This window comes from Schistocerca piceifrons, chromosome 4, assembly GCF_021461385.2.
Source record: "Schistocerca piceifrons isolate TAMUIC-IGC-003096 chromosome 4, iqSchPice1.1, whole genome shotgun sequence".
NCBI classification, from domain to species: Eukaryota; Metazoa; Arthropoda; class Insecta; order Orthoptera; family Acrididae; genus Schistocerca; species Schistocerca piceifrons.
In genome coordinates, this window is record NC_060141.1 from 606,809,187 (window position 1) to 606,953,365 (window position 144,179).

At 42.4% G+C, this 144,179-nt stretch overlaps 1 protein-coding gene across 1 annotated transcript; it reads left to right on the top strand.

The window, feature by feature from the left end:
- Window positions 1-35,596: 35,596 nt before the first annotated feature.
- Window positions 35,597-96,543, top strand: LOC124795150 (alpha-tocopherol transfer protein-like). Its single transcript, XM_047259035.1, has 7 exons — window positions 35,597-35,652; window positions 53,003-53,143; window positions 57,103-57,262; window positions 60,640-60,889; window positions 61,024-61,134; window positions 83,528-83,633; window positions 96,221-96,543. Exons 2-7 carry the CDS (start codon window positions 53,005-53,007, stop codon window positions 96,370-96,372), a joined length of 918 nt encoding a protein of 305 aa, XP_047114991.1. The 5' UTR covers window positions 35,597-35,652; window positions 53,003-53,004; the 3' UTR covers window positions 96,373-96,543.
- Window positions 96,544-144,179: the final 47,636 nt, after the last annotated feature.

A 144,179-nucleotide genomic window follows, 5' to 3' on the forward strand; every position in this document is an offset into this window, starting at 1 on the left:
CCTGACCAACTGAGGCTGCACTGAAACTGTCTCAGTAAGCAAAGCCTTGAGAATGAATCAGTCCGTTCGAAACTAGTCACCAAAATATACGTACGGCAACTGTCAGATTTATCATAAAATCTTCATGAAATATAGGTTTGCTTGTCCTACATCAACAGAATGTTGAAATTGCATGATTTATTTTATTCTTGTTGCGTTCCGTGAAATTTTAATCTCTCCTAGCTGCTAACATTCAAAGTTTGTTGTTCTCATTTAATGTGCCCAGATGAGGGTAACTTAGTCTGTTGCATTCTGTTGCTGATTTTCGCTCTCTTGTTAACTACTTGTTAGTGCTAGTCAGGCAGCTGGTATTGGACGGGTACACTTTACTTTTTGCTAGTCTGGGCTAAGATAAATTACTTCTTATTTTCTTGTGCTCCTTTTTCTGTTTTGCTATTTCGTTGATATAATATTTCTTGCCCCTTGTATTGTAACGTTGCTGGAATTCAATGGTGACGGAATACTTTAACATGTGTGGTACTTAGCTAGACATTAAGTTTTCAGTTTTAGTAACTTGAGTTCTGAATAAGTCACTTATGTCATGGGAGTTGTTGAAATGTTTTTAATTAGTATATCTAAATATTGTTAAGGATTTACGCCCACACAACCCCCAGCTGCTTTTCATACTTTGAACCGTAAAAAGAAAAAAAATTTCTCAGAATCCATGTGGAATGGGAAAACATAGCGACCGTTATCAATGTGTTATACGAGATTAGATGCTTAAAGGAGATGAATAAAGAAATGTATAAGCCAATGGACAAATAATTCCTAGATAATGCAGAAGTATTTGATATTTATACCTCAATAAAACTTTTGTTCGTTTTGGATAATTAAATTTGTTTTCATTTCGATTACAAGTATTCTGATAATTTTCTAATAAATACCAAAGTCACTTCGTGACCAAAAATGCAAGGGATGGCAAAAAAATGAAGCCTGGTCAAGCTATTGCCTAACATATAATGATGACATATTAAAAAGTAAGTAGTATTCAAAAACACCACATCTTTTAATGTTAGTCTGCAGGTGAGCATAAACCACTCACCTCTGTTCATATTTTGCAAATTACGATTTTGTTTTAGATATAACGTCCCCATGAGGAAGGACCACTGCATTTTTTGCGATGGAGGTAAACTAAAGGAGGTAAATAGTTACTTTACATGGAATACACCTACTTTACCTACATGACACAATATTTACAAAATAACTATTGTAGGAATGAATATTCGTGGAGATACTGCTCCAAAAGAACGCAGATATTGAGAACATCGCCTTCTATGAAGAAGATCTGAAATTTTCTTAAAGTGTTGGTCATTCCACGACTTTCATCGGAGAATTGTTTGAATACATAATTTGATATATTTCTGAGGTAGTTCCAATCCTTGTTTTGTATAGGAGTAATAATGAATTTGGTGCAGTCTTTTCTGCAACAATGACCCCACATTCCTACTAATAACAACCTAAGTTATCAACACATTAATTATTAAATCTCGTTAGGTTCTTTGTGACAAAAGTACCAAGCTTCTTCTTGTTTATTCGTCGGGAATCGTTACGGTTCCTGATTAATCTTTGTGTTTACTGACTTTTTGTTTGTCTTGGTTGCTGATAAATAAATTTTTGAAGACAAGCTTTCGAGGGCAATCCGCCTTCGTCTGAGGACGTTCCGCAGGTTTCTGGGATAGATGTTTATTGTTCTATCCCCAGGACGACTGTTCCTGCGGTCGGGATTCTTATTCCGTCCCTTATATTTCCTGATCTTTCGTCAGTTCCGAATAACTAGGCCTTTACACTTACACATAATTTCACGAAATATCCTCTTCGAGCATCTGAAAGTTAGAGCAGTAGACGCTTAAACCGTTCAGCTGATGATGAAATCAGCTTTTTTGAAGGATTATGAAAACAACATTTTCAGTGCTAGGGTCAGCAAAACAGTTGAGCACGCAAAAAAGAAAAGTGATATATATCTCAAATGGAGAGGGATTCATTATTTTGGCAAATAAAGGAATCAACAAAATAAAAATGTTACAGTCTAATAATACTTTCTGGATACATTTGTATTGGAGATGCGTCTTGAACATCTTCTGATATCCATTTTGCATTATCCAAGGTGAAAATGCTGGCTAAACCTAGAAAACCTACATAAGTTCAATTTTAACATACGATAGAAATGCACTTGTTATGGCTGCTGCCAGAAAAATCAGAAAATTCCAGAACTAAAAATTAAGAATTATTACTGGTGGATTAAAATAAACACCATTAGCATCTAAGAGAGTTCTAAAGGGGTTGGCATCTACTGAGATAAGTATTCAGTTGCTAGCACTGCTTCACTAGATGAAACTGATTCGTCATCCGATCATATTAAGTGGCTAATATACGAACATCCATGAAACAATAATAGTAGACAGTAGAAAATATTAATTAGCGTCATTCAAAAAGAAGAAGGCATAAGATGACAGTAGCAGCAGCCGAAAATTGAAGTCGAAAAATTTATTTTCCCGCTCTCTCCAGTTTTGCTTCCTCAATTGCAATATCTGATTGACATTATAGATAGTTATAAAAAGGTAAACATATAAATACTCGTAAATAACGAGAACTGCAGCACTGCAATAAATAAATCTGAGATACTCTGAAGATCTGTGGCTCCACATGTACATAGATGGTTCGTTAATAGAAGAAGGACACACTGAGTAAGAATATACAGAAAAATCTTCTCTTTCGATCAAACTTTAGCACCACACCACTCAGATTTTGAAGATGAAGTTGAAGGCATTAGAATTCAAATAAGTCAGCTAAACAGCTAGTTACAAACATTTGACAAAGTAGTTATATTTTGTGAGTCCAGAAAAGCAATAACGACAGTTATCAACACATGAGATAGAAAAATCGTTCAAGTTAAAAAAGTCCAATGAGTAATGAAATGTTTACAATAAGAGAATAAGACAATTGTAGTTCAGAAGATACCTTCACACTGTAGTTAGATGGTAGTGAAAAAGCGGGTTTTTCAGCCTAAAAGGGAACAGGCTGGAAAAACTAACATGTATTTAGCAACGAAAGACATTATCAGCAACACGTTTTATGAAGAACTAAAATTATCCAATTAAATATGATGTGAAGGAAAGATCTAGAAAAACCTCTGGACGACTCGGCAGTGGCTGATGGACCAAGAAGAGAAGCAGTGATCATTTCCGGTTTGACCACTGGACATGACTGTTTGGCCGTCCATCTTCATAAGGTCTCCACCCTGTCGTCTAAACAACGTGTCCTGCGACATAAGATTGGTTCGATCATGGACAAAGAACATTTAAAAAGAGTGCACAAAAAAATTAAGTAATTGTGATTGAAACTTTCTATCGGGAAACTACAAGACGATTGACAATAAGTCAAGAGCAAGAACACTGAAATTATAATAAGTTTGTTCTGGTGCCCCACGAGCTGCTTGGACGCTGATGGAATGTACGCTACCAACCATGACACAAAGGCACATACGCAACGTCACAGTATTACAAAAAGTAGTCCTGACAGGTCCTGACAGGCAGGTTTCCTTTTGAGACGAGATTCTGATGTCCCGTCCTCGCAGGGACAAGTCGGTCGGCTGGTAGCTCTAGACACACTGCAGGGTAAAGCGCCAGGACCGTCTTTTTCAACGCACACAGTTACGAGAGTGATACCCGGTCCACTACTGCAGTTAAATTATTGCACTGAGCAGTAGCACAGGGGCATACACGAAAATAAGAGGTCGACTAAGGGTGAGGTGAATTGGAGGTTGTGAGGTGGCATTGATGATAATTCAGTACAAGAGAAGTGGGATACAACAAAGATCAAAAGACGGAGGCTAATAATCGTACAACGAGTAAGAATCGACTAAAATTCTTGGATACAAACTACAAGGGAAAAAATCCGTTATCGATGATAAAATTTAAGTTTGCGACGACTTATTGGCGGACTTAACCGAAAGGTTTTACATTTGAAATACATTTATACAAAGAAAAGACAATACACTCGCATACTTTCACCTATGAAAATTTTTGCTATTAAGTGTGGTGCACTCTGTTTATTCGAACGTTTCTGATAGAACTGCCACGTGATGTGTGTCGCACTAGGTTATTCTTACAGCAGAGATGTTATTAAATACGACTACTTGTGTAATCGGTTCCTGGCTATGAGTGATGACACGCGCTGTAACTGCCATTGCAGGGATTTTCTCACCTATTTCATACCATTACTGTAAGCACGAACTGCTGCCAATTCACTTTCTCTGCAATTTTCTTTTTTCATTTTCAGCCATGACGAGTTGAATTGTCATGTCCGATTTTTATACATTTTCCCATTTATGGACGATTATGTGATTCTAGTAGAGAGGCCACTGTTGCCGAGGTTTAAAGGCTATTCTACATGCGATATAACGAGTTGCTCGTACGGCTCATAAATATCACACACACAATAGATGCCTCTTCACGTTTCCGGCTCTCAAATGTTTCAGTACTGTTCAAGAACTTTAGTCTCCAGTGGCTGTCCCCTATATTGACCACCACTCATCTCTCAGTTGTGTCAAGTTATAAGTTTACTACTTCGAAAGTACATTCTGATGAACCAGTGACACACAAGAAAAAGTGTCTACATCATTTCAAGGTTAAATCACATGTTTGACTCAAATAAAGCGAAACGCAGTGCTTTCGAAGCAGATTTGCAAATCATGGTCTCACGACCACTTTCACTGTAAAACTGGCTCACGTTATAGAAAAAAAGCACTCCGTCGGCAGGCCACAAGCGGCCCATCGGGACCATCCGACCGCCGTGTCATCCTCAGATGAGAATGCGGACAGGAGGGATGTGTGGTCATTACACCGCTCTCCCGGTCGTTATGATGGTTTTCTTTGACCGGTGCCGCAACTATCCGGTCGAGTAGCTCCTCAATTGGCATCACGATGCTGAGTGCAACAACGCATGGCGGCCCAGATGGTCACCCATCCAAGTGCCGGCCACGTTATAGAAAAGGTCTGATTAATTCAATTTTTTATTTTGATAAAAAGTAAGACAAACAGAGCGGAACAGTATTTACTGTGAAAGACATTTACGACTGCACATCGTTTACGCATCATTAACAACAGGTAAGCAGGTAATGCTTACACTGCTGATGAATTTGCAACACATCATCGAATCGTATGTTATTCAGAGTACCCTGGTGTTTAAACTTTGGAACCTATTAGTACTCCAGATCCACATTTTGTTCGACATCCAGTGAGGATGCAATAAAAGGAATGAAATGGTTACCCGAAAAGTTTCGTCTTGGCCTCTTTAGCAGTATGTGTAAGAATGAACTTTATGATTTAAGAAAAACTATTTAAAACGAAATATAACCACGGAATTTTGACACCTACTCCGTTCTTCCAAAGTATTCCGACACATTTTAATCCTAGCGTAGAAGTGATGTCAGCACAGTAACCACGGCGGTAGCTGACACTAACAACTGTAAACAACATACGGGCACTCGACTAGTTACTTGTAAGCAGGCAGTGTTAAGTAGTGGACGTGCGTCCATAGTGTGTCGACGTTACAGTGTCGCATATCCCAATGGAGCATCATCTCTAAACCAAGTGCTGAGAACATCCACAAGAATATTTTATAGAGGACAAACGTGTGTGCCGAGTTTGATCCGTACACGTTGCCTCCCGAACATAAACAACTACATGTTGTCGACTGCCGAGACTTGATTGAAATGCAAAACGTGGACAACATTTTGCTGGTAAAAAACTCGAGACTTGTTATCGGTACCTTCCAATCACAAAACGAAAAAGTGCGTAAATTCACATGAAAGGTCAACTATTTGGCTGCATAAGCAACATTGAAACCAATGTGACGCATGAGTTGAACATCGTGAGGAAGGTTTCTTCTGACAGTTTGACATGAGTGTAATATGCTTTACATTGTATTCAAGTGGAGAAAAACCAAGTAGAAAACTTGAAGCTTTAAAACTATGATCCTAATTTTTTCTATTTTTTTTATTAATCTACTCTCGAAACTTTTCGAACTGACTAGGAAAACTACGAACAATATCCCGTTTTCAATAAATAGCACTGAATGAAAGAAAGTTAAGTAACATAGGGCATCCACTACATGTAAACAGAGTAAGAAATTCATTAAAAAGTTTTGTTGAGAGTGTAACGGAAAGCCGGCCGGAGTGACCGAGCGGTTCTAGGCCCTACAGTCTGGAACCGCGCGACCGCTACGGTCACAGGTTCGAATCCTGCCTCGGGAATGGATGTGTGTGTTGTCCTTAGGTTGGTTAGGTTTAAGTAGTTCTAAGTTCTAGGGGACTGATGACCTCAGAAGTTAAGTCCCATAGTGCTCAGAGCCATTTGAACCATTTGTAACAGGAAGGCTTAAAATTTGTAATAGCAATGACAAACGAGGGGACATTCTTTTAACAGTTTGACGAAATCGTTTCAAGGAGGAAACTACGAATATTTCACATGCAGCAACGTAATTCTCTCGGCACTATAAAATTAGAAAGTGTTTCACTCCCTGACAGTCACCTAAAAACGTTTCCACATTTCAGCTGTAAATTTAGAAGTTCGATGAAATGTTAACTCCACCACCCAAAATAGAGTTAATGGTCTATGCTGACAGAATGGTTAAAATCAGTTGTCTTCAACGGGTCAGAATTGCGTCGGGAAGTGAAATGAAAGGATTGTATGGCATCCCCCTCCTGGGAAAGTGCGGCCGCGGAGTTTCAAATCTCTTTAGTTAACGCCACATTTGGTGACTTGCGTGTAGATGATGATGAAATCCAGTCACCTAACGGAAAAGATTTCCAATACGGTAGGGAATCGAACCTGGGACTGTTACATTGCATTCAGATGTAATTAACGCTCACTTAAGGAATCGGGTGTTGTATTGGGAATCCCGGCAGACACAATGCAAAATGACGTTGAGGAGGGATCGAAGTGCTGGCTTGGATGCAGAGACCGTGGGTTTTACCGAGTCGGTGATACAGCGCTCTTGAAGACCACTTCAGACGTAATTTCCGCCTGACTTGAAGTGAAATAACTGGCCTCGAGTACGCCCATCCCGTCTTCCGTCACTTGCCGATCAGGTATAACCTGTCTTAGGCAACTTCCAGTTAAACTTCAGCTGCGCGACTGCCATTGCCAATTCGGCTTAGAGACAGCGTCTCTCTCTAGATCTTAAATTAATTTTAAAGTGCTTACTTTCCTAGTGGCATGTATTAAGGTTTCTTGCCATTTAATTCACTGCTGACGCATGTGAAAAATAGCTAAGTATACCTTATAAACAGATTCTTCAGAGACTGCTGTCAGTCGTACTTTTTTGTTAACTTACTTAAATTATTTAATATTGCAACGCGTTTCGAGGTAAAATCTTATCATGAGACCAATAACAGCAATACAAAAATGTATAACAAAAATACACATTGACCGGAAAATAGTAGTTTTTTGTCTTGGTATGTTCTGTGGTTTGCTTGCGAAAAAGTGGAAGTATAATCCGTTGAAAGAACGTTTACTTTGTTGGTCTCTTGCTAAATTAAAGAAGGAAATCAGCGTATATAACCGTTCACCGTCTTCATCGGAAGTGGTTGTATTCCTGCGGCGTATGAACTTTCACCGATTGCTGTGACTTTCTGGATGTGATTATTTCCGACTGTTTACAAATTTGTAAAGAACACAACGTGCAACATATCAGTTACATTTGTACTTCTCTGTAGGCAGTCCAGAACAGAAGCATATTACAAGGGGACATCAGGTTATCTAGTCTGAATGTATACTAATAGGTCCTGTTATCTGACATGAATCAACTAGGCACCCTCCAAAACAATGAATTAGGAATTTAATAACTACTAAATGAAACAAGGATGGTGATTAGTTCCGCTTATTCCGTTAAACCGACTCGTAAATCATCTGATAAACAATAACAATTCTAAAGTAAAACCTTGGCGCATTTCACAAAATGGTCTTTGGTAGGATTCTAATAATTGTGGATAAAAATGAAACAACTGCCGTCGCAAATTTGTAGCATGATCGCCGTGGTGAGGAATGACAGATAGTACTAGAGAAGGGAAGGTCCATCCGGTGCGGCCGAGCGGTTCTAGGCGCTTCAGTCTGGAACCGCTCTACCGCTACGGTCGCAGGTTCGAATCCTGTCTCGGGCATGGATATGTGTGATGTCCTTAGATTAGTTAGGTTTAAGTAGTTATAAGTTCTAGGGGACTGATGACTTCAGATGTTAAGTCTCATTGTGCTCAGAGCCATTTGAACCATTTGAAGGGAAGGTGTTGCATCTGTGGCTGGAGTTGGAAGCGCATTGGTAATCTGAATTTGAAAGCAAGGCTTCAGAGTGAAGTCTGATGCTAGTGAAATTCTATAAAAATGACTTTATTGACCTGTATACCATATCGCTGTTGTGGCTCGCTTTCACTAATCAGTATGCAAGTGGTAGCTGGAGCGAGAGCAGAATCAGCCATTGGCGGCATACCAAGGACCCTGGCCCACTGCTAAGTTCGAGTCAGCCGGTAATCATTCTAATTTCCCCAGCCCATTTGCTTGAAGGTGGACCCTGGCGGCGTCACAGGCCAGGGGAGTACTGACTGATGACGAAGGTTCCCGGAGATGACGAGTCAAAGAGTTCAATACTGCAAATCGAATGAATTTACACCAACAGATTCTTAAAAGGAGAACTCTTATTTCTGCGTTTTGGGTTCTTTACCCTGTTCGGGACGGCTTGGCTACAGATATTCCAGTTACCGAAGAATAAAAGCTTCCTTAAAAGATACTGGTTCTTTTTCCTGAGTTTTTCTTCTACCAGTTAACTAGTAATGCACTGCCTACAATTTTGTGCTAAAACAGGGCATTTCACTCTCCATCTCTTTATGTGGCCAATGAAGTGGGGCCTCATCAGCGCAATCGAGTTTCTCTCTCTAACTTCCAGTTAATTTATCTTACCCAACCCTGACAGATCTTATAATACATAAACATTTCGTTACTGAGGACCTAACGTTTGGCAGCATTTCACACTTACACAGATATCAAAACTGTGGGCTCTTACTACATTTCCTAGATGTTATATATGGCATCCAGTGCGTCCCAAAGACCAACGTTCTAAGTTTTGTTCACAGTTGTGCGTTTCCTGGCCATTACTAGAACGTCATTCCTTCCCTTTCCACCCTGAAGCCGTAAAACAGTTGCTGTTTGAGTCCTTGTGTCTTGGAGATCGTGAGTTGCCCAGCATGCATTTGGTGCAACACAAGTACAAAGCCTGGTCAAATGATTGGCATTTGTCTGTGGCTTGTCCGGGGTTCCCACCTGAGAGTCCACCCGGCGCTGCGGCGGCCCCTCTGTTCAGCTGCGGAACCCTCGCTGCTAGCCCGACGGCTGTCACCTCCTCCCAATGTGCTTCCAAACGGCTTAACACTTACGTACACCACTCAGATCTGAACAAAAACGTAAATTAAGATTATTAGCTACTGACAATCACTGGTACTAATTTGCATTTCACTTCTCGGTATGATTAATTTTTCTGATCTAATGGGTCCTTATATTCTAATTTTATATTGGTTTCGGGAAAGTTTTGGAGAAAACTGTCGCGTAACACAAGACCAAAAATTACCATTACAGGGCTAAAGAAAAATTTTAAATTTTGATTAGGAAACCGTTCTAGGTGCTATCTGACGTCTATTATGCGACACACGGTGGAACTTTGTCCCAACATTTATGTATTGATTTTACCATTACCTATTTTCTCGAAAATTGTGTTTTTAGCGTTTGCCTAAATATGCTGCTACATTGTGCCAAGCTTGCAAGAGTCTTATCAGTTCAGCAAAGGATATTTACATCGCTTCATCAACGGCTTGATCTAGAGTCCAGCGGATAATAATTTTCTCCTTCCTCCCGCGGAGAATGTATCCTAGCTATAATAACTGAAACAAAATAATAATGATTCTAAAATACGGGAATGTGTCTGTTTTACAAGATATGAATGTCATTTATGTCTGAAGTTCTCCGTTTGCGTTTGTATGCGATCGATGTTTGAAGTTTGTCGTATCCAAGAGTACAAGACCACAACTCACTGAAGAAACAATGCCGTGTAACTGAAAATTGCCACCAGCAGCTCCACAAGAATCATGAATGGGCTGTTACTTGGTGTAAAGCAAAACATTTGCATGAAACAATATATGTTAACATAAGCAAAACTTACTGAGTTATATTTCCCTTCTGTTGTCGCAAGTCCTTCACTAATTCCGGGGTGGCTTGAGTGGCCGAGCGGTTCTAGGCGCAACAGTCTGGAACCGCGCGACTGCTGCGGTCGTAGTTTCGAATCCTGCCTCGGGCATGGATGTGTGTGATGTATTAAGGTTAGTTAGGTTTAACTAGTTCTAAGTTCTAGGGGACTGATGACCTCAGAAGTTAAGTCCCATAGTGCTCAGAGCCATTTGAACCATTTTTGAACTTATTCCGAACGGAAGTGCAAATGTGGCGTTTCCATGGAAGAATTACATCACAGCGGAACGAAGTAGTTCTTGGCAATATTCTGGGCAATGTAATCGCAGTGGCTTGCGATACTGGACTGTTGCAGTGTTGGAGTAACTCGTCCATGTGTGGCCCTTGCCAAGTGTGCACACTTCTCCATTCTGCTCTATTTTAGTAACTTAACTGAAACCCTACATATATACTTCGATGACAATAAAGTGAACGAGCTACGACAAGACAGCAATTTATATTTTAAGAGACACGACGGTAATACATGCATTAGCATGTACAAAATTTGACATGGTGAAACAGTGGCTTCTTGAAAATACAGATATTCTTACAATAAAGCGAAAACCGCAGTCAGTCACTGTTAATAATGCTACTTGTTAGGGTAAGTGATTGCGTTACCCATTTCGAACCGACAGGTTCATCCTCAGACTCCTGCTTATATTTAAAATTACATCTAAACTGATAATGGCACTTCTTGTTTACAACAAACTGGCACTGTTGACAGTAGCTAATCGTTTCTATTGTGCTGTAAAGTGTATAAACATATATTGTTTCAAAGAAATGCTCAGCTTCCCCATTCATTCATAATCTGAATCTACTGATCGTAAAGGTTAGAACGTAAGTACTGATCCTTGTGCATCTGTATTCTCGTTGACCTTCAAAACTCGATGTTACGCAAATGTAGGGGTTTACAGATAAATTGGCTTAATGAATGGTGGGACGGACACACCCTCATATTAAAAAATCATTTCTTTCTGTTGTAGCTGATTCAGATTGGGTCTTTCTGTTGTTATTTTCTCAGTCAGACATCCTTCCACCGTTTGGTTCAAAAACTTCAGCTGCTGTTTTTGTAATAATGTTACTATTCGTCTGAACTTAAGCTCTTTTCCTCTTACTGACTGACTTCACTAATCGTGCCAGAGCTGCCGTCAGTCTGTTTAACTTTCACTCCAAATTTCCATTTTCTGAGTAGTACCAGCACAGCTGAATGTCTGTTCTGATTCACGCCCTGTGCTTGTCACCTACTAGGCGATACGTGGTGCGGAGTTGTTGAGTCCCACTCGCAACATTCTCAGACGGTTCCGGTGGTTCCGGCGGACCCCCATTTACATCCAGAAAAAAGTCCTGTTTGACCTCCCAGCAGAGAGTAAAGTGCATCACACGAGGCGTAGAAGTATCTCATCCCTATCATTGTCCATAGATTTGACTGATCTGCTCGATTTCTTCGTCTCACCAGTCAAGTTATTTGGCAAAACCATCTGTCTTTTTTTGTTATTTTACACTTAAACAATCACAATCACTAAGAAGTTCGCTCCTACGATCACACTGATTTCATTTCTTTGAATTGTGCTGTCTGCAGGATGACTGCAACCATAATTTGGAATAAATGACACAGTGTGCTAAACAATGTTCTTCTGTCCAAACTCCATGAATTTGAAGCGGAGGTGTGGAGTAACAGTAGCAGATGCCAGCCTAGAGATTCGTTGAGTGCTCTTGATATTAATGAAAAATAATTTTCTTGTTGTCTGATATTATTGCATTTTTCACCTATTGGCCGCCACAAGTACGGTTTCACGTGTCTTCCAGCGGTATTAAAAAAAACTTTTGCCTGACACTATCACTTCTTAAATAATTTCAAAAACATATGTTAGCCCAAAATATACTAAGATCCAAACTAACAGCATTATCGCTGCTAATACGAGAATACCCTGTAGGCCAAAACAAAAAGAAAAAAAAAAATTAGAAACTGGGTTTATAAAAATTACATGAAAGTTAAGGTGGAGGTTTTAACCCTTCACATGTTCCACATAACCTCCCTCTATTTGAGTAAAACACACAGAAATTTCATACAACCGTGTGAATTGTCAGGAAAATATTTTTTTCGGATGTCGTTCAACTCGCGCATCACATTGCCTTGAACGTCCGTTCTGTCATCAAAGCGTGACCCATCACACAGGGTGTTCGGAAGTTTCCGTTGCGAACTTTTTGTAGAGAGGAGTGAGCACAATATTCGAATAGGAATCCATATACGGAAAAGTACCATTTCCGCGCTAGATACGTTTGCAGCAGGGTCATTCTGGGGGATGTTTGCCGGCCTGGGTGGCCGAGCAGTTCTAGGCGCTACAGTCTTGAACCGCGCGACCGCTACGGTCACAGGTTCGAATCCTGCATCGGGCATGGATGTGTGTGATATCCTTAGGTTAGTTAGGTTTAAGTAGGTCTACGTTATAGGGGACTGATGACCTCAGAAGTTAAGTTCCATAGTGCCTAGAGCCATTTGAACCATTTTATTTTTTTTTGGGATGCTTACATCCGATTGGCTTATGTTATTTCTACGTGTACCCTACTTCCCTGAACTGGTTCGAGCCTCATTCATGAGTCTGCGAGATTTAGTGCAACATGATTGAGTACACGTTTACAGAATACACCGACATGATACATCGACGTGATCCTTTAGTACGGCGAAGCTCACGGTAACGGAAATGCTGCTCTTCGCCTTTATCAAGATCGTTATGGAAATCGTTCGTCTAGGTTTTTCGCCACAGTTACCGATGGGCTTCGAGAAAGGGATAACTTCACCGTCAGCAGGCTTGACTGTAGTGCTCCGAGGAGAGGGAGAGACCGTACCGCATCCTGGTGAAGAGAAACCACCTACGAGTGCACGAGCAATTACGTGGGCAGTGGATGTTGCTCTCAGCACCGTCTGGTATGTTGTCCATGAGCAACAACTACATCTATACCACCTCCAACACTTCACGCCACCTCTAACACTCGCATACACTTGAAAGAGGCTCGAACCGGGTGGAAGTGGCAGGACAGACAACAGACATCAGCCAATCCAACGTAAGCCTACCCTGTTTCATATCCACCTGGCAAACACGTTTTAAGCGGCTGTAGCATGGCGGCTGTATTCAAGTTTTTATGTACTCTCTTCCCTCTGCAAGTTCTAGAATTTTGTAATGCGAATTGCCGAGCCCCCTGTGTAAGTCTCTGCACTATGTTGCTTTGTGGTACTGATAACACAAAGGCTCGTGCTCTGATGATTGTTATCACACAAGGACTGGACGTATTTGCATTTCAGTCAAGCCATGGCAGGCATCAGGCGTTGTTGCTTTTTTGTGGAGTCAATATATGTGGGGCAAACACTGCACACACTTTATCTCTTTTTCAAAACATTCTGGAGAATGTCTTGATGACTTGGTTTAGAGATGTTGCTCCACTGCGATTAGTGTCACAACAGTGTTGACACTTTACGGTCGCACACCTATTTAACACTGTCTGATCTCAATGAATGCTCGAACGCACATTTGTTGTTTATGCTTGTTAGTTGAATTTTCCACCATAGCTACTGCGCTGACGTCACTTAAACATCAGGAATAAAGTCAGTCGCGGACCGTGTACGTCTGCCTGTAAATAAGGCCCATTTCAAAGTACTTCGGTATACTTCCATATTATACGCCGTTTTGAGGCTCTCCCAACTACATCGTAATGGTTAGCAGGAAGAACGATAGGTGGTAAGTCTCTGTGTCAGCTTCCGTCTCCCTGATTTTAACTCCTTTTTCCGAGATATACGTAGGAGGAATTAATATAGCGGTTGGCTCTTCTAGGAACGCAGCTTCTCGGAATCTTAACAGCAAACCGCACAGTGATGCAAAAGGCGTATATTGCCACGCCTCTCACTGGAGTGGACGGAGCACCTTCGTGAAGCTTTCGCGCTTACTAAATAAACCTGTAGCAGAACAGGCCGTTCTTTCTCAGATATTCTCTGTTTATTCTATGACCCTATCTGCGACGGACCCTAGACTGACGAGCAATATTCAGCTATTGCTCGAATGAGGATTTTGTAGGCATCCTTTTTTTGGGTGGACTACACATCCTGAAAAACACTCCAGTAAATTTTAGTCTGACATCTGCTTCACTAACAATTACTTTTATGTCGTTGTTCCTCTTTAATTCACCCAGTACACATACTTCTAGGTATTTTACGAATGTGACTGCTTCCAGTGATTGTTCCACAATTCTGTAATCATACAAAAAAAGTCGTTCTGCCCGTTTATGCTCAATACTTTTAATTTGTTTATGATGAGGTTCAACTATCAGTCTCCGGAACTAGTGCCGATCTTGTGCAGGTCCGCCAACATTTCGGCACTACGAGGGTCACTCCAAAAGAAATGCACACTATTTTTGTAAAAATACAGTTTTCATTCTGCACGTGTGCAAGTTCTACAATGTGTAGATACATCCTTCCTGCATGTTTTCAAACTTAGTTCAACCTGTTCCCGTGAGTGGCACCGTCACAGCATGTCTTCAAGATGGCTGCTACACTTGACGTTCGTCAGAAGCAACGTGATGTCATATAATTCCTGTGCTGTGAAAAGGAGACAGTGGGAAACATCCACAAGAGGTTGAAAAACGTGTATGGAGATGCTGCTGTCGATCACAGTACAGATAGTCGGTGGGCAAGCAGGTTACGTGATGAGAGCGGGCACGGCAATATTGAGAACTGTCGTCGCAGCGGCAGGCCTCGTACTGCAAACACTCCAGACAATGTGCAGAGAGATAACGAATTGGTGACTGCTGACAGACCCATCACAGTGAACGAATTGTCACACTACATTGGGATAGGGGAAGGAAGTGTTTGCAGAATACTGAAAGCATTGGCGTTGAAAAAGGTTTGTGCCAGCTAGGTTCCCAGGATGTGGACAGTGGCTCACAAAGAAACAAGAAAATCGGTATGCAGCGAACTCTTCGAACAGTAGGAGAATGGTGGAGATGAATTTCATGGAAGAATTGTAACAGTTGATGATACATGGATCCATCATTTTTCACCAGAGACTAAGAGCCAATCAATGGAGTGGAATCATACAAATTCAAATAAAAAAAAATTCAAAACCACACCTTCTGCTGGAAAAGTTATGGCTACGATGTTTTTCGAAGCACTCTTGCTTGTGGACATCATGCCAAGTGCAACCACCATTGATTCTGATGCGTATGTGACGACAATGAAGAAACTTCAAGCTCGACTGAGTCGTGTTCGACCACATCGGCAAAAGCAGGATGTTTTGCTGTTGCACGACAATGCACGGCCACATGTCAGTCAAAAATCCATGGAAGCGATCACAAAACTCGGATGGACAACACTGAAAGACCCTCCTTACAGTCCTGACCTGGCTCCATGTGAGTGTCATCTCTTTGGGAAACTGAAAGACTCTCTTCGTGGAACAAGGTTTGAAGATGATGACTCCCTTGTTCACACTGACAAACAGTGGCCACAACAGGTTGGTCCAAAATTTTACTGTGTGGGTATAGAGACGCTGGTTCCAAGATGGCGTAAGGCAATTGAGAGAGATGGAAATTATGTGAAGATATGAAAATATTGTTGCTAAACACACTGTAAAACTTTCAAACATGTAGAATAAAAGACGGATTAAAAAAAATAGTGTGGATTTCTTTTGGAGTGGCCCTCGTATGTTCAAGCGTTGGAACCTCCTATGATTAATATAAGTACCGAAGATGAATGAAAACGCTCTTCAACGGTTTTCATGTAATCTCTTCTATGTTGTGGTAGCATGACTATTGAAACTCTTATTATAGATTTGAAAATTCAGCACATTTTGTGCACCTTTAGAGTAAAGCTTAAGCGTCGCACCTTGGTCATTTATACAGTATATTTGCTTACTGAATCGGACGAATCTTCTTGTACACATATAAATGCAGGATGTAAAAAAAAATCAATGTTTACACATTTGAATTATTATTGGAGATAAAAAGACACTTTCACTATGTGACACAAATGACAGAGGTGCACGTGCACCGCTTCCCCGCTAGGATTCTTTGGGTGTCACACTGGTCTTCCGTAAGACCAGTGTTGAAAGTTGTTTGGAATGGTTCGTATGTTACAGCGTAAAGTCAAGCGCCAGCACGCCAGTCGGGAACGGAAGAGAAGAGATAGCAATCAGAAGACGTCAGACAATCGCACGCCGACCGACCACTCTCCAGGACTACAACGCAACAGCAGGGGCCCCTGTGTGAAGAGGACAAAACCGACTTGACCGACAGGCGACATCCTTCAAGATTAGCGAGTTCTATGGCAGCGTCAACACTAGTTACTTCGCTATGTAGCACAGACTTGGAATTGTTTATACTGAAGAAGATTGACGATATGTCGGCCTCTGCTTGCGACACATCTGCCAGTGTCGTAAGTGCCGTCTGCTTCACATCTCCTGTGCAGCAAGCTACGTAAATTTAATTATTAACTATGTCTTTCTTACTTGTCACTTCTTTTTCCGAATGTTTTTGCTTTTAGGAAGCTTTAATTTTCGAGTACTAGTAATAGTGTTCCATAGATTTCGTGTTTGTTTTGAATACAGTCCAGAGACAGTTAGTGCCTATTTTCATTGTTTCCAACAAGAAACGTCTAGTAACCACAGTTTAGTCAGCTATCAGCCGCCTTCAGTGAATTATCAGTCTAGTTGGAAGTTGATTACTTAACTCTCTACAGTAAATTGTTGATTTCTTAGGATGTATAGGATGTGTGACTGCTGCGTGCGGACGCAGCTGGCCACTGTTCGCGAACAGCTGAACGTGTTGGCGGCCGCGGTCAGCCGACTTCAGGCTGCTGCCTCGGAGTGTAGCGGCAGTGGGGAGTCTGGTGCGTCGCATGGTACACCCCAGGTGTTACATGCTTCACCCACAGTCCCTGCTGTCGAGACGTCTTCGCGGGTACCGGGCGCGGTTGGGCCACCCTCTGCCCAAGGGGAGTGGCGGGTTCAACGGTGTTTGCGTCGCACGAGGCGGAGGGTCAATGTGGAGGCTGGCCGTGTGGCATCGCCCGCTCTGCCTGTGAGTGGACATGTGGCCGCTCCTTCAGCAAGGTCCGAGCAGGCACAAGGGCGGAGGGGTTTATTAGCGACTGGGAGCGCCAATGTGAGGCGGGTGATGCAGCTCCTTAGGGGAATTGCCGAGGGGGTCTCATCCGAGATGTGGAGGAGGCCCTGCCGGCGGTGATAGAGAGCACTGGGTGCACCCGACTAGAAACTGTTGCTCATGTCGCCACCAATGACTCCTGCCGTCTGGGTTCAGAGGTCGTCCTCAGTTCATACAGGTGATTGGTGGAGTTGGTGATGGCCGAATGCCTCGCACGCGGGGTGGAATCTGAGCTAACTATTAGTAGTGTCGTTCCCAGAACCGATAGCGGTCCTCTGGTTTGGAGCCGAGTGCAAGGCTTAAACCAGAGGCTCAGACGATTCTGCAGAGATCTGGGGTTAAAATTTCTCGACCTCCGCCATCGGATGGAGAAATATAGGGTCCCCCTGAATAGGTCAGGCGTGCGCTACATGCAGGAAGCGGCTACAAGGGTAGCGGAGTACGTGTGGAGTGCACATGTGGGTTTTTTAGGTTAGAGAATTCCCTTCCTAGGCCCGACAAGACGCCTCCTGATACGCAACAAGGTAGCAGTAGGCAAAACCCAACAGGGAATGACAATATTAATGTGGTAATAGTAAACTGCAGGAGCGTCTATAGAAAGGTCCCAGAACTGCTCTCATTAATAAACGGTCACAATGGCCCCATAGTACTAGGGACGGAAAGTTGGCTGAAACCAGATGTAAACAGTAACGAAATTCCAAACTGAGATTGGAATGTATACAGCAGAGACAGGCTACACAGGCTGTACAGACCGTGAAGGGGGAGGTGTGTTTCTAGCGATAAAAAGTGCCATAGTAACAAAGGAAATTGACGGAGATCCGAAATGTGAAATAATTTCGGTGAAGGTCACTGTTAAAGCAGGCTCAAACATGGTAATTTGATGTCTCTATAGGCCCCCTGGCTCAGCAGCTGTTGCGGCAGAACACCTGAACGACAATTTGGAAAATATTTCGAATAGATTTCCCAACCATGTTATAGTTTTGGGCGGAGATTTACAGGATTTGGGATGGACATCATTAAAAGAAATACGTTTTTCGTAGCGACGGAATCGTCTCACGAAATTCCAATCACCAACTTTCTCCTCCGGATGTGAAAATATTTTTTTGACACCGACTTACATAGGAACGATTACCAAGATAAAATAAGGGAAATCAGAGCTCGTACGGAAAGATATAGGTGTTCATTCTTTCCGCGCGCTATGCGAGATGGGAATAATAGAGAAATGTGAAGGTGGTTCGATGAACCCTCCGTCAGGCACTTAAACGTGCTTTGCAGAATGTCGATGTAGATGTAGACATTAGTGAAGGCTCTCTGCAATACACAACGACATATGGGAGGCGCTCCAGAAGACCACATCTCCCCTCTCCGCAACAGCAGCGCCCTCGCGCTGAGGTCAACACAGTGTTGAGCATGCAAGAGCTCAGCCCGATTCGAGACCTCTGCTACAGCAGTAAACAACGTGTTGTAGGACCAACAAGCTGTTAGTTTCAGATGAACATATGCTGTTGTAAATGTTGAACATTGTGTGTCAAGTGGACAGCGTGTTACTTAGTGCATCAAGTGATGTTTTCATAGTCAATGACAGTTGTAAATTATGCAACAATCCTGTGGCGAAGTATGTCAAAGCTAAGTAAATCTAAAAAATGTTTAAATGTGTGTGAAATCTTATGGGACTTAACTGCTAAGGTCATCAGTCCCTAAGCTTACGCACTACTTAACATAAATTGCCCTAAGGACAAACGCACACATCCATGCCCGAGGGAGGACTCGAATCTCCGCTGGGACCAGCCGCACAGTCATGACTGCAATGCCTGAGACCGCTCGGCTAATCCCGCGCGGCTAAGTAAATCTTTTATTCATTTATGTAATAAAATGAAATAATATTTCACGTGTTCTAGTCTGATGAGCATTCTCCCACAGCAGTCAAAGAATCCACTGTTATGGCCGGACGAAAGTAGTTTCGTCGGTTCACGGCAATTATTACGCCCGTAAAACAAGTTCCCGAATGTTGCATTTGAATCAAGCTGTAGCAGGAGTACAAAAGTCGTTGTTTTTGCTCGGAAGTCAAGATATCCGGGACAATTTTACACATACTTTTCTCTTCTTAAAAACATTCTGTACAATATCTTGAACACTTGATTTGGAAATGCACGATTGACGAAACGATACTGGTAACATACTATGGCTGCGCACCCCCTACTTAACACTTCCTGCTCACAACCGACTGAGCGAATACACGTCTGTTGTTTAGAGTTGTTAGTTCAAGCTGTCGCCGTACTTACTGAGCTGACATCGCTTGTACTCCAGGAATAACATCAGTTTCGGGGTTTATGAACTGAAGATGTATTTATACACAATACGCTACATTTGTTTACGATGCATCATTCGCAACTGGAAAAGGAAATAGGAGGTCTGCCTGTGTGACAGTGGTATACAAAGCACCATAATATGACTTGCGGAGTGTAGGCGTGGCTCTAGATGCTGATCCCTGCATCAGACGTTGATCCTTTTCAGTTCCTACGACATTTCACTAGCATTGTGACTTCTCTGTACAAAATCTATAACTTAGTTTCTTTTGGAGACCTTGTGGACTTGTAATGGGGACGAAGACGATCAAGTAATTTCTGCATAGGAACTCATATCCAGGAACGTACCGTTCTCCCGTTACACGCGAACAAGGGAAATTCCCCATCGATCCCCCCTAATATTTGGTGGTAAAATAACCCAGTGGATAGCCCGTCAAAAACTGAACACGGATCATGCATCAGAATAGGAGGAAAGTGTTCTGAACTGCGAAAATAGGCGGAAAATAGAAAGAGTAAACGGTCGAGGCTCACGATATACAACATCAGGCACCCTGCGGGAACGACGGCGTCGTGGTTTTGCGGTCGTGGTGTTGGAGTGCGAAGGGGGAGATCTGTGTCTCAAATCTACCTCAAGCTCCATTTTTTCACAAAATTATGAACTGTCCGCCCGGTCATTGACGTGTGTGTTCTAATTCTTTTGTAGTGTCAATTGTTATACTACACACTCCTTGTAGAATATCAGTCTTGTCTTCAGTATACAGGGTGGTCCATTGAACATGGCAGGGCCAAATATCTCACGAAATAAGCGTCAAACGAAAAAACTAGAAAGAACGAAACTTGTCTAGCTTGAAGGGGGAAAACAGATGGTGCTATGGTTGGCCCGCTAGATGACGCTGCCATAGGTCAAACGGATATCAAATGCGTTTTTTTAAATAGGAACCCCCACTTCTTATTTCATATTCGTGTAGTACGTAAAGAAATATGAACGTTTTAGTGGGACCACTATTTTCGCTTTGTGATAGATGGCACTGTAATATTCACAAACATATGGCTCCCAATTTTAGACGAACAGTTGGTAACAGGTAGGTTCTTTAAACTAAAATACAGAACGTAGGTACGTTTGAACATTTTATTTCGGTTGTTCCAATGTGTTACATGTACCTTTGTGAACTTATAATTTCTGAGAACGCATGCTGTTACAGCGTGATTACCTGTAAATATCACATTAATGCAATTAATGATCAAAATGATATCCGTAAACCTCAATGCATTTCACAATACGTGTAACGATATTCCTCTCAACAGCGAGTAGTTCGCCTTCCGTAATGTTCGCACATGCATTGACAATGCACTGACGCATGTTGTCAGGCGTTGTCGGTGGATCACGATAGTAAATATCCTTCAACTTTCCCCACAGAAAGAAATCCGGGGACGTCAGATCCGGTGGCCTTGCAGGCCTTGGTATGGTGCTTCGACGACCAATCCATCTGTCATGAAATATGGTATTCAATACCGCTTCAACCGCACGCGAGCTATGTGTCGGACATCCATCATGCTGGAAGTACATCGCCATTGTGCCATGCAGTGAAACATCTTGCAGTAACATCGGTAGAACATTACGTAGGAAATCAGCATACATTGCACCATTTAAATTGACATCGAAAAACTGGGGGCCAATTATCCTTCCTCCCATAATGCCGCACCACACATTATCCCGCCAATGTCCCTGATGTTCCACTTGTCGCAGCCCTCGTGGATTTTCCGTTGCCCAATAGTGCATATTATGCTGGTTTACGTTACCGCTGTTGGTGAATGACGGTTCGTCGCTAAATAGAACGCTTGCAAAAATCTTTCATCGTCCCGTAATTTCTCTTGTGCCCAGTGGCAGAACTGTACACGACGTTCAAAGTCGTCGCCATGCAATTCCTGGTGCATAGAAATATGTAATAAGAAGTGGGGGTTCCCATTAAAAAAAAAAACGCATTTGGTATGGGTTTGACCTATGGTGCAATCGATGTTGTAGAATTCTCATCACCTACTTTTTTGAGATTCCCGATTCTCGCGGAATTTGTGCGGATTAGCCGCGACAGCAGCTAAAACACCTACTTGGGCATCATCATTTGTAGCAGGTCGTGGTTGACGTTTCACACGTGGTTGAACACTTCCTGTTTCCTTAAATAACGTAAGTATCCGGCAAACGGTCCGGACACTTGGATGATGACGTCCAGGATACTGAGCAGCATACATAGCACACGCCCGTTGGGCCTTTTGATCACAAAAGCCATACATCAACACGATATCGACCTTTTCCGCAACTGTTAAACGGTCCATTTTAACACGAGTAATGTTTCACGAAGGAAATACCGTTCGCACTTGCGGAATGTTGCGTGATACCACGTACTTATTCGTTTGTGACTATTACAGCGCTATCCATCACAATGCAAAAAAGGGGTCCAACTAAAACATTCATATTTATTTACGTACTACACGAATATGCAATAAAAATGGGTGTTCCTATTTTAAAAAAACGCTGTTGATATCCGTTTGACCTATGGGAACGCTATCTAGCGGGCCCACCACAGCCCCATCTGGTTTCCCCCTTCTAGCTGGACGAGTTTCGATCTTTGTAGTTTTTTCGTTTGATGCTTATTTCATGAAATATTTGGCCCGATCACTATCAATGGACCACCCTGTATATTACTCTCGCAAGTAAATGTGATGAATAGTGAGAGCAGATGAGATGTCACGTAGATCTCTCACAGAAATGAAAACAGCAAGGAAAGGAGTGTAAACTATGATACAACAAAGGAATTCTAAAGTAGAAGTTTTCAAATCGCAACGGAACAGTCATAACATGTCGTATTTGTGTAGAACAAACTGGAGTTCCGTACGTCTGGACGTCCCTTCCTTACAGTCCGCCGTTACAAACGGACGTTTCACCTTGACACAGACACAAATTTAAATACAGCGCACAGGCACGTGAATGACCGGGTCGGACAGTCGAAAACTTTGTGAAAAAAATAGGCTTGGAGACAGATTTGAAACACGGATCTGCTCCTTCGTAACCCAGCAACATAACCACAAAACCATGGCGCCGACGTTCTTGCAATGTGCTTGATGTTGCATATCTTGAGCTTGGACCGTTCTTTGTTTCTATTTTGCTTCTTTTTTCATTGTTCAGTACACTTTTTTCCTGTTTTCATGCTTCATCTGTGTTCAGTTTTTGACGGGCTATTCATTGGGCCATCTTACTAAACTGGGGGGGGGGGGGGGCGTTGCGATGGGGTATTTCCCTTGTAAGCAACAAAATAAACGTTCATATCTCCAGCATTTTTGGCGCAGTTGATTAGGGTATTAAGGACGTCATTCATCTATCACCTACTCTTACATGTCCACTACGGATTTCTTTACCTTACATTCAGTTGGGTTGTGATTTGCGAAGAGAGATTTTTACATGTCATTATGAATGTGGTTTTTCTTCATACAATACTACTGTACGTTATTAATCATTCACTTCAGTGCAGAATGCAAGCTTTAATTAGAATTCATTTTTAGTGTGTTGCTGTTGACCACGAGGAAAACATGTTTGCGGAATACGGCGACATCATGTTGTTGTACAGCGAAGCGCAGAGCAATGAAAAGGTAGCCAGTCTGCTGTATGCGGAGCATTTTGCACACCGTCAGAGACCTCCACATTCCCTCTTTGATACAATGTGCCATGGGGACTCGGAAACGTATTCACCTCCAGGGGGCAGGCTGTGGTGCTCCATGGCGGCAGGGCACGCCTGAGTCTGAAGAGGCTGTACTCCATGCTGTGGAAGAGGACGCGACGATAAGTACCAGCAGCATAGCAAGTACAGTGAATATGGTTAACCAGACTGTCTAGCATCTTCTGCATGAGCAGCAGCTACACCCATACAACCCTCAGGAGGTGCTGACAATGGAGCCACAGGACTTCGCATCATGATCCCACTTGTGCAGGTGGTACTTGCACCGATCCCAACTTTCCTTGGGGAGTCGTTTTCACGGTACAAATGGTTCGAATGGCTCTGAGCACTATGAGACTTAACATCTGAGGTCATCACTCCGCTAGAAAGTAGAACTACTTAAACCTAACTAACCTAAGGGCATCACACACATCCATGCCCGAGGCAGGATTCGAGCCTACGAGCGTAACGGTCGTGCGGTTCCTGACTGAAGCGCCTAGAACCTCACGGCCACAACGGCCGGCTCCTTTTCCCGTGTCCACCAGGAAAGGTGTTACCACTTTCCACAACAGCGGCGTGTAGGCTGATGAAAACCTGCATATGGCGCCCCCTACCACCCCCAATTAGTTTCAAGAGCAATACTGTCTAAACATTTGGGCCGAGTTGCTGGATGGACGTGTGATTGGGCCGTATCTACATTTAAAACATCTGATGGGTACCTCTTACTTATGGTTCTTTGACAGCATAGTGCAAGGGCTCTTGGAAGATGTGCCACAGTATGTGCGTCAAAATATATTTCAGAACGATGGCGCACTACCTCATTTTTCACGTGCTGTAGGAGATCATCGTGACCAACAACCTGGGCGACAGTGGATAGGTCGTAGTGGCCCGATTACTTGACCTGCAAGTTTTCCCGACTTAAACTTGCTAGACTACTAGGTGCGAGGTCACACGAAATCCATGACGGGCAAGACCTCTGAGGCATCCAAAGAAGACCTTCTAGCGTGGGTTATGGCTACGACGAATGCTGAAGGTACAGGGATCAGTGATAGCGTGTACCATAATATGATGTGGAGGTATGGTATCTGTGGGGTCGGCACATGGAGCCCTGCTTGTAAGAGAACCCAGAAGAGAAGCAGCAGGAGTCACAGAGCAATGTGCGTTATCTGTTCTACATGTAGCGGGAATTCAGTACATTCCTGGTGGTTAATTCTTTCGCTAACTTTAACCGTCTTGGTCCCCACTATAAGCCATCAAAAGTCTGTAAAGGAAAGGTAGTTACGCCCTATATAACAACGTCATCGGCAGGTATCCTACGTCATTTATGCATATCGTGCACAGTAATGGTCCTAAATCAGTCTCTTAGGGTAATTACCCACGGAAAGTTTTTCATTTTCATGAACACCATAATTTTAAGTTGAAACACAAGAAAAGAATCGAGATGCAACCACATAAAAGTTTTAAGGTTTGACCCCGCAATGTGAAAATCTCTGAGAAATACCATCACCTTAAGTATTGTTAATTGACAGATATTTGCATAAAACCTCTGCTTGCTGGAAGATTTTGTGGTAGGAAGAGTCTTGCGTCTACAGATGGAATAAAGAAAACAACCATTGTTTTCACTTTAGAGGCTCCTGTGAAACAGCCGTTAGTTCACTGTCTTAAAATGTCTCTGGTTTACTTTGTGTTAGACTGTCTTTATGTTTTGAGATATCAACATACACGACTGCAGCATACACGACTGTCGATTTTCAAACATATGTACTCTCTAATACCAAACAATAATGACTGTAACCTACTCGTGATACGTGCGTGACAGCGCAGCAGTGAAACTCTGTGATGACCAAAAGTTCTACGTCTGCATCTCGCCTGATGACAAGGTGCGCGACTCTCTCTCGGCCAGCACTCCATTCGCCGGTGCCGCGAGTAAACCGGAACAATGCAGGCGCGTCGTGCAGCCAGATACGAAATGGAAAGGCCACCGGTCCGCGCGCGCTGCTATTGTTCCACTTCCTGACGTCGAGAAGGTCGAAAAAGCCCAGCAGTCTGGCAGCGTAAAAGTGGACCCGAAAGTTTGGTACTTTGAAAATCGCTTTTATCTAACTTCTGTACGTTTCGGGCCATGAATTTTTATTTAATTTCTGCTAGAGCACTTTTACCAGAAAATACACGCCCGCATCAATATTAAATCACGTCTAATACACTCGACTTAATACCAGTGCCAAACAAGAAATAAGCGCGTCTCTATCAAAAATTTGACTTACCTAAATAAAATCTATTACGCTACTGTAAGAAATTAAAAAAAAGGTTGTATAGAATGGTTGGTCGATTACTAATTAATAAACACCAAACTGTTTGTCCAAGAGAAGAGGTGACAGACTACTGTTAAACCTCAAACGAAAGCTGCAGAATTTGTGATCGCTGGTCGTGCTTTGGAGTTATCTGAAATCATTTTTACGAAGTAATATAAGACACATAGGAATTAACGACATTAGCTGCCTGTGGGTATTCCCTTTGTGTCTTGATTCGTAGTGGCTACATGATTAAAATAGTGTCTATTCTTTCTGACATATCCGAGAGAGCAGAGACGAAATACACTGAAGAGCCAAAGAAACTGGTACATCTGCCAAATATCATATAGAGCCTACTCGAGCACACATAAGTGCTGAAACACGATGTGGCATGGACTTGACTGATGTTTGAAGTATTGATGGAGGGAACTGACACCATGAATCCTGCTGGGCTGTCCATAAATCCGAAAGAGCACGTTGCTAGGCATCTCAGATATGCTCAATAATTTTAATGTCTGGGGAGTTTGGTGGCCGGCGGAAGTGTTTAAACTTATATGGGTGTTCCTGGAGTCACTAAAAAGCAGTTCTATTGGGGGTCGCATTGTCCTGCTGGAATAGCCCAAGTCTGTCGGAACGCACAATGGACATGAATGGATGCAGCTGATTACACGGGATGATTACGTACATGTTACTTGTGCGAGTCGTATCTAGACGTATCAGGGGTCCCATATAACTCCAACAGTACAAGCCCCACACCATTACAGAGGCTCGACCAGCTTGAAGTCCCCTGTTGACATGCATGGTCCATGGATTCAAGAGGTTGTCGCCATATCCACACACATCCATCCGTTCTATGCAATTTGAAAGGAGGCTCGTCCGACCAGGCAACATGTTTCCATTCATCAGCAGTCCAATGTTGGTGTTGACGGGTCCAGGCAAGGGTAAAGGTTAGTTCGTGCAGTCGTCAAGGGTACGCGAACGGGCCTACGGCTCCGAAGGCCCGTATCGATGATTTTTCGTTGATAGGTTCGCATGTTGACACTTGTTGATGGCCCAGCATTGAAATCTGCAGCAATTTGAGGAAGGGTTGCAATTTTGCCACTTTGAACGATTCTCTTCAGTCGTCGTTGATCTCTTTCTTGCAGGATCTTTCCAGCCGTAGCGATATCGAAGATTTGATGTTTCACCTGATTCCTGATATTAGCGGTATACTCGTGAATTGGGGGTACGGGAAAATCGCCACCTCATCGCGGAGGTGCCATGTCCCAACGCTCGCGCGCTGACTTTAACACCACGTTCAGACTCACTTAAATCTTGACAACCTGCCATTGTAGCAGCAGTAACCGGTATAAGAACTACGCCAGACCTCTGCTTTCTTATAAAGGCGTTGCCGACCGCAGCGTCGTATTCTGCCTGTTTACGTATCTCTGTTTTTGAATAGGCATGTCTATACCAGTTTCAGCGAATATGAATAATATACAATTATATGGGGTTGTACTTGCTTAGTGTAAACTAAAAAGAAATATTTTTCATATCAACTCACTCATAACATCTACAAATGTGCGACTGCAGTCCGGTGTCTGAGACAATTATAACAGCACGAGCTAAATCGCACCATGACGAAAACAAACTGGATATAAAGCACTGTGGAAAGGAAATAAGAATTCAGAATACGAGACACAGGAAACAGGGAAATGAAATGAACAGGTTTAGGTTTACACCTATATCTACAGCCGTACTCTCCAAATAAACGTCAAGTGCATGACCGAGGTACGTGCAATTCTACCAGTTATTAGGAATTTTTCCTATTCCGTTCACTATGGAGCACGGGAAGAACGATTACTTAAGACCTTGTGTGCATGCTGTAATTAGTCCAATTTTGTCTTCACGATCCCGTGGCGGCGATACGCCGGGAGTTGTAGTGTATTCCCGGAGTCATTGCATAAAGTTGGTCCTTGAAACTTATTAAATAGATTTTCCCGTGAAGTTTGTGACTACCTCCAAGCATTTGCCAGCTCTGTTTTTCCAACACCTAATTGACGTTCGCCCACGGGCCAAAAACCTGTGACTGTTCGTGCTGCCCATCTTAGCATACGTCCAGTATCCACCCTAGCGCTGTCTGGTACAGGTCACACATAGCTCAGCACTGTTCTTGGATGAGTCATATGAAAGTTTTGCAAGCATTGTCCTCCATAGCCTGTAGACTAATTGCACTTCTCTAATATTCTACCAATGCACAGAAGTCTGCCATCTACTTTCCTAGCAAAGCCGATACGATCGTGACATTAAATGGCTTTAGATGCAACTCGTGTCTCATAAATATACTGTACCGGGAGAAAATAAGTACACTCTTCTAGAGGTTTCCAGTTAATTCAAGGTTTATTTTTGCAACAGTCGACATAAAAGTTTTCTGGGTGTGGTACAGTGCAAGTGTATAAAACTACTGCTGGAGAGAAATCAACGTTTCGGCCACGGTTGCAGCTGCCTTCTTCTGGGTCTACTGGTGCAGTGTCCCTTATATTTTGTTGTTACTGTTCACTGCGCATGACATTCCGTCATAATTTAACAGACAGGTATCTGTACGCCCATTCCTGCCACCACCCAGCGCAGAAGAACTCGGTCATCCGTTCTTTGGCAATCCATGCACAGCGCCTTAAGTGATGCTCAAAACATCACACCTGAGCTTAAAAGGCTTCGCACAATGTTTCTCGCCAATGGCTACAGCCCTTAGTCGATCCACACAGCCTTGTCGACGAACGCAAGCAAGAAAGGTAAGCAAGAAATAGACAAACTGTAACCAACAGTGCGCTTACCTTATGTGAAAAATGTTACTGACTGAATAGGCAAACACCTTCGCCGGGTTGGGGTGCAGCTTATCTTCTATACTGGTCGCGGTATCCAGGACGTGCTAGGTTCCACTAAGGACAATGACGATGCACTACACACTGCAGGCGTGTACAAGGTAAAATGCGAATGTGAAGAGGCATACATAGGCGAGACTGACAGGCCGACAGCAACGCGCATTCGGGAACACGAGCGCTATATTTGTCTTAGGCAACACAACAAATCTGCACTGGCAGAACATCAGCAAGACTGCGGAAAAGAAATAAAATTCAGCGAAGCCTGTGTGTTGACCAAGGAGCCGGTTTTGACGAAACGCAAAATCAGAGAGGCCATCGAAATACTTAAACGCCCTAACAACATGAACAGGGAGGATGGACTCAGGCTGGCCATATCTTGGCTGCCAACAGAGCCCAACAGACCTCACTGTCAACACAAGGCACGAGCACTGCCGGCGAGTAACTGCCGCCGGCGTCCGCCGTCCAGCATTTGGTAAACAGCAGCATTCGACGGTGACCACCAATCAAGGCACATGACACAAAAGCCAATAGACATCAGAGGTCACGTTCTACCTCCATCGCAATAACCTATTAAAATAAAGTTCCCTCTCATTCTTCCTTAAGTGACCAATGAGACGAACTATCTTTTAAATTATAACGTAATGGCATGCGCAGTGAACAGTAACAACGAAATATAAAGGACACTGCATAGCCTGAACGCACCAGTAGACCCAGAAGAAGACCGCCGCAACCGTGGCCGAAACGTTGATTTCTCTCCAGCAGTAGTTTTATACATTATGACGCGGTACCATACCCAGAAAACTTTTATATCGGCCGACTCTGGCAGCGGAAGCCTACGCATTTATATGAAAAATGGTTCAAATGCCTCTGAGCACTATGGGACTTAACTTCTGAGGTTACCAGTCCCCTAGAACTTAGAGGTACTTAAACCTAACTAACCTAAGGAGCGTAGCGGTCGCGCGGTTCAAGACTGTAGCTCCTAGAACGGCTCGGCCACGTCGGCCGGCCATTTATATGAAATGATTTCATTTACAGATCAATAGCAAAAGAGGTTCTGATGTACGAGATATCGACTGATGCTGAATCACCCGTGCTAGTATGTGGTGTAACATCCACGAGTGGCAATGCAGACGCTGACTCTGGCATCCAGTCGATCGTACAGATGGCGAATACTATCGTTGGATTTGTTATGCCACGACTGCTCGATCTGATCACGTAGTTCTGTAAGGGTTGTTGTTGACACGTCACACTAGTCACTTATCGACCCATCTTGTGCCAAACGTTCTCGATTGGAGAAAAGTCCGTAGATCGTGTTGGCCAGGGAAGTTGCTGCACATCTTGCAGAGCATGTTGGGCTCTACAGGGAGTGTGCTGGCGAGCATTATCCTGTTGGAACATGATCATCTTCCTGTTGCTAGAATGGTAAAAGAATCTAACAAAATTCAGCACGTATCGAGTGCTGGCTAGTATCACCTCCAGAAAGACCAAAGGTGAACGGGAGCTCTAGCTTGTTGAACCCCAGACCATAAGGGTTGTGGGTGGACCTGTGTGTCTTGGACGAACGTACTCCACAAGATAGCGCTTACCAGATCTACGTCGTACCCGCGGACAAACATCACTTTCATCCAGGCAGAATCTGCTTTCATCACTGGGACCACGGCACGCCATTCCAAGTGATCTTCTGATGGCGCAATCGAGCTGTGCACGTCGATAGTGTGGTGCTTGTGCAAGAGGGGCAAGAGGTGTGCGTGCTGATTGTTCCACTGTTAATAACCGGTTCGCAAGAGTTCGTTTTGACACATCTGGGCTCACAAGCCCTCTTATCTCTGCGTGGTAGCTGTACGATCTGCCACAGCGTCCCTTACGATACAACGATTCTTGACGCTTCTGTCCTGCGAGGACGTCCAGAACCTCGACTTCTGCTGTAAGAAAGTTAACGTGAACAGTGACTAAAGCATCGTTGCCCAACTGGGGCAGCACATCATACTCGTACTTAAGTGGAAATTCTCCGAAAGAACCATCCCGCCACTCGGAAGGACACAATTTTACCCACTTTTCAGACTCACTCAGTTGGCTGTAGGGAGCACGAGTGCTTCTCCCTGGTATGGTTGCCTGCTTTCTTCACACGTTTGCACCACGTTGATCATTCCGTCTGTGAGAGTAGACACAGATGACGCTCTCGTAGCTATGCCGCTACCCTATCTGTTGGAGGACGGGTCGACCGAGCGGTTCTAGGCACTTCACTGTGGATCCGCGCGACCGCTACGGTTGCAGGTTTGAATCCTGCCTCGGGCATGGATGTGTGTGGTGTCATTAGGTTAGTTAGGTTTAAGTAGTTACAAGTTCTAGGGGACTGATGGCCTCAGATGTTAAGTCTCATTGTGCTCAGAGCCATTTGAACCATTTGCTGGAGGACAACGTTGAAACCGTTTTCAGTACATCTACTACCCCAGACAGCACGTGCTGTCACCGGTTCAAAATCGACGTCGTGCACTCATTTTCTTTTCTGGTAGCCGAGCGGTTCTGGAACCGCGCGACCGCTACAGTCGTAGGTTCGAATCCTGCCTCGGGCATGGATGTGTGTGATGTCCATAGTTCGGTTTAAATAATTCTAAGTTCTAGGGGACAGATGACCTCAGATGTTAAGTCCCATATCTCTCAGAGCCATTTGAACCATTTGATAGAGGACGATGTTGAAACCATTATCAGTACACCTGCTACCGCAGATAGCACGTGCCGTCATCAGATCAAAATCGACGTCGTGTGTCATTTTCGTTTCTGGTAGTGTATATTCCGGCAAGTTATAACCCAAGAAACTAAGCGACAGACCGAAAGCGAAATACACAAAAAAAAGGTTCAAATGGCTCGGAGCACTATGGGACTTAAAATCTGAGGTCATCAGTCCCCTAGAACTTAGAACTACTTAAACCTAACTTACCTAAGGACATCACACACATCCATGCCCCAGGCAGGATTCGAACCTGCGACCGTAGCGGTCGCGCGGTTCCAGATTGCAGCGCCTAGAACCGCATGGCCACAACGGCCGGCACGAAATACACAGAACAAGATGAAAATCTTACTGGAATACTATAACAGCTGCTATTAACAATGTAGACCCACATTTTCGCCAAGTGTAGAACTTGCTAAATATATGTACGAAGGCTTTTATCGTAGTCAAAATGTTTGTGAAGAACGTAATCGATTTCACTTTTGCTGTAACTCATGTGCTTCTCTCACTTTATTTTAGCTACTGTTTAGTTTGTTTAGTCTGTTGAAATAACGCTCATGTATACTTTCAAAATACAGAAATATTTTGAACAAGCCACGTAAGACTTCAATATAAAATAGGAAAGGATATAGTAAAATTTTAGAGACAGCGTTGTACAGGTACGAGATATGAGTGCTTTCAAAATGTTACAGAGGAAAATTTACGTTTGCTAATATGGAGTTTCTGTGATTGTACTAATTGAAATTTTTAGTCACTTCAGAAGCCAGCCGGAGTGGCCGAGCGGTTCCAGGCGCTATAGCCTGGAACCGCGTGACCGCTACGGTCGCTGGTTCGAATCCTGCCTCGGGCATGGAAGTGTGTGATATCCTTAGGTTTGTTAGGTTTAAGTAGTTCTAAGTTCTTGGGGACTGATGACCTCAGCAGTTAAGTCCCATAGTGCTCAGAGCCATTTGAACCATTTTTTCACTTCAGAAGTCGTTTCACGATCAAGATAGTCTACTCCAAAGCGATTACAATCACTAGGTAATATCTTCAGGGAGAACATGTTTTCAGTAAGTTTTTATCCTAATAGTCTATGGCAGCAGACGTTAATAATCTTCTATTTTGTCTGAAAGCAGTGTAGGAGATGTGTTGATACATTTTTAGCTCCTCATATTTTAGCCCATAGTATATGATTATCACTGTAGATATTTCTTCCGTGCAGTAATGTTCACGTCTAGTGGAATAGCTTTCTCAAAGCCACACCGTGTGTACCACTAATGTAGACAATCAGTTACTGATTTAACTATACTGACCATTACATACCGACCAAGAAGTAGGGAACGCCCGTGATACAGGGACCACGATCGCTTCAATTAATAGATGCTACTTGAAATACGAAGGCCTACCGAAAAGTAAAGCCTTCGAACAATTTATGTGGCATGAACAATAAATAAGTAGAATGTTAACGACGTTTGTGTTATTGAAAAATTTTTAACAGTTTTGAGGCATTAATTTTCAGAACGCCTACATACAAATACCACAGACCGTAGAATTCCCGCCAGGAAACTGTATACAAAATGGTTTCCAATAGCCATAACCAACTGATAATCAGTCATTATGGATCTATACCTGTATAAGTGTACTTTATTTATTCCTTCTTTTTATCTTATATCATACAAAACGAGAACATAATAAATGGGATCACTAATAAGGAAACCTGGGAGGTGGTTAGAGAGTATATTAGCCATGAAATGCAAATAACACCTACGCTTTAATGATCACCAATATTCATTCACAGTTAACGGGATTAATATTTAAGAATATTATGATCAAAGCTAGTGCAATAGAGCGAATTTTGTTAACTACCTCGTTAATTTTGTCAATAATTTATCTAAAGCTCAGACAGAGAGAAAGCAGTAAACAAATATATTTTTCCCCAACTGACACTGATACAAAAATTTTACAGCTGTACACCGAAAGTAATACCTGAGGTGGAGCGTTCTGACGATTTCCCAGCTTCAAAAATGTACGAAGCTTGAGATGTTCTGAACTGATGGAAGCAGTAGAAACGCTACTGTTTTGTACACCTGTAACTTACTTTTAGTCATTACTTAGTATCTTTAGTTACGTGTCTCGTTTTACCATCGTCTACGTCAAAAATGTCTTCGGATTGCTTCGATGATCGTCACTTAGTAACTCGCGAGCTAAGTTATTATTTCGAGCGGGAGTTTGTCATGCGTAACAAGACTTGAAAACTTAATTTGGATGAGACGCAGTGGTTAAAAACTGTGCTGGAATTAATTTTCCATCAGCGTCGTCAGATCTTCCCTCTTTTTTTTATGCTGGAATGGATGAATATGCAAGTGCAGAGGGTCAAAGTATGTGCTCCGTAATCTTTCCTTTTTTAATGTCATGAGTTCCCCGCCTTCCTAAAAAAAAACACTTAGACAATGAAGTAATGATGCCCGTGTTGTTGGTTTGACATGTGTGTGTCACAAATTTACGATCTACGATTAGCGATGGTATGTGTTTAAGTTAAACTTTTAATAAGAGCTCCTAATTAAATTCAAATAACCGAGTGAAATTCTTAATCCAGATCATTTTTACTAAGGAATTTCCATCTAAGCGATTGAGGATATCGTGAAGGTGCCTGAGAGCGAAGTGTAAATATTATGTTCTTGCACATAATTGGATTTCCCTATGACTCCAAGGTATTAAAAAGGACGTCCCGAATATAGTGGTAAGATGATGGAGCCCTTTCCTACCATTTACCCTGTCACTGCGTGCACATAAACATCGTTTCGTCATACGTGCGTGAGTCCTATGGCGTCACCCTCTGTATATTCTGTGTGTTGTATCTAGATCACACAGTAACTAATGTCTCCATAGAGCGTGATGAATGCATGCAAGTCTTCAACATTTGGAATCTGTGACATAGTCTGAGATACGACTGCATTAGAATATTCGAGATCGTTTAAGGCGACATCTGGTCGTTCGACAAAACCCGTCCATACAAAGGGCAAAATATGCAAGTGGCTGCTGAAATATTTGTGGCATTGCAAGAATTCGTATATCATCTGTAAAACAGACCGTCTAGCAGCAACGCTGGAAACATCTGTTCTAGGAGTTGCACCTGCTGCTAATGTCATCCATCTTGCTGCCTGCAACAAGCGTTACAGCCACCATTCTAAGGTTGCTGTATTTATTTAATATTCCGATCATTGTTGTGAGCTGGAAGTCAGCAGTTTGTACCTGTGAAGATATTCCCATAATTCAATGATACATAATATGCTTCTACGCAAGCTGAAAACGTATATTAATCAGTAGTTTAACATTCACGTGTATATCATTTTTTAATGAAGGTAAAACAGGCACCAGACTTCCTGTTCGTGTTATGTTTGTGCTTTTACACATTAAATATGTTGTTTGACAAAAATTCCTCATAAATACAACTCGACCTGCAAGATTATGTGTATGTGTTACTAAGAGATTATGAATTTGTTTATATTAAACTCCTGCTACAAACAAATTACACAGGAGGTGCAGCATTTAATTTCGATAAAGAATGACCACGAAGTTATCGATATGATTTGTTTACGCAAATATCTCACCACTTCTCCCGCAAAAGTTTTGGGAACACACGTAAAAATAAGTAAGAACTCATCTTTCTGATATCCAGCTCTTGTCCTTTCTTTCCGCATTTGCAGTTAGATTATAGGATACGGGTTCCGCCTTTTGGAAACACACTGTTTTTTCTTTTTACCCAAACATGTTTCAACATCTCTGTACCGTCATCAGTGGATTTTTGTTTATTGAAAAGTGTAAAACGTTAACATATTCTAGGTTGTAACTGATTTAACAAAGTGAGGCCTAAAGAACGTTTTTGTTCGTTTTGCTTCTTACCGTGATTTTTCATTATATAGTTTTCCGGAGCAACTATAATGTGTCCTGCACTGAATAGCTTGTCATCTGCAAAGCAAACGAAGGAAATTCACACCCACTGACGATGGGACAAGGATTCTGAAACATCTTTGGTAAAAAGAAAAAAAACCGTATGTTTGCCAAAGGGCGGAATCCTTATCCTATAACAAGTAACTGTATTCGGGTGTGTACGCGAAGTAACACTGTGCGGAAAACAATCGTAGTGCAACAATGTGATCGTGGCGAAGAAGGAAACACTGTATGAGCCAAATCTGCGAGGAAACAGGCGTGTGTACGTCCTTGGCGGTTTCTGGTATAAAACCCGTGAGGCGTGCGATGTGCTCGCAGTTGCTGTGCGGTCGCCCTTGTGTCAAGTCGCGCGGAGGAGGGAGCCCTGGCCACACAGGTGATTACCGCTCTGCAGACGCGTTCGCACTCAGTAACACACTTCGCTTATTCGCTAATTCGCGTGGCTGCAGACTATCTTTTCAAGGGGAAATATATCGTAGGTCATATCTCCCTGCTGGCCGCTGTGGCCGAGGGGCTGTAGGCGCTTCAGTCCGGAACCGCGCTGCTGCTACGGTCGCAGGTTCGACTCCTGCCTTGGACATGGATGTGTGTGATGTCCTTAGGTTTGTTAGGTTTAAGAAGTTCTAAGTCTAGAGGACTGATGACCTCAGGTGTGAATTCTCATAGAACTTAGAGCCATTTGTACCATTTCTCCATAGTAACAGGGCTATAAACCTGGAATGAGAGAGACCTCTCTGAAGTTACCGAATTTTCTTGGATAGAAGTTTTGTGTGTGTCCCGCCTGTTAATCATCACATCGTAACCCAGGCGCTCGTATGTAACTTAGTGTGTTTGCAACGAATTCTGTCTGTAGACACTTCCTTCCATTTCCGTTTGCTGCAGTTAACTTCGATATGAATGTTGGATGAACACGTGTTGCTCGATCACTGAAGGGAAATGGTATCACATAAGAACTTGAAATTTTAAAAATTTTACAAGGAAGTGATTTCCTTGCACAGTTGATCCAGAAGCCACTATGAGTGAGGATACAAAGGAATTACAGACATTGGCTGCCAGTGGACATACAGTAGTCCGTGCAGTTGCGCTGACCGCTGTATAGGAGTTGCCGCAATGGTTAGCTGAAGACCCGCGTTCGAGCCCCAGTTCGGCACAAATTTTGGACTTCTCCATTGATTTAAAACAATGCTCACGAGCAGCCAATGTCTGTAATTCCTCTGTCTCTTATTCTCTTTGTTAACTGGGCTATTTGTTAAATCATAAATATTCTCTACTGACCGGTTATTATAGCATCGAGAAGTTCCATCACAATAGCGAAAGCCCTTAATACCATTCGGCTGCTACGCGTCTCGAGGTTGGTCCCAAGCAACGATGGACGTGGAGGAGTTACTGATAATATAATTGTGCACCTTAATTCCTACAATAAAAGCACTAAACTACAGGCACTCAGACCTATGAGATAAAAATAAAATTCGTTTTGTAGTTACACTTATTTATATAATAGTAGTGAAAGCTATGCCTACACGGAATCAGCAGGTTTAGATTCCTTACTTACTGATTTCTGTCGAAATGTTATAAAATCGCTTTGTAACCGACTTACTTCTCGCAGTTATGCACAGAATCTGACTACCTCTATAACTCTCGATACTCCTGCCACAAGCACATTACGTACTATTTAATATTGTGTTCAGCGTGGAACACATTATAGCTTGTGTTTTGGTCAGAAAGTGAGAAAAGTAGCAACTCGAAAGTTAGTAGGGAAAATCATAGTGCCTAATTAAACGCAACGATGTGCTGAACCTGAGAATTACAAGCGAGTTATAGGGTCCTCCGTAATTTATACGAGTGATGATCAGATACCAGATACACAGTAATTGAGAGTTTTTTTCCGGGTGACTGTAGGTTAACACTGAATCCTTTCGACCTAATTCTTCGGCTTATGCACTTTTCTGACCATAACGATCTCCTTTCACAATGAATATTTGTCTTCACATACGAGGAGACTTGTTTCTCGTGCAATGTCATTCAGTCCTTTTACTATAACGCAGTTATTTAGGATATCTGCTTACGAAACTTATGGTAAATACCAGAGAATCTTGGTCTTTGAAGCTATTCAAACAAGGAAGCAAGTGTTTACTATTAATAAAGGAAAAATATAACATATTCCATGTATTAAGCGTACAATTAAAGCCTGTACTGAAGTCAGAATTCCATAGGCTTCTGTAAGACTGCAGGAAGGGAAATGAGGCAATAGCATATCTTTAACATGACATCATCAGTTTCATAAGACTTTGTTTTATGAGGATGGTAGTCAGAATTACCCAGCAACTAAGCAGAAGTGTTTCAGGGGTACTGTGAATCACCAAGATTAGGTTTGCCGCCTATATGATACAGTTTCTCCGGAGCACGAATCTAGGTCGAGGCGTGCAGTAGAGAACTTCAGACCTCTCCAACATGGTGCAATGTGCTCCTTTCAAAATACGACTGGACTGATTTTTACTCGTGAGTCTTCTGACAGGTCTGGTGCAGTCCGCCACGAATTGGTCTCCTGCGCTAACATCTTCATCTCAGAGCAGCACTTGCAATCTACGTCGTCAATTATTTGCTCAATGCACGCACTCAGATCTTCCTCTGCAGTTTTCCTCCTCTACAGCTCCCAATAGTGAAACAGATGTTATTCCTTAATGTCATAACGTCGCTTTTTCTTCTCAGTATTTTCCGTATGTTTCGTTATTCGCCGATTCTACGGAGGACTTCCTTACCTTATCAGTTGACCTAATTTTTAACATTCCTCTGTGACACCATATCTCCAACGCTTCGATTCTCTTCTGATTCTGTTTACCCACTATCAATGATTCACTATCGTGCAATTCTACGCCACAAACGAACATTCTCAGAAACTTCTCCCTCAAACTGAGGCCTACGTTTGATACTAGTAGACTGCCCTCGGCATGGAACGCCCTTTTTGCCAGTGCTAGTATACATTTTTTCTCCTCCTTGCTTCATCGGTCACACGACTTGATGCGCAACGCAGTATTTACTTCTTGAGTATTGCAGAGGCCCTTGAGATGAACTGTCTTCGTCTGCTCACTCACTTTGGTCTGCCCTAGGACCTTGCCATCCTCCCTCCCGAAGCGAAATTAGCTAAGCTGTTCTTCCTCGCAACATGTTTAGCATTTCGTCTGGCAACTGACACACAACTAATGAAAGGGCTGGCTGATCGTTCTGTAGCAAAACCACACACGCCTTTCTAAAATGGCAGGTGGAGTATGCTCGGGCAGGCAACGCGTACAGAAGTCTCTGACAAATAATACTCTGCTCCATTAGGGCCTACTACTATCTCACTGAAATAAGACTGCACTCCTTAACGTTTTATAACTCAAAATAAGCTCAAGCACACGTAAATCTGATGATAAGTGGAATTTTTTTCCAAAGTACTTCCTTGAACTCTATTTAACTTGTGTGACTTTAACGGTGATGAGAAGGACAGTTCCTTTAAGTCTGTGCGCAATCTGATTCAGTTTGGCTTAGGAAAATCTCCGTCACTCATTATCTTCTACATTTGGTGTCATGAATGGAATCCCACCACCATTGTAAAGTTTAATTGCTGCCGAAATCGCAAGATTCACACAGTTCTTCGTTGTCTGAAATTTTCAACAGGCAGTCGTTTCACAACGTACTCCCGTAGATAAAGTTAGAAACAGAAAATTTATGTGAAATGGCGTAAACGTGAAAAGTGGACGTATTTTATTTGCGCGTATTTTCCATTCCCAACTCAAGGTGTGCACCAAGAGTAAGTCCGAGAGAAGGATCGTCGATTCGCAAAGTGGCCTCTCAGTGGAAATATGCCGCTGGGACTGACTACTGCCATACACTTCAGCTAGAGTCACACTGCTGCATTCATACTGTATGTATGTAAGTATTGAACTGGGGACCTAGAAACGACGGAGAGGCTTCGTCTCCGTCGTAGCCCTCAGTGGTACACAACCACATAACAGGGTACAGCAGTCCACTCATCTCACCGCCACCCCACACCGAACCCAGGGTTATTCTGCGGTTCAGCCGGGCGGGCTTGCGTTCATACTGACTTTGACGTAAAGTACTGAGTTTGATATGAAAAAATGTATTAGTACTTCAATTAGAACAAGAGTAACAACGTGTTATGAAATGTATCCCCTGTCTGCATTGACGGCAAGCAGTATGTTTTATTGAATGTAGTGGCATAGAAACATTCGACTGCGGGGTCTACAGGTCGCTGTTGGAGACGGTCGAATCACGTGAATACCTCATAAGAACAATGTGTCGGACAATAAACGCAATCATCAACTTTGTGCGCAGCGACTCTATGTGACCATAAGGAAGGATAGTAACAAAACAGCCAAGTTTCCTTCGGCCTGTACACCGATAAAGTTTTATGGTGGCATGGCGTACTGGTGGGGGTTTAATGAATTATAACTCACTCAAATGAAGATCATTATTTATAGTTGAAATCTCGATACGCAACACTGATAAAAAACTAACAGGATGGCGACTGATTACTGTATTCCTATCCTCCTTTACGCCGCGCGGTGTGGCCGCGCGGTTTAGGGCACCATTTCACGAATTGCGCGGTCCCTCCCACCGGAGGTTCGAGTCCACCGTCGGGCGTGGATGTGTGCGTTGTTCTTAGCACAAGTTAGATTAAGTAGTGTGTAAGTCTAGGGACCGATGACCTCAGCACACATTTTTATCCTTCTTTACAATAAAAACAACTTCTCTTTATTAGCGTGCTGGAAAATTACGAGTCATCTCTTTGAGCAATGTTACTGGGACGACCAAGTCAAACTTTTCAACCATATTGAGGCACATTAATAAATCTGAAGTAAGGTCTATATTGCAAAACTTGAACTTAATTTCACATAATGAAAACGAAAGCAACAATTAATAAGACAACACTTTCAAATAGCAGTCTTCAGATCGGAGTTAAGAAATTTTCTGTGGTTCATAAATCCGGAAACCTAATGAATTACGAAAGAAACACAGCTCCTAACACAGCAGATATGCCGTTGCTGTTGCTGTAGAACGGGTAAATCTACGTCAGTATTCCTACAGACGAAGTAGATCCTGCAACTGACTTCATTCGCTTCATAATATTCCCCTGAATCAACTGGCACAAAATGATGGACAAGAACTTTTACGTTTTGACGTGTGACCCCTGCCAGTCTACAGAGTAAACCAACAAGTTTTCACTGTAGCCTACATATTCGTTATGAAACGGCTACGAATGTATTGATATTTAAGACAATTTCAATATATCTTTAATTTTCCGCCCCATTTGCACATTCCTGCATTTTTTCAATTTTGGCGTTTTTACAGAATGGCGATTTTCGGTCTCCCTGTATCATCTTCAGATTTATGCAGATGAGTCAGCATCTCGTCGTGTCTGCATCAGAACCATACATCAGTGAACCATGGAGATCAAAATTAGTCATAGTGCAAATATATACCGTATACACACTAACTGTATCTGACAAATAAATGACGTATTAAAATAAAAGTATTTGTAGTTCTACTGGACAGGACTGTTAAACATCACGAACGTACCAGCACACAAAATTCGAAAAGTTTCTGTTTTGAAAAACGAAGTAGGTTTCACTGATTTTTTACCTATGTCCTTTACCAAATGGTAAATCCTTAGTAGCTCTGTCTAGTAGGTGGCTAGCCTGCCTAACTGACGTGCTTTTCCTTTGTTTTACGGAAACTAGCTCCGATGCATTGTATTAACTTCTTTAATTCAAAATAACAAAACTAGACACAAGGGTTTTAATGCCACTCACAAGGGGAGGCCGCCAATTGTGAAATTCAGATTCAATTCATACTGCGCATGATAAAAGCTCATGGCCAGAGGTGTAATGTGGCAAAGCACCAAGATGCACTTCTCAGCCGTTGTCGAGAAAATCGACAGTTAAAATAAACCGTTGCGGTGAAATACTCTCAACGATTAATGTTTATCGACAGCGTCGTGGCGCAGCGGTAAGCGCTCGGGTTCGTAATCCGAAGGTCGCCGGATCGAATCTCGCGCCATGCAATTTTCTTTTTTTTTTTAGTATTTGTTTTTGTTATTCAAATGTGTCTATACACACACACACACACACACACACACATATATATATATATATATATATATATATATAATTCCCGGCAATCAGTTGCAACAATTATGCATATAATAAGTTGTTGAAGGTCGTTTGTCGTGGAAAAACTGGCGACTTCGAACATCATTATGTTTTCCGCAAACAAAGTTGTATTTCACAAATGTTATAAACTGTCTTCATAATGTTAACCACGTATAGTTAACGGAAGACGTAGAAACGATATTCCGAAACGAATACGTATAACGTAAGTCAAACGTTCGAATTAGAATAGAAACCCCACGAACACAAATTTGCTGTGGCAGGTATGAAATATAAGCTCCGTTACTCGCTCGTTACACTTGAAGGACAGATGTTGAATGGGCCGAAACGAGCCGCCGCATAAAAGCGTAGTTGCCTGCTAACTTCGAAAGAAGGTAGATGCGGTCCCTAGCGCAACTTATAACATCGGTGAAATTCAGTGCGGACATGAGAGCTTTGGTACACCCTGTTAAACAAACGGAAAAATGGAGGCGGTTCAATTGGAGAGCGATCCGCCTTCACCAAAATGCATAAGCAATTCATTAATAGTATGTATTTTGAATTACGAAAAACCAATAATAAAAAAAATGTTGCATGGCGCGAGATTTGATCCGGCGACCTTCCGATTACAAACCCGAGCGCTTACCGCTGCGCCACGACGCTGTATAAAATTATTAACTGTAGAGGGCATTTCACCGCAACGGTTTATTATAACTGTCGATTTTCTCGACAACGGCTGAGAAGTGCATCTTGGTGCTTTGGCACATTACACCTCTGGCCATGAGCATTTATTATGCGCAGTATGAATCGAATCTGAATTTCACAATTGGTGGCCTCCCCTTGTCAGTAACATTTAATCCAGCACTGAAAAACAGGTCCATCGCCTGCGAACATTCCGAGCAATACGGCCAGAAGGCTGGTGGGAGTGTATGCGGCGAGCGACATTCCTTCCATCAGGTTGCACAACGCTCCTTGCAAGAAGCAAGGCCAGCTGAGGAAACACTGTAGTCTTTTGTAATACAAATGTCTGAAACATGAATGTCACTTTTATTTTATCTTAGAACACAGGTACAGTTTCAGTCTACTAGGAAATATCCAGACAGCACAGCATTTAGTATGCCAAGTTACCACAATGTAAGACGACGTAATACTCGTGTAAGTATCGGAGATTTTCTAAATTGCATTCTTAATTTCCTTGCACTTGTGATACGGGTTTTAAACGTACTGTTCTACGTGGGCTTGCGGTAGCGTTCTCGCTTCCCGCGCACTGAGTCCCGCGTTCGATTCCCGGCGGGGACAGGGATTTTTCCTCCCTCGTCATGACTGGGTGTTGTTGTGTCGTTTTTCCATCTTCATCCCCATAACGGGCGCAGGAAGGCCATGGCAAACCACCTCCGCTAGGACTTTGCCTAGTACGGTGGTGCGGGTCTCCCGCATCGTCCCCCACGAGCCTCGGAGTGTGGGAGTATGGGACCTCATCATCTACGTGAAGAGATACTCGAAAAACATTTAAGTTGCGCTGGCACTATGGCTCGGTTTCTGAGTATTTCGTACGTAGATTTTCAGTTGACTAGTGCTATTAAGTGTAAGTTTCTTCGGGGCCGGTAAATAGATTTCTCGTGTGAGAAGTGTTTAGCAACATTGTGACTTGATTTCTGACGGGATTCTGTATCTTCTCTTCTCTCGATAATGGGATAGTTTCTGACATTAAGATGTATCATCACCGAAAACACAATAATTGCAAATATATAAGCGACAATATTCTCTTGGTACACGGGAGCAAAAACTTATGTTGTTGGAGCTCTGTAATTTGTTGATAATTGTTATTAAAGATAAGTAATGGTAAAAATAATTGGCCTTATCTCTCAGCTTTCATTGGCATTTCAATGTCTAAATTCTCCGCATAGTCTTAGTTCATATATGTGACAGATGAATGTTAGATGTGATTTTTTCTCTGTTGATTTGTGTCTATCGCATGCCAAGAAAAAGAAAAAAAAGATTTGCTTACATATATGTAATGATCGCAACATTAAAGTATTTACAGTCTGTGTCTATATCTATTTGAGATTTTACTGTACCTGAGAGCAGTGTCCCATTTGTTCGACAGTAGTTAGTGTATGATCATTTCCGCTTACAAACATTGTTCTCTTAAGTGCAATTGTTCACATATACGTGACGTTCATTAACATCTGTCTGTGTGACTTCCTCCACGGCAGTTTTTTGGAACTGTATGAAAATACTCATAATATAAATTTCTGCTGAAAATAGTTAAAAGATCTTATCACTCTTCAGGGCTTAATACCTGCCTTTCTTCACTGGTTATCATTCCCGGAAGATGTATACATGCACTCACACACACACAAACACACACACACACACACACACACACACACACACACACACACACGCACACACACACACACACACACACACACACACACACACACACACACACACAATAACAGTACCGAATAGTAACATTATATGTTGTCTTCTTTTCAACCAATAAAAAAATATACGTGTATACATTTCATGTACTCTTCTGACACCATACCACATGAAGGAATGATTGCAGAAAGAGTGTCTCAGTGATTATGACCAAGGAAATGAAAGTTGTGCTCTTGTTATTATTATTATTATTCCTATTACTCTCACTACGTTCATATTTTGCTGTGGTATGATACACGTCACACTACAAAGAAATATAGCTGTAATTTCACACTACTGGTCCATTTTTGTGTGAAATCAAATATACAGGACGACTTAAGCGCTTGTCACAAACTGAAGGAAGTGACAGAGGAACTTACGATCTTGGCATAGAAATTTCAAAAAAACTGAAATCTTTTCACATAAATCACCTGAGTACAAACGAGGGCTCCGCCAATACATTGCACTTTTATACCTTGTGTACGTGACGCTACCGCCACCTGTATATGTGCATATCGCTATCCCATGACTTAAGTCCAACGAAGATTATGTACTGAGGTGTCAGTGTATAATATTCGTTGAAATTTGAGGCAAGTGTGCACTGACTATCTTTGCTGTTCGTAGCACTGGCTTACGATTATTTCCAAGAGCACAAGTTCCTGTGTTATGACACAAGAACTTCCGCATCCTGTATCAGGCCCTTCAATCTGAGTATAAGTATTGGTATCAACCTGTATACAAACGTAACAATCTGTGTGCAAGTGACATCTTAAGACAGTATGTATTTAATTTTCCATTTGTTTCACATTATTATTCAACAGCATCACAACTGTAGAGTTTGTGACAGAGGGCATCAAGCTGCAATTGATGTTTTCAGATTGCAGGGAACAATCGAATTTTCTTAAGTCTAACGAACAGAAAATAATAATAACTTGTATAATTTGCTTTTTTTAAATATAACAGTAAGCTTTAAACCAGCTATCTTTAAGATTACGTTTTAGTTCATTATTTTATATTTTGATTTTATAATTATTTTAGGTTTTTTATTAAGATTATTGATTTAATTTTTAATCTTTGTAATAATGATAGAATTAGTATATTAATTTGTATAAAAATTTTACCTTGTAAATATTTTATAAGGAACTAGGCAAAATTGATTTCCGCCTGTTTATCAAAAACATGTCCTCTTGAAAATATTTTGAGGTCTGGCCTGCTCACTGAGCGGATTTTTAAAGAGCCGCGGTATTTTGACCGTGCAGAGGTAGCATAATCATTAGTCTCTTAATTAGTGGCTGGAATGAATGGCTTGACGAAAAATCAACTGTCTCTTAAAAAACTTTTGAATTTAACTTTTGAGACAAAAGGCTTAAATTCTTCTTTAGGATGGACTACTTTTTGAGTCTACAAGTCGATCACTGACGTGCAGCAGAGTGATCTTGGCTGTAAAAGGATCACTAACGTTCAACTAGAATATTCTTGGCTGAAGGTCAGTCCCTGAGGTTGCGCTCGATTGTTCGTACATAGACAAAGTCCAAGAGGCCGTGGTCGTCTGCGAGTGGTAGGCTGCTCGAGCATGGATAGCAGGAGGCGGTGAGCTCGACGTCAGTTGAAGATCAAGTCCAACAAGTTCGTGAACGGACGGCGTGATTCGCTCGGGGCTCACGAGAAGTATGGACGTCACAGTAAGAGGCCTGTCCGCCACACTTCGAGAACTCTTAGTTCCGTGCAGGGCCCACGGGAAATGAGTATGTATTTGAAAAGGTACCCGCTAAAAGCCATAACTGTGTCCCGTGCTATCGAGAACTTGCATGTATTTAAACGCGCAATCAATAATTGGTTCAAATGGCTCTGAGCACTATGGGACTCAACATCTGAGGTCATCAGTCCCCTAGAACTTAGAACTACTTAAACCTAACTAACCTAAGGACATCACACACATCCATGCCCGAGGCAGGATTCGAACCTGCGACCGTAGCAGTCACGCGGTTCCGGACTGACGTGCCTAGAATCAATAATTATTAAATTCATCTGAAATAGTTACTCGGTCCCGTCAGAGACGGCTGCTGGCAAACGTAAGACTTGCAGTATCACATACTATGGCGTACGCACCACGGCCTGTCTTCTTACGGGCCTCGGATTCGCAAGAGTGAAGTAGTGCTCGCCCTGTTTACGTCTACATCTCTGGCAGCGAGGCCGGCACTACGCCATGCCGTGATGGCTGCTGAGGGTTTCGATGTTATTGAATTCCTTTCGTTCTATCTCCAGTGATAGTGTCTAGTGTCGTTAGTGGGTCGTTGCTTTGAAAATCTGAGGTATAGTAGCGTGTGGTCGGTGACTGTGCTGCAGGCGGTAGTCTGGATATACAGTAAAGAACACACACACATACATTGGCGCAGAGGCACTACATCAAACGTGGAAGTTCCTTCGTACCACCTCGCTGATCGTCCTATGCCAGACTCATTTTGCCAGAATGCTTTGCATCAATATGAACAACAATCACAAGAAGAAAAGGGATAGCACAGGTATTAAGACATCAGGGAGTAACTTCTATGGTACTAGAGCACGCCGCAGGGAAGAGGAAGACGAAGATCGGGATACAGCCAGTAAATAATTGAGGATATAGGTTGCAAGTGCTTCTCTGAGATGACGAGGTTGATGCAGGATGGGAATCCATGGTGGGCAGCGTTAAACCAGTCAGAAGACTGTAGCATTTTCTGGGGCCATAGAATAAGAAACGGTGACAACGATTGCCTAAGACACAGCTACGTTAACTCATCGCACATTCATTAATATTCTCAGAGTTTCAAGAGATTTAGAGCTTGCTCTCTATACAACACTTTCTCTCAAAATTTATACACAATTCAAACAATCAGCAAATTGCTCCAAAAAGTGCGAGCTTACGTCTATCCGATGACATATGCGGTTGGATTGAACGTTTTCTAACAGACAGAGAGCAGTATGTCGTCCTGAATGGGGAGACTTCAACAGAAACAAGCGTAACATCAGGTGTGCCCCAGGGCAGCGTAATAGGTCCGCTGCTTTTTACGATTTACGTAGACGATCTGATTGATGGTGTTGACTGCGGCATTCGACTTTGGCGATGATGCTGTAGTCTACAGGAAAGTAGTGTCATACAAAATTCGTGAACAAATCAGCGAGGATTTGCAGAAAAGAAATGTGTGGTGTAATGACTGGCAGTTATCTCTCAATATTACTAACTGTAATCTACTGTGTCTAACAAAACGAAAATCCCCATTAATGTACGAGTACAAAATAAATGCCCAGTGTTTGGAAGCGGTAACATCCGTCAAGAATCTGGGTGTGACTATTCGGAATGATCTCAAAAGAATCGATCAGATTACAAAAGTAACGGGAAGGCTAACTCTAGATTGACGTTTATTGGTAGAATTCTGAAGCGATGCAGTCCTTCAACAAAGGAAATTGCTTACAATACGTTAGTTCGTCCAGTCTTAGAGTATTGTTCGTCTGTATGGGAACCTTACCAGTTAGGTCTGATTCAAGAGATGAGAAGGTCCAAAGAAGAGCGGCAAGATCCGTGACTCGTACATTTAGCCATCGCGGGAGCGTTACAAATAAGTTTAAAGTGGGACACACTTGCAGATAGACGACGCGCTGAATGGAAGGGGCTGCTCACTACATCCCAAAATCCGATCTTCACCGAGAATGTAGAGCTTATATTATTACCATCAACTTTCAAATCACTCAATGATCACCGTTGAAAGATAAGGGAAATTAGGGCTCGTACGGAGGCGTTCAGACAGTGCTTTTTCCCTTGCGCGATCCGCGAGTGGCACAGGGGTGGGGGGGGGGGGGGGGGCAATATGACTGGCACGAACCCTACGCAACACACCTCTTGGTGGCTAGCGGGGTACATATGTAGATGTAGAAGTAATAAAGCTGATTGTAATAGTTCAGATTTATTAATTTGCTAATTGTTTGAGTTTTGTACAAATTTTGAGAGAATGTGTTGTATAGGGCGCAAGCTGTAAATTTGTTGAAACTGTGAGATTATTAACGAACGTGCGATGAGTTAGCGTAGCTGTGTACCCTTTATTATTCTATGGCCCCAGAAAATGCTACAGTGCTCTGACTGGTTTGATGCGACCCACCACAAATTCCGTTCCTGTGTCTACCTCAGCATCTCAGAGTAGCGCCTACGATCTACGTCCTCAATTATTTGCTGGTTGTACCTCAATCTTCGCTTTCCTCTACAGTTTTTATCCTCTGCAGCGCGCACTGGTAGCATAGAAGTTACTCCCTGATGTTTAACACTTGTGCTATCATCCTATTCCTTTGCTTCTTGTCATTGAGTACAGGAATCCAGACGTAAGTAAACTTTCAACAATGCTCGAATCACTAAACCTGACCCTTAGCTGGAGTCTAACAGATCTACAGGAATTAAAATCTACTTACAGGGTGACAATTATTGAGCTGTATGAAATAAAATCGTCGTAACTTCTGAACGGTTTCCGTTAGGAAGATCAAACTGCACGGTTGGACACGGAGCATGCTGGGAATTATTTTGCTCATGCATGGTTTGATGATGATGTCCACTTTCATTTGGATGGGCTCTTCAATAAGCGAAATTGATGAAATTGGGGGACTGAGAACTCATTTAGCGATCGAGAAGTCTCTTCACCCTCAACATGTGACTGTGTGGTGCACAATGTCCGTTAGGAAATAACTGGTGCGATATTCATTGAAAGAACGGTGACTGCCGAACGTTATGTGAAGATTTTGGAAGATGATTTCATCCTCATTATCCAAAGTGACCCTGATTTCGACAAGATGTGGTTCATGCAAGACGGGCTCGACCCCCACGAAGCACGAAACTGTTTGATGTCCAGGAGGATCACTTTGGGGATCGCATTCTAACTATGGCGTACACAGCGGCCATTGGCATGAGCCTTGATTGGTCGCCGTATTATCCGGATCTGAACAAGTACAACTCCTTTTTGTGGAGCTATGTTAAAGACAACGTGTACAGCAATAACCCCAAAACCATTGCTCAGTTGAAAAGAGGCATTCAGGAGGTCATCGACAGCATCGATGTTCTGACACTTCAGACGCTCATGCAAAATTTCGGCATTCGTCTGCACCACATCGTCAATGGTAGCAGACATATCAAACATGTCATAACATTAATCTTAATATCTGTAGTGGCGTTTAGATGTTGAATAAAGTGTGTGCACCCCTTAGTTTGTAACTACTTTACGTTTTTTCGCATATAGTTCAATAATTGTCACCGTGTAAATTACTTAAGGAACGTAAGAATGCAAGATGTGCTCTCAGCAAACCACTGTAAGGATAGCAGTAGGTTCATACTTTACTTAGCTCACGAATAAACACCTGGAAAGGCTTGGTATAGCATCTACCAGTGAACATAGAACAAAAACAATATTTGGAACGGTTCCTTCTCTTTCTGGGTAGCTTTCTTAGGTTCGAGGCGCTGCGCGTTATGTGCAGTATTTATATCATCAACCTGAAAGTTACTTCATATGACAGATAAAATACAGTAGCCCATAGTGTACCTGAAACAAGTCAGTGTTAGAAATAAGAACTACGAAGTTTCACTGATTCACTGACGCATATGCCTTGCACAAGTGTGCTACGAAATACTCAAGCATATACTGTCCACCCGGTTACCCTCCATTCGGAATGTGGGTGCACTCAGCGACTGTTATGTGGCTTATAACTTATAGAGTGCAGCAATCAGTCGTCGTTTTTTTAGATTTTATTGCTCAAATCCAGATTTAGGCTAGTGTCTAGCCATACTGTCCACGTTTTAACTAAGTATCTATAGCACCACACGCAGAAGTCGTATACCACTGAGTGACTTATATCATGCCTCTGTAATGAAGTGCGAAGACGAAAGTGTTGAACCTCTACGGCTCTCATAGTGCATGAAATTCGCACCAGCGTTTTGGTGAGCAAATAACAGAACACAATAACAATGGAAGAATCAAGAAATGGCAACAAAGCCGTCAATACACACTACCTGAGCGAATTGCATGTCCGACGCAGTCACGACATACAATCCGTATGCGTCCGCATTATGCATATTCCAAAAGTGCACAGCGCTTGGAGACAAGCGTAAACTGTGACAATCCTGCTTGGGACAGACCCGACCACGGTCGTTTCTCCTTGGGCACAGCCAAGTAAAGACAGTGTCTGTACGTGTGGGTCGTTCCTTCGTAGTTAGCGACAACTTTCTGCTTATTTGCAGTAATGATTACAACTAGCCGCCGCTGTCACACGGCGCCTTTCGCGCTGCACTCGCGCAGATAAACCCTTCTCTCTGTCAGAAAGGTCACAAGCAGCGTCAACAGGGATTGTGACCAACATAGAATAACAATTCTGGTGCTGAGAACTTAGGCCGTAGTGCCAATCACAGTAGGCACTGATTACTTGGAAATGTATAGGAAGGTATCTAAACAATCGAAACTATGCATGCTTATATTCATTTAATACTAAATAAATGCACATAGAATGCTGTGGATTATCAATACTGTGATACACTGCCTATCGGGTTTCGTCTGAGGATCTTTGGCGTTTCTTTAACGACTTTTCTGGTGTTTCTCCAGCACGAGTAGCTGGTATTGTCAGAGATTAATCCCACATTTCTGGAGGCCGATAGTCCTCCTCGGAAACGACAGAAAAATCGGTAAGCAGACGTCAGACGAAGATACCGGGACAAAATTCGATACAAAAGATGGTTCAAATGGCTCCGAGCACTATGGGACTTAACATCTGAGGTCATCAGTCCCCTAGAACTTAGAACTACTTAAACCTAACTAACCTAAGGACATCATACACATCCATGCCCGAAGCAGGATTCGAACCTGCGACCGTAGCTGTCGCTAAAAGTCAATAGACAGCCGAATAGGTGACCACCAGAGCTTAAACGATCTCGTACGGGGTGTTCGGAAATTCCCGTTACAAACGTCTAGGGCTGAGACTGAATGGATAATATTTTGAATTGAAACCTGTGTCCAGAAACGTACAGTGGTGCAACCATTTGAAAGCATGTTGCTAAAGCGACCACTTTTGCAAGTAATTGATTAGGCGTGACCCAGTACATCTTTTGTTTTAGAATTGCTCGCATTAATAGCCAAAGAAATTGCTCTTGTACTCGCTGACGGGTTCTCTTCAACGTGATGCAGTACGGCCTCTTCCACTTTGTGTGTGCAGCGTCTCCTTGGAGCACCAGTTACACCTGCTGACGGTGAAGGTAACGTTTCGCGAAACCGTTGCGTAATTGTGGCGAGAAGGGTATGCGATGGAGTAGGACGCTGTGGTGAACGATCCTGACAACGGTGACGAGCAACTGTTCCATTATTATGACCTTGACCATTCAGAAGGATCTTACCGGTGTATTGTGCAAACGTGTATTCAACCATGTCGATCTAACACTCACAGACACGTGAATGAGGCTGGAAACAGGTCAGAGATTAGGACAGACATCATATGACCTAACCACACTTCACTATGGCTACCCTGTTGCATACCTACTTACAAGGGAACCTCCCCATCGCACTCCCCTCAGATTTAGTTATAAGTTGGCACAGTGGATAGGCCTTGAAAAACTGAACACAGATCAATCGAGAAAACAGGAAGAAGTTGTGTGGAACTATGAAAAAAATAAGCAAGATATACAAACTGAGTAGTCCATGTGCAACATAGGCTACATCAAGGATAGCGTGACCGCAGGAGCGCCGTGGTCCTGTGGTTAGAGTGAGCAGCTGCGAAACGAGAGGCCCTTGGTTACAGTCTACCCTCGAGTGAAAAGTTTCCTTTCTTTATTTTCGCAAAGTAATGATCTGTCCATTCGTTTATTGACGTCTCTGTTCACTGTAATAAGTTTAGTGTCTGTGTTTTGCGACCGCACCGCAAAACAGTGCAATTAGTAGACGAAAGGACCTTCCTCTTCAATGGGAACCGATTATGTGTGAGTGCCTGAACTTTGATAATTGACACACGATCCGGTAAACAATACTGATCTGTGTACCTGTGCAGCTTAGCAAAGTCATAGAATCTTTACACAAAGTATTTCACTTGCAGAAAACCAAACACATCTAACGGTTGCACAAGAGGCGTACAACTTGGAGGAATGGTAATCACATCTACTCCCACACTAAAATTGTCTGAAAATAAATAGTTAAACTTTTAACTCGAAGGAAGACTTGAACCAAGGACCTCTCGTTCTGCAGCTGCTCACGCTAACCATGAGACCACGGCGCTACTGAGCTCGTGTTCTCCTTGATGTTACCTATCTTGCTCATGGACTATTCAGTTTGTATATTTTGCTTATTTGTTTCATAGTTCCACACAACTTCTTACTGTCGTCTCGATTGATCTGTGTTCGGTTTTTCAAGGCCTATCCACTGTGCCAACTTATAACTAAATCTAATGGGGGGGGGGGGGGGTTGGGATGGAGAGGTTCCCTTGTTAGCAAACTTGTTTTGAACCGGCTGTAGCACAGAAACGGTGCGTTTCTGGAGTTAGATTTCTATTCAAAATATCATGTACACATTCCCCTCTACCAGTCTTAGAAGTTTTGAGAATGAAAACTTAGTGCAGGTAAGCTTCCAGCTCTATTTTACATTAAAAGATGTCGCTGGTAGATGAGGAAAGGAATACTTGCAGAAGCTTGTAACGAAAATTTCCTAACACCTCGTATTAACACAATTTTTGATAGCTCGAGAAGAAAATGCTATGACCTGGTAAAGTAAATGAGCCGCGTGGAATTAGCCCAGCGGTCTAAGGCGCTGCAGACATGGGCTGTGCGCCTGGTTCCGGCGGAGGTTCGAGTCCTCACTTGGGCATGGGTGTGTGTTTGTCCTTAAGATATGGTTCAAATGGCTCTGAGCACTATGGGACTCAATTGCTGTGGTCATCAGTCCCCTAGAACTTAGAACTACTTAAACCTAACTAACCTAAGGACATCACACACACCCATGCCCAAAGCAGGATTCGAACCTGCGACCGTAGCAGCTGTCCTTAGGATAATTTAGGATAAGTAGTGTGTAAGCTTAGGGACAGATAACCTTAGCAGTTAAGTCCCATAAGATTTCACACACATTTGAACATTTTTTTGAAAGTAAAAGACGATTCCCCTCTCTGTGGCAGATATGGCGTTCGAGTTCCCGACAGAAGAGCAGAAGGCGCTTGTGCGCCAGCAGCTGGGGACGAGCGAGGCAGATATCCGGCAGGCAGTGGCCGCCATTCGCAACTGGCTGCAGACACAACCGCACCTGCCCGACGTCATAGGTCAGCACGTCGCCACCATCTGTCTCTTTCTACACTGGCTAACTCTTCACGAAGCAACAGACTGGTATCATGCAGCACTTAACCTATAACTCCATCACTACCTTTAAATGCTGAACATTCTCTGCATCTTGCTGTACTTACAACGCTACTGAGCGTGATAGTGCAGTGGTTAGCACACTGGACACGCATTCTGCAGGACGACGGTTCTGACCCCCATCCACAAATCCAGGTTTAGGTTTTCCGTGATTTCCGTAAATCGCCCCAGGCAAATGTCTGGATGATTCATGTGAAATGGCACCGTCCTTCCTCATCCTTGACACATTCCGAGCTTGTGTTCCGTCTCTAATCACCTCGATCTTGACAGGACGTTTAACCTAATCTTCCTTCCTTCCTTTAGTTTTTACAAGGCTCTCGAGCATTTAAAAGTACTGTTTATCGTCCCCTCAATTAGACATTGTGAAACAATAAATGAAGACGTACAGTGAGTGGTTGTACTTTAACTACATAAGCTATTTCACTTTTTTATTTTTTCAAACTCTGATCGGTTGAGAAATTAAAACGACAGTGACAATAAGGTGAAGCTTTGCACATATGTTTTGTGCAACATCCCTGGTATTCCTGACTATTGAGCCACATCTTCCTTTTCAGTTTGAGCACACAGTCTATAAAACAGTCTCTCCAGCAAAGTGCGATGTCCTGCTGAGAGGCAGCGCCTGATATCATGCAGCCCACATAACGTAACTGTCAAACATTTCGTTCTTCATAGCCTGCACTCGACCAAAACTGTGGTTCTACGATATTTGTTCAGTGCATAAATCATGTAGTAAATGGTAGGATTACAGGTAGTATTGGTAGCATTTGTAGGGAAAAAAACACAAATGACTGATAGAGACAGAAACTGGGAGCGATGACTTCTCTTTGTTCGTTTGTTTTGCACATAACAATTCAGTATTAGTCCATTGTGTAGTTTATATCCTTTAAAATTTATTTGGCATTTTATATGTAATAAACACTAGTTGATAATGTAGCTTGTGCTCTTTCGTGTAACCAAAGCAATTACGTTTTATGCAAGTACAATTTACATGCACAAAAAACAAAATCTGTATAAATGTTGTGTTATTTTGTAATTTCTTTGTTTATCATGATCAAAGGCTACAGTTTCCTTATTAATGGCAAGAGCAAAAGATTTTTATGAATAACAGAAACATATTTTATATGATCTCGATGAAGTATTGAAGTGAGGCTTGATATGTTATTGTTTTGCGCTTTCTTTATTTTACCTTCTTTCAGGAAATCACTTTTTCTGGTGCTATACGACAAATCATTATCTTTTTTTAAATTCTCACTTAATTTCTGTACGGTTTACCACTTTCAGTTTCTGGCGAAATCTAGTATGACACTGATTGCATACTCTGACAAAGCGATTAAAATAACGCCCAAAAGGCATGCAACACGCTTAATATTCTGGTAACGCTATCATCATCTTAAATGACGAAGGCTACTAGGAAAACCACCGTAGTCTACAGCTACGTACGGTAGCCTATGGTGGTTTTACAGCTGTACTTCTTCATGACAATCTGCGTCTACATACTGCATGTGCAGCGAAGATGATCCTAGAGCGTTTGGAATGGGATGGGTTTGATCACCCATCATACAATCCAAACTTTGCTCCTACTCTCTTTTATCTCTTTGCTCACGTCAACCGCTGGCTATGACGACCCCATTTCGGCACAGACAACGAGCTGGAGGCCAGCGTAAGGAATTGACGAATATCACAGGTGCTGTCTTCTATGAAAAGGGTTCGGGAAAGTTGGTTCCACGCTACCACAAACGATTAAATCAGATCGGCAAGCATGTAGAGAAGTCGCTTGAAGGTGTACCTAGCAAAATCTTGCAAGGAAATCATTTTTTATTTTCGTTGTGGTATCTATTTCTCGACCAGTCGGAGGTTGAAATGAAAATAGGCCTCATTTATGGGGCAGTCAATTGAAAACGAAACGAACGGAAATATAGTATTTAAAGTGTTTCTTATTTCAAAAGTAATCGCCATAACTGTTAATAAATTTATTCCACTGGGAGACAGGATGGTAAACAACTTAAAGGACCATGATTGTACCCAAGCGTCCGCCTCTACGTCTTAGGGAAATCGATAGCTACGAACGTCTTTCTTCGGGGCTCCAAACGTATGGAAATCGCATAGCGAGAAATCGGTATTGAATGGAAGATGTGTAAGGGCTTCTCTGCGAAACTTCTGCAGCGTTGTGGCCGATATACTGCCGTAGTTGTTTCAGATATGTTGCAGAAATTTCTCTGGGCATCCTTATACATCCTCCACACAGGCTCGACCTCTCGTCGTCATCATCATCATCATTTAAGACTGATTATGCCTTTCAGCGTTCGGTCTGGAGCATAGTCCCCCTTATAAAATTCCTCCATGATCCCCTATTTAGTGCTAACATTGGCGCCTCTTCTGATGTTGAGCCTATTACTTCAAAATCATTCTTAACCGAATCCAGGTACCTTCTCCTTGGTATACCTCGACTCCTCCTACCCTCTACTGCTGAACCCATGAGTCTTGTGTAACCTTGCTTCTCCCATGCGTGTAACGTGACCCCACCATCTAAGCCTGTTCGCCCTGACTGCTACATGTATAGAGTTCATTCCCAGTTTTTCTTTGATTTCCTCATTGTGGACACTCTCCTGCCATTGTTCCCATCTACTAGTACCTGTAATCATCCTAGCTACTTTCATATCCGTAACCTCAGCCTTATTGATAAGGTAACCTGAATCCACCCAGCTTTCGCTCCCATACAACAAAGTTGGTCGAAACATTGAACGGTGCACAGATAACTTAGTCTTGGTACTACTTCCTTCTTGCAGAAGAGAGTAGATCGTAGCTGAGCGCTCACTGCATTAGCTCTGCTACATCTCGCTTCCAGTTCTTTCACTATGCTGCCATCCTGTGAGAATATGCATCCTCTCGTCATGAGATTTAAATGTTTTTGAAGTCCTGAAGGCAGACATTCGTGTCCGTCGACTTTCTCGGACGAAGACATGCACACATGGGTTCAAATGTGTGTTAGTAAGCAACCGCAATAATTTTTCAAGAAGGCGTTGACCATCGTGTCTCACACTGGTATAAATTTATTCCCAGTTATTGTGACTATTTGTCAAATAACAAACAGTTTACATACTTTTTTGCATCTGTCTCGTCTTCAAAAAAATGCTTCAAATGGCTCTGAGCACTATGGGACTTATCATCTGTGGTCATCAGTCCCCTAGAACTTAGAACTACTTAAACCTAACTAACCTAAAGTCATCACACACATCCATGCCCGAGGCAGGATTCGAACCTGCGACCGTAGCGGTCACGCAGTTCCAGACTGAAACTCCTAGAACCGCAAAGCCACACCTGCCGGCTGTCTCGTCTTCATTTGACTGCATCTTCTAAATGAACACATGGCTCGGTTGCTATTTTAAAAGTGTTTACGACTAGGCGTGGTGTATCTTAGTTGTGCACTACAAGCAAATTTAAATGATGTAGCACATGACAGCAAAGATTTTGGACTAATTCCTCCTTCAATTTCTATAGACGTTCTAATTGCAAACGTAATGAAATGATACATAATCTCCCTTGTTTTGCGATACTTATGCCGGTAGCTACTTTTAGTGTATCTACCTCCCCTCAAAAGTGTTCGCCATTAACATGCTCCGACAACATAACTTGCTTTTGACTTCACAATTCTACTTCTTTTCCACATCCGTGAGTTCCTTATCTGTAAAAATCAGTAACGAATCCCTGCTTTCAGAACTACATGTCTGTATGGACCATACGTTCTCGTAAATAACATGGAATATCTGCTGGAATCTTAGAGCGACTACTTGGAACTTTCTCAGATGACTGCACCACCTTATTAAATCGTCTTCTGATTCTCATTTTTTTTTTTATTTCACAACAGATGATGAACGGCTGGAACGATTATACATAAGCTGTAAGTGCAGGACGGAGATGGTCAAACAGATACTCGATGCCAGCTACACACTGAAGAAGAGGTTCCCCGAACTACTGATGAACAGAGATCCACTAGGGGAAGACATTATTACAGCTCTGAAGTGCACGTAAGTAAAACTCAGGAGAGAAATCATCCACATATTTATTTCCAAACCTTCAGAATGCCTAACGTTTTTCACAGTGTGCTTACACTGTATACGGTTTGTTACGTACTCTTGAAATTATGAGTAACAGCCTGCCAAACGACTCTTTAAGTCCACACTAATAAACATTCTTCTTAGATTCACCGTTGTCCATATCGATTTCCAGAGCTGAGAAGCTCCTAATTTGTAACTAGCCAGAAAACGGAATCTACAAACAACTAAATTTTCTGTTTCCACCAGGTACCGACGGTTGCTGATGGTCCAGCTCTAATAGTGTTCTACGGTGCCTTTCTCTATTTCGAAAATAGGGGATCTGTTTCTTTATGTTTGTGGTAATTATAAAATTTCTTATGTTTATTTCATCTAGAGGCTGAAGACAAGAACAAGATAATTGTTTCTCTTATTCAAAGATTCGTTGACAGATATTTCAGGCTGTTTTACACCATGTGGTATTTTCAGCTTCGTCAGGTAGGTTTGTAGACCATACTGGGGCACGACGCCTTTCAGATTTCTAAGATATGTACATGTGCAGTAATGGAATTTATTTTCATTCTTTGGATCTCGTGAAACTGTTTATGCTGCCTTCAATCATCAACTGTTTGTACCCGTAATTTATCGACTGCTAGCAAAGTCAGCTCATCAGCTTCAGACTATGCGTAAGATACTAAAACGAAACCGCGCCAATGAAAGTTACATATCGTTTAGTGATTTAAAACATTAGCATGTTCATATGAAGATGTTCGGTTAAGGGATTTCATACTTTTGCTTGTTATTTTTGTTAGTTCGAAAAGAAGAAAAAGAAAAAAGAAATTAATACATAAATGTTTGACGTGGTAGATATTTATAGGAAATAGGTGCGGGCCATCTAGTGACTGCGGAGGATATAAAGGATTATGTCTGAGTATAGCACGTCACGAAACATGTGACTGTGGATAAGCGTTTTGTTTCGTATACACAGTGCCTAAAATTCTAACAATCGTAAATTAAACTATTGCTACCATGTCTTGTGAAAGTGTTATTTTGTTGAATCGAAAATATAAAATATAACTATCGTTTTTTGGGTCATTTTCCATAAAGTAATTGGAAATAACATTTGAGGCCGTTTTCACTCTAAAATACTGATCTCTAACACAAACGTCAGTTGCAGTCACTACAAAATTTAGTTTTTTCAGCGTTTTTGGTAAAATCAGACGTGAATTTTGTTTAGTAACAAATTATTGTCTTTTCATTTAACACATGTGAAGAACAGAAATCAGTTACAAATGATGTTTTTGTTGAAATTGGTCTAGATATTATGATTCATACGAATCAGAAATAGATTTCTGTAGCAAATATATATTTTTAAATTGTTAATGAGAGCCTATTACACTCCTGGAAATGGAAAAGAGAACACATTGACACCGGTGTGTCAGACCCACCATTCTTTGCTCTGGACACTGCGAGAGGGCTGTACAAGCAATGATCACACGCACGGCACAGCGGACACACCAGGAACCGCGGTGTTGGCCGTCGAATGGCGCTAGCTGCGCAGCATTTGTGCACCGCCGCCGTCAGTGTCAGCCAGTTTGCCGTGGCATACGGAGCTCCATCGCAGTCTTTAACACTGGTAGCATGCCGTGACAGCGTGGACGTGAACCGTATGTGGAGTTGACGGACTTTGAGGGAGGGCGTATAGTGGGCATGCAGGAGGCCGGGTGGACGTACCGCCGAATTGCTCAACACGGGGGGCGTGAGGTCTCCACAGTACATCGATGTTGTCGCCAGTGGTCGGCGGAAGGTGCACGTGCCCGTCGACCTGGGACCGGACCGCAGCGACGCACGGATGCACGCCAAGACCGTAGGATCCTACGCAGTGCCGTAGGGGACCGCACCGCCACTTCCCAGCAAATTAGGGACACTGTTGCTCCTGGGGTATCGGCGAGGACCATTCGCAACCGTCTCCATGAAGCTGGGCTACGGTCCCGCACACCGTTAGGCCGTCTTCCGCTCACGCCCCAACATCGTGCAGCCCGCCTCCAGTGGTGTCGCGACAGGCGGGAATGGAGGGACGAATGGAGACGTGTCGCCTTCAGCGATGAGAGTCGCTTCTGCCTTGGTGCCAATGATGGTCGTATGCGTGTTTGGCGCCGTGCAGGTGAGCGCCACAATCAGGACTGCATACGGCCGAGGCACACAGGGCCAACACCCGGCATCATGGTGTGGGGAGCGATCTCCTACACTGGCCGTACACCACTGGTGATCGTCGAGGGGACACTGAATAGTGCACGGTACATCCAAACCGTCATCGCACCAATCGTTCTACCATTCCTAGACCAGCACGGGAACTAGCTGTTCCAACAGGACAATGCACGTCCGCATATATCCCGTGCCACCCAACGTGCTCTAGAAGGTGTAAGTCAACTACCCTGGCCAGCAAGATCTCCGGATCTGTCCCCCATTGAGCATGTTTGGGACTGGATGAAGCGTCGTCTCACGCGGTCTGCACGTGCAGCACGAACGCTGGTCCAACTGAGGCGCCAGGTGGAAATGGCATGGCAAGCCGTTCCACAGGACTACATCCAGCATCTCTACGATCGTCTCCATGGGAGAATAGCAGCCTGCATTGCTGCGAAAGGTGGATATACACTGTACTAGTGCCGACATTGTGCATGCTCTGTTGCCTGTGTCTATGTGCCTGTGGTTCTGTCAGTGTGATCATGTGATGTATCTGACCCCAGGAATGTGTCAATAAAGCTTCCCCTTCCTGGGACAATGAATTCACGGTGTTCTTATTTCAATTTCCAGGAGTGTAGTTCTTTCTCTTGTATCATCGGCATCATTAAACGAAATATCCATATTCTTGTAAACACTTTCCGATGTGAATTTCCTTCAGTTTAAGATACACTAAGATGGCACATCGGTTTACTGCCGCTGATCACGTGATGTTGACACATGGCAAACGTAGGTGCCCAGCTGTATGATCCGTGTTAAGTTATCGGGAGGCCAAGCCTAATTTACGGAAGGTGTTGCTTTCCATCAGACTTATAATGCGCATCACAGCCATCTAGTCTCACTGATACTATACATTCTTTTTTGTATTCTGGACTCAAATTTAGTCTCTTCACCTGACACCCAGATCGCGGTAAAATATGTGAAGAGGAAAATCTGAATTAAAGTGCACATGAATTACTTTATTTACATCAGATATCACTATTGCAATTTATTTTTTCAATTATCTTTACCAGTGCGATTTATCGGAGGTATTATTTGCTTTGCACCAATTTATGCAGATTTTAAGAGATTTATTATGTCTGCTTCACCTAAGTTTCTTCTATGCATAATATCTAGCAACTCGTTTCCAGGAAAGTACCTACGATGCCTCGCCTCACACCACAGTTTCATCGAGTTGGAGTCCTCGCCGGTACCGACCCAGACCCTACTAATCTAAACCCTGTGCATGTGGTGAAGGCTAGTCTCATGATAATGAATTTCGTTCTGTCATATGACTACTCCGTTGGATACATCTTCCTGATCGACCTACAGAACGTATCAACTGGACACTTGAGCAAGTTGACGGTTCGCGACCTTCGGGCACTTGAACTGATTTCCAGGGTACGTATTTAATTGACAACATTTCGGAATGTTCATTTTACCAGCAACAATAAAGTGGAAATTATGTATTAATTTCATTATTTTCTTTAGCTCTTGAAACTAACATGCGTCTGCGACTGTCTTTTTTTTTGCAGACAGCTTATGCCAAGAGAATCAGAGCCATACATTTTCTAAACGCACCGAAGATAATGAACATGGTAATGTCCATAGTGAAACCTGCTCTGCCCGAAAAACTACAGAAGAGGGTGAGTTAAACGACCAATTGTTTGTTCAGAGTTGGGGGGGCTAGACAAAACGGTGTTAATTTATTGCTGTCGTTACATACATTCTCCTATACCCATTATGTTTATTTCAGATGCCATATTTCAAAATAATACTCACTTTATGAATACTCTATGCGATGAATTTTCCGTATCCCCATCCAAAGATGTGTACAGTGGAAAGGCAAATTTGTGATGACCAGCGTTTTTGACGCTTGTCTGTGGCGCCATCCTGAGACGGAAATCGGGACTAGATGGGCAGATTGGTGGTCAGTGTGACTTAGGATGATGAGACAGCCGATTCTTATTGGCCAAGCTCTGGATGGAATTCGTGAGAATTTATCTGGCTTAAGGCGCTCATTGGACCTTGGGACAGATCAGTGTTTACCCAAATTCCAGGGTCGCGTATGCATACGGAGATGTCGTGTAGCTGTGGTCTGTGGTGGAGACTGTTGGGTTTTGCACAACAGTAGTATGCTAGGTGACCTAAAGACAGCAAAGGATTAAGGCGCCGTACGTGTAACAGTGCATTTTTCGCCTATACTTCTGCTGTATAACTACATTTCTAGTTGCGCTGCTTATTATGGATAGTAGTGATGACAAATCAGTTCAAATGTTCAAATGTGTGTGAAATCTTATGGGACTTAACTGCTAAGGTCATCAGTCCCTAAGCTTACACACTACTTAACCTAAATAATCCTAAGGAGAAACACACACACCCATGCCCGAGGGAGGACTCGAACCTCTGCCGGGACCAGGACAAATCAGTATTCTGTTGACTTTTGCTGCTAACGGCTGTGATCATAAGACGCACTTGGCTCTCTTAGCAGCAGTTGTCATTTGTATGTTAGATCGAGTAGTTTCTCGCTTCATTACTCACACCAGGCCACTTACAATGTGCACTTTCTTTATTGTTTTGAGTCATCAGCTTTCGGACTGGTTTGATGCGACCCGCCAGGGATTCCTCTCCTCTGCCGTCTTCATCTCAGAGTAGCACTTGCAACCTACGTCCTCAATTATTTGTTGGATGTATTTCGAGCTCTGTTTTTCCTACAGCGGTTGCCCTCTACAGCTCCCTCTACTACCATGAAAGTTATTCCCTGATGTCTTAACAGATTTTCTAAAAAATGGTTCAAATGGCTCTGAGCACTATGGGACTGAACTGCTGAGGTCATTAGTCCCCTAGAACTTAGAACTAGTTAAACCTAACTAACCTAAGGACATCACAAACATCCATGCCCGAGGCAGGATTCGAGCCTGCGACCGTAGCGGTCTTGCGGTTCTAGACTGCAGCGCCTTTAACAGCACAGCCACTTCGGCTGGCTAACAGATTTTCTATCACCCTGTACATTCTCCTTGTCAATGTTTTCCACATATTTCTTTCCTTTACGATTCTGTGCAGAATCTCATAATTCTTACCTTATCAGTCCACCTAATGTGTACCATTATTCGTTCACCGGCGTTATCGCACTTCCTGGGTCAACTAAAGCACGTTTCATAATATTGCTAACGGCCCTCGTTTCCCACCGTCAATCTGTAGTACGCCTCTCTTTATTAAGTCCACATTTATCCACACTTACGTCGCACTTGTAACGTTTCCCCACAACTCAGCACTTGTTTCGTATAACTGTGTAGAATCCGTTCCGCCGCTCTATTATAATTTGGTGTAATGTGTCCGGTACAATCCTGTCTCATTTCATCGACGTATGATGTAGCCGGTATTTGGGTACTAGTTCATGAAGTTGTTGAGGTGTGGAAGGTGCTGTGCAGATAACCACTGTGTTTCTATCTTGCAATTTAATAGCAACGAAATGGGGCTCATTATTTGTGTCTCCGTGTACTGGAGGCATAATACTTTTACTGTGTTACGAATTCTAGTTTCGTATGCGTCAGTGGATTCCTTCCACAGCTATTTCTTTCCATATCGTGCATATACTGAGTCTTGAAAGGCCCACGGTGGTATCACATTATTACAAATGTTCCTTCGCAACTCATATATTCCATGATTGTTTTCTAATGATTCTAATATCCACTCTCTCAAGGTTCCTTCCAAATCAGCGGCTAATAACCGTAACAATTCCGTCTCCGACAAGGTGATTATATGTCCTATTCTTGGACATCTACCAATAATACTAAAACTCTACTATTCGCACAAGAGAGTTATCCGTAAAATTTTTACACCTTAGAATATACTCCTGTAACGGATTAGGCGACTCAGTGTAATTAATCCTCACCTTCCCCTGACTTTCCGATATTTACATCTGAGATTTTTCCATTTTAGGAACTTTTTATACACACCTATCCTAACTAACCGTTGACCGATCTCTATCGTTAGTGGTTGTAATGTAGAAACGTCATCTCCCGCCACTCCTGCCTCATCCGTTAACCTGTGTTCATAATGTTGAAAAAGTGCCTCTAGTCGTCTAAGTAGGCCAATAGTAGGTCTTCATTCGCAAAAGAACTCTTTATGTACTTCAAAATCTTGAAGCGCAGAGCGCAATGCACCAATGGTCTGGCTTAACTCATCTTGGTGGAGTTTGAAAGTGATATATTACTCAGTGGTAAGTCGTTATTGCTGCACTAATTCATCCACTGTTCTTTGTAAATCCATAGTCTCTTTTTTGAATTTCGTACAAGATTTCAGCTCTCTGGAAGCATGTAGGGTCTCTCAGCGTCGCCATAGCCCAACTGAAACAGAACACAAAGAACAGCAATCTGAAGAACAGAGTGTCAGTCCACCCTACCACACCAGATACTTTTACCCTGCTACCATCTGTGCACCAGAAGGATATACGGAGCGAACACTGGGTGTTAGAAATGGGCTCTGACGTTTCATATTTTTATTAAAACTAAACATTTACCAATGATTACAAATTATTAAATCATTAATCAAAGTCTTGTGTTTTTCGACACATCTTCTGTGGATGATATGTTGCAGTGGATATTTAGCAAATAACTTTCAATGAAACAATTTGTGGTAACACGCAACTGAAAGTAATTACTTTCTTCTAAAATTTTAATTTACTTGAAATTACTAAACCAAAACATTGGGAAAGGATAATGATTATTTATGCAGTTAAAGTGTACTGAAAGTTCTTGACCAGAAGAACCGTAAAACAATAGTAATTACTTACACGACTCAATGCAACAGGCGCAGTTTTCTGCTAATCATGAAATAGTAATTAATGAATTCTTTACAATTTATTTCCACCCGTCGCACACCAGGCAATGAAAGCATCCTACACACTGTCACAACGAGGTAACATTAACAACCGTTACGGTTACATTACATTACCAACATTCGAGAAAGACTAGTAAATTTCATTTGACCCCAGTTTGGTTGACAATCCATGCGCCCCAGCAACTTCAAACCGGCTACATACACAACAACTTTTCCAAACAGTAACAGACTGATAACATATTACAATTTAGTTTGTCATATAGCACTAGAACTTTACACAAGTATCAAACACACCTGGAAAGAAAGTAAGCTCAAGCATCGTGTCCTAACAGCACGAGTAAAAAACCAACGCTCTTTTTTTTCTTAAATAGAGGGATACCCTTTCATCATACTTAAATACCAGTTACTACGTGCGTATACATTTGAATGTTTGTTACTGTAATGCTTATATCACACAGAAATACCTCATTCCGCAGCCGCCTGTCACGTGTGGCATATGACACGTATAATCAGAAAGGTTATGACGAAGTGAGAAACGGCTCGATCTAACATACGAATTACAAGTGCTCCTAAGAGATTCAGCAGCGTGATGTAATCACAACCATTAGCAGCAAAATGTGAACGGAATACTGACTTGTCAGCACCAGTACCAACAACAGGCTGCGTAACTAGAAACGTAGACACACGTTATACAGCGTAACTGTAATCGTTTGCCGCCCACAGGCCACCCAGCGTACCACCGTCGTACAAAACCTCAGGTCACAGTTCCACGACACCTCTATATGCAGTGCCGACCTGGAAATGTAGATAAAGTCCAATGATGCCTTTATCCAGACAAATGCGCACGCAATCCGTACTGAGCTTGCCCAGGAGAAGGCTGCCGTCTCCTCGTGCCAACTCAGACGGACCGCCGTTCTACACCTTTAACTCCGGTTTCCGGGCCAGGATGGCGCCACCGCTAAGAGTCAAAGACGCTGGCCATAAAAACCCCACACCACGCATTGTTTCAGGTAAGGCTATCAGTCAATCCATACTTTAGACCACCACTAAAAATATCCGTCTCTGTGACTCAAAATCGGAATTATTTTTCACAATGTGCAAGCTATGGTATTTACGAGAGCGCTTTTAGTGTTAATGATTTATATCAGATGATATTCGCACACGTAAGGACCAACGTCGAAACGATGTCAGTTGAGAATATACACTACTGGCCATTAAAATTGCTACACCAAGAAGAAATGTAAGTCATAAACGGGTATTCATTGGACAAATATATTGTACTAGAACTGACGCGTGATTACATTTCCACGCAATTTAGGTGCATAGATCCTGAGAAATCAGTGCCCAGAACAACCACCTCTGGCCGTAATAACGGCCTTGATACGCCTGGGCATTGAGTCAAACAGAACATAGATGGCGTGTACAGGTATAGCTGCCCATGCAGCTTCAACACGATACCAAAGTTCATCAAGAGTAGTGACTGACGTATTGTAACGAGCCAGCTACTCGGCCACCATTGAACAGACGTTTTAAATTGGTGAGAGATCTGGAGAATGTGCTGACCAGGGCAGCAGTCGAACATTTTCTGTATCCAGAGAGGCCCGTACAGGATCTGCAGCATGCGGTCGTGCATTATCCTGCTGAATTGTAGGGTTTCACAGGGATCGAATGAAGGGTAGAGCCACGAGTCGTAACACATCTGAAATGTAACGTCCACTGTTCAAAGTGCCGTCAATGCGAACAAGAGGTGACCGAGACGTGTAACCAATGGCACCCCATACCATCACGCCGGGTGATACGCCAGTATGGCGATGACGAATACACGCTTCCAATGTGCGTTCACCGAGATGTCGCCAAACACAGATGCAACCGTCGTGATGCTGTAAACACATCCTGGATTCATCCGAAAAAATGACGTTTTGCCATTCGTGCACCCAGGTTCGTTGTTGAGTACACTATCGCAGGCGCTCCTGTCTGTGATGCTGCGTCAAGAGTAACCGCAGCTATGGTCTCCGAGCTGATAGTCCATGCTGCTGCAAACGTCGTCGAACTGTTCGTGCAGTTGGTTGTTGTCTTGCAAACGTCGCCATGTGTTGACTCAGGGATCGAGAGGTGGCTGCACGATACGTTAACAGCATTGCAAATAGGATGCCTATCATCTCGACTGCTAGTGATACAAGGCCGTTGGCATCCAGCACGGCGTTCCGTATTACCCTCCTGTGCCCACCGATACCCTATTCTGCTAACAATCATTGGATCTCGACCAACGCGAGCAGCAATGTCGTGATACGATAAACCGCAATCGCGATAGGCCACAATCCGCCCTTTATCAAAGTGAGAAATTGGTTGGAAAGTTTCCTCATGTCAACACGTTGTAGGTGGTACCACCAGCGCCAACCTTGTGTGAATGCTCTGAAAAGCTAATCATTTGCATATTACAGCATCTCCTTCCTGTCGCTTAAATTTGGCGTCTGTGGCATGTCATCTTCATGGTGTAGCCGTTTTAATGGCGAGTAGGGTAATAATCAGTCAGAGCGAGCGGACCTCAAAAAATTTACCATGTTATCACGAATTGGTTTCTACGTGTGATATTCAAAACGCTACGTTCCATAGTAACCAAATGGATTCTTGTTGGGAGCATTAACCATTTTTTTATTATACTGATTAAATATTTACGTAAGACACCTGAGAGACAGCTACTGTTTGTAAAGAAAACACTCGATTACAGTCATTATATGAAAGCGTGGTGTCTGTTCATTCGGACATGTACGAAAGGACAAATATGATGCGGAATATGCAACCGTGACAGATAACTGATGAGCCATAACATTATGTCCACCTCCTTAGTAGCTTGCTCGTCCGTTTTTAGAACGAAATACATCACCGCTTCTGTGTACCAGAGAACTGACTGTTTGTTGGTAGGTCTGTGGAAGTATGCAGCGTTAGATGTCCACGCGCAGGACACGTAATTCGCGTAAGTAAGGTGCCGTTGATTTGCGTGCGCGGTGATGGTTCCCGATAGCGACCCAGGTGAGTTCCATGGGATTTAGATTTGGTCACCGAGACATCACTAATGATCCTAAAACCACTGCAGCTAGCACGGTTCTGGCTCCGAGCCACAGACAATTTCACTTCTGAAAGATTACATCTCCGTCGGGGAAGATACCGAACGTGAAAGGGTGCGGTGGTTCGCAGCAGTCAGCGAATCTTCGAGTACTACCACAGGTCCCATGCAAGCGCAGAAGAATACAGGGTGATTCAAAAAGAATACAACTTTCAAAATGTGTATTTAATGAAAGAAACATAATATAACCTTCTGTTATACATCATTACAAAGAGTATTTAAAAAGGTTTTTTTTCACTCAAAAACAAGTTCAGAGATGTTCAATATGGCCCCCTCCAGACACTCGAGCAATATCAACCCGATACTCCAACTCGTTCCACACTCTCTGTAGCACATCAGGCGTAACAGTTTGGATAGCTGCTGTTATTTCTCGTTTCAAATCATCAATGGTGGCTGGGAGAGGTGGCCGAAACACCATATCCTTAACATACCCCCATAAGAAAAAATCGCAGGGGGTAAGATCAGGGCTTCTTGGAGGCCAGTGATGAAGTGCTCTATCACGGGCTGCCTGGCGGCCGATCCATCGCCTTCCCTTTGCACAAACACCCATCCTCTGTAAACTGTTTATACCAACGTTTAATACACCACCTATCAGGAGGTTTAACACCATACTTCGTTCGAAATGCACGCTGAACAACTGTCGTCGATTCACTTCTGCCGTACTCAATAACACAAAAAGCTTTCTGTTGAGCGGTCGCCATCTTAGCATCAACTGATGCTGACGCCTAGTCAACAGCGCCTCAAGTGAACAAATGTACAACTAAATGAAACTTTATAGCTCCCTTAATTCGCCGACAGATAGTGCTTAACCCTGCCTTTTGTCCTTGAAGAGTTTTAATTCCTAAAGTTGTGGCATTCTTTTTGAATCACCCTGTATTGTTCTCACCAGACTGTGTCCGTGCTGCGCTGCACGTTTCGAGTTCCCGTTCACATCGATGACGGCGTTTGTGGTGTCGAAAAGAGACCTATTGTAGCAAAACTGTGATTCACCAGAAGAGCCAGCACGTTTCCATTTATCGAAGGACAAATTCCGATGGTCCAATACCCACTACAATCGTAACTGGCGATGTCTTTAGGCCAATATGTATACACATAGGGGTGGTCTGCTGCGGAGCTCCATGTTGAACAATGTACGATAGACGGTGTGCTCCGAAACACTTGTGCGAGTAGCAGTATTGTACTCTTTCGGCGAGATTCCACAGATCACAATCTGTCCTACTTCAGAGAGCAGACAAGCCCCCAAACCCCACGCTCTGCCGACCGGAATGGCCGAGAGGTTCTAGGGACTACAGTCTGGAACCGCGCGACCGCTACGTTCGCAGGTTCGAATCCTGCCTCGGGCATGGATGTTCAAATGGCTCTGAGCACTATGGGACTCAACTGCTCAGGTCATTAGTCCCCTAGAACTTAGAACTAGTTAAACCTAACTAAGGACATCAGAAACATCCATGCCCGAGGCAGGATTCGAACCTGCGACCGTAGCGGTCTTGCGGTTCCAGACTGCAGCGCCTTTAACCGCACGGCCACTTCGGCCGGCCCGGGCATGGATGTGTGTGATGTCCTTAGGTTAGTTAGGTTTAAGTAGTTCTAAGTTCTACGGGACTGATGACCTCAGAAGTTAAGTCCAATAGTGCTCAGAGCCATTTGAACCAACCCACGTTCTGTGAAGAGTCGTGGACGTGCAACCATTTAGCGCCTAGTGGTAGTTTCACTGTTCTTCTACCTCTTTCCGTAGCTGCTCATGACAGCATCAAGTGAACATTTGACCAGCTTCGCCGCTTTCGAAATACTCGTTCACAGGCTCTACGTAATAATAATCTGCCTTTTGTCGAAGTCGCTTAAATGGATTTCCCCATTTGCAGCCCATTTCTTCGCTAGGGATACCCCTGCCCCTGTCTGCTCCATTTACATATCTTTGTTACCACGTCACGTGCCTTGAGTGCCACCAGGAGGTATCACACGACGCGCTGGACAGCGCTCGAAATGTATTAGGTAAATTGAAGGTGTTGGGGGGAAACGAAACGAAAGGAAAGGGAAGGAACTACTGATGTCAGCTGAGGACTTTACGCAATGAATCCACCACCTCCAGTGAGGATTCACAATTATGTTCGACCTCCCGCGGGAATCTCAAAGTAGCGAGAGTGGAGGACCAGCACGGATACTGCGGGCAGGCAGCGCCAGGTGAAAATTTAGGTCGACTGAGGGGCGTACCAAGATAGTACGTGCAGTTACGATAAACATTGTGTGTGAGTGACGCAGTGGCTAACGTAACTGCCTAGTAAGCAGGAGATCCCGTGTTCGAATCCTAATTCAGCACAAATTTTCACTAGTTGCCGCTGGTTCTGCATGAAGTCCCGATGCAGCTGACATCATTACATTAGTTTCTTCACTTCCCACCCCAACCCACGCCCCGTCCACCTTCCATTTGCAGGGTACTGTGCAGATCACACCCCAACTGAACAACTGCTTACGTACCTCTGCTCGAAATTGTTGAGTTCTGTTTCTGATGGCGGTATACTGGAATCAACCAAGGAAAATCACTGGTGTACTGCGAAAGAGGTGGTCGATTGCATGAAGCGATGTTCTGAGACACTGATGCTTGAAACCCACGACTTCATTGTGCAATATTGAAGTTTACACCCACACTTAAATAAATACTTAAAACCGTATAGGGGAGCCAGAATTACACCGACAAAATTTCTGAAGTTATTAGAGATATTTTCTGGGTATTTGACACAAGGGACCGATTTCATTGTTGAAGATTATTTGTTGTTGTTGTGGTCTTCAGTCCTGAGACTGGTTTGATGCAGCTCTCCATGCTACTCTATCCTGTGCAAGCTTCTTCATCTCCCAGTACCTACTGCAACCTACATCCTTCTGAATCTGCTTAGTGTATTCATCTCTTGGTCTCCCTCTACGATTTTTACCCTCCACACTGCCCTCCAGCACTAAACTGGTGATCCCTTGATGCCTCAGAACATGTCCTACCAACCGATCCCTTCTTCTAGTCAAGTTGTGCCACAAACTTCTCTTCTCCCCAATCGTATTCAACACGTCCTCATTAGTTATGTGATCTACCCACCTAATCTTTAGCATTCTTCTGTAGCACCACATTTCGAAAGCTTCTATTCTCTTCTTGTCCAAACTAGTTATCGTCCATGTTTCACTTCCATACATGGCTACACTCCATACAAATACTTTCAGAAACGACTTCCTGACACTTAAATCTATACTCGATGTTAACAAATTTCTCTTCTTGAGAAACGCTTTCCTTGCCATTGCCAGTCTACATTTTATATCCTCTCTACTTCGACCATCATCAGTTATTTTACTCCCTAAATAGCAAAACTCCTTTACTACTTTAAGTGTCTCATTTCCTAATCTAATTCCCTCAGCATCACCCGACGTAATTTGACTACATTTCATTATCCTCGTTATGCTTTTGTTGATGTTCATCTTATATCCTCCTTTAAAGACACTGTCCGTTCCGTTCAACTGCTCTTCCAAGTCCTTTGCTGTCTCTGACAGAATTACAATGTCATCGGCGAACCTCAAAGTTTTTACTTCTTTTCCATGAATTTTAATACCTACTCCGAATTTTTCTTTTGTTTCCTTTACTGCTTGCTCAATATACAGATTGAATAACATCGGGGAGAGGCTACAACCCTGTCTCACTCCTTTCCCAACCACTGCATCCCTTTCATGCCCCTCGACTCTTATAACTGCCATCTGGTTTCTGTACAAATTGTAAATAGCCTTTCGCTCCCTGTATTTTACCCCTGCCACCTTCAGAATTTGAAACAGAGTATTCCAGTTAACATTATTTATATTACGTTTTATTTCTTGCTCCCATTTATCTTAGTTACACTTAAAATACGTGCTCCACAGTGCAAATGTTGGCCACATCCCATGTGTATCTTGCGTAGAATCAGAATTACACCATTCGTAGTACCTGCTGTTAACAACGGTAAGCCGTGCTCTTGGTTGTACCGATTCCAGATCTTGTGGCAGCTCTTTGCCTAGCGTTGCTTAGCTACCGTGACCTAGGCGTCTCGACTAGTGGCGCACTGACGACTCGGAAGACATTTCTCAATTCATTTCACTAATTTTGTTTCTTCCCTTTAGTGCTTTCCGTCCTATCTGCTCCCTTGCTTTCCTGTCCTTTGGGAAGATTTTTTTTTATTTCCTGCATTCATCCCTAAGCTCTAGTAACCGCTACGTCAGGCACAGACTATTTGTCTGCACTTTCGATATTTGAATGATTTCTTGTCCTGCCCTAACTATTTTCTTCTTTGACATATTACATTTCTCTTTTACTACTCACGATACTTTCCCTTAGCGCTTTCTTCAGCGCCTCAGAGAATTTCCACCACATCTTATTCAGTCTCAAATTTTGTAATTCCGTATTCTCCTACTTCTTGAATTTCAGCTTGCTGTTCATCATTCCAAGTCCATGACCTTTATCTGAATATGCTTTGCAGTTCAGCAGTTATCACGGTTTCATTCAAAAAATGTTTCACTGACCACCTGATTGGTTTGTGTGTGTACGATGAATCGCTTCCTCATTCACCGGATCGGTCAGTTTGTGACTTATTTTATAGCGCCGCGTAAAAGTTCAAGTTTACTTACGCAAACCACATACTGTTGAACCACTTCCCAAGGTTATAAGGCGCGTTCCCCATGCAGTTTCTCAAAAGTCCATGAACCATTTTGCCACGCGTGTGCATGAATGACTCGACAAAACTGGACGGCGTCTAAGTCACGTTATTTAGGGCAGCTGATTATTTTGTTGCGTGTTCCAAAATGGCAACGAGCACTAATTTATAAATACTTTTCGATTAGAGATTTGTTCAAACTACACAGACAGTCTCGTCTAAACAGCTTATGTCCCTTCAGAGTGACAGGGGACGAAACGAAAGAAGTGTCTGATTTTTTCGTCTTGTTTACGTCGAGGTCATTAGAAATAGAACAGACAAATTGAGCGGAGAATTGATCGCGGCCTTACCGAGGCGTGTGTATTGTTTTGCACCGTGGTTACTGGGCTGCTAATGTACCCTATTCCTCCCGAATGTCAGTCGCTTGGTGGCAGGCTAGGACGTGATAACAAAGCATCTTACAGGTCAGGGCGCCGAAATTAGTGCACAGATTGTCCCCAATCGTATTTCAAATGAACGCTGTATAGGCACTAAACTAATCATATGGATCCGTTTATTGGCGTTCAGTAATTCCTTGACGTCAGTTGACCCAATAACTTTCTCTGACATTCTTTAACTGTCTCACAATTGGCCATTGTGCTCATTACGTGGAACGTGACTGGCTCTTAAATTCATCGGAAATCGCTCCTGGTGGGTTACTGATGTGTTTGCGATTAACGTACTTCATTTTTGGGCGGTTGCTAAATGGCAGTGTATCAGAAATGTTCATCATTTATTGTATTGTCTTAGATTACTGCCCACAAATGCTTAATTTCTAAAATATTAGATGCCGCAACGCACCTCCTTAACCATACAAGCACCTCCTCCAACCCCATCCCCACCCTCGCCTAGCCATAAGAATCAAAATTTTTATTTTAAAATCATGTGATAAAATTTAGAATGCGAAATTATTATTCACAAAATGCTGTTTTCAATTTCAAGTTTTAAAAACATAATTTCTTATAATCAAAACAATAAAAGCACAAGATTTAATACAAGCAACTGATGCGTACGTATCTCTCCCTGTAGCAGCAAAATTTTTGCTTCCAAGTTCTGCTCAATACGTATCGGTACAAGCTGGTAGTCTCTGTTAGCCTTGGTGACTATGACGTCATGTTTTCAACTGCAGAGAGCCACAACATTCAAACTAATGAAGCATTTAGTGACAAATGGTAACGAAGATATTCACGGCGCGAGGAGGTCACGTAGAATTCCAACTTCCCGAAGAGTTAGAAAAACAAAACACAATGCGACACGGGACATGGAATTAGATGTTAGGAAATGCTTTGAAGGTCATATCTCTTCTATTCATTAATTATGTGATATGAAACAACACAAAGTATAATAGAACTGATCTTATTTGAAGGCGAGTAACAAACGCCGAGGCTGTTGCCCATATTTATCAGTAACAAAATTAGTAAAATCAGACTGTCCAACCACTTTTCTTCTGTGAACGCTAGGCATGTACAACTCACATAACCTGTTTTTTTAGAACGCAACCGCACTTTTACTTTTCCTAGGGTACTGAAGGATCAATGAATTTTGCATGTAGTAGCAGGCAAAGCAACACCAGTTAATAGTGCCTTTTCCACATCAGGAAAAAGTCTGTATGTTTATCAGTAATATCAGTGATAGTTAGATTTACAGCTGTTTGTTCTCTAGTAGCACAAAAGTCACACTTCGGTGCTGGTTCAGATGAGAAGTTATCAATATTATAATGTTTTTGGCCTCTTTGGCTCGGAAACACTTAGCTTTGCGGAGCTACAAATTATCAAGTACACGTTTCACAGCATATTAAATTTCTTGTGAGTAGTTTCAGTACGACGAAACCTGGTACCTATCCAGTTAAAGTGACCAGAAATTCCTGGCCGGGATAGTTACGTTTTTTGGAGTCTACTTCCCTTGCCGCCTTTAGGTTCTGCCAGAAAGCCTGAACGTTCTGGTTTTTAGAAAGCAAAGCAATTCCCTGTCATGTGAGGTTTCAACATATAATTTTTCTGTTTCTGTAATTGTTCAAATGTTTCAGTTGGGCCTTTCTTTGATGAATATGGACATCTGAGAAATCTACGACTTTTTGAACTCAAAGGGAGGCAAACATCTATTGAATCAAATTTATACATTACATCAATATGGCAGCATGAACAACGCACTGGTAAAAGCTGTGCTTAGTTAATATTAAGAAAGTGTTGGTCCTGTTCACTGACTTTAAAGATCTAAAACCATTATAAAACTATACAGTAGCAAAGATGTGCCCATGTTTTATATTATCTTGTTATATTGTCACTGGGTGCTACTATTCATTTCTTTGTAAGATTTACTAATGTATAGCAGTTACAGAGCGTCGTTGTTTTCCCAGCAATAAGCAGTTATAAAAATTATCCCAGTTTCGACACCCAGAAACATGGTCACTTCAAATCATTGCACATACAGAAGTCAGATACATGTAGATAATTGCAGAGTAAACTTAATAAGTATTATGATTTGAGAAAATCCTTGAAACACAACTTATATTACTAGCCTTAGTCCCCCAAATCCAAATCGAGAATATCGGAATTGAATGATTTTACAAAAGAGAAAAGGCTGCTGGAGAAGTCTTCAGGTAGTATAACAAATAAACAAAATACGCTAAACTAACTTACCAAGCTTTCTTAAGCTGCTTCACTTCCTTCCAGCATTATGAAGTGGCGAAATCAGGAATATCCCAAATATGTACCTGATTTATCATTTCGTATTGTGTTACGAGTAGAATTTTTAAAGCATAATTCCTCTGTGCGTTCTCTCTTCCATCTTCGTCTTGTTTTCAGAATACTGTGGATGCAAAACTTGTTTTACGTCGAACTTAGGGTTGTCGTCTGTAGCTATTACCTCGTCGGGACACACTGAAATGAGGGTGTTGAAATGAAGTTAAAAACATTTATTTATTATAATTATTTCTTATTTAGAAAATAATCATACGGAACATTTTGCGGTAGAGTTCACTTATTTTCAGCTTTTTCAACAGGTCTTTTTTCCCTTTGCATATTTATAAAACTCCGTGCAAACCAGCTTGTAGTTAAACAGGCAGCCGTCGATTGCTTCCATCAGTCCACTGGGTTGGAATCAACTAAAGTAATCTTTCCACAGTGGCTTTGTGTGCGAGAATAGAAAAACAAAATACCGCATAATTTTAGCAGTTGGGGTTGGCGTTCAGGCCTTAAGAAAGGAAATCCACCTCCCTTCTACGGAGTGTTTAGACTTCCATTCTTCCGAGTTAGGCTTAGTTTCTGAAAAGCTCTTTATATATATTCCTGAAAACAAATGTTGCCTGAAATCTTCGAACCATTTTAGTCAGGAATATAATCGTTTTTTCAATGATTACGCAATCAGGAGTTTCAGATAGTGTCGTCCAATCAAATACTTGGTATTTATTAAAAGAAACAGTTCATTTCTCTAAGTAATCAAATGCTACGGTACAAAAAGCCATTGTCTCTTCCTCGGATTTGGAAATCAAATTGATTATTTCTTGCAATTTTGTCATATGATGACATGATGGAGACCGTGGCTGTTGTTTGAAGACAAATGTTGATGGATTTAGGACAGCAACCAGCCACAAATTTACTTTCAGTCCCTTTATTCAAAGGCTACCTTTATCGGTTTCGAATCGTTGTGATTCATCCTCAGACGGTTTCACGACAATTAATCTGTAAAAAACACACCACATGTCATAAAGAAAGCATGTAAACCGTCTGAGGATGGATCACAACGATTCGAAACCGATAACGGTAGCCTTTGAATAAAGAAACTGAAAGCAAATTTGTGGCTGTTTGCTGTCCTAACATCATCAACATTTGATTATTTCTTGTCTAGAGTTTTCATTCTTTCATTTGTTCTAATTCATCTTGGTTTGCATGGCAATAAAACTGGCAATCTTCCTTTCATTCAGACATCTTTGAGTGTCGATTAATAGATTTCTTATTTCACTTAGTGAGACTTTATTCTTCTCCAGGCCTTTTGTATTATTTCAGAGCCAAGTCTGACTGCAGAAACATTAAGTAAATATTAGTGATGTGATTGCAGAAAAATCTGATTTACTTTAGGCGGCCTGACTGCGGCGTCAAAAACTTGTTTTAATGGAATCCAAAGCTCAAGAATTTTCTCAGCTACGGACATTAACGACAAACATCTCGTTTTTGAGTGAAATAGAAGTGTCTGATGACTGATATCAACGTGTAATCAGAACTCTGTCCTTACCGCATGTACTGAAATCGAAATATTTTCGTGACGATTATTTCAACGTCGACAGTTAAGACTCTAGCAGCGCTTGATATAGTATTGTGGGGAATACGAGCAAGGCATCCGATTCCTTCTACATTTTTCATAGTGCTCCTTTAATTTGGTGAACACATTCCTCTGGCAGCGCCGATGAACTTTGCAGTTGTCTCCGATGTTTCGTTATTCAGCGAATCAAACTACAACAGCTTCTGTTAGATTCAGTCAGTTACAGTGAAGTACCGGGCAACTAAAGAAACATATCTTCAGCCTTGTTATTCGATGCGTCGGTCACTATGCCGTAAAGCAAAATTTCTTGTAATTGTTTTATGCATTCGGTTACGGAGTGTGTTTAGAGAACATTTTTAATAATCGCTGTGGCTTTGGTCCTGCTTGTAGACTGGTTTGCACCGACTATGGAGTCAGGACACTTTGCGGCATTCCGTTCTACGGTATAGTTAAGAGAACTGAAGGAGTGATGGTACTTGAAAAGTTTATACAAGTGCTATTAGTTCAAATGGTTCAAATGGCTCTGAGCACTATGGGACTTAACATCTGTGGTCATCAGTCCCCTAGAACTTAGAACTACTTAAACCTAACTAACCTAAGGACATCACACACATCCATGCCCGAGGCAGGATTCGAACCTGCGACCGTAGCAGTCGCGCGGCTCCGGACTGAGCGCCTAGAACCGCTAGACCACCGCGGCCGGCCTGCTGTTAGTTCAGCGGTAGCGATTCTTCCTCGTTATTCTCTTTAATCATGAATGTAGAAATAGGTTTTGATGTCGATGCTACCGCGAATATGTTGTCATTATTCTTCGTAGAAATGTGATGCGTCACATCAACCTTACCTCCGTGAGTTACTGTGATAAAATACCTACAAATCTTACACACCGCTTCCTGATCCGTATCGTGCGTCCTTTCTTGACAACAGAGCATTAGTTTGTGTAATCATCCGAAAACCGACACTTTGTCTTTCCATCCCTAGCCATTTTCGTAAGCTATGATATGATGAGTTTCTTAAACGCTAAACACTTCAGTCATCAAAATACACGTCGCTATACATTTCACGCCATACATACCTGCAGTAATCACTTCAAATATTACTACCTTACTCTCGTGTTACTTATTACACTTAGAAAGGGCCGCCTTACCAGATCGCTCTTCAATGGGAACTGCGCGATTCTTCCGCGTGGCGCTTCTTAAATAGTGTCAGCTCGCTAGTACTGGAGAAGCCTGTTATTTTCGCGAATGACTGCTCTATACTTACGAGGTGCTTGCATCGTTGACACAGGATATTCAACATGCAACACCATCCATGGGACGACCTTCTCAACATAAACTGGTTGACAAAAATAACACTGGCTGAGGCTGCATTTACAGATTGCTCCAAAATGGTGTTGGTTCAGATCATGAGCCAATCTCTCAACAGTAGTTTACAAAATCGGAACAAAATTTGATCTTTTAGGGATGTAGGCATAAGAGGGTTCATAACGGCGACGGTCTCGATATCTCGTGACGGATGGCAACCCTAGACGGAAGCTGTCCATTGTTAAACCAATATAACTTCGTAGCAGGGCACGGCTTAAACTGATGTACAATCTGAGCCATAAAAACAAACTGTAGTCAAATATTTACAGTGTTGAGATGGCTGCATGGGCACGTTTCTAAAGCCAAAAATCAAACAAAAATGTCGAAATATGCCCTTGGAGGTCTTCTCGTGGTAATGAGAACAAAGCTTCTGCAATAACGGTCACTAGGAATAGCGTAGTGCGCAAGATATCCCACCTGGAGTTCTGTCTAACCATACAATGGTCACGGAGCTGTGCGCTTAGCTATAGTTGGAAAGTGTGAGGGGAAACTTCATTCCGCTACAGTTGGGATACGGCTCCCAGCCAGTTTGGCGCAGTACATCGAAGAAGCCCATAACGGAAATCGGCACGGCGCACGAGAGTGGCTTTTTTCCGCCTTCATCTCATCCGCAGTACAGCAGCGTGCGCATTATTACGGAGGGGAGAACGATTCAAAAGGAATGAAGCCCGTGCTCCATAATCCATAACAAAGTGTCTGATGTTACGCTTTATAAAAAGAGCTTCTAATTACTGTAGCATCATCTCACTGCGATTATCCACAAATGCTGCCGCAGGATAAACAAGAGGGTTCATCGAAACGCTGGAAATCACTTCTAGAAAAGTATGAGAATTCTGTAATGAAAAAATAAGTATGTATCCCACATTCCAAGGAAGCAAGTGCCCCTTTAGCTTTCTGCCTCTTGCGGACGCATATGGGGGTAAGGATGTTTACGTCTCGGCTGTAATGCTGCAAACTTCAAGCCACGCGTACGCCTTGCGTGAAGCTAATCAGCACGTACGGTATGAATTACGACACGAATGTAACAAAGTTTCGTGAAAGCACATTATAAAGACGCTCATGTTCAAACACTCCTTAATTTATTTATTCCTCATTGACACACATAACACAAGACGTCACCATGTTACTGTGGTGTCACCGCCAGACACTACACTTGCTAGGTGGTAGCTTTAAATCGCAGACCGAGCGCCACCACAAGGCAGGTCTCGAGATACGGACTAGCACTCGCCCCAGTTGTACGGACGACTTTGCTAGCGACTACATGGACGAAGCATTGCTCATTAGCCGAGCCAATAGTTAGAATAGCCTTCAGCTAAGTCAATGGCTACGACCTAGCAAGGCGCCATTAGTAACATTGCATGTATCTAAAGAGTCTCACTTGTATCGCCACAATCTCCAGATGTACCAAAAGGATGGATTAAAGTTAAGTAGTCCAGAAGCTACGTACTTTTCTTTATAGCATTCATTACGTATCCTGTTTCAGACCTCACGCACCCTGCTTTGGCTTAGAGCGTGCCTTTCGGCTTCCTCTCATTGTGTCTAGGCTGTCTTGTCTAGACACAACAGTTACTACACTATCGGCCATTAAAACTGCTACACCACGAAGATGACGTGCTAGAGACGCGACATTTAACCGACAGGAAGACGATGCTGTGATATGCAAAGGATTAGCTTTTCAGAGCATTCACACAAGGCTGGCGCCGGTGGCGACACCTACAACGTGCTGACAAGAGGAAAGTTTCCAACCGATTTCTCATACACAAACAGCAGTTGACCGGCGTTGCCTGGTGAAACGTTGTTGTGATGCCTCGTGTAAGGAGGAGAAATGCGTACCATCACGTTTCCGGCTTTGGTAAAGGTCGGATTGTAGCCTATCGAGACTGCGGTTCATCGTATATCGACATTACTGCTCGTGTTGGTCGAGATCCAGTGACTGTTAGCAGAATTTGGAATCGGTGCATTCAGGAGGGTAATACGGAACGCCGTGCTGGATCCCAACGGCCTCGTATCACTAGCAGTCGAGATTACAGGCATCTTATTCGGATGACTGTAACAGATCGTGCAGCCACGTCTCGATCCCTGAGTCAACAGATGGGGACTTTTGCAAGACAACAATCATCTGTACGAACAGTTCGACGACGTTTGCAGCAGCATGGACTATCAGCTCGGAGACCATGGCTGCGGTTACCATTGACGCTGCATCGCAGTGAATGGTCATTGGAAGCGTGTATTCGTCATCGCCATACTGGCGTATCACACTGCGTGATTGTGTGGGGTGTCATTGGTTACACGTCACGGTCACCTCTTGCTCGCATTGACGGCACCGTGAACAGTGGACGTTACATTTCAGATGTGTTACGACCCGTGGCTCTACCCTTCATTCGATCCCTGCGAAACCCTACATTTCAGCAGGATAATGCACGACCGCATGTTGCAGGTCCTGTACGGGCCTTTCTGGATACAGAAAATGCTCGACTGCTGCCTTGGCCAACACATTCTTCAGATCTCCCACCAATTGAAAACGTCTGGTCAATGGTGGCCAAGCAACTGGCTCGTCAGAATACGCCAGTCACTACTCTTGATGAACTGTGGTATTGTGTTGAAGCTGCATGGGCAGCTGTACCTGTACACGCCATCCAAGCTCTGTTTGACTCAATACCCAGACGTATCAAGGCCATAGGTACTGATTTCTCAGGATCTATGCACCAAAATTGCGTGGAAAAGTAATCAGATGTCAATTGTACTATAATATATTTGTCCAATGAATACCCGCTTATCATCTGCATTCCTTCTTGGTGTAGCAATTTTAATGGCCAGTAGTGTATATCGGGGCGGCTGCTGGAGGTCTTAAACATTGTTGTCATTCATTTTGCATCATTGAACAGGCCAGTTCAAGTGCTACTGAACTTGGTTTAGCAGAATTATCAGTCTATACAAAGCAGCGTCAGTTGTGCAGAAGGCTATATTCACATAACCTTAATGAGTAAGTCGCTAATTGGGCATACTGGAACATACAAGACACATGCTCCCGGTTATCGACCGCTATCCTGGCACTGGAAAGCACCTGCAGTGACTGTGTGCCTCTCTTATCTTCTCGTCGGATTGGTTCTCCACGTCTTTCTTAGAAACACGGCAGACTAACTCTGAAATGATGTCAACATTGAGGATGATAAACAACTAGCATCCTCTCATAAATCGCGACACGAATCCATTCACAGAACTGCAGGAGTGGTGATTGCTCATCATATGCGAACTGCAATGACTGGTTGACAGGAAAGAGAGCTAAGGAACAGATTTTCTTGAATATGCAAAAGGAGTATCTGCACTCATGTTCAGAAAAAGCAGAACACCTTGAACGACAGGAGATAGGACGTTTGTATTCACAGGACGTGTACATTAGTATGTTCTGGAGCAATGATTAGTATTTGAACCACGTCGGCCCGTGGGTTCAGGATCAACATCGATATCGCGGCGCAACACCACCTGCCGGTAAAATGTACCTGCTGCTCTCGTTGTCGCGTGAAACCGAAGGTATCAGTGTGACTGGTGCAGACGTGCTCGATGCCTTGCAGACGTATTCGCGAATCATACCATCCAATTAGTCAGTTTGATAGAGGGCGCATTATTGGCATGAAAGAATAATGTATCCATCAGGGAAATTGCTGCTCGTGTGGGACGAAGCGTTTCGGCAGCGCAAAGGGCGTGTGCGTAATGGTCCAGGCAAGGCGCAAGCCGCAGAACACGACGAGGAGGGTCAGGCAGCATTAGCCAGTCCACCCCCACCCCCCCTCTCCCCCGAGGAGATCGACACATCATCCGGACGGCATTACAGTGCAGATCTGCGTCCTCCTCGGCTCCAGTGCAATTGCGGAACACGTCCTACGCTATCAAAGGTGACAGTGCGTCGCCGTATATTACGACATGGTTCACGTGCACGTTGTCCACTTCTCGCTTACCTTTGACGAATGTGCAGAAACACGTTAGACGGCAGTGGTATATAAACGACGTCACTGGGGAAAGGAAGGGCATGTGATAGTGTTTCCGGAAGAATCAAAGTTCTGTATGTTTGAAAATGTTGGCCGCATTTTGATTCCCCGCAAGTTGGGCGAGCGGTATCACAGTGACAGCATTCGCACAAATCGTACAGCGCCAACTCATGGTCTTATAGCGTAGAGTGCCATTGAGCACAACCACAAATCACGGCTGGTGCGTGTCCAGGGCACTGTGACCAGTGTGACGTGCGTGGATGACATCATGCGACCCGTAGCCACACCCTTTCTGCACAACACCTCAGATGCTATTTCTCAGCAAGACAGTGCACGAGCAGTTATTGCTGTACAAACACGTGCCTTCTTGGTGTCACAGGATTTCAGCCTTTAGCCCTGCCGCATCAGATCGCCAGACTTGGCGCCAGTCGAAAATATATGGGTATGGTGAAACGACGGGTGTAGCGCTGTAACCGCTGAGGAACTTTTGAAACCAGGTGAATGCAGCATGGACGGCTACACCATAGGACGTCATTCGCGCCTTATATGCGTCGACGCCAATGCCCATGGAACGAGTTATCAGGGCCCATGGCGGACCCTCTGCGTACTAGCCAACAGGACACATGATGAACGGAGGTGACTGAAATGTTAATCATTTCTGCAGAACATACTAATGTACATGTCCTGTGTATATGAAGGTCCTATCTCTAGTTGTTCAAGTTGTTCTGCTTTTTATAAACATGAGTGTACTTTTCTAATGAGGCCATCATACTGGGTAATGGGTGTTACGCCATTCTGAAGCAGAAGTAGCTCTCTTGCATAGGATTCCTGACCACAGATTACGTAAAAAAGTTAGAATACGTCTGGTATGCAAGAGACCTCAATATGTAGACGTTAACTTGATATACGTACGCCGTTGCGTCATCTGTCTTGAGCCCAGCTATATGCAACCTGATTTTCATTCTAAGCACGTAACATAATCTACTAGATACTGTTGACTGTGGCTTAGATGACATCATACATGAGTGCACGCGATATAACTTACAAACATACATTGTTTCATTTGTATTCAGTTAATCATGCACTGAATTGGTATTTTTATTTTAAAATCTCGCTATTGTATGTATGTGCTGTGGAATAATATTTTTTTGCGTCGTTTTATGTCGTATAGTTTATACCAGAGAAATTTTCACATGAGATATTTTGCATTTTGAAAGTTTGGTAGAGGATAATTTTCCGAGCTATTTCCTTACGCTATGGGTTTTAGATAGCCATATGATTTAAATATTGTTATGAAGTCCTTATTTTTATATATTTTATTGACAACGATCCTGTATAATGAGTCTGGCCGATTGTGTTTGTACATCTTAATAAGAAACGATACTTGCTAGGTTTTACCAAATCATCTTCATGATGGTTTTTTATTGTTCCTGTGCGTATTCACTTACCCAAGCCCTTTCCAGCAGCATCACCCAGGAAACAAGACTGAGTACATAAAATCTTTATGGACAGTACAAAAGAAACTACACGCACCTTATTAATATCACGTATAGATAAGCTATTTTTAAATGAACTTGAAATATCATTCAAGTACTTATTGCTAGGTTATATCGTTAATGTGCATTTCACTTGTCTCTGTTTACAATCGTAAAATGATGGAGTCACTTTATTGTATGTTCATTTCTATTGATATTTCAGGGTTAATCTTTCTTGTACTACATAAAATTCAAGTGTTCTTCGTATGTTATAACCTGTCAAATCTCGATTTCCAGATAGTGATCCATGAACCAGGTTCACAGACGTTGTTCGAGTATTTACCAAAAAACGTGGTTCCTGACGAGATGGGTGGCACTGCTGGCCCAGTAGCTCGTATAATGGGTAAGTAGTAGTTTAAGAAATTGTGCATTACGCTGCGTTCGTGCAGTCAGCTCTAAGGATGAACCTATGTTTAGCTACAATGGTGGCAAAACTACTTACAGACCCTACTGATTTTTCTCCAAGCTGGTCAAATGCAATAGTGAACAGGAAATTACTCGAATACCAAGAGCGCTGCTTACTCGTACATTTTGTTCATTTCTCAGCCTTCTTTCAGCTTTTTGCCTTTTTTCAAGCGGAATTTGTACATTTTTTGCACTGCCATTGGACATTCCACAACAATGACACTGAAGAAATGCACGAACTTCACTAGAGAACCGGTATATTAAAACATGTAAAGAAAAACTGCTTCATTTGCTAATTCGAAATTAATGAAGTCCACGATCGGTTACAGCCTTTACATCAGGCCATTTTCAAGCAGATCTGAAACTTTCCTTGTCAATGCGTAATAGGAAAGGAAATGAAAATCGTATCTCATATATGCACTGTATAAGTACAAAAAGAGTGTATAAATTTTGTTCTGCTGTAGAGAAGTTATATCAAATCATAAAAAATATTAAAGTCACTCTGAGAAAAATGGGCGTTCTATGATTATAAAAACAGTACATTTCGATACAATAAAAGTCTTAGTCTGCTTTAGCTGTAAGAAGAATTCTGCTCTGACAATTAAAAATAAGAGACATATGTAGTAAATTCATTTTCGTAATTCACCGTATACTCGATAATCACACGGTGCATGGCATCGGAAAAATAACTCGTAATGTTCTGTACCAAAATAAAACGGTAAAACCATCGTGTCTGTGTGAAAGCGGTAGTCTCCCAAACCGCCAGACGAATATTCTCTGCTACAGAAAGCGAATTCATTAAGTTTGTTTTATGACTTGGGCGCCTACTCATTTCATTTTGATTTAGTTCTGTTTGCAAATAAAAATGCTTAGAATGCAGTCGAGTCTATCTGAAAACACCAGAACGTCAAGAAGACTGAGCACTATGTGGTCTTAAAACTCTAATGAAGATCGTGAGACAGACTTTCTGCGGCTCGAGAACATCAGATTTTGCTCGCTCTCTGGAAACTCCTTCCGAAAGTGAGGCTCGATGTAACTGTTATCGAGAACACCGTGCATTATCTCGCTCCTCAGAGCCCTTCACTCACACAGGCTTGTAGTTACCATCATAGAAGCACAGATTTTGATGGGAATTGGTGAAGGCAAGGGAGTTTTATACCAGGCAATTCACTTATTCCTAACAGTTTTCCATTTCAGTTTAAACGTGTACAATTCCCGGTGGCTCATTTTATGCACTGACCATAAGTAAAGTACAAGGCCATACACTGAATGCTGCAGGCTTGGATCTTAGTGTCAGCAGCTTTTTGGGTGTTCAGCTCTATGCAGCTTTCCCTTGTGTTAGCGAAGCAAATAACCTCTTTGTTCATGCCTCCTATTACACAACTTCAAACCATGTATACAAAGGAGATTTAAAAGTCAAACATAAACTACACACATATGACGTCTCAGGCACAAATGGTTCAAATGGCTCTGAGCACTATGGGACTCAACTGCTGAGGTCATTAGTCCCCTAGAACTTAGAACTAGTTAAACCTAACTAACCTAAGGACATCACAAACATCCATGCCCGAGGCAGGATTCGAACCTGCGACCGTAGCGGTCTCGCGGTTCCAGACTGCAGCGCCTTTAACCGCACGGCCACTTCGGCCGGCTCTCAGGCACAGCTAAAAATAAATATATGGCCAACACCAGGCTTCTCAGTTAGCCCTTTATAAAATGAAAAAGTGATACTTTGCGGAAGTATATGAAGAAATATAAATTCCTTCTCCTGAAAAAATCCAAAGAAATCTCAATGAGGAATGCACATTGGAAACATTTACTTCGACATATTTTGCCCCATAGTTCATAGCTTTGTTTAAGGATTCTCCACGGGTTCGGGACTGTATCTGTTGGACAACATGGGTGGTCACCTCCTTTTCTATTCCCTGTGCTGCCACTATTGCAAGCTAGAAGACTTAACATGTGATCGCGATGTCTCACCCACTGCAAATATTTAACACTTTCATTGGATGTAAAAAATTACTATCAGCCTTTCACTGGTAAAACATTCACACTGAAACCTTAGATATATCAGAATACAACTCTTCATCAAGCTAAGAAAGGCCAGTGTATTTACTATACGGAATTGTGTTGTTGTTGTTGTTGTAGTCTTCAGTCCAGAGACCGGTTTGATGCAGCTCTCCATGCTACTCTATCCTGTGCAAGCTTCTTCATTTACAAGTAACTAATGCACCCTACATCCTTCTCAACATGCTTAGTGTACTAATATATTGGGCTCCCTCTGCGATTTTTACCCTAAACGCTTCACAATAAAATACTACATTGGTGTCCCTTGATGCCTCAGAACATGTCCTACCAACCTTCTAGACAAGTTGTACCACAAATTCCTTTTCTCCCCAATTCTGTTAGTACCTCCTCATTAGTTACGTGATCTACCCATCTGATCTTCAGCATTCTTTTGTTGCACCACATTTCGAAAGCTTCTATTGTCTTCTTGTCTAAACTATTTATCGTCCACGTTAATAAAAAATAGAGGTCGAGACCCTCCACGCCCACACCGGCACGATGGCCAACACAATAGGTCTACTGCCATCTCTGCATAAGGGTTAGTATTCACTAAAGTGGGGTGTCGCTGGATGTGGGTACTGCGATGTTTGCGCACGTCTGGTTAAGGTTAACCACTAATATGCGCTCATCTGGAGATAGATTGGGTCGAAATCCAACGACGTGTAGCGGTTTGAAGGGCAGAGGAAAAAAAGTGCCAAGGCAAGAGCCAAGGGAAAAAAGCCTCTGCGATAGTTAGGTCGGGTGGTAAGAGCAGTAGCGGATGTCTTGCTGCCTGCGATAGGTCGTGCAAGGATAGGCTTTGTTAGTAGTGGGTATCACGCAAGTCGATACCTTGACCTTGTGCGGTTGTGTTGCTCGGAGGCTGGCCCTTGGTGCTGGTGTAGAGTCATCGTTCAGCGTCAGCAACCTGCAACAGTTAGGTTTATTATCGTTTTTGTGTCCGGTAGGTCATATGTCGGAGGCACAGTGTAAGGTAATGTAGGCGGCTTGTTTGTGTGTCAGTGGGCGAGCTCGTCGGTGTCCCTGCTGTGGCCTGTTGGTCGGCTCTAATAGCAGCTGGTAATTACCAGTCAGTCTTGCTAATATGCAGGGGCTTGCCGACGTTTGTCGCTTGTTTGCGTATGTTAGTTTACCATAGGTGGCTATGCCCTAGCTAACAGTGTCTTTGGCCGCTTGTGCTTCCACCTATGGTTGTGATATCGTCCACGTTTCACATCAATACATTTTTTATATCCTCCCTACTTCGACAGTCATCAGTTATTTATATCGTCCACATTTCACATCCATACATTTTATATCCTTCCTACTTCGACAGTCATCAGTTACTTTGCTTCCCAACTAGCAAAACTCATCTACTTATTTCATTGCCTCATTTCCTAATCTGACTCCCTTATCATCGACTGATTTAATTCGAGTTCCATTCCATTATCCTCGTTTTGCTTTTTTTGAACTTCATCTTATACCTCGTTTCAAGACACTGTCCATTCCGTTCAACTGCTCTTCCTGGTCCTTTGCTGTCTCTGACAGAACTACAATGTCATCGGCAAACCTCAAAGTTTTTTTTCTTCTCCATGGATTCTAATTCCTACTCCAAATTTTCTACATCCACATCTACATGATTACTCTGCAATTCACGTTCATCGAACCACAATCATACTATCTCCCTACCATTCCACTCCCAAACAGCGCGTGGGAAAAACTAACACCTAAACCTTTATGTCCGAGCTCTGATTTCTCTTATTTTATTTTGATGATCGTTCCTACCTATGTAGGTTGGGCTCAACAAAATATTTTCGCATTCGAAAGAGAAAGTTGGTGACTGAAATTACGTAAATAGATCTCGCCGCGACGAGAAACGTCTTTGCTTTAATGACTTCCATCCCAACTCGCGTTTCACATCTGCCACACTCTCTCCCCTATTACGTGATAATACAAAACGAGTTGCCCTTTTTGGCACCCTTTCGATGTCCTCTGTCAATCCCACCTGGTAAGGATCCCACACCGCGCAACAATATTCTAACAGAGGACGAACGAGTGTAGTGGAAGCTGTTTCTTTAGTGGACTTGTTGTATCTTCTAAGTGTGCTGCCAACGAAACGCAACCTTTGGCTCGTCTTCCCCACATTATTATCTATGTGGTCTTTCCAACTGAAGTTGTTCGTAATTTTTACACCCAGGTACTTAGTTGAATTGACAGCCTTGGGAATTATACTATTTATCGAGTAATCGAATTCCAACTGATTTCTTTTGGAACTCATGTGGATCACCTCACACTTTTCGTTATTTAGCGTCAGCTGCCACCTGTCACACCATACAGCAATCTTTTCTAAATCGCTTTGCAACTGATACTGGTCTTCGGATGACCTTACTAGACGGTAAATTACAGCATCATGCGAACAACCTAAGAGAACTGCTCAGATTGTCACTCAGGTCTTTTATATAGATCAGGAACAGCAGCATGTCCCAGGAAGCTTCCCTGGGGAACACCTGTTATCACTTCAGTTTTACTCGATGATTTGCCGTCTATTACTACCAACTGCGACCTTCCTGACAGGAAATCACGAATCCAGTCACACAACTGAGACAATACCCCATAGGCCCGCAGCTTGATCAGAAGTCGCTTGTGAGGAACGGTGTCAAAAGCTTTCCGGAAATCTAGAAATACGGAATCAACTTGAGATCCCCTGTCGATAGCGACCATTACTTCGTACGAATAAAGAGCTAGCTGCGTTGCACAAGAACGATGTTTTCTGAAACCAAGCTGATTACGTATCAATAGATCCTTCCCTTCGAGGTGTTTCATAATGTTTGAATACAGTATATGCTCCAAAACCCTACTGCAAAACGACGTTAATGATATAGGTCTGTAGTTCGATGGATTACTCCTACTACCCTTCTTAAACACTGGTGCGACCTGCGCAATTTTCCAATCTGTAGGTACAGATCTAGCGGTGAGCGAGCGGTTGTATATGATTGCTAAGTAGGGAGCTATTGTATCAGCGTAATCTGAAAGGAACCTAATCGGTATACAATCTGGACCTGAAGACTTGCCCGTATCCAGCGATCTGAGTTGCTTCGCAACCCCTAAGGTATCTACTTCTAAGAAACTCATGCTAGCAGCTGTTCGTGTTTCAAATTCTGGAATATTCCATTAGTCTTCCCTGGTGAAGGAATTTCGGAAAACTGCGTTCAATAACTCCGCTTTAGCGGCACAGTCGTCGGTAACAGTACAATCGGCACTGTTGTCTCCTTTACTGCTTGCTCAATGTATCGATTCAATAATATCTGGGATAGGCTCCCATCCCAACACTGCTTCCGTTTCATGCCCCTCGACTCTTACAGCTGGCACCTGGTTTCTGTACAAATTGTAAATAGCCTTACACTCCCTGTATTTTACCCCTGCCACCTTCAGAGTCTGAACGAGAGTATTCCAGTCAACATTGTCAAAAGATTTCTCTAAGTCTACAAATGCTGGAAACGTAGGATTACCATTCCTTAAGCTATCTTCTAACACAAATCGTAGAGTCAGTATTGCCTCACGTATTCCAGCATTTCTACGGAATCCGAACTGATCTTCCCCAAGGTCGGCTTCTACCATTTTTCTATTCGCCTGTAAAGCATTCGTGTCAGTATTTTGCAGCCGTGACTTATTAAACTGACTATTCGGTAATTTTCACACCTGTCAATACCTGCTATCTTTGGGGTTGCAATTATTATATTCTTCTTGAAGTCTGAGGGTATTTCACCTGTCTTATAGACGGCCAGGGCGGCCGAGCCGTTCTAGGCGCTACTGTCTGGAACCACGCGACCGCTACGGCAGCAAGTTCGAATCCTGCCTCGGGCATTGGTGTGTGTGATGTCCAAAGGTTAGTTAGGTTTAAGTAGTTCTAAGTTCTAGGGGACTGATGATCTCAGAAGTTAAGTCCCATAGTGCTCAGAGCCATTTCAACCATTTGAACCTATCTCATATATCTTGCTCTTCAGATAGTACAGTTTTGTGAGGGCATGCTCTCCCAAGACTGTCAGTTGTTGTAATGGAATGTTGTCCATTCCTGGGACCTTGTTTCGACTTAGGTCTTCGTGTGCTATGTCAAATTCTTCACGCAGTATCATATCTCGCATTTCACCTCCAGCTACGTCCTCTTCCATTTCCATAATATTGCCCTCAAGTACGTCGTCTTTCTATAGATCCTCTATATACTCCTTCCACCTTTCTGCTTTCCCTTCATTGCTTAGAACTGGCTTTCCATCTGAGCTCTTGATATTCATACAAGTGGTTCTCTTTTCTTCAAAGGTCACTTTAATTTTCCTGTAGGCGGTTTCTATCTTACCCCTAGTGATGTATGCCTTTACATCCTTACATTTGTCCTCTATCCATCCCTGCTTAGCCATTTTACACATCCTGTCGATCTCATTTTTGAGACGTTTGTCTTCCTTTTCACCTGCTTCATTTACTGAATTTTTTATATTATCTCCGTTCCTCAATTAAATTCAATATCTCTTCTGTTACCTGAGGATTTCTACTACTCCTAGACTTTTTACCTACTTGATCCGCTGCTGCCTTCAATATTTCATCTCTCAAAGCTACCCGCTCTTCTTTTACTGTATTTTTTACACCTGTTCTCGTCAATAGTTCCATAATGCTCTCTCTGAAACTCTCTACAACCTCTGGTTCTTTCAGTTTATCTAGGACCCATCTCTTTAAATTCCCATCCTTTTGCAATTTCTCCAGTTTCAATCTGCAGTTCATAACCAACAGATTGTGGTCAGATTTCACATCTGCCCCTGGAAATGTCTTACAGTTTAAAACCGGGTTCCTAAATCTCTGTCTTACCATTATATAATCTATCCAGGCCTCTTCCACGTATAGAACGTTCTTTGATGATTCTTAAACCAAGTGTTAGCTACGATTAAGTTATGCTCTGTGCAAAATTCTACCAGGCGGCTTCCTCTTTCATTTCTTATCTCCATTCCATATTCACCTACTACTTTTCCTTCTCTTCCTTTTTCTACTAACGAATTCCAGACCCCAAAGACTATTAAATTGTCGTCTCTCTTCATTATCTGATTAATTTCTTTTATCTCATCATACATTTCTTCAGTCTCTTCATCGTCTGCGGAGCTAGTTGGCATGTATACTTGTGCTGCTGTGGTATTCGTGGTGCTTCATGTCTATCTTGGCTGCAATAATGCGTTCACTATGCTGTTCATAGTACCTTACCCGTGCTTCTACTTTTTTATTCATTATTAAACTTACTCCTGCATAACCCCTATTTGATTTTGTATTTATAAGCCAGTATTCAGCTGACAAAAAGACTTGTTCCTCCTGCTACCGAACTTCAATAATTCACACTATATCTAAGGTTAACCTATCCATTGCCCTTCTTAAATTCTCTAACCTAACTGCTCGATTAAGGGCCCTGACATTCCACGCTCTGATCCGTAGAACGCCAGTTTTGTTTCTCCTGATAACAACTGGAGTAGTCCCCGCCCAGAGATTCGAATGGGGGACTATTTTACCTCTAAAATATTTTACCCAAGAGGACGCCACCATCATTTAACCATACAGTCAAGCTGCGTACCTATTTTATCACCTTTTCATATTGTTATGGCATTAGTTTGAATATTTATTCATTCGGTTCGCGACATTCTATTCAGTTGGTACTTAAGTGACAGTCACTGATATCAGCCATCCATCGCTGTCACGCATGAACTTTTTTGTGTGAAGATTTACATATTGCTTACAGATTTTTGGTACCAAGTATCTAACAATTAAAATCTCTATATAGTTTTTCTCCTAAGGAGAAACTATTGCTCCCAACGTTCTAAGTACAATATATATAGATAGATATACATTTATTTGCAATATTTTATGTAGAAGTAGTACTTAATCATGTGAATTTGATCTATTGGTATATCATTACTAAAGATATCAGAATATGATTTCTTGGCATTCTCATACTGTCTGATACTAATTATGACCAAAATAGTGAGTAGCTACCAGTTCATCTTTCCAGACATGGCAACTGTCTTACAAATCAAATATAAGATGTGACATTCATCTGCTTACAACAAAAACATATTTCACTAACAAAGTATTACGATAGATTCAAAGTATGATGGGAATGATATTATGTTGTATATGTGATTTAGACACTCTTAGTAATGTGTATGATATGTTAGTTCACATTAATAGAAAATTATCAGTTTTCAGTTATGTATTTGCAGAATGTTAATTTTCGACATTATGACTCGAGAAGACGTGTGGGCTGTTGACTGCTTGGGGTACAAACAGTGGAAGACATAGAAAAAAAACGCATGAGTGGCAGAGGGGGACAGAAGGAGGTATTCTCTGACCACTGAATTTCAACACTTACCATCCGCCATATTAACACATCATAACACTGTGCAACTAACATGTGGATCATACGTTACTTTATACTGATACCAAAATCTCCTTAAGTATGGTGGTGTCTGCAGCAGTAAATGTAGAAAGAAAAAAGAATTTCACCATCACATGGAGGAGGTTATTAGAATGGGAGCACCAACTCGGTGGGCGAGACACAAACCATATGACTGTCAAAGCAACCATCCCAGCATTTACATTATGTGGTCAGGCTAACGACAGAAAATTTTCAGCCTGATCGCCAGAAGAGGTTAGAACCCTGCACCTCAAGAATGAGAAATCTGTGGCCTGATCATTGCACCACCCTCATTGAGTAGCTTAATATATTTTTAAAAAGTGTTGTAAAAACCTCTCAACAGCACCCTAAGGCTCTTCCAAAAGTGTTGAGAACTGCAAGAAAGTTTCACAAAAAAAATATGTTAAAAAGTTTAGTCACTCATTACGTAACTGTGCAGGAATCTGATCAAATTCAGTACCTGACGAAGTTCAGCTCTGCTACAATTAAATGAACTGGATATAACTGTAAACTACATTGTATCGTTGGGCTGAGTGAGAGTGTAACAAAACGTGTAGACGAAACTAGTTGTCAGGGCATTTCATCACAACTATATGGTTGTGGGTTATTCACATGGAGCACTCCATCGCCTAAGTGTAGTAATAAGGGCTTCTTTATGTGTCTCCTGTTAATAGGGCCTCGTTTTAGTAAAAGCATTACTATCAGTGTCAACAGTCATGGCCAACAACTGGATGACTGGTAAGCTTTCCTGTCGGCTCGCCCACATTGTCTCTGTGCAGAAATTTGATATGCCATAGCACATCAAACGATATAACATCAACACTTGTTCAAACACTGCGTTCAAAAACATTTCTTTACGGAATCAAGAATCCTTGATCTCACAAGAGCACTTCAGATAAAAGAAAACGACTTTTCGTATATTTTAAAGTCAGAGTACGGTATAATTGAAAACTATAATAGTTGATAGCCCCCTCTTGTTATTTCTTGACAGATGAAAGACTCCTATGTCTTGTAAAAATATAAGTGCAAGTTCAAATAAATTTTAAACAAGTTTCAGTTTGAAACTTACAGCCGAAGTTTTAAGTATGAAACACTAGGTAACAGAATCTTACTTATAAAGGCTTGGTAGTCATGTGGTGAAACGTTCACAAGGGCAATGGTGTTGTTCTATATAGTGCATTACAGAAATTCAGTTCAAAAATTAATAAACAATGAGCCCTGTAGGACCTGAAAATTGTTAAGCTACTACTACAGGCTACACCACGATCTTATCTGACTGCTGAAAAGTCTTAAAAATGGCAAGTGTGTGCATTGTAAAGTAAATAGGTGCCTGACTACACGGGGTAACTGGGTTGGATGCCAATAGCTCAACTAGTATCAGCATGAACAAGCCTTATGAATGGGCAAAGGAGAGTTCTCTGTTTTAATAAATGATGTGCGTACGATAAGTCTGATAAAGTGAATGTTAGAATGTCCTAGATATTTTACCGGAATGATATTTCAACATGCATATTGTAGCTTATCAATACAACTGATCCACATGTTCACAAACCACACAATCGGCCGACGTTATTGCTAATAAAAGCTACAAAATGTTTCGAGGGTTTTTTAGGAGAGAGAGAGAGAGAGAGAGAGAGAGAGAGAGGGAGAGGGGGGATGGGGAGTGAGGGTGGGAGGGGGGGATTATTGTAACCCTTTTCCACTCTTGGACAGAACAGTTATAAAAAAAATATCGCCACCCACATGTGCGTGCTGATTCTAATAGCCTCAAAGGAATATCGAATATCCATAGGAAACATATGATATGAGAAGATGCTGTACTTGAATATTATTTGAAAATGTCCTTGAAAAATGAGAACAGTGAATGGATAACGAGCGAATGGCATAGTTACAGCATGCAGCAGCCAGCAGCATCCTTACTCAATTGTTGAATGGCTGTAAGAAGCTGCACATCTTTGTTGATGGACAGAGAAATATAGTCATTTTCTTAGTTCCAGAGATGAAGCACTTCTGCTACATGTTCGCCTTTTCAGCGGTGCAACTGGTCTAGACTTCCTCTATGAGGCCGATAATGCAGGTCTGCATCGAGACGCTCTCGTGGATGAACTTCTTGAAGGTGAATATATCCTCCGCATGGACTAACCAGTGAGGTCCCCGGATCTGAAAGCTGTAGAAAACGTCGGAGATGTGTTGGGGAGGAGAACTGCGTCCCGTCAGCCTGTAACAGGGTCACTTCTGGGTCTCCACACCGCTTTTACTAAGCAATGGGATCGACTGATAAGAAAGCTGTTGAGCCACCTCATAGAGAGCATGATACCTCTCTGAGCAGCCTGTGTAGCTAATAGAGGTATCCGCAACCGCAATCAACAGCATCTTTTTCTGTGGAAGTGATTTCCCAGTTTAGTTATTTTCTTACAAATGTGTATCTAAGATGTCAGAACTTTTCTGATTTGTGTATTGCACACAGTTGTAAGGCATATATCTCGTGAATAAATACTAGCTTGTTCAGTAACCACTCCAACATCCTGAAAAGTATGTCCTCTTTTTGTGATTACGTTAACTTTTGGGCACTACTGTTCGAGATGTTCTATATCCCCAGCGATCATCCCCAGAGAGCAAGTTGCTCGGCCACCATTCACTAGACGTTTTCAATTGGTGGGAGATCTGGAGAATGTGCTGGCCAGGGCAGTAGTCGAACATTTTCTGTATCCAGAAAGCCCCGTACAGGACCTGTAACTTGCGGTCGTGCATTATCCTGCTGAAATGTAGGGTTTCGTAGGGATCGAATGAAGGGTAGAGCCACGGGTCGTAACGTAACTCATCTGAAATGTAACATCGACTGTTCAAAGTGGCGTCAATGCGAACAAGAGGTGACCGAGACGTGTAACCAATGGCACGCCATACCGTCACACCGGGTGATGCGCCAGTATGGTGACGACGAATACACGCTTCCAATGTGCGTTCACCGCGATGTCGCCAAACACGGATGCGACCATCATGATGCTGTAAACAGAACCTGGATTCATCAGAAAAAAACGGCGTTTAGCCGTTCGTGCACCCAGGTTCGTCGTTGAGTACACCAACGCTGGGCTCCTGTCGTGATGCAGCGTCAAGGATAACCGCAGCCATAGTCGAACTGTTCGTGCAGTTGGTTGTTGTCTTGCAAATGCTCCCATCTGTTGACTCAGGGATCGAGACGTGGCTGCATGATCCGTTACAGCCATGCATATAAGATGCCTGATATCTCGACTGCTAGTGATACGAGGCCGTTGGGATCCAGAACGGCGTTCCGTGTTACCCTCCTGAACCCACCGATTCCATATTGTGTTAACAGTCATTGGATCTCGACCAACGTGAGCCGCAATGTCGCGATACGATAAACCGCAATCGCGATAGGCTACAATCCGGCCTTTATCAAAGTAGGAAACGTGATGGTACGCGTTTCTCCTCCTTACACGAGGCATTACAACAACGTTTCACCAGGCAACGCCGGTCAACTGCTGTTCGTGTATGAGAAATCGGTTGGAAACTTTACTCATGTCAGCACTTTGTAGGTGTCGCCACCGGCGCCAACCCTGTGTGAATGCTCTGAAAAGCTAATCATTTGCATAACACAACATCTTCTTCCTGTCGGTTAAATTTCGCGTCTGTAGCATGTCATCTTCGTGGTGTAGCAATTTTAATGGCCAGTAGTGTAATTACAACATATAGTTAACTAAAACAGCACTTCCCGTTTGCAAATCCATCAAATCAGTAAAGAAATCAAAACAGCATTACTATTTTTTCTCGTCTAGCAAAAAATGATTCAATTCTCTTTCAGAGAAGAGAAAGAATTGTTTAAAAGTTGGTCGAAATGGTCGAAATAGAACGCTATGAATAAGTAGCAACATACCATGAACTGTACATAATTATTTGTGATTATAACTGTTAATAAAGTGAAACCTATCGATTTCCTTAATCATTATGTCCCATTCTGTAGCATGTAGGCATAAAGTACTAACATCATTAAGAAATAATAAACATACATTATTTTTCAGATGGTATCTACGAGGAGCTGGTTAAGCGAAGAGCGTGGTTTCTGGAAGAGGACAAATATGTCGCGGACGAGAGCAAGAGGCCTAAGGACAGCGGTTACACCTACGACCTGTTCGGTGTGGATGGATCCTTCAAAAAGCTACAAGTAGACTGAAAACTAGCATGGGCAGAAAACGAAAGACAAGTGTGGTGATCATGTTGTATGGTGCATTCAACCATGGTGAGGCTTCCTGGTGCTCACCACACGCGTTTGATCGTTATGATAACGTGACTGAATGCAAAGTTTTGCTCTGAAATAATCGAAAATAAAGATACCCAACCACAAGTAATGTACTATGAATATGTCACAAAAAGAGTAACATTTGATGTAGGGGAACCAATTCGATAGACTTATTATGTTTAACGTAAAAGCGGTTGTATGCTTATGCCGTGTCTGATTCCTCGTAAACTTTCTTCTTTAAAATTCAACGTTACGACTAACTGCTGGAATATTCCTCGGTAGCTTTCTGGTGTCGCCGAGTGGCTTGACACAACTGTAAACTTGTGCCGAGGATGTTATCTTGCGCTTTTCCTAATAAACAGTGTAACTGGAAAAAATGCATGAGGCTATCTTTGGTAGGCCACCGCCATTGATACTAATAACTGACAGTGTGGCAGAGGCAGAATGTCACGGATATATTAAAGTTACTGCATCGACGAGTTGGCCTTCTGGCAGGTCTTAGTATTCTTGTCCCATTGCGGCTGATGGTTACTTCCTAGATGACCGGAAGCCTGCACCCATCATTTCTTTGATTAGGTGTCATATTTAACTTTCTATCAGCAATTCTAATGTACTTTGTTCTTATAGCTGAAACACTTTATCACCTGGCTAAATGTTTAACTGGCTCGGGTAAATAGAGCCAAACACATATTCAGAGGAACCACTGATTTCTTGGACATTAGTCACACACAATATAATTTGGCTTTCCAGTCCCTCGCTATGTAGAACTAAAGTGATGCATTTACAATATCATTACAGAGGATTACGGTAGGTAAAATCCGTTTCTCTCACTTACTTTTTATGAAACAAGGAATTAACCGGTCTTGTAGAGAGAAATTTTGCTATGGTCACGCCAAATATTTAAATACCAGTAGTTTACGGAGTCTAAAAACGACGGTTTCTCGCAGCTTTACACAGTTAGACGTTGCAGATATTTAGACTCCCAGTTAAACTGACACTTAGCTATAGATTTATAAAGCATCTACTTAAAAAAAGGTACGTTTTCAGAAAACAGTATGACTGCCCAAAGAACCTGGTACTGCCATATTCTAACAAGACTGTGAGTAATCTATAGTCTTGATTTACAATGCAGTAACATGCTGAAAAACGTATTAATGAAAGCAGCTATATATTCCGATACTGATAGCTTAAGATTAGGGTCTGTAGGGTTCCCTGTGCACACATGATAATGACAGCATACAGTATACAGTTCCTGGAGATACTACTGAATAGGTAACAGAATATTTAAAAAAAAAAGAGAGATATAGGAGAGGAATCTTATGCAGAAACTTGTGCTAAATGTACAACATTATCTACAGACAAATAAAAGCTTTCTTAGATGCCACTGTATGCCAGTTTATCCCTAACAAACTCTCACTATCATCGCCCTGTGTGTGTGTGTGTGTGTGTGTGTGTGTGTGTGTGTGTGTGAGTGTGTGTGTGTGTGTGTATGTGTGTATAGAGAAGTTGCATCTACCATTGCCAGTAAGTAAGTTGGGATGGATTTGGACTGGTTTGTGGAGGCCACGGGAGATAATATGTAATTGATGTGCACATAACTCTTTTCCTCTTACAAGTGTTAAGTAGTTGCAACGTGTCTTTGAATGCGGAACGTATCGATATGCTCAGGTCATGTTCATCCTTTCATCTGTTTGGGAATTCTTTGGATCTTTGGGAATTTATCGGAATTTTCTACAATGTTCTAGAACTTTTCTAAAACGGAAGTGTAATATTGTAAAGTGATCAATAAATTTCGTCTAGAAAGTTTCGACCCGAATTTTATTCCTGGCGCATAACCGACGTAAGGTCGTCAGCTCAGCAACCACGGTAACAGTTTGATCAACAACTGTAAACAACGGATGCGAATTCCAACAGTCAGTCGAGAGCATGTAATGTTAAGCACAGGTAATGCAACATATAAAACATATAAAAATTCATGGCACAGTAACACTCAACTCATTCGATGAAGAAAACATGAATTCCAATACAATGGTAACAGACACTTGTCCATTATCTGCAAAGACATTCAACTGCCTGGCGAATAGATTAATGGAATTCTCACATCAACAAGTTTATAATGGAACAAAATTACTTCTAGTTTGACGATGAGTTTTAATCTTAAAAGGATTGATTAGTTATCGAATTCCCAGTTCCAGGAACCTTGGCAATTGTTTTTACAAACCATATTGAACAGATCATTTTCACAAGCCCACTTGCAAAAGAAAACGTATTACAGTGGTTCAGAGATGCAAATGACATTCTCTGCCTCTCAGTAAATGAACAACAAACAAAAATTGAAAAACTACACACCAGAGTTGATAAGGTACTTAAGAAGTTTATGTTCTGAAATGGAGTATAATATAATAACCAAATTAACTTTTTAGATATAACAATAAAAAAAAGCACGTTTTCGAAATCCACCCCAATATGACTGACATGTTCATCCACCAAACTTTGAACTAAACCTAACGCACAAAGACAAAGAACGCCCTGACACAATCCCATAGACTCAATACAGTGTAACTCAGCAAAGTGAACTAGAAAAAGAACTAGACATGGTAGTGTGGATAGTAACAATCAGTGAATACAATAGCAACATAATTGCCTGACTAAATAACAACATTAAAAGAGGGACGCTAACATTAAACACAAATCCGGAATAAATAACACAACATAACTGAATACAAACCCACTTACCCAGTCCATAACACCACACAAATAGTGGCAACACAGAGTAAACAGGAAAACATAAGAGAAGAAGCAAGATGGTATACAGTGGTTCAAATGGTTCAAATGGCTCTGAGCACTATGGGACTTAACATCTGAGGTCATCAGTTCCCCAGAACTTAGAACTACTTAAACCTAACTAACCTAAGGACATCACACACATCCATGCCCGAGGCAGGATTCGAACCTGCGACCGTAACCGTCGCGCGGTTCCAGACTGAAGCGCCTAGAACCGCTCGGCCACCACGGCCGGCTATACAGTGGCATACAAACACAAAAGACAAAGCATAAAAACAGATAAGTAACAGTGCTATCAAAATCAACATTTCAAATGTGATAAGCGTCGTAGGTTCATGGGTTGTTGTGGTCTTCAGTCCTGAGACTGGTTTGATGTAGCTCTCCATGCTACTCTATCCTGTGCAAGCTTCTTCATCTCCCAGTACCTACTGCAACCTACATCCTTCTGAATCTGCTTAGTGTATTCGTCTCTTGGTCTACCTCTACGATATTTACCCTCCACACTGCCCTCCAGTACTAAACCGGTGATCCCTTGATGCCTCAGAACATGTCCTACCAACCGATCCCTTCTTCTAGTCAAGTTGTGCCACAAACTTCTCTTCTCCCCAATCCTATTCAACACTTCCTCATTAGTTATGTGATCTACCCATCTAATCTTTAGCATTCTTCTGTAGCACCACATTTCGAAAGATTCTATTCTCTTCTTGTCCAAACTAGTTATCGTCCATGTTTCACTTCCATACATGGCTACACTCTATACAAATACTTTCAGTAACGACTTCCTGACATTTAAATCTATACTCGATGTTAACAAATTTCTCTTCTTCATAATCGCTTTCCTTGCCATTGCCAGTCTACATTTTATATCCTCTCCACTTCGACCATCATCAGTTATTTTGCTCCCCAAATAGCAAAACTCCTTTACAACTTTAAGTGTCTCATTTCGTAATCTAATTCCCTCAGCATCACCTGACTTTATTCGACTACATTCCACTATCCTTGTTTTGCTTTTGTTGATGTTCATCTTATATCTTCCTTTCAAGACACTGCCCATTCCGTTCAACTGCTCTTCCAAGTCCTTTGCTGTCTCTGATAGAATTACAATGTCATCGGCGAACCTCAAAGTTTTTATTTCTTCTCCATGGATTTTAATACCTACCCCGAATTTTTCTTTTGTTTCCTTCACTGCTTGCTTAATTTACAGATTGAATAACATCGGCGAGACTCTTTTATATATATATATATATATATATATATATATATATATATACTGTCTTAAAAGACAGACTATGAGACATGCAGGAAGAGAGTCAATAGTGTTTCAGAAGGTACAGGCAGTAATGTGGAGCCATGCCGACTCCAGTGTCGCGCTAGCTATCTTGGTTGAATATCTATTTCGCAAACAGTCCGGTCGAGGTACGCCAATACATTCTCGGTAAGATTGAAATCCTATGAGTCCGGTGGCAGGAGGGTATGGTGAACTCCTTCTGTGCTGTTCGAACCCCGCTCGTTCCCTACGAGCTGAGTGATATTTTGGATTTTCCTGGTGGTGGACAACATCTGCCAAACAAGTTGCGTGTAGGGGAGCACGTAGTCTCCAAGGAATAATTCATACTTATGCTGATCCGTTGTGTCTTGCCATATAAAGAGATCACCCAGGGATTGCGACGATATTCCCCAGACCATAACGCTCCCTCCTCCAGGCTGTATACTTCCAACGGTTGTTGCAGGGTGCTTGCTTTCAGACGTTTCCTGCGATTCTTCTGAAAAGATTACCTATAGCCAGTCAAAGGATGTCCAGTTGGGGTATTGGCGTGTAAATTCCTGCCTTCGGTGCCAATGAACCGAAGTCAGCATAAATGCATGAAAGAGGCGCTAGTTACAGAGGTCCATATGCAGCAACTTTTCGTTAAACGTTCGGTGAGGAGGCATCTTTGATAGCTCCTTTAGTACATTTTGGTGGCCAGAAGCTTAATAATTGCACATCAATTCACCCACAGTCATATCCCTAGCCATAGACCACCCATGTCATCTACGGACTATGGCGCACCACATCTGCTTTGGCGCAAGCTTTGGGTAACGCCTTTTTGCCTGTCACGGTCTATTGTAATTGTAACATGGACGTTTGTAATAAGTGAAACATGTACGTTTGAAATATGATTGAAATTGCGTAACTGGCAGTAGTCTGAAACACAACTGTTAGAATTGGAATGGAATATAATCGTGTATTTTACCTCGTGGCTTATGCGCTTTCCCTTGAACTGAACTTTTCTCACAGCGAGAATGTAAAATGTCAATAACTTTAACCCAAACCAAAACTACATAAATTTACGTTACACAAAAACTGAATCTGATGCAACACTATTGATTTGAAACTGACCCTGGTAATAAAACAAGACTTTATCAGTTTGGAAATAACGGTCCTTGTACATAATGAATGCTATCACTGAAATAATAAAATATCTTATTTATATCTGTGCAATGATAACACTCTTTGCACTGCTCTCTCTTAGTACTTTAAATTGTTTTTTGACTAGCAAACAACTATTGCGCAACGCTGTTGCTTAGCATGTATTTTAATTAAATCCAAAATGACTGAGACAATAACTTCTTGAGAAAACGAGCTAATCAAAAATGACACGGATGTGGTAACTCGAATTGAGGGAGTAACAATATGGCACTAATTTTAAATCTTCTATTTGGACTCTTTGAAAATTAATAATGCTCACAATCAGCACACTCAATAAAGTGATTATACATTAACAATTACTTTTACAAAATCATTGGGTGTGAGTGCTATACATTGTCCCAATCATCACTCATCAATATGCGCACTGCATTAGCAAAAATCACTTTCTTTACCTTAATTACTTCCAACTACTGTTGAGAATCCTTTCACAGTCAGTAAACCTCATAGTGTCTTTGAAATAAAATCATTACTGCCTGTAGCGAGTAAGTATTTATTGCAGCACACATCAGATACAACACATCTTTACACTGAGCATCCTCTGTACAGTTCTCGGTCTAAAGTTACTCCAACACATTACTCATAACACATAGAATCAGTGACTGCTGTTGAACAGCGACTCTATGATCCCTGGTTCAATATACTATTTTATTACAAAACTTGAAATAATTTACCCTGTGTATATACCTTTCATAACCCTCCTGCCTCCTTCTGATGAATTTGGAAAGGTTTTAATGGCAGTTCGCACTAATAACACAACAAATTCTTATCATTAGATAAGTATAGGCTGATAAAAGTGCAGAAATGAAGCATAAAAGAGATAAGCAACAAATAAATACAAATCTTTGTGAGCAGCAGGCTCTTTGAACAGCACAAAAGTATCATGGTTACACTGTGATGCATGTTCCTTAACCATCTAACGTCTGTGGTTAGGAATCATGAATGTATAAATAGTAAGTCAAGTAGCCATGTAGCCTGATATCTAAGAAAAAAACAATAGTATGAGCAACTCGCTCTTTACGAAGTACTCAGGAATTATAACGACATGAGCTATACAACACAGAGCTATACAAGAATATAACTAAGTAATTACAAACTTGTTAATAAATGTAGTGCTTATGTGCTCTAGTATGTGTTATCAAGTGTCCATTCACAATGCTCATTTCTACAGCTATGACTGATAATAGGCATTGTTACCAAGGCCAAAGTTTAGCTATATCACAAGTATAAATTACAGAGCAAAGAGTGAAAATGTCAAGAAGAACGTCATGGCTCAGCTAAAGTTACAGTCTCGACAGTCTTTAAATGGAGGATCGATAGACATTGCTTCATATTTCTTCACCAGAGCATTATGTTTTTAAGTCATGTTATCTTGAATATTTTTTGAACATCACTAGGTATGTCAAAGTAGCGAGATTTGGCACTGAGCAGTCTCATTGATGGCAGCAGCAGAAATGGTACCCAATGGTAACTCAACCTATGGTATATTAAGTGCTGTCTACTAAAGTTGTGAGCACTATGAAAGGTGTCTAGCTCTCTCATTTGTAGTGTATTGTTGTTGAGATCAGTAAGCTTGCATATATTAATATTGTTGCAGTCAAGTAAACAACTGTATGTTTCGTGATTACCTCAGTGGATAACATAGAGAAGGACAATAGTATCAAGAGAAAATAAAATTTAAAGAGGCATTAAATGCTTTTAAGATGGTAAAATGTGACAGTAGTGGATATTAATGCAAAATCCTAAACTTTTCCACATGGAACTGTATTATTTCTGGCAGCACCATGAATATATAAGAGAGAAATTGTGTTCATAGTTCATTATCTAACAAAATTGTACACAGTGTATGTTTTAGATTCATAGTTGAGTTATCCTAGTAGTAAGCTAGTGATAAATATATTTACTGGTAATGACTTTCTGCAGAATAGTAGTACTTAGATGTAGAATATTTGGGGCTGTGCCAATAAGTAGACTTGAAAACTTTGTGTGTACTGGCAGTAATTATAGAAAGTAGTACATGAAGACTGACAGTAAGAAATAACACATAGTTCGTAATTAATCAGTCTATATGCTGTCAGAGCTCTTAAGAAAGATCAGTAAAGTTGAATGTCTCTATAGTACATGATATTTGAAAACGGTATTTGTTTCAAATATTGACTATATGTAAGTAATATATCTTGTGAAAGGAAGTGAAAATGATGTAATAATAGCCTATGTAAAGAATGCACATGACTAGTGGGAAAAGTAGGAATAAGGCAAAAGAAAGTGCAATTTTGCTGCAGAAGAAAATCATTATCGTCCGTAGTTGTCAAATTGGTCAGTCAAAATAAAGCAAGATAAAAATGTATTACCATAAGACTATTCTAAGTAGAAGCATAAAAATGTTGAAGAAATCAGAATGACTTAACAAGTAGAAGTGTACAGTATAAGCATAGATTGCAAATCATACAAAAGAAAAAAAATCTGGTGACGAGAAGTGGCTCATTGTACCTGTATACCATGAGGAAATTACTACTCTGAAATTTTTAATGGCATAGTTAACACAAACAATGAAAATAAAATAATAATAGCCGATGTAAAGAATGCACATGACTAGTGGGAAAAGTAGGAATAAGGCAAAGGAGAGTGCATTTTTGCTGCAGAAGAAAATCATTATCGTCCGTAGTTACCAAATTGATCAATCAAAATAAAGCAAGATAAAAATGTACTACCATAAGACTATTCTAAGAAGAGGCATAAAAATGTTAAAGAAATCAGAATGACTTAACAAGTAGAAGCGTAAGTATAACGGTAATATCAGCAGGTGCTAAATGTCAGTGTATATATTATGTAAAGGCATCATTAGTTCAGTGTTTCAAGTGGAACATGCATGGCTAGTCTAGGAGTAATATGTGAGTGTACTAATTAATGTCATGTTCTTCTGCTATAGCTTGAAAATAATATCTGTAACTCCATTCATCCATTTTGTGGTTTCGTTAACTTCAAATTAGCATAATACATTTCTCATTATAACAGTGTGATTTCTGTGTCATCGCTTTTCTTTACTTTATCATTCACATATAATCATTATTATCTTTAGTAGGACATCATAGTGTCTCCATTATTATTTTGTAAAATATTACCACAATCAAATTTTTACTTATATGTAGCATACATAGAAAACTCATCAGTACATGTCGTTCTTGGTGTTACTATCATACCCATGTAGTGCACTGGAAAACAATTAATTAGTGTCTTCACATAAGTGAGTTCGTAGTATATGGATGTTATATTTAAGTTTATACTTCATTGTTTCTTGTAGAACCTGCAAGAAAACAGAAATTAGCTGGTATATGTCGAAGGATGGCCTTTGTTGCAATTGTTTCGTTGTTTTCTATTAATGTGTTACATATCCTTGGTGCTTCAAAATGTTCATATGTTTACTTCTTCTTATTTTACTTTACATGGTAATAATTGGTTCTGAAACAATGAAAGAGCATGATAAGTAAATATTAATAACTATATACCGTAATCATATGAAATTTTGTGTAAAGGGCAGCTATCTGTAAAATGCATAAAATGATACTAAGTTACAAGACAAATAACAAATACATAGTACGTAATGGAAATAAAGTGCTAAAACTAGAGAAAAATACAGAAGAAATTATTACATCACACTGAGAGAGTTTAATATCAAATCTTAACTCAATCAGGAAAAAAATGGTTTCATTCAGTAAAATGTTTTACGTTACTGATATGATAGTTCCCTCTTGACTTTTCGTACGCGAAGCTTCTACATGAACAACATGTGGATATGTCTTGTCCTGAACGAACTACTCCACAGCACCTCGAATATGTTTCACCTACTTTTGGCTTTGTTGGATAGATGATGAGTACATACTAATAATTATTGATAGATGTTAAATTTTGGGACTGACTTACCTGTTTCTTTTGTTTCTTTCTTTTTTTCATCTGCACCCTTAATATTGTTGATTGCAATGTCGATAACTTCATGGTGACGTAGTCGTCGTGAAGCAGGAAATGATTCTAATTCCTTAATTTTATTTGGTGTTTCAACATTCTTTAATACCATGTACAGAGACAACAATGTAGAAACATTTGGAATGGAGTTCATAATTTCTTGAAATTTGTAGATATATTTATGCCTATTGGTGTGTTTATTATGACAGTACAGATGACAAAGCTTACCAGTTTCTTTCATAATGCATTCAGATAGGTTTGATGAAGCATGGTACCTGGATGTGTGATTAGGTGAAATCTTCCTAGCTTTCAGAGTATGTGCCCATATAGCTGATATGAATTGTGGTCCATTATCAGAATCAACTTCTTGTACATGGCCAACAATCGGTAAGTAATGTTTTATTAATTGTTCTAGCTGTAGCCTTCCGTAACTGTGTGAATGTTTCAATTGTAGAAGTTCATTTTACTCCTACGAAAATGTAAGAAAATCCGTGTTTGCTTCTGGGAATAGGTCCGTAGGTATCCACGGCGGCCATGTGACATAATTTAGTTGGTATAATGGGATATAATGGACCGAGTTAAGATGTCCTTGATGATTTCTCTTGCCCACATAGCTTGCATGTAGCTAGTACACACTGTATACGTTTTTCATATTTGGAAAGTAACAATTCTGTCTGAGAATGAGGAAACACTTTCATGAACCATAATATGGATAATTTAAGTGCCTGTACAAAATTAATTTGTTGACTGAATCTTCAGGTGTACATAAGACCCAATTGCCGCTGTGTGGATGTCTACATCGAAAGATAATATTGTTGCGTACTTCATAGTGACGTCTGACTGCTGAATTGGTTTTGTCATGCCAAAGCTGCTTAATAGTTTTCCAGATACTGTCCTTATCCTGTTCTCTGGAAATGTCCTTAAGAGATAAAGAAATAAGCTTTTCAAACGCTACTTGCTGTATGTAAGAGAACGGAATGAAGCATCAGCTACCACGTTTTGAGAACAGGGAATATGGATTACTGTAAAGTCAAAAACTTGTAAATAAAACTTACTTCGTCTGAAGTGGTGTTGAGAAAAGTTATAATTTTCAAAGGACGGTAAATTGATTAACTGATGTGTAATTCCTTGTTTTATAGTTTCCGAGCAATAAGCTGGCAAAAAGCTGTTGACTCCCGTCGCGTGTCGATAATAACGTCGGAAACCTTTCCACATGATCACCCGAGTACAAATCAAAGCTCTGCTAATGTACAGCCCTTTTATTTCTTTTGTACGCGATACTACCGCCGTCTGCACATGTGCATATCACTACCTCATGACTTTTGTCGCCTTAGTGTAGGTTCTCACGTGCTCTTCACCGCAGGTCTAGATGCTGATCTACACGGGCCCTTAAGTAGACAATTTATGTTGTTCAATGGCGCAAGAGCAAACGATTCGCAGCGCGACCGAGCTTGCCCAACAGTGCTCCCGCAATAAACTCAGTTGATAAGTGTTTCATAGGGCACAGCCGTTAGCATTGCTTTTTCCGCGAAGCATAATGCTGACATTTTCATAGATTAGAAGAAACACATCACGTACAAGAAGTATCGCAAAGTGAATTCCTTCCATGTAGATCCAAACAACAGAACTTGGAAATAAACATGATTTCACAATAAGAGTCTAAAGGAGCTCCTCATAGCAGAACTCAATTCAGACGAAAGAGAAATCACACGAAGCGGAGAGTTAGAAGAGTAAAGCGAAACTACACATTTGACGTCGCATCAACTGTCCCCAAACAGACTACAACCACATCGTGCGCTTAGGCAAACTTCAAAGGATAGCCTTCTTGTAGAAGTAAGTTCGGGCACTCAGAATCACAGGCGTGACCGTGAATTGTTCATGATTTACAGATTCTCAACGAAAAGGCGAAATTTCATCCAGACACTAGTGTTTCTGTTACTCCACCTACCAGGCAACATACGAATAATTAGGATGCTCAAAAGTCAAGCAATGAAACCTGCATTTAACGAATCATAACGACAAAATTATTTCTACTCTTAAGACGTTTACACTACGAGAAAAACACAAAAATACTAACCAATGATGTACATTATAGTTCAATCCAACACCAGTCGAAACATATTTGAGATGAGCCAAATCTGTCCGTCCAGCCTGGGAATTCAAGATAATGTATGTGCAATCTGTACTCAGATTTCACAGGAGTGCATTAAACAAGTACATGATAAATATAAACATTTGTTTGGTGGCACGCTGCGTAATTTCGCAGTGCAAATTATGCTTAAATACAGTGCCTAAACTAAATTTTACAGAGCACATTCAGTACCATAACCTATTGGAACGTAAGTAACAAATTGGTGTCTTGCAAACCATTTCAGATATAGTGTGACTCATTTCAGAACGCAGATGGGCCACTTATATGGTAATCGCTAGCAAAGAAGACAGAAAATTTAGTATTTCAGAGCCTCTGTAAATGATCAAACGGTGACCAGTTCATCTTCACTACCACTCACCGAGGAAATAATAGAGAGATTAGCAAGAGGAAGAATTTTCTCGGAAATTGGTTCAGCAGTTAGTTACCTGCAACTCGCTCTTGACAATGAAATAAAAAAAATCATGATAAGTAAAATACTGGAGTCCTCCTGCATTGTATCAGGTTCAGTGCCTTCGCTTCAGATGAATCCCAGTTTCTACGGTGCACCAACGTTTTTTAAAACAACGTGTCATCTTCTGATTATTTGGACAATGTATTTCTGTCAGGAATGACGCCAGGTGAATATCTCAGTAATTTGGAAAGCCATTTGCAAGTCGTAACTAACGAAGGACAAAATTGGACCTGGAAATACACTTTTTCCTTAATACAGAAATTGATTATTTGGAACTTATCATTGACGCTCGCAATGCGCATCCCACTATCAAATATTTACACTGGCTTGACGACAATCATGGGACAGCGATATGCACATATGCAAATTGCAGTAGGATTGCGTACACAAGGTATAAAAGGGCAATGCATTGGCGGAGCAGTCATTTTCACTCAAGCAATTCAAGGGAAAAGCTTCCGACTTAGCCCTCAGTGGCTCTCCTGTACTCGTGATCAAATCGGTTGAACTCTAGACGACTGGAAAACCATGGCCTGGTCAGATGAGCCCCTAGTTTCAGTTGGTAAGAGCTGATCATAGCAGCACAATGTGAGTTAACAGACCTTAAGCGCGGAATGATAGTTGGAGCTAGAAACATGTGTGATATCATTTCGGCAATCATTAACGAGTTCAATGTTTCGAATTCTACAGCGACAAGAGTGTGACGAGAATAGCAAGATTCACGAATTTCCTCTCACCACGGATATTGCAGTGGTCGACGGCCTTCACTTAACTACGGAGAGCAGCGACCTTTACCTAGAGTTGTCAGTGCTAACGGACAAGCAACACCTCGTGGAATAACCGCAGAAATCAGTGTGGGTCAACGACAAATGTATCCGTTAGGACAGAGCGACCAAAATTGTCGTTAATGGGCAATCGGAGCAGAAAACCGACTCGATTGCCTTTCCCAGCAGCACGACTTAGCCCTCAGCGGCTCTCCTGTACTCGTGATCAAATCGGTTGAACCCTAGACGACTGGAAATCCATGGCCTGGTCAGATGAGCCCCTAGATTCAGTTGGTAAGAGCTGATGGTAGGGTTCAAGGCTGGCGTAGACCCCATGAAACCATGGACCCAAGTTGATAACAACAAGGCACTGTGCAAGCCAGCGTTGGCTCCATAATGGCGTCGGCTGTCTTTACATGGAAAGGAATGGGCCTTCTGTTCGAGCTGGACCGATCATTGACCAGAAATAGTTATGTTCAGCCACTTGGGTATCATTTGCAGCCATTCATGGCCTTCGTGTTCCCAAACAACGATGCGATTTTATGGATGTCAATGCTGAATGTGATCGGGCCACAATTATTCGCAGTTGATTTGAAGACAATTCTGGACAAACCGAATGAATAATTTGGTCACCCAGATCTCCCGACATGAATCCCATCTAACATTCATGGGACATAATCTAGAGGTCAGGTCGTGCACAAAATCATTCACGGGCAATAATTTCGCAGGTATGTGGGGCTACAGAAACAACATCGCTCAGTACTTCTGCAGGGGACTATCGACGATTTGTTGAGTGCGTTCCAGTCGAGTTGCTGCACTACACTGGGCAAAAGTGGGTTCAACACGATATTAAGAGGTGCGCATGACCTTTGCCACCTCAGCGTAAAAGTCATTCGAACTTTACATTTTCTAGATGTTAACAATAACAATCAAATTGAGCCGTGCTTGCGTTAGAGTCGATATCTGCCCTTCATTAACGTCTATGTTCTTCGTATCTCGGCGACGGGTTTGCAGGCGTCACGCGAGGGACACGCCGAGCTGATCCGCACTGCACGTACAGTCCTCCCTGGGCAGAATGTTTGCTCACTGTCCGGCCTAGTAACTAGGGCTGCTCAATGATGACGTGGAAGAGTGCGTGTACCATATTTGAAGAAGTACTGCTTCCCCTAGCGTTCGTGATTCGCATTTTCAGAGTCGGAAAGTTCCTGTTTCTACTGATCAGTTTTGTGAATGCTGAGACGTCAGTATTTTCTATACACACAAGTACTGGTGTAGAAAGAAAAATGTTAGCACCTCTTCTTATGTGTGATTGAAGTGTTGGTTGTCATTATCAAAAACTATTAGTCTCTGAGTGAGACTTTCCTGCAGAGAGTGAATTTGGGTTCTTACATGTAACGCTGTCTAACTTTAAGTAGTGACCGTCATTTTTGCCTTAATCCCCCAACAAAGATCAGTATTCTGGATTACCATTACAAAACCGAGTTATTTTAAGCCTACAAGAAAAAGGCAAATATAATTTAGAATGAAATGTTGATTGCATCATGGAAATCTTATTTCTGTATTTGTTTACTAGCAACAAATTTATTTCTTAAATTGTGTGCTTGTTTCAAAAATTTAAAAAAAGGGTAGTTCTCCTTCAAACACTCATACTGAGTCAAAGTTAAAACATAAAAGGACCTTTCATTTATTTCTGTTGTTGTCACGTGGTTTAATTTTCCTCTGTGTGTCTTTCAGAGTACCTATTACCAGAGAGTGAGAGAGAGCGATATCTGGGTCATATTATGTGTGTGTGTGTGTGTGTGTGTGTGTGTGTGTGTGTGTGTGTGTTGGGGCTTATGGCGCTCAACATCGAGGTCGTCAGCGCCCTGACACACATGACAATGCCTCTTTAGATATCAAAATATTTTTTCCACGTGTTTGAACTGAAATTAATATTATCGATGTTTTCACTGTTGAAAGTTGGCTGAAATTAATTTTCTTACGTTTATCGTGTTCAATAACGACCGAGCGAGGTGGCGCAGTGGTTAGCACACTGGACTCGCGTTCGGAAGGACGACGGTTCAATCTCGTCTCCAACCATCCTGATTTAGGTTTTCCGTGATTTCCCTAAAATCGTTTCAGGCAAATGCCGGGATGGTTCCTTTGAAAGGGCACGGCCGATTTCCTTCCCAATCCTTCCCTAACCCGAGCTTGGGCTCCGTCTCTAATGACCTCGTTGTCGACGGGACGTTAAACACTAACCACCTACCATGTTCAATAACACAATTTTGCTAAAAGTTTTAAAAAATTCCTTAAATGCGGCACTTAATAACTTATCGTTCTTTTCATGAGCCCCATTAGATATTCTATTATTGGTCACTGGTGAGGTGAAGGATTGGTAAGCAGGACACATGAGCTGCTGGAATGGAATGCTGACCCCATTTGAGAAAAGAAAAATTTATTTTCACTACGTTAATTAAAACAGAGCACTAGTAACAACACAACGGTTAATTAGCATTTGCAAATTGCGGTGATCTACACCAATTATTCAACTGTATAAAAGTAACGAAAATAATTAAAAATTTTTTAAAGGAAAACAGCCTTATGGCTCAAACTTTAAATTAATAAGAAATTAATTTATACAAGTATAACTTTAACATAACTGCAGATCTGAGCTCACTAGTTGTGAAATTAAGTCAATTATTAGGACCTGTGAATATGAAAAATGAAAATTTGTAAAAATTTCAAAAATACTCAAATAGCAAGATCTGATAAATAGGTGAATTAACTATTATGGAAAATATTCGGCAGTATGATGTTATGATAGCCTTAAAGATCTACACAGCAATCAGTTCATTCTCGACGTTTAGAGTTTACATCGGCCGCTCGTCTCAATTCCGTACTCGAGAGCTCAAGTGACAACAGGCAGGAGGGCTTGCGCACACCATTAACGGCTTCTAGAACACACAAACCCAGTATTAATACACAGTTCACTAAAATAACAAAACCAACAGCTAAGCACTGGGTAGTGCCAAATGCAGGAAGAGATATAAACGTTATAGTGTGACAAACGCAGTAATCCATAAATTTATAAACCATAAATGTCTCAAGGTGATAATGACCAAACAATTCGCACACAATCTTAAATACCAAAGCACCGCCTGACGGCGCCAAATTGTTACTATTATAGTTGACAAAAAGGAAGAAGTTGGCAATTACAATGTAATTTAGTGACTGAAGTTTTATACAGAAACCAAACTTTGATCCATAAATTTGGCCACTTAACATATTAACAATAACAATAAAAAAGGAATCGCCGAATATCGGCCATACTTGTTATTCAAGATAACTGCAACGGAACCAGGGCACGGCGCAGCTACATAGACTTGCAGTACCAAGTATCTCGGACCCAAGTCCAAATGGGTTAAGAAATGACTAGCTAAAATCAAAGTGGCTACACCGAGCAATCACATTCAAAAGTTCCACCACAAAATGGCTCACCATTTAAAGTTACTCCAGGAGCTCGCTGTTAACCTGCACGCCAGGATAAACCCCTGCGCTCTCCTCAGGATTCGAGATAGGCACGACTCTCAAACAGAGCCAATATTGACCGGTCACTGCTTCCGTACTCTATTTCCGCTCGCCACCAGACACAGTCGCTGGAATGTTAACACTGTGACACTGTGCGTCCTCACTGTACACCAAGCGCCGACTGACTACTCGTGATGCTCCGTGCGCAGTCTTCCCTCTGCCACTGCCGCCAACCGAGTTTCCGTCACTGCCCCCCACCGAGTCTCATCTCGCGAGCCCCGGCCGTCCAACCAGGGCGCCGCAAAGCGCGTAACTTCAACGGAGAAACTATCCTGCCAAGAACATCGCAGGAAGTTACAGCTCAGTCATATTGTCTATTTTGAAATGCAACTGAGGCAAATAAATGTTGCTAGAAGTTTTCCTCTTAGCTTCATGCTGCCAAACATTTCATTCGTAGATTGTAACAGGACATTAGAATCCAGGAACGTTTAAATCATTTGCGCAAAAGTTTTCAGGATTTATGGGAGGTTGGGGACCCAATTAAGCCCCCATTATTGAACTATTGTGAGATAAAGCTAGTCAGTGTCAACTTACCGCTAGTACACTAATTTGGGAAGATATCACCAGTCAGAATTGAGTTTACCGTTTTCCTCATGAGTCTAGAATCACGGATAGAGATCATGGGGGCAACTAATCTGCTTTTCCTGATATTACAAAACATGAATAATTTGTCGACTGAAACAAGTTGTGATATTATATACCATTTGCGTTTAACTTTTCGGTTTCGAAATAAGGCTAAGGTTCTTAAAATTGATCATTCAGTAATATTTTAACTTACCTACCCGTTAACCTGTGACAGATTAATCAGAACTATATCTGAAGCCCGAGTGTGTCATCGTTTAAATTGCGTGAAAGATTGCTTTATGAAAATTTATCAAGAAGGGCTAACAATGAGTTCGCCAGTCGATATTTCTTTGTATTCAAAAACGTGGTGAGTTGCTCATCCGGTGTACTGAAGATATTCGGATGACCATATTAGAACTACGCCTTAAGGTTGCTGACTAGGAAGCAATTAATAGTACCCTTGAAGCTGTGCACTTGAAAGACGATTCTTGTATTCTATTATCTAAGAAACTTTCACCGCGTTACGAGCGCGTCCTGAAAAGTAATGCGCCCGAAATATTTACTGTGCTCTCAGAATCGATTGTGATATTACATGTCACGGATATTGCTCGATGGAATGTCCGCGCTTCGCTGACACAACTCTCTGCCACTAGAAGCCTCCGCCGGGCGAAGTGGCCGTGCGGTTCTAGGCGCTGCAGTCTGGAACCGTGAGACCGCTACGGTCGCAGGCTCGAATCCTGCCTCGGGCATGGATGTGTGTGATGTCCTTAGGTTAGTTAGGTTCAACTAGTTCTAAGTTCTAGGGGACTAATGACCTCAGAAGTTGAGTCCCACAGTGCTCAGAGCCATTTGAACCATTTTTAGAAGCCTCCGCATGGTAGCGTGTAACATGGCGGTGTGTAACGTAAATATGTAGGTGTGTGAGAAACAGATGCTGTAAGCGGCCCTTCTAACAGCAGAACATGCGATGGAGAAAGCATACGAGAATATTGAACAAATGATTCAGCACATAAAGGCAAACGAAAATCTAATAGTCATGGAGGATGGTTCAAATGGTTCAAATGGCTCTGAGCACTATGGGACTTAGCATCTATGGTCATCAGACCCCTAGAACTTAGAACTACTTAAACCTAACTAACCTAAGCACATCACACACATCCATGCCCGAGGCAGGATTCGAACCTGTGACTGTAGCGGTCACGCGGTTCCAGACTGAAGCGCCTAGAACCACAAGACCAGTCATGGAGGATTGGAATGCATTTGTAGGGGAAGATGCGGAGGAAAGGTTTACAGGATAATATCGGTTTGGTACTACAAATGAGGAATAAGAAACGCTAAACGAGTTCTACAGAAAATTGCAGCTAGTAATAGCCAATACTCTGCCCAAAAGTCACAGGAGGAAGAGGTATACTGTTAAAAGCAGGGAGATACGAAAAGATTTCAGTTAGATTACACCATGGGCAGGCAGAGATCCCTAAATCATATACTGAATTTACAGGTGTATCCAGGAGCAGATGTAGTGATGAGAAGGTTGAAGTTTAAGAGTGATCAGGAAGAATCAGTGCGAAAAGAAGTGTTATAACGAAGTACTAAGAAATGAAGGGATACGCTTGAAGTTCTCTGAGACTAGAGATACTGCGAGAAACAATAGCTCAGTAGGCAGTTCGGTTGAAGAGAAATGGACATCTCCAAAAGAGCAATCACGAAAGTTAGAAAAGAAACACAGGTACAAAGAAGGTAACTACGAATAAAGCACTGGTACCAGAAGAGACGGTACTTCAGTTGAATGAAGGATATACGAAAATGTTAGGAAAATTCAGGAACACAGAAATGAGTCACTTAAGAACAAAATAAATAGGGGTACAGGGAAGCTATGGTAAAAGGCTGCATGAGAAGTGTAAAGAAACCGGAGAAGAAGTAATTGCTGTAAGTATTGACTCGGCATAGTGAAAATTTAAAATAGCGATCGGTGCAACTGGAAGCAAGGGTAGTAATAAGACTGCGATGGGAATTTCACTGTTAGATGCAGAGGAGAGAGGGATAGGTGGAAAAAGTAGACCTCTATGAGGGGGAAGACTTGTCTGACGACCCGATATAACAAGAAACAGAAGTCGGTACAAAAGAGATTGGAGGATCCCACATCACAGATTTTCAAAGAGTTTTGGAAGAGTTCTGATCGAATAAGGTAGAAGGGTTGGATAGTATTCCATCAGATATTCTAAAATAACTAGGGGAAGTGGCAACAAAACTAATGTTCACGTTGGTGGGTAGGGTGTGCAAGTAGAACTACATACCATGTGACTTCCGGAGAAACATCATCTTCACAGTTCCGAACTCTCAAGCACTGACAAGTGTGAAAATTATCGCACAATCAGCTTTACAGCTCATGCGTCCAAGTTGCTGACAAGAATAATGTACAGAAGAATGAAGAAGGATATGGAAGATCTGTTAGATGACGATCATATTGTCATTAGCAAAAGGTAGAGGGACCAGAGAGGCAGCTCGGACATTGCAGTTCATAATGGAAGCAAGAATACAGAAAAATAAAGACACGTTCATAGGATTTGTCGACCTGGAGAAAGCGTTTGACGACATCAAATGGTGCAAGATGTTCTAATTTCAGAGAAAAATAGGGGTAAGCTATAGGGAAAGATGGGTAATACACAATAATTGCAAGAACCAAGAGGGAACAATAAGACTGGAAGACCAAGAACGAAGTGCTATTATTAAATAGGGTGTAAGACGTAGATGTAGTCTTCCGCCCCTACTGTTCAGTCTATACATCGAAGAAAAAATAATGGAAAGAAAAAATAGCGGAAAGAAAAGAAAAATGTGAGAGTGGGATTATAATTTAGTGTGAAAGAATCTCAATGAAAAGATGCGCTGATGACATTGCTACACTCACTGAATGTCAGGAAGAATTACAAGATTAGCTGAGTGGAATGAACGGTCTAACGAGTACAGAATACGGACTGAGAGTAAATCGAAGTAAGACTAAAGTAAAGAGAAGTAACAATAATCAGAATGGTGAGACACGTAATATCAGGATTGTTGATCACAAATAGATGGAGTTAATTATTTCTGCCACCTGAGCAGCAAAACAACCCTTTACTGACAGAGCAAGGTGAACACAAAAAGCAGGCTAACACTCGCAAAAAGGGCATTCCTGGCCAAGAGAGGTCTACTTACATCAAACATCGGCATTAATTTGAGGAAGAAATTTCTCAGAATATACGTTTGCAGTACAACATTTTACGGTAATGAAAGATGGACTGTGGGAAGACCGGAACAGAAGAGAAGTGAAGCATTTGACATGTGGTGCTACAGAAGAATGTGAAAATTGGGTGGATGAGGGGATTCTCCACGGAACGGCAAGGAATGGAGTACATGGAAAACACTGACAAAAAGAAGGGACACGATGGTATGGCATATATTAAGACACGACGGAATATCTTCCATGGTAACAGGAAGAGATGTTGAGGAAGAGAGGAAACGGGAATACGTCCAGCAAATAATTGAGGACGTGGATGAAGAGTTTGGCACAGAGGACAAATCCGTGCCGGGCCGCATCTAACCAGTTAGAATACTGATTAAAAAGAAATTAGAAATCGTGCTTCCTGTTGAAGTACATAGAAGAATAGAAGATGTGTACGGTGATTACTATAGATATCAGTAATGTGCGACGATGGATTTTTCCTGCTCATAATGAAGGAAATGGTGGTGCTAACCTCAACGTGTAAGACACGGCTCGTAGTGGATGATGGCGTACGGCAACCTAAGAGACCAATGGAATCGAGTTGACGACCTCATCAGGGAAAATCGTTGAATATCACAAACACAGCTCTCAGTAAGTGCGGCATATCGCGAGAGCATATATGGGTCATCATTGGAGAATTACGGTACAGAAGGCTGTGTGCTTGGTGGGAGCCTTGAATGCTCACTCCTGACTGACACAGAGGAGATTGGAGATCTGTCAACAATTTCTTTTCCGTTTTGAGCGTGAGGGTCATGGGTTCTTTAAGATTATTGTGAAAGGTGATGAAAGCGGAGTTCACCATTTTGACCCCAAAAACAAGAGAGCGAGTTCGGCCACAAAGGATCGCTGATGCCAAAATATTCGAGATCTTTCCATCAGCAGGTACAGTTACAGTCACAGTATTCTGGAATGTTTAAGGTGTGATGTATCAATTGGAATTCATGCCTATGGGGACCACAAGAAAACTCTGCAAAGTACTGTGATTCACTTCCAAAACAGATAACACCTTGCTAGCAATTAAGTGGTGCAAACAAAAGTGAAAGTGTGGCTCCGTCATCAAACGCTCTACAGTGGCGGTATCAACAAACTCATCGCTCGTTGGGAGAAATGTGTTCGTCGTAAGGGTGACTATGTTAAGAAATAAATATGTATACATTAGGAATAAAGATGTGTAATGGTAATAAAATATATTATAGTTAAAAATTTTTGAGTCTTCACATAAATATTTGGAGGCATTACTTTTCATTACGCCCTAGAGGATAAGATGGTGGCAGGCATATAGAACAACAAGTTTGGCGACGAAATGCGCGGCGCCCGTGAATGAAGATCTGAGCGTTTTCTGCTAAAAACACATTATCTGATAACAATGGGAAAAAGTAGAGAATGTTTGCATGAATTAGGTTACGTAGTGCATGACTATCCGGTACCGCAAGAGAAGTTAAAGAGTTTTGATGCCATCGGTTGCTGGCTCGCCGTTAGCACCTCATTGGACTACCAAAAGGCTGTAATATGTGAAAAGCAGAGGTCGAATTTACACTTTCTTTGCGCAGCGGTAAACCACGAACAACCGTGAACCTTGTTGGCCTCAGGGAGCAATACTTGTCTGCTTGTTTATCAGTGTTACCGTAAAACGTGCGCTTTCTGGCCTCAGGCAAATGTGTTTGTCTGCTTGTTTATCAGTGTTACTGTAAGCACGCTCACATTTGTAAATTTCCTCTCTTACAATTACTTTTCAAGCAGTGCCATACTGTCAGTGGGAATTTCTGTCTACAGTATTGGAAGCCTGTGTCAACACACGTGTACGAGGGTTGTCACGGCCATCAAATTTTACAGTTGTCAAGAACTTGTTCATTGATGTGTTTCTTGGTTGCAGCTTCATAAAGAAGACAGGGTGGGTAAACAGTTTTCTTTTCCAATTTCCAACTCGACAAAACATACTGTTATGTAATCACAATTGTATTCAGTGGGTTTGTAAAGTTCAAGCCGACGTCGTTTGTTTTAAAGAGTCTCAACTGAACTAATTACGAACTCACACCAATTGTATAAATTACTTGGTCTATTTCTCGATAACCTCACCGACCAATGCGTGCTCATGAAAAAAATGAGTATCAAATTCTGCTAACAGATCAAATTCTTATCACTCAATCTCCTACCACCTGTCTCCCCCTAAAATGAAGGAACTATGTTAAATCACAAATCAACTTTTAGCTGACTGGGGGAATAGGTCTTCAGTTTCACTGCACGCTTCACTTGTTCTCGTGCTGAAACCGAATGGTGAGTGTTATCGACCGCCGGCCGCTGTAGTCCAGTGGTTCTAGGCGCTTCAGATTGGAACCACGCGGCTGCTACTGTCGCAGGTTCGAATCCTGCCTCGGGCATGGATGTGTGTGATGCCCTTAGGTTAGTTAGGTTTACGTAGTTCTACGTCTAGGGTACTGATGACCTCAGATGTTAAAAGTCCCATAGTGCTTAGAGCCATTTTTGTGTTATCGGCCAGTGGGGGATTATAATCCCGTGAAAGAAAAGGCGATGACAGAATCGGTTTCTCTCGCTAAGCTCCATAACTGTTTCACATGGTTCGCTGGAGCTTTGTATTTATTCAGTCTTGATGATAATCAGGCTTAGCATCAGTTGGCATTTATTGAAGGGTGGAAGCCACTTACCGCACGTCGTTTGCACTGGGATTCATAGGCTGGAATTAAGACGAATGTAATCTTGTCCAATTCGCTTTGTCCACCTGAGTGGCTCTGTTGTCACTTTTACTAGATTCCGTTTCAGGAGAACTTAAGTTTAGATGTGTTTGCAAGTATCGAGATGATATTCTGCAGAGTAGAGCCTTTCTAAATACCTTTATCATGTTGGAAAAGTTTTGCACAGTTTATGGGAAGCCAAGTTAACCATAAAATCTTAGCCCGTTGGGAAATCTCCCTTTTGGGACACATTGCCTCAGCTGATGTTACCAGGATTGGTCAGGATCGCACTAAGGCCATCGATTTCCTCTATCTAATAACAAAAAAATTGACGTTACATTTATAGGAACGGTGAATTCCTTTAAGAAATACTTATTTTGCCCAATTGGTCACATATTTAAATCAATTACGTTAGAAATGGGATAAGTTCCAGTAGACTGACCCGCAACAAGCTGGCATTGATGCCTTGAAATGAGTTTTGGGAGTGATCTTGTCATGGCTATCCCCATATTTTTAAAGATTGAGAATGTCCTCCAAACTGACGCATCTAATTCTGAGATAACCGAAGAGTTGCTTCAGGAGTACAGTAGTGAACGAAAGATGGTTGCCTACCGGTCAAATGCCTTATCATCTGCAGAAATGTAATATTCGACGTCCGAGTTCGAAGCCTTCGCTGTCCTGTTCAGCTTGAGAAATTTAAATTCTATCTCAGCATAAGCAGTTCCAGCAGCACATGGGTAACCAGTCATTGAGTGGGTGCTGTCCAGCTCCTAGGATAGCCTGCTGGCCTATCTGTTTTCAAGTAAGGTCTGTTAGGGGTATCGATAACCAAGTCTCTGATGCTTTTAGTTGTATGTTTCAGTGTGAGCTAGAAATAATAGAGCAGCTGCATGTCAGCCAGTATTCGCAGTGTGTTTCTACAGTACTGTGTGTCATTTGATGCCTTGAATAAAAGACAGAAACGAGATGCCCAGTTAAGTAACATCAAGAGGAAACTTGATGATGGTTAGCTGATTTCGCAGTATTCTATGAGCAATGGATCTTTATGTTACAACACCAGCTATAATGGACAATTAAACATTTGCCTACCCAAGGAACTGGTTCCAGCTGTCTTTAAGTACTTTCAACAAACGCTATTTGGGATACATACAAAACAAATCATAAAAATTAAGGAGAATCTAACTTGGAGTTTGAACTCTGATATAAAGAAATTAATTCGTCAACATGTGGTCTGTAGGAGTATTAGGACAACAGGGGTATGGCACCAATGTACGGTTATCCAAGATGGCGGCGATGACGTCATCCAAGATGGCGGATTTTGGCGGGAACTTTGAATTTTGGCGGAAAAGAGCCGCGGCCCCTCTCCCCCAGAAAAAACGACGGGAAGTTCCAATTCTAACAGGTATTGCACAACACCCCAGTTATCTACTAAGCAAAGAAAATTGCGAGAAGATAGCTCATTTGGCCTACCTCCACTAACCTAAGTTACCCGACCGCCACCTCATCCTACAAACTGGCGCAAAATTAGAATTTCGATGGTAAACTTGGGATTTCACTGCTAAGCTAAGAAAATGGTGCTAAAGAAAGGACACTTTTACTATCCTCAGTCGCCCGACCGCCACTCCTCCTAAGGATTGGTGGGATGAAGGTCTTCGAGATAAGTCTTTATTATTTAACCAATTTCATGCAGATGTGCTCGCCACGAGGTTTAGAGCCCAACTGCCTTAGTACACATCGCCACCTGCAGAGGGTGCTCTTATCTGTGACGTAATCCAAGATGGCGGCACCCAATGTGTTCACCACGAGGTCCAGAGTCCAACTGACTTAGTAGATTTCGTCATTGCGAGAGGATGCTACCATGTTTTCAGGTGCTGATGCAAGTACCCTTATTCAAGATGGCAGTAAACAGTGTATTCACCATATGGTGTGGGCCTAGTACCCAGTACCTGCACCACAGGCCGATGTGGTCAGTTTCATGACGTAATCCAAGATGGTGGGAAGCAAATGCCAGGAACCAATAGGAACTCTTAATAGAGTCACGTGTTCAACTTCGTCCAGTAGGATGGAAATATCTGTTGACGTCATTGCAGATGATATAGGTGAAGCTCAGCAGCTCCATGGCCTCAGTCTTGTTCAGTCAGTCAGCAGAAGAAGAAGAAGAAGAACCATGAAGCATCAACAGCAGTCGCACTCCAGCACAGTCATGCAGAACAAAACTAAATGGAAAAGTAAGTATCACATATCACATTATTCTCTCTCGTTAGCCTTATTACTATTATTATTATGCAAAGTTTTCACCTATTGGCCCGTATCTAGTGCTTCCTAGTCTATGTTCAACCAGTAGCGGCCACGTGGGATCCTGTAGCGCACATAGCCCACATGTTGGATCAGTATAAGGAGTTGCTGCACTCCATCCCACTCATCGATTTATGTGATGAGGAAATGCGATCTGCCCCCGATGCATCGAAGGCTGTCGCTGGTGGCGTTAAACAACAACAAGATGGAGGTCAGTACTGGGCACCTACATATGACCAATCTCAGCAGAACATCCCTATGGTAGTGCACCCACAGAGTGCGGATACTGTAGATTAGAAGAAGACATCAAGTGCACCTATGCTTTCCACCTCCACATACAATTTAAGTTCCAGTGGATCGAACCATGTGAACGTTGCTATAGAAGAACATCATGTCTGTAGGTTGCATGCCAGAATGGAGATTGAAAATGTATCCAAATGTGTTAAAGTGCCAATATCCCAGTCCGACTGAGATGAAATATGTGGTGCAGAGCGTTACATCGATCAGCATATGACTACAGATATTATCCAACTCATTCTCCCCCGACATTCGCTTACTGGTGTGACGCTTTCTATTACAGCAGTGTATGATGACTGTGCATTATGTGTGAAATCGGGTGACAACTGTGTTTATCTAAGACACCCCTCAGATATGAAGTTATACGATCTGGACTCTGCCATACGTCTTGCACTGGACAGACCGAATCGCTGGTTGCCTACATAGACTCTGCATACAATGATGTTGTAAACTCCCTACTTGTGCATAGTATAGATGTTGACAATCTTAAGCAACACCTTTGTTCGCATATGAAGCACAAACCTAAAGACAAACAGATCAAATGTGTGAGTGAAAAACCTGAGTACTGTGAGTCATCTATAGGCTTAAGTGAGCTACGCGCTGAATTTATTGCTTGCCAAAAAGCTTTATTTGGTAAATACTGTACAGATGCGAAGAAGAATATACAGGGTGGTCCAAAAGTCCGGAAACACCATCACAAAATTCAAATGGAGTAGCAAACAAGGAAACAGAATCCCTACACACGAGGAACGGGAAGGGGGAAACTTTATAGGTTCTGCCACCAACATGGCGGCCATCTTGAAAGCCGCTATCTTGGATTCAACTCCAAAATTTCAAATGGAAATGTGGTCATGTGACATATCAAACAGATAGAGAATTTCACCAGAAAAGCAATGGCGTTGTTGTTTTAAACTTAGCTTTATTCATTCTCGGGTTATAGCCAGTTATATGTGGCAGCGGTGGGACGCTCGGAAGCATGTGTGTTATGTGCCGAAGAGACATTACGCCGAAGTTACACAGTCACGAGAGACCACCAACAGTCATAGGAATGGCTCGATATGTTGTCCATTATGTTGGATTGTTAATGCTATCCTCCGAACCCAGTCCTGATGAACTTTGACCAACAGATGTGGCTGAATTTGACCACACGCATCAACAATGCACTGCTTTAGATGATGAAAATCCCATATTTTCACAGAATAAACCAGTGCTTTGACATGCCCCCAAAGATAAAAATCCAAATGAGACAAATCTGGTGAACGTGGTGGCCACTCCACAGCACCCCTACGACCAATCCACTTTTGAGGGAACTGCATATCCAGGTATGCTAGCACATTGTGCCCATAATGTGGTGGGGCTCCATTAAGCTTGAAGAATTCCGGAAATGTCCCGTCCTCCGTTAACAATGAGGGAAACACTTCTCCATCCAATAACTCATATAACCGCTGGCTTTTAACGTACCATCAATAAAAAAAAGGTCCAACGACTTTGGTACCCCATACACCACACCAGACCATCACTTTTTGTGAGTCGACCGTTTTGGAAGCATCAATTCAGTGCGGATTTGTGTCGGACCAGTATCTGTGATTCTGCTTGTTCACCATTGATAAAGAAATTGGCTTCATCACTGAACAGCACCTGATAGGGGAAACGTGAGTTTATCTGCAGCTGCTGTGTCACCCATTCTGCAAACTGTACCCGATGGTCTGGGTCATTCTCGTTCAGATGTTGGAGCAGCTGAGTTTTGTACGGGTGCCATTCGCAGTATGGAGGTACGGCTAACCTCACATTCTTGTGACAGGGGATGAGTACTCCGTTGCGGACTCTTGCTAAATAATGCCAACACGCTCACTGTTGTTGCTTCATCGGTGGCGGATTTTGGTCTTCCAGCCTTAGGCTTATCTGCGACAGAACCTGTTGTTCGGAATTTGGCCAAAATCTTGGCAACAGCGCTGTGAGTGATGGGCTGTCTGGTTGGGTGACGACTGTTGAAATCCTCAGCAATGACTCGTGTACTTCTTTCTCCTGATATCAAGGTGATTTCAATGCGTTCTTCATGTGTTAAGAACATTTTTTAGCCTGTAAATAAGGAAACAATGATTAAAACGTTAGCATAAGTAAATGATACCTAACAGTTAAACACATGTAACATATCAGGCATGGGATAGTCACTTTGTACCGTTTCAGACTCCATTTTATGACTTCTCAGTACGTAATACTCATGCTGCCGAGCTCCCACTGCTGCCGCAAGTAATTGGCTATAACGCGAGAATGAATAAAGCTATGTTTAAAGTAACAACGCAATTGTTTTTCTGGTGAAATTTTCTATCTGTTTGATATGTCACATGACCACATTCCCATTTGAAATTTTGGAGTAGAATCCAAGATGGCGTCTTTTAAGATGGCCGCCATGTTGGTGGCGTAGCCTATAAAGTTTCCCCCTTCCAGGTCCTCGTGTGTAGGGACTCTGTTTCCTTGTTGGTTACTCCATTTGGATTTTATCAAGGTGTTTCCGGACTTTTGGACCACTCTGTACGTGCAAATTGTAATGATCGTCCTGAAATACCACACCCCATGTATGATTTTTGAATAAATAATTTAATTATAATCTGAAACCGTGCTTGTGTGTTATTTCATACCCCTCTATCATTATAATCAAAGTACTACAATTATTTCTTTTTTTAAATGCTATACGAGTTACTGAGATGATCATGTTACTCTTCTTGCGTTACATATACAACTGTTTTTTCTGTGTAGTCAGTATAGCTCAGTCGGTTAAGTGATCGAACTGCAGTGGGTATACATACTATTATTATCCTTTCAAGTGTATTTTTTTATATATACAGGTCAACTACATTTTTGTACCTTGGCGAATTTAGTATCACGGCGGGCTGGGTGAAGCACCCTCGCCATAAGGATTTTGTTGTTGGTGACTGGTCCTGGGAAGATGCAAATGAAGACCTGAAGAAGAACAAGAAGAACGGGATTCTCCTTGCTGATAATATACGAGCAATTATTGTAGGTCTATCCAATTGTGGGAAAACGTCCTCATGACTCTCGTAATACATGTTAATGGGGTCTGATTTGAACATATTCGTGTATTCTCAAAAACACTGTTTCAACCCAAGTATCAGCTATTGCAGGAGATATGGCGCGGTGTAGATGGTGTTATATACACGACATTCAGTGAAAGCGGTGATATCCCCCCACCTGAAAAGGCAAAGCCAAACACCGCCTTAATATTTGACGATGATGTTGTGGAAAACCAAGACCAACTTCGAAAATATTTACGTTTAGGTCGTCATATGGATGCTGATGTGTTTTATCTAAGTCGAACATATTCCAGAATCCCCAAACAGCTTGTTAGGGATAATGCAAATCTCATTATAGCTTTCATATAAAACAATCTGAATGTAAAACACATTTACCAAGCACATGTCGGAACGGACATGTCGTTCAAAACAAAAACAAAAAAATGGTTCAAATGGCTCTGAGCACTATGCGACTTAACTTCTGAGGTCATCAGTCGCCTAGAACTTAGAACTAATTAAACCTAACTAACCTAAGGACACCACACACATCCTTACCCGAGGCAGGATTCGAACCTGCGCCCCTAGCAGTCACGCGGTTCCAGACTGAAGCGCCTTTAACTGCACGGCCACACCGGCCGGCGGACATGTCGTTAAATGATTTTGTAAAGATATGTGCAGATTGCTGGAATCATTCACAGTATGGGTTTCTCGTTACTGATAAAACAAGAAAACTGACTGATGGTAGGTACAGGCGAATCTTTCAGAGTTTTTGCATATATAGAACGGTAAGAGAGGTTAGTACATCAGTGTACGCTAGACCTTGCACAAATTCGCGCGTACGGCCACCCCTCAACCCGAGAGGCTTGGTGTCCACAGACAGAACATTCGCCTGTACTTGAATGCGAAAATTCAGGCTATGGCGTATAAAATTCGAGGTATGCGCAAGGAACTAGAGACTTATTACCAGACCCTTCTGAGAATGGTGAATGCGTTAAATGAACTAGTTAATCAGCTAAGTAAGAAAGTAACCGACTTAACTGAAAAGGTCGATGATGTTCAGGGGAAAATAGATGTAAACTTCCTTGTTTTGGGGAAAGGTGATCAGGACCATAGTAAGAGGAGGAACAAAATTACGGGATATATAAAGCCTCACGCCGCGGAGATGTTGACGAAGCAGAAAGTGATTCACGCGCGTAAAGCAGTTCGTGAGAAATTACGGCTGCTGAGATTAGGGCATATGGATCGACAACAAACGCTAAGAGAGAGCTTTAAGCTGGTTACTGAATCTCTCCGACAGCTCTCAGAAAAAACAAAAACTCATGATAACGAGGGTGCAGCCATTGATGAATTCATTATTCGTCACACCCCAGGTCAGATAGATAGAACATTCGGCGTTAGCAGGGGAAGATCGTACATTCTGGGTGCGCATCTTATAACTGTAACTGAAGACAAAATACAGATCGGTAATAGACGGTTTGACTGAACACCCGGCTTAATGAATCTTATTTTTCTAAGACCTACCAAAAAGCCATAAATTATTTAGTTAATGATAGGGAAACATACCATGAAACATGGCACATGAATGGTGTACACACGATCACGAAAAGCCTGAGCAACAAGAATATAAAACCATTATAAAGCCAACACTCGAAGGCGAAAACTGTGGTGTCACCGCCAGACACCACACTTGCTAGGTGGTAGCTTTAAATCGGCCGCGGTACATTAGTACATGTCGGACTCGCGTGTCGCCACTGTCAGTGATCGCAGACCGGGCGCCACCACACGGCAGGTCTCGAGAGACTTACTAGCACTAGCCCCAGTTGCACAGACGACTTCGCTGGCGATGCACACTGACGAAGCCTCGCTCATTTGCAGTGCAGATAGTTTGAATAGCCTTCAGCTAAGTCAAGGGCTACGACCTAGCATGGCGCCATTAGTAGTATATTGCTTGAATCTATAGAGTCTCACTTGTATCGTCAATAGCGATGTACAACAAGGATGGATTAAAGTTAAGTATTCCAGTAGCTACGTACTTTTCTTTATAGCATTCATTACGTATCCTGTTTCAGACCTATCTCTAGTCTGCGTGAGTGTAACGCGTACCTTTCGGCTACTTCCGAGTGGCGTGGCTGTCTTGTTACACCACAACAGTTGCCGACGAGCCAATAGAGTTTGTTATAATTTGCTTGTGTCATGGCTTCGCCACAATCTCCAGATGTACTGTCCGAATTTTATCGCTTGCAGAATCAGCAGACGCAGGCGTTATTGGAGGCCGTTGGACAGCTCGTTCAGGGTCAACGTGCAATGCAAAACGATGCGGCAGCCGCCGCTTCACGGCTACCGCAGCCACAACATGCTTTTGCACCCCCGTTCCGGCCATTTGACCCGGCTATGGAAAGCTGGACGGAGTGGTCACGCCAATTTGGATTCCATCTCGCCGCCTACAGAATTCAAGGTAATGAGCGGCAGCCTTTTTTATTGTCATGTGTAGGAGTGCAAAGAAACAGTCAATGTCGTTGCAAAAAGGTATAAGTTCTTTCATACAAAACGTACGGCCAGTCAGACTAATAGGGAGTGGGTTGCAACACTGCAAGGCCTTACTAGGGATTGTGCTTTTGAGTGTGAATGTGGTCTCCCTTATTCAGATACAATAGTATGTGATGCAATTGCACAGAACATTTCTGATGTTCGTATATGGGAACAGATTTTGAAACTAGTCAATCCCTCCCTTCAAGAGGTGATAGACATATTGGATAGGCAAGACACACTTGACTTTGCTCAGGACTCAACTGAAACTTCGCCAGCTGTGTGTCACATTAACCGGCCCGCTGGGCGCGCTGCACGGAACGGTAAACAGCTCTCGCGCTCGTCCGCGCAGCTGCCGCCTCGCTCTCCACGTGTGCTGCGTAAGCGAGCAACAGCAGTGAAATCATGCCCGTGGTGTGCAACTAGACATTGGCGTGAAAATTGCCCGTCACGCCAAGCTATTTGCTTTTACTGTAATCAGAAAGGACATGTTCAAAGTGTTTGCCAGAAAAAGCTCAGATCAGACAATCACTACCATTCCAGGCCCTTTGCTTCGCGCCAGAATCGAACCAAGAATACTCAGGCTCGTGAACCTTCGCCCATGGACGTTCATGTAGTTAATTCCACTCCGCCCAGTGCCACTTTCTCTAACAGTGACTGTGTTCGTCCCACAAATAGTGTGCGTCGACGTCGACGGAAATCTCGTCCGGTCGCAAGTGCTTCTGTACCTGTATCAGTTCAAATTGCACGAGAAAGTCGCTCTTGTCGTCAGCAGGACAATAAACTTTTTGAAGACTTAGACTTTGAAGGCAAAGTGATACCATTCCAGCTCGATACCGGAGCTGCAGTTTCATTGATCAATCACAACACGTACAAACAACTGGGCAAACCTCCGTTGCGTGCCGCAAATGTTCAGCTCACTAGTTATTCAGGACATCATATCCCTGTGTTAGGACAGTGCACTCTTCTTGGAACATACAAGGGACAAACAAAACTTGTGTCATTTTACGTACTTCGTTCTTCTACTGCAGTGAACTTGTTTGGTTTAGATTTATTTCAGTTGTTTAATTTGTCAATAGTCAATCAGGTCCTATCAGTGAACCAGACTGTGCCTTCCGCCAGTATTTCTCGTCTATGTGACGAATTTGCAGACATTTTTGCACCGGGCCTTGGTTGCGCTAAGAACTTTGAAGCACATTTGGAACTGAAAGTAAACGCGCAACCGAAATTTTTCAGAGCGCTCAATGTTCCCCACGCATTGCGTGATGAGGTCGCAAGAACATTACACGATTTAGAATCACAAGGTGTAATTGAACGTGTGCAGGCTTCTCTCTGGGCCTCACCATTAGTTATTTTGCCAAAAACCTTCCGGAAAACTGAGACTTTGTGTGGACTTCAAGGCCACTGTGAATCCACAACTCGTGATTGCAACTTTACCTTTACCCCGCCCGGAAGATCTTTTTGATAAACTGTGCCCGGGTAAATACTTTTCGAAATTGGACCTAGCAGATGCGTACTTGCAAATACCAGTGGACGCTGAATCCCAGCGCGTCTTGGTGGTTAACACGCATCTTGGTTTGTACCGATTCAAAAGACTGCCATTTGGGTGTGCCTCCGCCCCTGCATTGTTTCAGCAATATTTACAAACTGTTTGTGCGTCGGTCGCTACTACAGCAAACTATCTGGACGATATTGTGATCTCCGGAAAGACGGCAGACGAACATTTAGCAAATCTAGGAACATTATTTCAGGTCTTGCGACAAAATGGTCTTCGCTTGCGGAAGGACAAGTGTGTGTTTTTTGCTCGTGACTTACCATATCTGGGACATGTAATCAATGCCCAGGGCATACATCCCAGTCCGGAGCACCTTCGTGCCATACAAGACTTGCCTTCGCCGCAGAATTTTAAGCAGCTACAGAGTGTGTTGGAAAAAATTAACTATTATCATAACTTTCTCCCGCATGCCTCTTCCATTTCAGCTCCGCTTCATCGCGTACGCCGTAAAGGTGTTCCGTTTGTCTGGACGACGGAATGCGAACGCGCCTTTCGCCAGTTGAAATCGGCGTTGCTTTCTAATACTTGCCTTACGCCAATCGATCCCCAGAAACCCATTTTGTTGATGGTAGATGCATCGGATTTCGGGATCGGTGCTGTGCTTGCGCACAAAGATGGATCGCATGATCGCCCTATTGCCTTTGCGTCAAAATTGCTCTCGTCTGCGCAAAGAAATTATTCGCAGATAGAGAAAGAAGCTTTGGTTCTCGTGTTTGGTGTTACTAAGTTCCATGATTTCTTGTATGGTCGTCACTTTACCATCATCACGGACCACAAACCTTTGACATCGCTTTTTCATCCGAACAAACCTGTACCTCCACGTACAACGCAGAAATTCATTCGCTGGTCTATTTTCCTCTCGCAGTACCGCTACGATATCTTGTATCGGTCCACTGCTAAGCACGGCAACGCTGATGCGTTGTCCTGTTTGCCTGTTGCTGAGGATAAAGCATTGGATTCTTCCGAACTTGCTTGCATGTTCATTGATGCGGAAACCGATGACGTGGTCGATTCGTTTCCGATTGATTTTCGTCGTTTAGCTACAGCCACAGCTGCTGACCCTGTCCTTGCTACCGTTTTGCGTTTTGTTGCTACGCAATGGCCCTTGTCAAAGTCGCGGATCGCGGATCCGCTGGTTCGCCGATTTTTTGCTCACAAGGAGAGACTTTTTGTACGACGTGGTGTTTTGTTGTTGCGTTCTGATAATGATCAGTCCAGAGTAATGGCCCCACGTTCGTTACAGTCCTCTCTCTTACGGCTTCTTCACCAAGGACATTGGGGTATAGTGAGAACGAAACAACTTGCTCGTCAGCACTGTACTTGGTTCGGAATCGATGCTGCGATTACGAATATGTGCTCTTCTTGCATGGCGTGTGCCGAACAACAATCCGCCCCACCGCGGAAATTCTTTGCATGGCCGAAAGTCACTTCCCCTTGGCAACGCTTGCACATCGATTTTGCTGGTCCGTTCAGGAATGCTCGATGGTTGGTTGTGGTCGATTCTTTCAGTAATTTTCCTTTTGTTGTCCGGATGTCTTCCGCGACGTCATCTGCCACCATCCAAGCGTTATCTGCTATCTTTTGCATTGAAGGCCTTCCACAGACTGTTGTTTCCGACAATGGCCCACAATTCATGTCCGCAGAATTTCAGTCATTCTGCACGGCCAATGGTATTCAACATCTGACTTCCACGCCGTTTTCGCCTCAGTCAAACGGTGCCGCTGAAAGATTGGTCCGGACTTTCAAGTCACAGATGTTGAATTTGAAAGAGTCGCATTCTCGGGAGGACGCGTTGTTGCTCTTTTTGTCTTCGTGTCGCTCTCAGCCCCGAGATGGTCGCTCGCCGGTCGCTCCACGGTCGTCCTCATCAAACCTTGATGTCTTTGCTGCATCCGCCGCATCAGGTTCCTGTGCAGCGGCAGCCACCTGCTTTTGCTCCAGGCGACGTTGTATTCTATCGCAATTATCGAGGTTCACGGCGTTGGCTCGCAGGGCGCATTCTTCGCTGCCTCGGCCGCGCGATGTATTTGGTTTTGGGGGCCTCTGGTGAGGTGCGTCGGCATCTCAATCAGCTGCGCCTCTGTTGTCGCCCAGGTTCTGCCGCTCCCCGTCTGCTTTCAGCGACGGTGTCGTCCGGTCAGCGCCCTGGGGACCCATCTACTGGCTCGCCTCATGCCCAGGTGTTACCGACGCTGCCTTCCATTTTGCCTCATGGCGACGCGCCGCCGCCTGTTCTCCCGCTGGCGCCGCCCGCAGTGGACGCGTCGCTGCAACCGCCTGGCGCCTCCCTGGGTCACGTGCCGCCGATCGCTTCCCGTGACCAGCCGTCCTCCGCCATGGACCTCTTGCCCGCTCCGGACCAGATGTCGTCTTCGCCCGTCGGGTGCCCCGACCACATGGAGGTCGACCCTTCGGCCCCTCCTGTATCTCTAAAGGCGCATACACCGTATGTTGACGGGCACCCTGGACTAGGTTTTCAGGCGTCTCCTAGCTCCCCTCTGACCGAATGGCAGGGTGCGGGTGGCACAGCCTCGCCTGTTGTTAGGCTCTCCACCTCGTCGCATACGTCAACATGGGGTCCTCCCCACGGCGGGCGGAAGCCTTATAACACGACCGTTCGCCGATTTGCTGGGGAGGAATGTGGTGTCACCGCCAGACACCACACTTGCTAGGTGGTAGCTTTAAATCGGCCGCGGTCCATTAGTACATGTCGGACCCGCGTGTCGCCACTGTCAGTGATCGCAGACCGAGCGCCACCACACGGCAGGTCTCGAGAGACTTACTAGCACTAGCCCCAGTTGTACGGACGACTTCGCTGGCGATGCACACTGACGAAGCCTCGCTCATTTGCAGAGCAGATAGTTTGAATAGCCTTCAGCTAAGTCAAGGGCTACGACCTAGCAAGGCGCCATTAGTAGTATATTGCCTGAATCTATAGAGTCTCACTTGTATCGTCAATAGCGATGTACAACAAGGATGGATTAAAGTTAAGTATTCCGGTAGCTACGTACTTTTCTTTATAGCATTCATTACGTATCCTGTTTCAGACCTATCTCTAGTCTGCGTGAGTGTAACGCGTGCCTTTCGGCTACTTCCGAGTGGCGTGGCTGTCTTGTTACGCCACAACAAAAACAACAGCGGCGGCAGCGGCGGTGATGGTATTGACATTGAGCATAAAGCAGTGAACTATCGAATCCCTCAGTATATATATTATGACGACCCCAACGAGCCAATAGATCGACTACGGCTGCTCATAGCATCAGCTGCTGCAAGTAAAACAGCTCATTCGAATGAGGTTGTTTCGATAATCTAGGAGCTTAGAGAGAGAGAAGTATCATCGAATAAAGATGGAGACGGTAGACGCAAAACATACCCTTGCAGGCATGTTATAATTAAGGGTTGGATGATTTGTGGCAAGCTGATCTTGTAGATATGAGGAAATATTCACATGAGAATAATGGATTCAAATACATTTTAATGGTTATTGATACATACTCCAAATTTGCCTGGGCATTACCTGTCAAAACAAAAACCGGTCGAAATATCACTGATGTTTTTGAGCGTTTGCTACAGACAGGAACGAATCGATGCCCAGACATCCTCCAAGCCGATCACGATGGGGTGTTGTATAATATGTATTTCAAGACAGTGATGCAGCGGTAGGGGATACATCACTACTCGACATTCACTCACCTAAAGGCGAGTATCGTGTAGCGCCTGAACAGAACAATAAGAGGTCGAATGTGGATGCGTTTTAACCTTCGCGGCTCATACAAATGGACAGATAACCTCCCAGAAGTAATTGCTCAGTATAATCGAAGCAAACATAGCACAATAGAAATGATACCAATCGATGTTCGCGATAATGGACTCTTGGATACAGTGTACTATCGCATTCAGATGCTGGATCCATGCAAACATAAATTTAATGTAGGTGATTTGGTGCGTATCTCAAACCACAAGACACCATTTGAGAAATCATACCTACCGAACTGGTCAACTGATATATTTACAGTTGCAAAGGTGCAACAAACGAATTCTAGAACTTATATATAGAAGGATAGTAAAAGTGAAGAAATTTCAGGCTCCTTCTAAACTGAGGAAATTGAGAAAAGCTCAGAGCCAGATGTTATTCTCGTGGAGAGAATCATAAGACGTGGGGGAAATAAAGCACTAGTCCAATGGCTTGGTTTTTCTGCTACACAAGGCAGTTGGATTGATGGCGACCATTTGCTGTATAATTTGCGTGCATTGTCCAAACCACCACGGTAGCTTAACATGCGCGTTAGAAGACACATTAGAGGAGGTGGTGGTATTCTAGACAAACTACCTGTGGAATTACACATCCCTGGGTATAACTACTGTGGGCCTCGGACAAAGCTTCAGAAACGCTTATCGCGAGGTGATAAGGAGTCAATCTGCTCGACGAAGAGTAGATGGAACACGACATTGCATACGCTGCAAATAAAGATCTATCAAGTCGTCACATTGCAGACAGGGTTTTAGCTGATAAGGCTAAGGCGATATGGGGAAGAAAGGATATTGGTGTAGGTCAACGCATCGCAGCATTTGCAGTTGGCCGGCCGTTGTGGCCGAACGGTTCTAGGCGCTTCAGTCTGGAACCGCGCGACCGCTACAGTCGCAGGTTCGTGTGATGTCCTTAGGTTAGTTAGGTTTAAGTAGTTCTAAGTCTAGGGGACTGATGACCTCAGATGTTAAGTCCCATAGTGCTCAGAACCAAACGAACCATTGCATTTGCAGTTGATGAAACCATACCTGGAAAAATCAAGCTGGGTTTAGGAGCGATGAATTCCAAGCAAGCTATGAACGCTGCACGTTGCGCACTAAACAAGAAGAACAGGAACAAGAAGGGCTGTTTGAAGAACTGTAACCTCACATCGATGTATGCAGCTAAAAACGCTAGGAACCTGAAAGATACGGGAAGAAGAAGATCGATTAAAGCACCTCTTGTTCTACCAATACCCAAGACATCAGGCGGTTTTATTCCTTTTCTCATCCCAGCTCTCTCCGCGCTCTCGGAGGTAGGCTCCCTCGCCGGTGGTGCTGGAGCTATTGCTCGAACGGTCAAGAACGCGCAAAACTCCCAAGCACAGTTAGAAGGGGCGAGAAGACATAACCGCATGATGGAAGCCGCAGCCACTGGAAAAGGACTATACTTGAAACCATACAGGAAACGGCTGGGTCTATTCATAAATAACAAAAAAGCCCATTAGCGGTCCTACCAGATCTACCACTCACAAATACAAATCTCCCTAAGTTTCTTAGAGATAAATTCAAGATACAAAGATTTCGTGTTGTGTTTATGCGGGATACATTACGGAAGACTATGTGGAAAACTGGTGAACTAATTCGACTGATTTGGTGACCTGCAGCCACCAGAAGATTTACAACAATACTTCACTCACAGAAGACGTGTATTCTACAATTATCGGCGCTATCAGGACTTAAATACACACCTCTGTGGACACCTATGCATAATGTTTTTCTTGACGTTTACAAAGAAGAAGCAAGCTATATAAGGAGGAGGTTGATGTTCAGATGCCATGTCGTACACTTTTACGTTAAAAGGACGGTCTTCTATATTGCGTGCAAATTACTTCCCACCAATTGATTTGAGTGCAGGTCAATGGAGTGTTGCAATGATTGGACTAGAGAAGTACAACAGCATCCCGAATATCACCGGACTAACAATAAACTACATTTGGATATTAATGGTGAAAAAGATATTGTGGAAATAGAGCCGGGTGCATACGATATCGACGATTTAAACGAAGTCGTAAAACAGTCTGGAAAAGGTATTGAACTACGCGCAAACATCAGTTAACTTAAATCTGAAATAAGGACTGTAAATGCAACGATTGACTTTAAACAGAAAGTTTCAATAAGGCGTCTGCTGGGTTTCACAAAAGGACAGATTTTGAAGAAAGATTCAAGTAAATTTTACAAGTCGGATCAGACAGTGGACATACTCCCAGTCAGCACAATCCGTGTCCAGTGTAACATCGCAAGAATTCCTATCTCAATGATAGTCTGATTCGCACATTTACGGATTCTTCCCCTCAGTTGCTACGGGGTATATGATTGTTGAGACCCCTCTCATTGGAATATACCTTCCAGTGACAGCTCAGACATTGGACTATTTGGAGCTGCGAATTGTTGACCAGAATAATCATATTGTTGACTTTCGTGGTGAGGAAATCATTGTACTATTACATCCAAGACATGATGGGCGTACGGTACGAAACAAGTGCATGCAATCCGCAGCGTGCCACTTCACCATCGAACAGTAAAGTGATAACACCTGCGAACTACGAGTTTCTTAAATCAGTTGGTCTGAAGCCGTGCAATGACGTCATCACTCAATATAACTAGTCCAGTAGAGTTTGATGAGAGAATTATATATCAGGAATACTTCTCTCATAAACCTTATGCTTCAACCACGCTTAACAAGAACGATGAAATCAGGATTGTCATCGAAAACCAATACGCACTCACACTTCCCTGCACGATTTTCATATATCTAGGGGGATCATTCAAGAAAACTGACGGCAGCAATACAGTGGGATCCAAGCTGACACGTAACGCTTTAGTATTCCTGTTCCAAGACATACGCTATGAACTCAATGACGCTGAGATCGACCGTACACCCAATGTCGGCATAACATCAACCCTTAAAACATACGTCTCGGCATCACCAGCAGATTTGTATGTTTTAGAAAATTCAGGGGGGGGGGGGGGGGGGTCCACAGACGATCCAAAGGACAGAGCAGTTGAAGAGTACAAACGATTTACTGCATACATACCTCTAAAAATGCTTATGGGATACTTTGAGGACATGAGACAGATAATTGTGAAAGCTAAACAAGAACTCATTCTGGTACGGAGTGTGACGGACCATAACTCATACATTCAAGGACCTGAAGAGGAGAATATGATCACAATCAGCAAGATAATATGGAAAAGGCCTCACATTGGTGTATCCAACGAGGAGCGTTTGAAACTTTTAAAAGTCCTGAATTCCTGTACATTTCTCTCACTGACATTTCGATCATGGGAGATTTTCGAGTACCCAGTGTTACCAGCGACTAGGAGAAAAACATGGGTTATTAAAACCTCGAGCCAACTAGAGACACCTAGATTGATCATACTTGCTTTTCAGACTGATAGAAGAGCCAATATAGCGAAAGATTCCACCATGTTCAATAACTGCAAGTTAACTAATGCCACAGTCTACCTCTATTCTGAATTCTATCCACACGACAATCTACATTTGCAGTAGAATGAAAATGTATACAGTCTAGCGTATGACACGTATGCAAGGTTTCGCCCTTCTTACTATGAAATTGCTTAAGGACAGGGAGTGGGGTTGTCTACAAGGTCAAGAGCTTTCAGCGATCATCGTAATAGACTGCTCGAAACAGAACGAGATAATTAAGTCTGGACCTATAAATGTGCAATTTGAATTTGAATCATCCACAAATTTCCCAGAACACACTGCAGTGTATGCTTTAGTTCTACGTGACCGTGTAATCAACTACTGTCCGCTGACAGGTGTGTGCAGTGAGCTGTATAAGTGAATAGATACTGCTCTGCACCAGAAGCATTTCACGATGACGTGTCGCGGAGTCAACATCATTGTGGATTCTCAGGGGGTCTATGATGGTGATCGTAGACAGTTCATATTAAAAAATGTCGCATTTATAGCGTACACAGACGATTATGGAATAATAGAGACATTCGCTGCAAACATGTCATCACCAAGACCCTTCAGTAAGTGAAGTGCTCTTAGACAAGAAAAAGTGCAAAGTGGTTGACGCATTTCTAGCATGGAATTCACTGGGATGATCCTGGCATACCTATAAAGATATGGTGACTGCGCTTAAATTATTCGACCACATGGACACCATCGTTTACGTGAAGGGAAAGAGAAAGATCTCATGGATGGGTGGAATATTTAAATTTGCTTCTATTCAAGACCTGGAGTTCTACAGCTGTCCATCTATCCATCGACTCAAGAACAAGTATCAAAAAAGTGCTGTTGTGTCTGCCTATGAGAATGTTCAAAATGGTTCAAATGGCTCTGAGCACTATGGGACTTAACTTCTGAGGTCATCAGTCCCCTATAACTTAGAACTACTTAAACCTAACTAACTAAGGACATCACACACATCCATGCCCGAGGCAGGATTCGAACCTGCTACGCTAGCGGTCCCGTGGTTCCAGACTGTAGCGCCTAGAACCGCTCGGCCACCCCAGCCGGCCTATGAGAATGGAAAATTATTTTTAAGTAGGATGATAAATAAATAATTTTTGTTCCCTAAAATGCGTGTATAGTTTTTTTTCCTTTTTGACACCTACATCCTTAGGAAGTAAGTTAATCCGTCATACTATACCTGAATCCAACTATAAGTGCATTCCACTGGAACTGCCTCAGCCACTTACCACAGCCTTTGAGCGCTGTCACCGGGGGTAGTAGCACTACCGGTGATATCAATAGATGTGCTTCCACATTCCGCACCTCTCGCCTGCAAGAAAGTCTCTCGCCTCCAAGGAAGCCTCTGAAAACGTGTGCTCAACGTGATACGTCATGTAGCCATGAGTGAAATGCGGATGTAACCTCCCAATGATAAATTTAGAACTCTCGTTGAAATAGTGGTTAAGGCAACATTCCTCACAGACATGTGCTGTGCAATGCGGATGTAACTGCCCATTGTACAGAAATACATTTATCATTTTAATCAGAATAATGATTATGAGGGTTGAAATAACAACATTTGGCGTTTTTACCATAAAATATGTGAATTTATTATTAAAATTAGATTTAAAACTGTTTGCGAAATGTAAGTTTACAGATGGGTGATTCAGATTTTACATTATACCAGTTTAGAGATAGATGATTCAGATTTACATTTTTTTTTTTGAGAAATATGAACATTCTACTTTTTACAGATACGTGATTCAGATTTACATTACATTAGTTTACAACTAATGCAGAGGTACTACTACAAGCTCATTACACTATATTACAGACTAAATACTACCACGAGTGCAGTTCCACCCAAAACAGAAAAGACCCTTAGCTAAAGGCGAATGTACTTCTTTTAAGTGGGTGGCTCTAAACATTTTCCACTACCGCAAGCAAGTGAGCATATATTTCTGAAGTGGGTGGCTCTAAACATTTTTCACTACCACAAACAAGTGAACATAATATGTAAACAATTTAATTGGGTGGAACTCACATACTTAAAACTAGTTCTGACTGGATGGCTAGCGCCAGGTGAAACTTACAAACTAAAACCTAATCTATAACCACTCACAGATATTCAAAATGGTTCAAATGGCTCTGAGCACTATAGGACTTAACATCTGTGGTCATCAGTCCCCTAGAACTTAGAACTACATAAACCTAAATAACCTAAGGACATCACACACATCCATGCCCGAGGCAGGATTCGAACCTGCGACCGTAGCGGTCACGCGGTTCCAGACTGAAGCACCTAGGACCGCACGGCCACACCGGCTGGCACAGACATGCACATATGAAGTACTAAACTTGGTTTTTCTTGACGTATTAACTACTAATAACGTAGAAAAATATTTACATAGAGACTTTTTCTTTACAGTTTTTGAGTTTTAAATTTTTTAAATTGTTTTCCCCCTTGGCAAAATAATTTGTACTAATGAGTATATATTTACACAGAGATAGACTTAACACAGGCTCCCACACTCATTCGCACACTCAGACGTACACGGAAGCACGCAGGCTGATACACACTACACAACACACTCATGCATTATTTACACTGTGATAAAAGAGCCTTACTATTCGATGCATAAACCCTTGATCACCCCACTGATACGCTCATTCTCTCTCTATTTATCAACCAGAGTCCCCCACACCTACTTTCGCTTCAAGTAAATAGTGTGAGTATGAGAGGGTTTCCACCCCATCCTCACAAACGAGTCTTTTATCACCATGAGGAGACAATACGACTTTATACTGCAGCACAGTGTACACCTCGTGACCTTGCGATCGAATGCCAGTTTGCTGAACCATATGTGGATGAGTGCCTTGAATGCTGCGATCATACAGGCACTGCATAGTCTTCAACCGTAAGAGCTCGAGATACCGCACATATAACAACCTTTGCCCGCCTCTGGGTGCACCTGTTTACTGTACGATGTGCATACATTTTGGACCTCAATCCAACAAACTCTAAAATCGGTAAGCCATTCACCTCATCTTTCATGAGACCGATAATCTTCTTGTTCTGAGGAACAATAGCGTAAGGATTATTGAACTCATAAGAAGACGTTTCGAATTCTTTACCATTGCACCTAATTATTTCATATGGATCGCAGTTCTTGATCCAGTAGATAAAGCTGTCTGTATGCATACAAAGCAACTTTGGTTCTACGAAAGGAGGTTACGCAAACTCATAGTGGAAGTGGTACATGTAGAATTTGGAGATATCCAGTATGCACATCCACAAATAATTAGGCTTCATAAACTCTACTGCTGTCTATGACATCTCCAAAGCAACAAAATTTTCATTGAAGATGGTGCACGCTTAAAATTTGGCCTCGCACTACAATTTCTCACGCCATAACGCCATTCTCATGCTGTTCTAATCAAAATAGCGCGTTCACTTCTTACATTCTGCGTAGTTTTCCCGAAAATGGAATTATTTATTAATTTATAAAAATCTTTTTCAAAATTATTACCTGCGATCGCCCTCTTTTCGGTATTTAGTTCAGTATACTCCTTCAACCATGGGGATTGCTTGAAGGGGATTGCCCAGGTGACTCTAACAAGCCTCATGCCTAATCTGAGGCACTGCTGGAGGTTATGATAATATACCTCTGCTTATCTCCAACAGTAGCCAATAGTTTAGAGATGGCGCTTCCTCGCAGTATTTGTTGCACTGGACATAATGGCAAGTCGCTTGTCTCTCCATGCAAATTATTAGGATATGCAATGTCTGCCTCAAGCATATACCCTACATCAGAATCGGCCGCAAGACCCATTATTTGTCCACCTAATCCCTTCAATTCGTTTTCGAGCACTCATTGAATTCCCACCAATCGGCAGTGGCTGCATCGTAGCGTGCCCGTGTAACTTGATTACATCTAAGTAAATAATGTACCTCGAATCAAGGGATGCCTTGAGCTTGACACCCATCCATGGGTTTTTTGCCTTTGCATGCCTGTGAAAGTATTGACAAAGACCCCCACGGATCCCTCGCTCAAAAAATAGAAGCATTGCAGCATCAGTCAAAAGTTCTTTGCTGCACCCCATTGTTTTGAGCATCCCTACGAGGAGTTTCCGCTTATCTATCTAAGGCTAGCCCACTAACATGACAATTAATCGCTTTCTCATACGCTTCATCATCTTCCTTTGATTTGGTCAAGGGAATGTTGGTATTGTAGAGCTTATCAGCTTCCCATGAAAGTTTTTCAAGCTCATTGAGGAGCCAAACGACAGGATCGTTCCCTACATAAGACTGGTAGAGGTCATATCCACATAAGGTACGTGTTTTTGTGTGAAGGTTGTATGTGAGGCTAAGGGGTTCCCTTCACAACGAGTAATAGGAACCAGCAGACATTCAAATTCGGCGTTTCGGCGTACAATACAAGATGACATCGCTGATAGTGGTGACCATCTTGAAATTTAATGAAGTTATTTTCCTCAATGGGCATAATCACACGTACCGGGTCCACGGAAGCACAATGTAATAGATGTATCGCTAATAACTCTGACAACTGGAGTTACCGTTCATCACCCACCAAAAAATTTTCTGTATTTGGGTCACTCAAGGTTCTGATGAAAAATAATGCAGGCACCTTAAACAAATATGCTTTTTACACATATAGTTATTTAATTGGCTGTAAAGGAGTGGGGACATGTCTTTGATCCAGACATAGTGATAATTATCACCTTAAGAGAAGAGCAGCATGTTTTCTTGTAGCTCATGCTCACCGGAAAATTTTGAGATATGGAGGGAGCAGACCAATGTCTGCTTGTCTTGCTCATCTGACTTCTCGTTATTCTTCTTCTTCTTCTTCTTCTTCTTCTTCTTCTTCTCCAAGCCATAAACATGAACCGAAAATTGGGTATTCTGCGCCTCAAACTTATGTATGTCCTGGATCTTTACAGGGACTCTATACCATCAAAGTTATAATATGTTCTAATATGACGGACTTTGTAACTGCTCGGAGGCTCAGCATGATCCCTTCGATCATAGTTTCTCTCGCAAGCCATGACTGACCATGCAAAGCAAGCTCAATCGTTTCTATTTTCGATATTAATGCATGCCCGCTTCTTCTTAATATCCTCAGATAGTTTAATATAACTGGGCCCTCCATTTACTAGATCAGAGACGTGTATAAGGATGTCGAGGTGTGGTATAGAGTTGAGCGCCTTAGCAGACTCACATACTTTCCTCTCGGAAGATCACCCCATCTTAATATTATGGCGCTTTTGTGGTCGACTTTGGAGAGAAGGGAGCGTGATGGCTATCCAAGTTCATCATCGTTACTGGCACTGGTCACTATTTTTCAGGGACAATGGTATAAGATTCCTTGAAAAGCACACAGTATCTGCATTTATCTATTCCCAGACGGCTTCAAGTTGTTTTGAGTGCCATCTGTTTCTCTACATCGAATTAGTCATGGAAATGTGCTGTGCGTTTTGGTGTTTCCGTTTTTGTCCGCCTCTGTACTTTTTTGTGGTTGATGCATACACTTCTCTTTATTTTTTTACTGGTTCCGAATAAAGCACTGACAACTGGAGTTACCGTTCATCACCCACCAAAAAATTTTCTGTATTTGGGTCACTCAAGGTTCTAGTAAACGACAATGTTCAAGAAATTTTACTTTAATAATGCAGTTTTTCTTATCACCACCACATCTTATTACCAGCAGAAATCTTTTACTGAATGAGGTAATCGTAATGTGGACTGACCGTTATTATTAATCGCGCTCTGTCTCAAGCAAGGTGAGAGTATACTGTCAAATGGATTAATATTGCCTTCATTTATTTCGCGAAACCCATTGGAGATCACGTTGATGTTTACGTTTGTTATTAATTCACCTGTATGTGATTCGTTGTAGATCATGATCTTGACCCTTATTTTATTAAAAAAAATTGAAAAGTTAACAGATATTCGCCTTACACAACAGAAGGAAGCTGCAAAAGATATTACAGGTGAAGGCATCAAATCTCGTTAAAAGTTGGTGACATACTCTTTTTCAAAAACTTTGGGCACATGGTAAGGGTAGCCAATATGCTGTCCTGCATCCTTCTAGTTATCTTGTCTACGGCCGAGCCACCAAGAAAACTGTTAGGACATACACTGACAAAGACATCGCACCAGCGAAAAATAATTAATGTTGAGTAATGAAATTCTGGAAATTAAGTGATTAACATTGCAAGTCACAGGTTAATCTAAGTGCGAGTTAAGCCATAGCAATTGTGAAATGTCCGTTCTGGTGTAACTGCCGGAACGTTGAACACAAGCATGCAAACATGTATGCACTGTGTTGTACACGTGCTGGATGTCAGTTTGTGGGACAGAGTTCCATGTCTGTCGCACTTTGTCGGTCAATACAGGGACGTTTAACGCAGTTTGTGGATAATACCAGAGTTATCGTCCGATGATTCCCTTATGTGCTCCACTGGAGATACACTCCTGGAAATTGAAATAAGAACACCGTGAATTCATTGTCCCAGGAAGGGGAAACTTTATTGACACATTCCTGGGGTCAGATACATCACATGATCACACTGACAGAACCACAGGCACATAGACAGAGGCAACAGAGCATGCACAATGTCGGCACTAGTACAGTGTATATCCACCTTTCGCAGCAATGCAGGCTGCTATTCTCCCATGGAGACGATCGTAGAGATGCTGGATGTAGTCCTGTGGAATGGCTTGCCATGCCATTTCCACCTGGCGCCTCAGTTGGACCAGCGTTCGTGCTGGACGTGCAGACCGCGTGAGACGACGCTTCATCCAGTCCCAAACATGCTCAATGGGGGACAGATCCGGAGATCTTGCTGGCCAGGGTAGTTGACTTACACCTTCTAGAGCACGTTGGGTGGCACGGGATACATGCGGACGTGCATTGTCCTGTTGGAACAGCAAGTTCCCTTGCCGGTCTAGGAATGGTAGAACGATGGGTTCGATGACGGTTTGGATGTACCGTGCACTATTCAGTGTCCCCTCGACGATCACCAGTGGTGTACGGCCAGTGTAGGAGATCGCTCCCCACACCATGATGCCGGGTGTTGGCCCTGTTTGCCTCGGTCGTATGCAGTCCTGATTGTGGCGTTCACCTGCACGGCGCCAAACACGCATACGACCATCTTTGGCACCAAGGCAGAAGCGACTCTCATTGCTGAAGACGACACGCCTCCATTCGTCCCTCCATTCACGCCTGTCGCGACACCACTGGAGGCGGGCTGCACGATGTTGGGGCGTGAGCGGAAGACGGCCTAACGGTGTGCGGGACCGTAGCTCAGCTTCATGGAGACGGTTGCGAATGGTCCTCGCCGATACCCAAGGAGCAACAGTGTCCCTAATTTGCTGGGAAGTGGCGGTGCGGTCCCCTACGGCACTGCGTAGGATCCTACGGTCTTGGCGTGCATCCGTGCGTCGCTGCGGTCCGGTCCCAGGTCGACGGGCACGTGCACCTTCCGCCGACCACTGGCGACAACATCGATGTACTGTGGAGACCTCACGCCCCACATGTTGAGCAATTCGGCGATACGTCCACCCGGCCTCCCGCATGTCCACTATACGCCCTCGCTCAAAGTCCGTCAACTGCACATACGGTTCACGCCCACGCTGTCGCGGCATGCTACCAGTGTTAAAGACTGCGATGGAGCTCCGTATGCCACGGCAAACTGGCTGACAGTGACGGCGGCGGTGCACAAATGCTGCGCAGCTAGCGCCATTCGACGGCCAACACCGCGGTTCCTGGTGTGTCCGCTGTGCCGTGCGTGTGATCATTGCTTGTACAGCCCTCTCGCAGTGTCCGGAGCAAGTATGGTGGGTCTGACACACCGTTGTCAATGTGTTCTTTTTTCCATTTCCAGGAGTGTACATCTAGTGTTCGAGCACGCCAAGGCAACATGCCGATGCTCTATAGAGCATGTTGGGTTACTACAGTGGTAAGTGGGCGAGCATTATCATGTTGGAAAAAACTCCCTCGATTGCTGTTTATGAATGGCAGCACAACAAGCCGAATCATCGAACTGACGTACAGTTTGAAAGTCATGGTCCATGGGATAACCACGAGTGTGCACCCCAGAACATAACTCCAGGTATAGGTCCAGTATGTCTAACCCGCAAA

What these genes read in the sequence shown, in the direction of transcription:
- LOC124795150 (XM_047259035.1), top strand. Translation starts at nt 53,005, where the DNA reads ATGGCGTTCGAGTTCCCGACAGAAGAGCAGAAGGCGCTTGTGCGCCAG. An exon ending in GCACCTGCCCGACGTCATAG is followed by an intron (nt 53,144 to 57,102) that starts GTCAGCACGTCG and finishes ATTTCACAACAG; the next exon opens with ATGATGAACGGCTGGAACGA. An exon ending in CCGAAAAACTACAGAAGAGG is followed by an intron (nt 61,135 to 83,527) that starts GTGAGTTAAACG and finishes CTCGATTTCCAG; the next exon opens with ATAGTGATCCATGAACCAGG.